The following is a 144,179-nucleotide window of genomic DNA, read 5'->3' on the forward strand; positions in this document are numbered from 1 at the left end:
ATAAGAGATGAACGATATGAAGAATATAAAAAATATATAGCAGAGCTGAAGGAACTGAAACAGTCAATTAGGGAACATAAAGATGCAATGGAAAGTATCAGCAACAGGTTAGACCATGCAGAAGAAAGAATTTCAGAGGTAGAAGACAAAGTTCTTGAGATAACTTAGATAGTAAAAGAGGCAGAAAAGAAGAGAGAGAAAGCAGAACGTTCAATGTCAGAATTATGGGACTTTATGAAGCGTTCCAACATATGAGTTGCAGGAATCCCAGAAGGGGAAGAACAATGACCCAGAGGAATGGAAGCCATACTAGAGAATATTATAAAAGAAAATTTCCCAAAAATCACCAAAGATTCTGACACACTGCTTTCAGAGGGATATCGGACCCCAGGTCACCTCAACTCTAACCGAGCTTCTCCAAGACACATTGTGATGAACCTGTCCAAAGTTAAGACAAAAGAAAAGATTCTGCAAGCTGCCAGGAGTAAGCGCCAGTTGACCTACAGGGGCAAATCCATCAGAGTGACCACAGACTTCTCTAATGAAACTTTCCAAGCAAGAAGACAATGGTCATCTACCTTTAATCTACTTAAACAGAACAATTTCCAGCCCAGAATTCTGTACCCCTAAACTAAGCTTAAAAATTGACAGAGAAATCAAAACATTTACGAATATACAAACATTGAGGAAATTCGCCACAACAAGACCAGCTCTACAGGAAATACTTCAACCTGTTCTGCATACTGACCACCACAATGGATCAACAGCAAAGTAAGAACTCAGAAATTAAAAGACAGAACCTAACCTCCACACTGATGCAAAAGATAAAACTAAGCAATGGACTCTCACAAAATAAGATGAATAGAATACTACCACACTTATCAATTATCTCAATAAATGTTTTTTTTTTTTTTGTAGAGACAGAGTCTCATTGTACCACCCTCAGTAGAGTGCCGTGGCGTCACACGGATCACAGCAACCTCCAGCTCTTGGGCTTACGTGATTCTCTTGCCTCAGCCTCCTGAGCAGCTGGGACTACAGGCGCCCGGCACAATGCCTGGCTATTTTTTTGTTGCAGTTTGGCCGGGGCCGGGTTTGAACCCGCCACCCTCGGTATATGGGGCCGGCGCCCTACTCACTGAGCCACAGGCGCCGCCCAATCTCAATAAATGTTAATGGCTTGAATTCCCCAATGAAGAGACATAGATTAGCTGATTGGATTAAAAAACACAAGCCATCCATTTGCTGTCTGCAAGAAACACACCTGGCTTCAAAAGACAAATTGAAGCTCCGAGTCAAGGATTGGAAGACAATTTTTCAGGCAAATGGAATTCAGAAGAAAAGAAGAGTTGCAGTCTTATTTTCAGATACATGTGGATTTAAAGCAACTAAAGTCAAAAAAGACAAAGATGGTCACTTTATATTGGTCAAGGGAAAAATACAACAAGAAGACGTTTCAATTCTAAATATTTATGCACCCAATTTAAATGCTCCCAGATTCTTGAAACAGACCTTACTCACTCTGAACAATATGATATCTGATAATACCATAATAACAGGGGACTTTAACACACCTCTTACAGAGCTGGACAGATCCTCTAAACAGAAATTAAACAAAGATATAAGAAATTTAAATAAGACCCTAGAACAACTGTGCTTGATAGACGCATATAGAACACTCCACACCAAAGATAAAGAATATACATTCTTCTCATCACCCCATGGAACATTCTCCAAAATTGATCATATCCTGGGACACAAAACAAATATCAACAGAATCAAAAGAATTGAAATTTTACCTTGTATCTTCTCAGACCATAAGGCACTAAAGGTGGAACTCAACTCTAACAAAAATGCTCGACCCCACCCAAAGGCATGGAAATTAAACAATCTTCTGTTGAATAACAGATGGGTACAGGAAGAAATAAAACAGGAAACATTAACTTCCTTGAGCATAACAACAATGAAGACACAAGCTACCAAAACCTGTGGGATACTGCAAAAGCAGTTTTGAGAGGAAAATTCATCGCTTTAGATGCCTACATTCGAAAAACAGAAAGAGAGCGCATCAACAATCTCACAAGAGATCTTATGGAATTGGAAAAAGAAGAACAATGTAAGCCTAAACTCACTAGAAGAAAAGAAACATCCAAAATCAAATCAGAGGGCGGCGCCTGTAGCTCAAAGTGGTAGGGCGCCAGTCCCATATGCCGAAGGTGGCAGGTTCAAACCCAGCCCTGGCCAAAAACCACAAAAAAAAAAAAAAAAAAAAAAAATCAAATCAGAGATCAATGAAATTGAAAACAAAAGAATCATTCAGAAAATTAATGAAACAAGGAGTTGGTTTTTTGAAAAAAATAAATAAAATAGATAAACCATTGGCCAGACTAATTAGGAATAGAAAAGTAAAATCTCTAGTAACCTCAATCCGAAATGATAAAGGGGAAATAACAACTGATCCCACAGAGATACTAGAGATCATCTCTGAATACTACCAGAAACTCTATGCCCAGAAATTTGACAATGTGAAGGAAATGGATAAATATTTAGAATCACACCCTCTCCCTAGACTTAGCCAGGAAGAAACAGAGCTCCTAAACAGACCAATTTCAAGTACTGAGATCAAAGAAACAATAAAAAATCTTCCAACCAAAAAATGCCCTGGTCCAGATGGCTTCACACCAGAATTCTATCAAACCTTCAAGAAAGAGCTTATTCCTGTACTGCACAAATTATTCCAAAAAATTGAGGAAGAAGGAATCTTCCCCAACACATTTTATGAAGCAAACATCACCCTGTTACCAAAACCAGGACAAGACCCAAACAAAAAGGAGAATTTCAGACCAATCTCACTCATGAATATAGATGCAAAAATTCTCAACAAAATCCTAGCCAATAGATTACAGCTTATCATCAAAAAAGTCATTCATCATTATCAAGTAGGCTTCATCCCAGGGATGCAAGGCTGGTTTAACATACGCAAGTCCATGAACGTTATCCACCATATTAACAGAGGCAAAAATAAAGATCACATGATCCTCTCAATAGATGCAGAAAAAGCATTTGATAAAATCCAGCATCCTTTTCTAATTAGAACACTGAAGAGTATAGGCATAGGTGGCACATTTCTAAAACTGATTGAAGCTATCTATGATAAACCCACAGCTAGTATTTTACTGGATGGAGTAAAACTGAAAGCTTTTCCTCTTAGAACTGGAACCAGACAAGGTTGTCCTCTGTCACCTTTACTATTCAACGTAGTGCTGGAAGTTCTAGCCAATACAATTAGGTAAGACAAGGAAATCAAGGGAATCCAAATGGGAGCAGAGGAGGTCAAACTCTCCCTCTTTGCTGACGACATGATCTTATACTTAGAGAACCCCAAAGACTCAACCACAAGACTCCTAGAAGTCATCAAAAAATACAGTAATGTTTCAGGATAGAAAATCAATGTCCACAAGGCAGTAGCCTTTGTGTACACCAATAACAGTCAAGATGAGAAGCTAATTAAGGACACAACTCCCTTCACCATAGTCTCAAAGAAAATGAAATACCTAGGAATATACCTGACGAAGGAGGTGAAGGACCTCTATAAAGAAAACTATGAAATCCTCAGAAAGAAAATAGCAGAGGATATTAACAAATGGAAGAACATACCATGCTCGTGGATGGGAAGAATCAACATTGTTAAAATGTCTATACTTCCCAAAGCAATCTACCTATTCAATGCCATTCCTATCAAAACATCAACATCGTACTTTCAAGATTTGGAGAAAATGATTCTGTGTTTTCTATGGAACCAGAAAAAAACCTGTATAGCTAAGGCAGTTCTTAGTAATAAAAATAAAGCTGGGGGCATCAGCAAACCAGACTTTAGTCTGTACTACAAAGCCATAGTGCTCAAGACAGCATGGTACTGGCCCAAAAACAGAGACATAGACACTTGGAATCGAATTGAAAACCAAGAAATGAAACTAACATCTTACAACCACCTAATCTTCAATAAACCAAACAAGAACATACCTTGGGGGAAAGACTCCCTATTCAATAAATGGTGTTGGGAGAACTGGATGTCTACATGTAAAAGACTGAAACTGGACCTGCACCTTTCCCCACTCACAAAAATTGATTCAAGATGGATAAAGGACTTAAATTTAAGGCATGAAACAATAAAAATCCTCCAAGAAAACATTGGAAAAACACTGGAAGATATTGGTCTGGGGAAAGACTTCATGAAGAAGTCTGCCATGGCAATTGCAACAACAACAAAAATAAACAAATGGGACTTCATTAAACTGAAAAGCTTCTGTACAGTTAAGGAGACAATAATCAAAGCAAAGAGACAACCTACACAATGGGAAAGGATATTTGCGTATTTTCAATCAGACAAAAGCTTGATAACTAGAATCTATAGAGAACTCAAATTAATCCACATGAAAAAAGCCAACAATCCCATATATCAATGGGCAAGATACATGAATAGAACCTTCTCTAAAGACGACAGACAAATGGCTAAATGTTCATCATCTCTATATGTTAGAGAAATGCAAATCAAAACAACCCTGAGATATCATCTAACCCCAGTGAGAATGGCCCACATCACAAAATCTCAAAACTGCAGATGCTGGTGTGGATGTGGAGAGAAGGGAATACTTTTACACTGCTGGTGGGCCTGCAAACTAGTACAACCTTTCTGGAAGGAAGTATGGAGAAACCTCAAAGCACTCAAGCTAGACCTCCCATTTGATCCTGCAATCCCATTACTGGGCATCTACCCAGAAGGAAAAAAATCCTTTTATCATAAGGACACTTGTACTAGACTGTTTATTGCAGATCAATTTACAATCGCCAAAATGTGGAAACAGCCTAAATGCCCACCAACCCAGGAATGGATTAACAAGCTGTGGTATATGTATACCATGGAATACTATTCAGCCATTAAAGAAAATGGAGACTTTACATCCTTCGTATTAACCTGGATGGAAGTGGAAGACATTATTTTTAGTAAAGCATCACAAGAATGGAGAAGCATGAATCCTATGTACTCGATTTTGATATGAGGACAATTAATGACAATTAAGGGTATGGGGGCGAGGAAAAGCAGAAAGAGGGACAGAGGGAGGGGGAGGGGCCTTGGTGTGTGTCACACTTTAAGGGGGCAAAACATGATTGCAAGAGGGACTTTGCCTAACAATTGCAATCAGTGTAACCTGGCTTATTGTACCCTCAATGAATCCCCAACAATTAAAAAAAAAAAAAAGAATAGAACCAACCAAATTAGCAAATAACAAAACACATCAAAATAAAACAAAAAAAAATGATTGGGAGGATGATTGGTTCTCTTTGGGCATTATTGACTTGAGATATCAACGAGACATTCAAATGGAGCAGTTAAAAATGTCTTTTCAGGATTTATCCCTTATCTCTCAGTCTCTTTGTGGGAACATAAAATTTCTTGTTAGTTTAATGGCCAGTTCTCTAACAATGTGTAATTCAATATGTGTCCCTTTACCTTGAAATTTCTCATTTTCCTTGATTCTTCAGCCCTCCTAAGTTATGAGACCAGTCTCCAACAATAGGACTGTACAGTCTTAACTCTTAAAAAGTGACCGAGACTTTTTTAAAAAAGTAATAACAATGCTTTACATTTCCATAAAGTGTTCAATTTACAGAGCACTTTTTTTTTTTTTGAGACAGAGTCTCAAGCTGTCACCCTGGTTAGAGTAGAGTGCTGTGGTGTCATAGCTCACAGCAACCTCAAAGTCTTGGGCTTAAGCAATTCTCTTAGCTCAGCCTCCCAAGTAGCTGGGAGTACAGGTGCCCACCACAATGCCCACCTGTTGTTGTTGTTGTTGCAATTGTCATTGTTGTTTTCACTGTTCCAGGCCGGGTTCGAACCCACCAGCCTCAGTATATGTGGCCACTGAGCTATGGTCGCCACCTACAGAGCACTTTCATACACTGTTTTAAGTAGGCCATTGTTCAGATCTGTAGCAGGAGGTATACTTGTATGTCTCCCTGTGCCCTCTACATCCTTTTTTTTTTAACTGCATAAAATAACCTGGTCCAGGCATAGAAGTACTCAGCAACCAGTGTTTATATTCGTGTCTATTTTATTTTCGCCACACTTGGATCTCTATTGGTTGGGAAGGTGGTCCATGCAATCACTGGGTTCTGGAGAAGCTAGGATGAAAGTGAGTTGATTGATGCTGGATATGAGGGAAAGGTACCCATATCCAGTCTTCTCAGATTTACCCAAGTTACTGTCCCATTTTGGTCAGAGCTCTGTAACCTTGTTTGTAGGGCTTTTGGGTATTGACTAACATCTTATCATTTGATGATAATAATAAGTATTACACTTTTTGAATGGTTATATCAGTCAAAGTTTTAAGTGCTTAATAGTATTAATTCATTTGATGTAGTAGGTATTGTTTTTGTCACCATTTGATAGGAAATGGGGCAAGGAAAGAACAGGTAACTGGCCTAGGATCACACAACACACCAACAAATATTATATCATCTTCATTACATTCAAATTTTTCTAATGTATAATTTCAATACTTGTTACTGCTATTTTTATTCTAATGAGATATGTTATACTTCCTGAGTCTATGGATTCATGTTTTTAATCACTTCTAGAATATTATCACCATTATCTCATCAAATATTACCTCTCCTTGATTCTCTACCAAGAATTCTGATTAGAATTATGTTAAACACGGTACATGTGAAACTTACTAAATGTAGAATATAAATGTCTTAACACAATAACTAAGAAAATGCCATGAAGGCTATGTTAACCAGTTTGATGAAAATATTTCAAGTTGTATATAAAACCAGTACCTTGTATCCCATGATTACATTAATGTACACAGCTATGATTTAATAAAAAAAACAATTATGTTAAAAAAAAAAAAGAAATCACCCAAGAATCTGGACTCCTGGGGAACAGGCCTCCAGACCACAGAGTCAGAGTGGAGGGGAGTGCTGGGAGCTCAGAGTTGCAGGTAGAGAATATATACAGTTTTATATAGTTTTATGCCTGACAGGAGAAGGCCGTGGCACCCTAGTAGGGGAGGTAGGTCCAGTTTTTAGAGGGTCTCTCCTGTGGAGTGTAGTGGGAGGACCTTTGAACTCTGCTCGTTTGTTTGTGGGGCACTCCAAGCTGTTCTCATGGGGGAGGGGACTCCCGTCCACTTGGTGATGGATTTTGTACCTTTTGTTTGTATCCTTGGGGTCGCAGCTTGCCTCAGCAGGGTTGATGTGCGTTCTTCAACCTTCTCTCTTGGTGTAGCTCAAATCCACCAGGTTACTTGCTAAATTTCTGTCCTTTAAACTCTCCTTCTGGATGGGAGCCTCTGTGGAAAGCTGGCTTCAGTCAGCCATCTTGTCTCCGTCCCGGTTGTGTCTTTTTAAAATATAGAACAGCTACCTTGTCATTTTGGTTGGTTTGTTTGCTTTTCATGATTTTGGTCTTTTTTTTTTTTCTTTTAACCATCTAGGCCCATTGTCTCATAGGATGTCTAACATTCTGAATTTGTCTATTTTTTCATTATTAGAATTAATATAGGAGATGCAGCATACTTCCAAATAAGTATTTTAAAATTTCACACATATATACCATTTCTTGAAAATGACCAAACTGACTTTAGCTTAGAAAAACCAACAGAGATTTAAGAGCATCTATTTTTTTTTTTTTTTGGCAGTTTTTGACCAGGGCCAGGTTTGAACCCACCACCTCTGGTATATGGGGCCAGTGCCCTACTCCTTTAGCCACGGGTGCTGCCCTAAGAGCGTCTTTTGAAGGTCACATTGAGCCCCAGATCTATAAGGACAAATCATCACATTGCTTAAAGAAATTAATCTTCTATTTGTTTCAAATCAGCTGTGTAAAGCTGAGTGCTAGGTGCAGAAAATAAAAATGTGAGTAAATGATAATCCCTGTTCTGCATAAGCTCAAATACAGGTATGAGAAAACCACAAATAACTATAACTCAATGCAGACTGATAAGAGCTGGGAAAATGTCTTAAGAGAACAGAGAAGGAAAATAATAATTTAATCTTGGAGGATCTGGAAAGGTGCCACAAAGAGGCAGAGTTTCCAGAGACAATCAATGGATGTGTCTTTCTAAACATGACAATGGCTGGGAGGGGACAGCACAGGTGCATTGCCTGGTACCAGGAGAGGGCATTGGAAAGGAGGCTGAGGATGAATGGTGGTAGTTTTATTTTATTTTTACATTTTTATGGATATGTAATAATTAAACATGTAATATGTTAATAATTAAGCAAGTGATTTGTTAATAATTAAACATACGTAGTATGCTTAATTTTTAATGGCTATGTATGGGGTGTATGTGATATCTTCACACAAGCATGCAATGTGGACGGGTAATTTGGATATCCATTCCCTCAAACATCTATCATTTCTTGTGCTGGGAACATTCCAAATGCACTCCTTTGGTTATTTTGAAATATAGTATACAGTAAATTATTATTAGTCACCATCCTCCTGTTGTACCACTGAACACTGGCCCTTATTCTTTCCCTCTACCTGTATTTTTGGGCCTATTAACCAGCTCCTCCCTATCCTGCCTCCCACCACCCTTCCCCTCCTAATAACCACCTGGTGCTGGCAGATTTTGGATATAATTTGATTCCAGGCATATTTATTCTAAGTGTATCTATTGATGGTTTCTGTTTGGGTGGACATGGGGCATGATGTAATCCTATCTGGGAAGACAGCTGTGTTTGAATGTGTTGTCTAGAGCAGTAACCAAAGTTAGAAGAGTTCAAGAAGCCAGGTGGGCAGTCATGAAGCCTGATGTAAGACAACGTAGAACCAAGATCTGGCTACTGGATGGATATCGGAAGCAAGGACAAAGTCAGAGATGTTTTGAAGTTTATATGCCTTTAGGTAAAATATGAATTAAGATGCCCAAAACACGTAGCCTCTGGCTAACCCTAGACTCCAAAGGAAGCTCCCAGCCAAGTTTTCTGGAGGCCATTCAAGGCATCATAGTGTGTGCCTCATAGCAGACACCACTGCCAAATGGTGATTCTGCGTCCTACCCAACAGTTCGCCCAGAGACTTCAGCAGCAGAGTAGGAGTGACAGGAAACATCAGAGAAGGGAGTTAGATTTCACTTAACGGCCTGAAACAGTAAGGTTAGAATTGGGGTCCCAAGCTCAAGCACTTCACAGCCGGGCATGAAGTGAGTACGATGGGTCACAATAGGCAAAAGCCAACCACATGGGCAGGTTGAGGACTGACAATTGCCCCTTGTCAAGGAGACCTCTGGAGGCAGGGCAGACGGCAAGCCTGGGTGGCAGGGGGGTGCGTGCTGGCACCCAGCAGATGGAGAAACTCAACCTCACTAAGGGTCCTCACTCAAGAATTCATGCTTAAATGTTGTCAAACTGGCCAATTTGAAAAAAGAAGCTTGAAATACAGATTTTAATTTTAAACCTCTTCATTTTTAAATGTCAGCAACTAATGTGGCTAAAAACAAGCACAAAAACAAACCAAAAATTTGCTGAGGACATGCGCACGCCTGCGAAAGCACAGGCGACCCTGCTCCGGGACGCAGCCTCGGGGTCTGCGGAGGGCAGAGAGAGGTGACAGCAAGTTGTGGGGAGGACGGGAAGATACGTCCGTATTCATTTGAGTCCAGAGCTCTCAGCTAAGAGCACAAGCCAGCTGGGGGCAAATGGAATTTAAGTGGAATTTTCTCTCTGTCAGTGAATGACAAATGTCACCATATTTCCTTAATTACAATCTTCACATCGCCTGGCACGTGCGAGCTCTCCTGATGTCCCCAATTGAGATTCAGTGGAGATGCGTCCTCTTGAATAGTGATCTAACTCAGTTGCGGTTGGGTTTCACTACTGACATTTCCTGGAGAATTTGATAGGTGAAAACTGAGCTGCTGTGGTTAAATCCGGGGATGTGGTTACAGTGGGAGGTGGGGAAAGGGACCTGAACCCCTCTGGAGACACCCCGAGGCCTACAGCTCCTCCAGGATCTGCCCTCAAATGGCCAAAGCAAATTGTGTGTGGAGGCTCACCCCTGCCAGGCCGCCTGTGGGAAGGCTCTGTCCTGCCCCACTGGCAAGTCTGGGCCTCTGGCACAGTATTACCCCTCTCTATATTTTAAATTTTAAAAATTTTCATGAAATTCTTTTTAAAGCTTATTTTTGTTATTTCTTTGTTAACAACTGTCACTGTGAAAATTTAATGAAGATTTCTGATGAGTTTGGATTTTCTTTTGAGATAGAGTCTTGCTCTGTTTCCCGTGGCACCATAGCTCACAGCAACCTCAAATTCATGAGGCAATCCTCTGCCTCAGCCTCCCAAGTAGCTGGGACTATGGGCACCCACCACAACACCCAGCTAGTTTTTGTATTTTTAGTAGAGACAGGGTCTTGCTTTTGCTCAGGCTGGTCTAGAATCCTGAGCTCCAGGGATCCACCTGCCTCAGCCTCCCAGAGTGCTGGGATTATAGGCAAAGCCTCTGTACCCGGTCAGGGTTTGCTACTCTTTAAATATAGAGTCTTTCTTCCTCTGACTACATGCAGCCCTCAGATGCTCCCCCGCTTTCTCCTTTCAAGGGACTGGGTCTTTCCAGAGCCCTGCGTAAAATGTCACCTCCCAAAATGCAGCCTTTCTGACCACCCGATCTGAAGTAGTCACCCATTCCCTCCCTAGCCCATCTCCCCATGTTAAGTACCCACACTAGGACCCATAGGCCGTGTTTTAACCTGTCTTTGCCATCCATTCCTCATTAGACCAGGAGCTTCTTGAGCACTGGAACAGTGCCTGGCCCACACAGAACTGCACCTATTCCTGGCACACATTCAAATAACATGCGAGTGAAAGAAAGACCAAATGAATTGGGTGAGAGGGTCCCTGTTCCTAGAAGTTCTACACAAAAATTATAGACACTACTGGGCCTTTATCTGTCTACATATCAAAGACAAGAAACTTAGCTGTCCATTGAAATGTTAATTGTATTTGCATTCTATGATCAAAATGAAGGCCTACTTCCTGGCACAAAAATTAAACACACATACAAATTCACACTGCTTGGGATTCTTTTTATGTTTTAAACATTGTGTCATAGAAAAAAAGAAAACATTTATCTAGGGAAAAATGCAACAAAAGCCTCTGAACAAAAGCAGACTTGCAGGCTGGATGCACAGACCAAAAACAGAGTTCATATGGTGGGGATGGTGGTGAGTGGGTAGGCAGGCTGCTGCCAAGTGCTTCTAAAGACTGAGACCCAAGGTTCCAGACCAGATCTTGATCCTTCAGTGTAGATGATCAGAGGCTGGGGACTCTTAGATGTAAGAGAAACCTTCCTTGAGGAGGCCAGGGAGGAGTGGCAACCTGCCTGACCTCCCAGTCTTTTGGGAGCCAAACCTGGACCAGATGGTAGGTCTCCTGCGTGACATCCAGCCCAGAGCTCTCTCCACTAGGCCAGGCCCTCATTCCAGCTGTGAACCTATTTATAAAAACTTCTCATAGCTGAATGCAGTGGGCTCATGCCTGTAATCCTAACTCTCTGGGAGGCTGAGGCTTGAGGATTCATTCAGCTCAGGAGTTCAAGACCAGCCTGAACAAGAGTGAGACCATCTCTACCAAAAATAGAAAAACTAGCTAGGTGTTGTGGCAGGTGCCTGCAGGCCCAGCTACTCAGGAGACTAAGACAAGAGGATGGCTTGAGCCTGGGAGTTTGAGGTTGATGTGACGACCTACAATGCCACGGCACTCTACCTAGGGTGACAGAGTGAGACTCTGTCTCAAAAAAACCCCACAATTTCTCCTAAAGTCTCCTCATTTCGAGAATTATTAATCTTGGCAATTCTGTCTGGAAATACTACCCTGAATGTAAGGTTTTTTTTAATTTTTCATTTTTTAAATTGTTATAGATTACACGTGATAATTTGATACATTTGTATCATCAAATCAGTAATTGGATATTCATCACCTTAAATATTTCTACACTAGGAACATTCAAATCATTCTCTTCTATCTTGAAATGTACAATTGATTAATGTTAACTACAGTCACCCTACTGACATATCAACACCAGATCTTGTTTTTTCTAAGTCTGTATCCATTAATCAACCTCTCCTGAGAACAGATTATCAGCACACTTTCTCTCCCTCCTTTGTTCTTCTTTAGTCTTTGGAGGCTTTTTCTCTCTATCACAGGGCCTCAGGGCTCAGCCCTGTATTTCTGTCTCCAGAGCATCTCCAAACTTCCATCTGATCCTCTCCTGGCTGGACCTGACTGAATTTAGCCTTCTGCGTCGAGCACCTGCTGAACACCAACGTGACGCTTCATGGAGTCTGACAATCGATGGGTCACAGATTGCGCCCTCATCTGTTTCACAAACACCACATTAGCCCTTACTATAAATGTCCTCACCTTAATAAATTGCAATAGCTCAAGTCAAAAGCCTAGGATTCAAACTTAAATTCTTTCCTCTCAAATGCAACTTGCAAATAGTCTTCCCATCTTTTTTGTTTTGGAAGGCAGTGTCTATAACTAAATTAATCATAATTTTATAACTTTTATAACTTTGTAACACACTCTTCTTCATTCATTCACTCATTTACATTTTTTCTTAATTAGAAAAAAAAATTAGAGATGGGGTCTCCCTATGTTGCCCAGGCTGGAGGGCAGTGGCTATTCACCTAGCATACTACAGCCTTGAACTCCTGACCTCAAGCAACTCACCCTCTGCTCCCTCCTAAGTAGCTGGGACCACAGGCACAGGCCAGCACACGGTGCTCATGTATTTACTTTTCAGTTTGTTTTTTAGAGACAGGGTCCCATTCTGTCGCACAGGCTGGAGTGCAGTGGCACAGCCAGAGTCCACTCCAACTCCTGGGCTCAAGTTATCCTCCCACCTCAGCCCACACCCCATAGTAGCTAGGACTAAAGGCTTGCACCACCACACTCATCTTATCTTTTTATATTTTTTAGAGACACGATGGTCTTGAACTCCTGGCCTCAAGCCATCCTCCCACAGGTGCTCTCCAATCACTGGGATTACAGACATGAGCCACTGCACTCAGACTGTATTTACTTTAAATGACAAATGAACACCTGTGAGCCCACAATCCAACCCAGGGACTAGAACCTTAGCAGTAACATACTCATATATTTGTTCCTCTCCTTCCTCTCTCCCTAGCTTTCTCACAGGGGAGATAATCACTATCTTGAACATTATTTCTATCTTGTACTTTAGTTTTGTCACATATATACAAATGCCTAAACAGCTGTTTTAGTTTAGTAATTTTTGACCTTCACGAGAGCATGTCATCACACGTGGTGCTGAGTTGCTTTTTCCCTGCTGTTACTGTGCTTCCTGGAGGTAGTGTTCGTTCTGCTGCCCACAACCTCCTATAGAAAGACATTTGGATTTATTCCAGAACTTTCTCATGCCAGTGTTCTGGGACACCTTGTGCAAGCATTTTACCCGAGTATACACTTAAAAGTGAACTCACTGGGCCACGGACATGCCACGCACACGTGTTCAACTTCTCAAACGGCTTTTCATGATTAAGTGTACCAATTAGCTCTCCCATCAGCAACATGTGAGTGGTCCCAGGGACTAATCCTCTCCAAAACTTGACTTAACTTCCTAAACTTTACCTTTATTGGTACCTTTAAGGACCTCCTTCCTTAACTTTACCTTTATTGTTATCTTAATTTTTGCCAATTGGATAAACTTAAACACGTCACTGTGGTCTTGATTTACACTTTCCTGATTAACGGAGATGGAAACCTCCGTTAATGAACCTCTGAATGTTTATCGGTCCATATACACTTCTAATGTTGTGGAACACTTATTTCAGTCTTTTGCCCATTTTGCTGTGAGGTTGTTCTTTTCCTATACTAATTATTGATTATATGTGTTGCAAATATCTTCTGATAGTCTGTAGTTTGGATTTCATATTTTTTGACAAGCAGAAGTTCAAAACTGAGAACTTATCACATAATCCAACATGCTTTCCTTCATGGTTCATTACATTTTATGCTTTCTGCTTCCAGCTTAAGCTCTTAAAGCAAGCAGGAACAGAAAGATATTCACCTGTATTTTCTAAATATATGACACCCACACTTTTAATCTATAATTTCACCTGTACTTTCTACCTCAGAAGTTCTGAAGTTTAAGGACACTTTAAAGTCTTTTTGTTATGGTGTGAGGAAGAGATCTTATTTCCTATTTTCCCTTCTCTTTTTTTGTTGGCTACATTTAATGAATAGTGGTGCCATTAATCCTCTGTCTATATGACGTTAACGCAGTTGAATCTGCTGTGCAGAGCCCTCATCTCCATGGGCCGTTCCGTCTATTCCTGCACTAGCGCCCCACTCTCTTAAATACTTCAGCCTAGTGAAAAGATCTACGAGGGTAAGTTCCCTCTCCTTTCTTTTTCTTTAGAAATGCCTCATTCTTTATACTTTACTCTGCCACATTTCTAATCGGTTTGTCACTCGCAGGAGAAATGTCGGAATCTAGTTTGGAGACAAACTAATCTGTCTACAGATTACCTTGAAGAGAGTTGACTTTTTTTTATATTGCTTTTCTACTCATGAATGTAGGATCACTCTAAGCCTCTTCAACATCTTTTGGCAAAGGTTTTGTAACCCTGTACACAAGTCTGTGATATTTTATCATATATTTACTTGTACTATTAGGCACTTTAGAATTGTTTTTAAAATGGTGTCTTTTACAAAATTCTATCTTCTAATTGTGGAGGGTGTAAGAAGCACAATTCACAATTATATATTGATTCTCTATTTAAACACCTTACCAAACACTAAAATCTAGTACATTGATGGAAGACTTCTCTATGTAGACAATCACGTCAATCTGCACACGGCAGTTTTAATCTCTTTTATGATCATTATACTTCTATTTCCCTTCTCTCACTGCACCAGGTAACAGTTTTATTACAATGTTACATGAACAGTGAAGACAGGGCTCTTCCTGTCTCTCTGATGTTAAAGAGGATGCTTCTAAGGCTTCTCCCCCCCCTCCCCGGAGTATGGTGATTATTATAGCATTTTGGTAAATTTCCTTATCAGACTGAAAAGTATTCATCCACTTATAGATTAGTAGGAGTTATTATTACTAATGGGTATTGATTTTATCAAATGTTTGCATCTATTGATCAGATGTCTTTTCACTTTTATTCTACAAATGTTGTGAATGAGATTTATAAATTTTCTCACACACCATCTTTGCATTCCTGGAGTAAACACCACTGGGCCAATGTGTGAGATTCAGTTTGCGTTTGCACGTGTTAATGCCTAGAACAGACCCGCCATTCTCCTTTCTTGCATTGCCCCTCTCCGGTTTTACTATCAAGGTTATCATAGGTACTGATGTTGAGAGATGTCTTTGAAAAAATTATATATTAGAATACCCAATTCATTAATATTTGGTAAAACCATCTAAGTCTAGTTTTTCCTTCGTGGGAAAAATTTTTAATGTCTTCCTTTAACATAAAAACAAACAGTACTGCTCAGGCTTCTGGGTCCTTATTAATCTGACTTTTTCTAGGAATTTTCCCACTTTCCTAAATTTTCAAGTTTGTTAGCATGCTATTTATAATATTCTTTTTATCTGTTTAATATCTACGGCATCTGTAGTGACATACCCATTTTCATTCCAAATACTGGGGACTCCCGTGCATTTTTTTCTCCTAAGTTTGCCAGATAATCTTTCCAAAAAGTCAGCTAATCGCTTGTCATTAGTCACCTCCTTGTTTTCTATTTATTCCTGCCCTCACCTCCTTCCTTAACTTTACCTTTATTGTATCTTATTACTTATCCGTGCCTTGGACACATAGCTCATTTTAAAAATGTAAATGACTTAAAAAAAATAGCCAGGCATTGTGGTGGGAACCTGTAGTCCCAGTTACTAGGGAGGCGGAGGCAAGGGAATCGCTGGAGCCCAAGAGTTGGAGGTTGCTGTGAGCTGTGACGCCACAGCACTCTACCCAGGGTGACATTTTTTTTTTTAAGGAAAAAATGTAAATGACTTAAAAGTTACACAATATTATCTTGAAGAACAACTTTATTTGCATCCTGTAAGTTTTAATATTCATTATTGTATCAGCCCTTAGAATTTTTAAATTTCTTTGTATCATTTTCATTATCTTCAATTTTTAATCATGTTCTTAGAGAATCCAACTTTTAGCGTTATGCGGTCCCCATCTTCATCCCTGAAGTTTTTTGTCTTAATCCACCCCAGTTTTCTTCTGGTATTCTCCTGGTTATCTTTTTTCCTTCTTTTATTTTCAACCTTTCTGTGACTTTATGCTTTAGGTATAAATATACTTTTAATCCAACTTGACTGTCCATGTTACCCTACTTGATCTTTTAATTTCCATATCACACTATTTTCTACCTGGTCATTATTTGGTCATTCTTTTTTTAATTTTTTCTCACTTTTAGTCAATACCTCTGTTTTCCCTCTAACAAGGTAAGGACTCTAATACACCCTTGTGCTCTGTGTCCTCTGCCCACTGCCACCATTCTGGTACCATAAAGAATTCCAATTCTGGATTATTATGAATATACACTATTTTCTTTAGTTTTAATTTTAACTCTTTTTAAGTCATCAACAAACTTTCCCTAAGTATCTGGCCATCTTTTTTTCAAATCTCAGGTCTTGTATTTATTTTTCTTCTGAGTACTTTCTCTAAAAGTGTTTTTAATTTGTGTGGAAAATCTTCTGGTGCCTGAGTGAGAATATTTTTACCATGCTCTCCTATTAGGATAAGTTTATTAGAACATAAAATTCTAAATTTAAACTTTTTTGCATGTTTGATTTTGGATTCTTGAGCAAGGCACGGTAATGATGGTTTTTACTATGTCATACTCAGATGTCCTTTTGTCTGAGGGCTCCCTTCAGCCTCAGAGCTGAGTCTTGTACAGGCAGTGTTAACCAAATCTCTGTACAGCACTGGGAAAAAGTCATCTTCAGAAAACCAGCTCTCTCATACACTGCTGCTGTGAATATCAGTTGGTCCACCTTTTCTAGACAGCAAATTAGCAATGCAGATCAAACATCAGTAAGATCAAACAGACATACTCAGACTCAACAATTTTACTTTCAGGAAATTAACCGGCAATGTTCAAAGAAATGCACGTGGAGACACTCATCACAGCATCATAATAAAAAAACTGGAAATAACCCAACCTCCAAACACAATTAGTTAAATTATGTTAAAATTCTATAATCATCACACAGTGATTAGGATGTATAGATTTATCAGTAGGGAAAAATTGTTTTAAAAAGCAAGAAAGTCTACTTTTTGTTTCAAAAATATGCGTATACAGGTAGAAAAATATCTGAAAGCTGAATGGTATTCTCTAAAAATATTAACAGTAGCTTTCTCCAGATGGAGATGATGAAGTGGTTTCTCCTTTCTTCTTTTTGCTTTTCTATACTTATTTCCACCATGAACCTCTTTGCTTCCACAAATAATTTTAATAAATAGTTTCTCCCTCATTAAGTCAGTTTTACAACTTGGAATTTACAGATCAAGTGGTTCTACCAACAGGGTATATACCATTCTTTCACATCCTTTTAAAACTCCTTGACACAAATCAAACTTACTTATCATTATACCCCTCCCGTGTCACTGTAGTGCTCAACATATGTAAAATGTGAATACATCCCAAGATGCTCAAGAACACCTCTCGGGGATAAACTCTGACTACCTCCTATTTGTTATATTTTACAAGTCACCATAATAAAGTGATTCTTTAAATTATAGAGAGCACAATGATTAAAACAGTAACTTTCAAACCTGTTAGCAGCAGAAGTCTGTCTTCACATAAAATCTTGTTTACAATCTAACATGTAAATCAGAGAAAACTAGAGCCATTCCAGTGGTGGTGAGCAGGGCAGGTGAGTCCTGCCCATCCAGCCTTCTTCCTTGCCTCTCACAAGGCACCTGCTATGCAATTTGAAAATTACTATTTAATACATTCTGCTGACCCGGAATGCCATGTCAGAGCTAGGAGAGAAAACAGACACACACATTCAGTCTAACATGTATTTATTTTGTTTTCTTTTTTCGCCTATAAATGACAGTCACTAGTACACCTGTTATTCTTTAGAGTGTGTTCAACTAAAGAGTAAGCAGACGGCGTAAGTCATCTGAAAAGAAATCTCGGAGCTTCTTAGAGTGATTTGCAAAAAGAGGAGAAAGTCTTGCTTGGGCCCACTCCTTGGAAATAAATATCCAGTAACCATAAAAATATTCAGCTATTTCTCAGTTGTTCAGGGAGGTTCATGTGTGGTCCCACGCAGAGCGTCAGAGTTCCTCTTTGAAATATCCCAGTTTTGCCAATGACATCTCTTTCCTCAACTGCATAACTTCCCAAAACATCTGATCAACTAACAGAGAAGAGAGAGACGTTTAAATCATAAAATGCCATCTTACTTTTAATGTTTTGCATCAATTTTAAGACGAACTGAACGTCAGTCAGGTGTTTCCTGATGATGTACCTGACGCCCAGACATTCTTTACTTTACACAAACTCTTCCATGAACTGGTGAGAATCCGTAAATAAGATTTACCAGTTTTGTCCAATTACTTGTTAGATACATCAAAGGCTATCATTTTAGCTCAAAAAAAACAATAGACACTTCAGTGAGCTGAGTCAGTGGTAATGCCGCTTTGCGAGTGAGTCCACTCTGTTCACGCATTCTAGACTCATCACCTAACTTAGGAGCCCTCATGCTCTACTTTGCATGATTTACCCTGCCCATTTTACTCCTCATTTACACTCACAGAGCATGAACAGGAAAGCAGGGAAACAAGAGACAAGCCAGAAAACTCAATATTCTTTGTCATGACAGGAAAAGATTTTACGTCTGATGAAAATTAGAAATAAAAATAAATGTAGTGGAGCTATGAATTCATTACCCATACCTCTGTAAGTTCCCACTCTCAGTGAAAAGATGTGGCTCTATATTTCAGACATGAAAAGGTCTTCATTTGATGTAAGAGCAGATTAGATTCCTTTAGATCAGCAGTTCTTGACCAGGGGAGATTTGCCCCCCAAGGGATTTGGGAATCTCTGCTACTGACAACGTGTAACAAGCTCTACACACAGAAAATAGCCAGCTGCAAACACCAACAGCATCAAGGTTGAAACACCTGTTTTACATTTAGCTTCCCTAAATCCTTTTTTGGCACAAGGCAGATAATATAATAAATAGATTTTAAAGTTAATAATATTTGTTACTACAAAGCTGCAAGGTGTATCCTATATAACAAATCCTGTGAAGTGGAAGAGTGACAGAATCCAGGGGGGACCCTCACCATCACCACCACATGACACTTCCTTCAGTCTTCCCTACAAAACTTTTTAACAAGAGAAAAACATGCTTGACAATTTAACTTCACACGAATCATCTGTTCTCCAGTTTAAATCATATTACCTGCTAACAGGTATTCAAAAAAGATTTCAATTTTATTAAAGTCACAACAAGCTTTACACAGTGTAAAGACTACTTTTACGTTGCCCAGCCTTTTGAAACTAAATGTAAGTCAGAGACAGGTTTTAGCCCTATTCTTTTAGGTATTAAAAATCCAATTATATTGGAATCTAAATACATATGACTTTTTCAACCTACCAGAGCTTGAAAAAGGCTAAATTAAGTTTTTATGAGCATGATTAATTTTTCCATGGAGTTAAGATTCACTGTGACTGAAGGACAGGAGGCTTCTAACAGCTTTAAAGCACAAGAATATTTTCAGTGCTTATAAAAATATAATCAGGAAAATGCCCTACAACTTCGAACACAAGACCTGTCCTTAGCCCAGTATCTGCTGTTTCTATCTTAAAACAATCAAGTGTACTCAAGAAATACCATTTTGGGGCTATCAGGCCATATGAGGTTTTATGCCTGATATTTAAAGATTTTTTTAATACGAAACTGTATTAAAAATGTTAACACCCTTGCACGAGGTCGGCTCTCCTGACACAGCAGGATCTTCTGCACACGTGTGCTGATTTAGCATACAACGATCTTCATTCCATTCAGAATTACTCTCACAACCATTTTATTAATTCACACGTGAAAGCAGAACATACAGGAAAAACTTATTGTTAGCTCCTTTGTGGTTTCCAGACATTAAAATAAATCTGACCACTTGTTTTCATCTCTTAAGGAGTAAATTCAACAAGCTTTGTACTCTGCCCACACTGACTGTCAAAGGTTGATCACGTAGCCCTGGTCCTGCTTAAAATTCAAAAGGAAGAGGAAAATGAGGCAAGAAAAAGATTAAATACAGTATTTTTTAAAAGAGACATTTATTCTTGAGGTCTCTACACATTTTCTATAAAACTATAAAACGAAGTCTATGCAAATGAGCCGACACTGATTCTATGTGAGCATCGCCACAGGTCCGGTGCCTTTTGCTGAACTTTCAGGTAAGAATTTACAAAAACTTAAGAACACTCACCATCCTGCTGTTTCACGAGTCCCTGCTGAATGTATCGAATGTATGTAAAAAAGTTACACACAGAAGTGATCTAGGCCAAAAGGAAAAAAAATGTCATGAATGGTTAAATGTCTCAAATCAAAGCAAGCTTTATGAAAATTCATGATTAAGTCACTTACCCTGTATCTGCAAAAAGGAGAAATATAATAATAGTTGCTTGAGTCCCCTAATTTAATTCTGTGTTTACAGGACTTACTCTGGCCAGTGAGAGCACATTTTCTGCGAAATAATGGTAAATTTTAGTTTTTTGTAATGAAAAACTTCTATGCAAGTTGTCTGTTCATTCAATTAAGAAAACAAATGTTTCAGAACCCACTGCACACCAAGCACCTCTCGGTGCTGGGAGACAAAGTTCCTGCCTTTAGGGGACTTAGGTTCCACCACAAGCTTAACACTCTGACATTGACCCTGGTTCTGTTTCTGACCAGGTGTCGGTCCAGGTCCTGCCCCAGGGTAAATTACTAATGAGACCAGCTTTCCACCAGGACTCCAACTTCTCAGTTGACAACACCCTAATGGTGACAGCAAGTCTCAGAACAAGCTGTGGACAGCCCACAGGGTGAGAGCTTTCAGAGCAGGCACCTTCCTGTCTGGCCGCTGCCTTCAGATACGCGAACGTGAGGCCTCGGGAGGCGAACGAGGGGTAACACGCAGAAGACCCCACTTTTCATACCATCCTTTCTATCTGCATACCACGAAGTCTAAAATTTGGCACAAGAACTTTTTTATAGGAATTAGGCTACAGCCCCTTGAGGGCAGCAACTGTGTCTTATTCTTCTTTAAATGCCTGGCACCAAGAATGTGCCCAACACAGGGCAGACATTCGATACCTGCTGAATAAGTGACCAGGCACCTGTCCCAGCCTATGGCTCCGTGAGATCAAGCTGTGTTATCGATGGGACTGGAATTGAACCATTCCAGCAGCTTCTCTCCCATGCAGGAACTTGGCTAAGCACAAGTACCTCATCCCATCAATGCAAAATTAACACAACTCTAAGTAAAATAAAGTGGCCAATAGCATTGTATGTGACATTATAAATTAAATGACCATTACATTTCACATTACTTATAAGAAATAAGATACAAATATGCCCCCCATATTAAGAAAACACAAAAATGTGTATCTGAAACAGAGTAATTTTGGAGGTAGCTACTCAAATCACAAACCAATTCCTAGCTTTTCGAAGAGATTTCTTCATTCTTTTATTAGAAAATTCCTTTAATCATCTGTAGCAATATTTAGAAGAAGAAGTTTAAGGTCCAAGTGTTGGAAATGTTTGGAAATTTCCAAAGTATAACTTACACAAGAGGAAAAAGTTCCATCAAACTCATAAAAATCAACTTACATATTATTGTTCTGGAAAAATACATAAATCTGTGTTTGTCTATTGCTTTGTCTAATTTTGAAAGAGCTCTGCTGAGGTGGTTGTAAATATCAGCTTTTAAAATAATAAAGAAGTATTTCGTAAATGAAGTCATTTCTAAAACCATTCTGTAAACTGGCCACACCTAATATATTTTCATTTGAGTCAGAATTCAATGTTAAGATTTCCAATTATTTCCAACACACTATAGCACCTCTTTACAGCTCTAGTCCCAAGATGTCGAATCCTCGCTGGCCACTGTTAGGTGGGGATACTGACATGTCTAAATCTGGACCCATAATCTTCTTTCTCAAACCAGAGCCTTTCCTCTTAATCTCCTAAACCGTTTCAAACCCCTCTTCCAGTCAGACATCTCTGAACCCTTCCTCTCTTGCCCGTCCCCCGACCCCATCTGATCTTCCTTTCTTGCCATCGGCCGCATCTCTCTTCTCCGTCCATTCACGCTCCCCTCAGCACACTGTTCACTTGTTCCTAGGACCTCCGCTGTCTGCACCGTTCTTTACCCAAATTCCACCCAAGCTTCCAAAACCCAGATCAGATTTCCCTCCCTTCAAAGAATGTCCCTGGTCACAACAGGAACGACCTTGGCTTCCTCAAAATCCCTACAGCACTGTGCCATTCGTTTAGTCGTTATCTTCAATGCCGAGGTCCCAGGAGCTGCGGCCAGGGCACCTTACCTCTCACGACAGGATCCCTGGGGACAGTTTCCCTCTCCAGGCTTTCCCGCATGAGACACACTATAAACACCTGGGCTTCTGGCCCCATTCTCACAAAGCACAGTATCTTACACTCTGTGAATTGCTTGCTAAAAGTAAACCAGATAATTATTCTACTAAAATACTGTAAGACCACTTTAGCTGTTAATTCCCATTTTTCATCAGTTGATGATATTTGCAAGTGCATTAATATATGTGATATATAATGTAAACAAAATTTTTAAATTCTGCAATAAAAACTATTATATGCTATATTTAAAATAAGGTATGACACAGACCTAAAAAGTATGAAAACTGCTATCACTGATTTAATTCTCCATTTTGGGAGGTTGAAAGGTCACGATAAAACCTCTTAGGTGTTTGTAGAATTTTAACAAAGTAAATCCTTTCGCTAAAATTCTAAGCTGTTGGGCCAACTTGTGGCACCGTGGGGGGAAGTACATGTGTAGCCTATGAAGCAAACATGTGATCTGTACCCTCCACAAGCAGTCACCTACATACCAACATTCTGTAACTTAGCTGGGGACGAACGGTGGGTGAACAGGAAGCAGGAAGAACCACACGACTCCTACAACAGGTTTTAACACAGATCTGTTTAGTTCATCTCAACCCAGCTATTGCCTTCTGGCTTCAAAATAACCCTAAATGGGTCAATTATTGCCTTCTGTGAGCTGTCTCTGGCTTCCCAGTCCCCCTTATTGATCTGCCTCTTAACCACTTAACAAGCATACTTTGTCTTTTTTTCTATAATAGACAAGGTCTCACTCTGTCACCCAGAGTGGTACAACCACAGCTCACAGCAACCTCAAACTCCTGGCTCAAGTGAACCTCCTGCTCTGCCTCCCAACTAGCTGGGACTACAGGTGCACACCACCATGCCTGGCTAGAACTTAAATTTTTTGTAGAGACAGGATCTCACTGTGTTGCCTAGACTGGTCTTGAACTCCTGGCATCGAGTGGTTTTTTTTTTTTTTGTAGAGACAGAGTCTCATTGTACAGCCCTCAGGTAGAGTGACGTGGCGTCACACGGCTCACAGCAACCTCTAACTCTTGGGCTTACGCGATTCTCTTGCCTCAGCCTCCAGAGCAGCTGGGACTACAGGCGCACGCCACAACACCCGGCTATTCCGAGTGGTTTTTTAAACAGAGGCCAAGGCACAACTGTGCCTTAGTTTTAGGCAAAATCTTTTCCTCTGCCAAAGGTTTTAGGTACTGTTGAGGTCACTCTTTTCTCCTCATAGGACTGATGGATGGACAGGCCTGCCCTGCTGTGGACTGTGGGAGCCTTACCTCTGAAGGGTTATTCCCAAATTCCGCAAGCCTCTCAAGAGAAAGGCAGAACTGTTTATCCAAGTGAGACGCTTTATAACAATATGAAAGGAGAAAATCAGCCAAGTCTTCTGGGTACCCTGTTCTCATGTCTGATCAGACCTAGTATTATCTTACTCTTATCTTAGTTTCTTCCCAAAGTGCTTTTGATGGCCACCCTCAGAAAGAAGTATTTTGCACAGAAACTCAGTACCCATGGCAATACATTTATGCATAATAAACAAAGATTCTACTTATGCCCTACTAAACTGATTTCACAATCCACTAATAAGTCAAGAAATGTCATTTAAAAAAAGAAGTTCTGAATCACAAGCCTGCACAGACCCTACCACACGCGCACATCTGGGACCACAAGGCTCTTCTCTGACACTGAATCTGACCGGCTCCATCCCACAGTGTCCAGGGATTTTTTTTTTTTTTGACCACATGGACTCTAACCAGCACTCTGAGGAGACTTAGAGCTAGGAAAACTAACTGTAACACATAAAAATTATAAAGATTCGGAAAAACGTCACGGATGTGAAAACCTACTTTGGTCCTCCACATTCCACAGCAGACGCTTTCACAAATCGAATAGGTTGTAACCCCACCGGCTCGATGCTTAGCGTGTTGTTCTCCACAGCCTCCAGAACCGCTGAAGCCAACTTAAAAAAAAATAAAAAGTATTAAATGCCACATATTGTACAGTAAGCTAATCTTACAAATTATTCTTTCCCCAAGTTCCATTAGCGTGGCACTGACCAATTAAAAAGGAAGAAATCATGTAATCTTGGTTTGATTTCTTTCATAATTCAAACACTGTTATGAAAGGCAATTCAGTCAGAGGGAAGTAACTTTTCCCATTATCTGGAAGAGGATTAAAGGCATTAATTCCAGCATCTATTCACTCCTCACCCACAAGTAAAATCTACTGTTAATGGCACTTCAAATTGAATATCCTAATGCTTTATTCTGATAAATTTATGTAATATTTTTTAATATTGGTCATTTACAACAGCAACACATACTAATTATAACTATATATTTTCTAAACTTGTATTTATGTGCACAAAAGTGAGTCTATAAAAGAATTAGCTGCATTATCAAATAATTATATGCCCAGATGAAGAAGATAGCAACTGATATACAACAGATGATATAGGCAAACTTCTTCAGTCTGGCAAGATCACTCTTACTGAATGGCCTACCGGAAGCCAGGTACAAACCCACAATAAACAACACTCACTCCTATCAAGACTTGGCTCAGAGCCTGCAGCTCAGCAGCTAGGGCACCGAGAACATACACCAGGCTGATGGATTCGACCCGGCCTGTGCCTGCCAAACAACAATGACAGCTACAACCAAAAAACAGCCGGGCACTGTGTCGGGCACCTGTAGTCCAAGCTACTTGGGAGGCTGAGGCAAGAGAATCGTTTAAACCTAAGAGTTGGAGGTTGCTGTGAGCTGTGATGCCACAGCACTCTACCGAGGGTGCCATAGTAAGATTTGTCTCAGAAAAAAAAAAAAGACTTAAAAGACTTAACATAAGATTCTTAATATTAAAATTCCTTAAATATTAATTGTGGACAAACTTTTCACATGTAAACCAAATTACAATTATGACTTTAATTTTTTATTTTGTTTTAAGACGTAGGGTCTCCCTCTCACCCAGGCTGGAGTGCAGTGAGGTGATGACTTTATATAGTGCCTAAAAATTGTTTAAAGTTTTTTTATCTACTAATCTACTTCATTTTATCCTCTTAACAACCCTATGGCATAGACAAGAAGGTATTATTTTTCCTCTTTTAAAGATAAAGAAACTAAATATTACTTTTATTATCACATACAGGTAAACTCAACAAACATCTTTAAAAGAATGTGAAGAGAACTTCCCCTTACACTGAACCTTGGACTGAGAAACAAGAAATAAACCCTGTGCCCCACAGATCCTTCAAACTTCACTCCAGTGTAATACACATGCTAATGCAAATGGTGTTCTGCTCAACTAAGGAAACATATTCAATAACTGAATGCTAAGAAATTACTATGATCCTAATATGGAATGGAGAAAGTGGTAAAACACGACATTTTACAACAACTTATTTAGGCAAGAGATACTGAAATACACAACATGATTTACTAAAAAGCATATAAACAACTATAATGCATTCATATGAAAATGAAAAAAAATTACCTCACTTTTTGAGAACGTTAAACATGGAAAGATATCTTCCTGATAAATTTTGTCTAAGAAAGGACATGTTCTGTCCATGGTGGGCTCATCCTTCCAAGATCTGAACTCATTATACAGAGATAAATCAGCCTAGCAAACAAACCAAAAGAAAACACAAAAAAAGTGTTAAAAAGTACAAACATAAAACCACTTTATAAAACCAAAACCAAATTTAAACATTACAGAAGGAAGAAGTTCTTCATTTAAAAATAATAAATCAAACTGTTCTTGATTAGTTATAACACCTGGTAGCAATTTTTCTACTAAAAGAAATGACCCCCAAAGGGCGGCCTGGCCCTTTTCAGTGTACCCACTACCGTGTCCACTGTTGCTGTGACTATCCTCACCTGCACCCCAAGCCCCTTGAAACGCTGGAGCTCTGCTCAAGACACAGGTACACAATGTACTGGATATAACAACTGACAAGTCTTTTCCAAAAATAATCATAAAGTAATTTTGAGCCAAGTTAATGCAATAAAGAATTTGAATAAAGTAAGACAGACTGAATTATGAAACTTAACATGAGATAAAAAATGACAGGAATTGTTCTGCTATCATCTGAAGGCAAGCCCAAACGAACTGACAAAAAAAGGTTTATTGTATAAGCAAAGAGATTAAAAAAGAAGTCCACATATAGCCTCCTACATCAACTATCAGAAAAAATACAACATTTATGTAGGTGATTCTGGAATATCTTAGGCATCCAGTAACTACCATCTGAGATATTAATAACCACCCACACTCACAGCTGCCTTTTATTCACTCCTCTAATCGTCCCCCTTGTCCCCTCTCCCTAATAAAGTTTCCCTAAAAGCATTCTTCCCTGCAGACCCTCAGCTCCCTCAGCTCCCTCAGCGCAGTGCCACATGCTGGGATTCAAAGCTGCCCCTCCCTCTGTCCCCCACAGCAGTCTCTGTTCCCTCCTAGACGCTAGGCTGCTCCTCTCCCCCACTCCCGGTGCACCCCCGCGGCTCCAACTTTCCTCTAGCACAGCTCACTCAGGCAGTCTACAGGGAAGTAACAGAGGTCCCAGCCGTGAGCATGGCATATTCTTCCATTTGTTAACATCTCCAGCTATTTCTTTTTTTCAGAGTTTCATAGCTCTCTCTATAGAGATCTTTCATGTCCTTTGTTAGATACACTCCCAGATATTTCATCTTCTTTGGCACTATTATAAAGGGAATAGAGTCCTTGATTGTTTTTCCCCCTTGACTATTGTTGGTGTATATAAAGGCTACAGATTTGTGAGTTTTGATTTTGCATCCTGAGACGCTGCTATATTCCTTGATCACTTCTAGGAGTTTTGTAGTTGAGTCCCTGGGGTTTTCCAGATACACATGCTTATCATCTGCAAAGAGTGACAAGTTTGATCTCCTCTGACCCTATTTGGATACCCTTGATTGCCTTCTCATGCCTGATTGCCAAGGCTAAGACTTCCATTACAAGGTTAAAAAGCAGGGGAGACAATAGGCCACCTTGCCTAGGTCCTGATCTGAGTGGAAATGATTTCAATTTTACTCCATTCAATACAATATTGGCTGTGGGTTTGCTGTAGATGGCCTCTATCAGTTTAAGAAATGTTCCTTCTATACCTATTTTCTTAAGCATTCTGATCAAGAAAGGATGCTGGATTATTATCAAAAGCTTTTTCTGCATCAATAGAGAGAATCATATGGTCTTTGTTTTTCATTTTGTTTATGTGATGTATTATATTTATAGATTTGCATATATTGAACCATCCTTGGGACCCTGGGATGAAACCCACCTGGTCATGATGTATAATTTGTTTGATGTGTTGCTGGATTCTGTTTGCTAGGATCTTATTCAATATTTTTGCATCAATATTCATTAGAGATATTGGTCTATAATTTTCTTTAGAATCAACATTGTTAAAATGTCTCCACTTCCCAAAGCAATCTACAAATTTAATGCAATCCCTATTAAAGTACCTCTGTCATACTTTAAAGATCTGGAAAAATTAGTACTTCGTGGGCAGCGCCTGTGGCTCAGAGGAGTAGGGCGCCGGCCCCATATACCAGAGGTATTGGGTTCAAACCTGGCCCTGGCCAAAAATTGCAAAAAAAAAAAAAATTAACCCTTTGTTTTACATGAAAACAGAAAAAACCTCAAATAGCTAAGACATTACTGAGAAATAAAAACAAATCAGGAGGTATCACACTTCCAGACTTCAGACTATACTATAAATCTATAGTGATCAAAACAGCATGGTACTGGCACAAAAATAAAGAGGTAGATTTATGATAGAATTGAAAACCCAGACACTTATCATCATATGATTTTTGATAAGCCTATCAAAAACATAAATTGGGGAAAAGATTGCCTATTTAACAAATGGTGCTGAGTAAATTGGCTGGCAACTTGTAGAAGCCTGAAATTGGACCCACACTTTTCTCTTCTAACAAAAATTGACTCTCACTGGTTAATGGACTTAAGACATGAAACTATAAAAATTCTTGGAGAGAGTGCAGGGAAACAACTTGAAAAAATTGGCCTGGGAGAATACTTTACAAGGAGGACCCCCCCAGGCAATTGAAGCAACATCAAAAATACATTACTGGGATCAAACTAAAAACCTTCTGCACAGCCAAGAACACACAGTAAGTAAAGCAAGTCGACAACCCTCAGAATGGTAGAGGATTTTTGTAGGTTATATTTCCAACAGAGGTCTAATAACCAGAATCCACAGAGAACTCAAACTTAGTAATAACAAAAGAACAAGTGATCCCATTTCATCGTGGGCAAGAGACATGAACAGAAGCTTCTCTGAAGAAGGCAGGTGCATGGTCTATAGACACATGAAAAAATGCTCATCATCTTTAATCATCAGAAAAATGCAAACCAAAACCACTTCGAGATATCACCTAACTCCAGTAAGATTAGCCCACATCACAAAATCCCAAAACTACAGATGTTGACGTGGATGTGGAGAAAAGGGAACATTTCTGCACTGCTGGTGGGAATGCAAGCTAGTATGTTCTTTTTGGAAAGAAGTTTGGAGAACACTCAGGGATCTAAATGTAGACCCGCTGTTCCTCTACTAGGTTTATATCCCAAAGACCAAAAACCACTTGGCAACAAAGATATTTGAACCAGATTGTTCTCTGCAGCTCAATTCATAATTGCCAAGTCTTGGAAGAAGCCCAAGTGCCCATCGACCCATGAATGGATTAATAAATTATGTTATATGTATACCATGGAATACTATGCAGCATTAAAAAACTTTATCTCTTTTATGCTTACATGGATGGAGCTGGAACATATTCTTCTTAGTAAAGTATCTCAGGAATGGAAAAAAAATATCTAATGTACTCAGTACTACTATGAAACCAGTTTATAAGCACTCACACTTTCATATGAGAGATGATTCACAACTATAGCCCAGGATGAAGGAGGGAAGGAGAGGGGGATGGGAAGGGAGGGGGTGGTTTGATAGAGGGAGGGGGGTGGTTTGGTAGAGGGAGGGTTAATGGTGGGACCACACCTATGGAGCATATTGCAAGGGTACAAGTCAAATCTATCAAGAATAGAACACAAATGTCTTAACACTGTGATTAAGCAAATGAGGTGAAAGCTATGTTAATTAGTAGGATGTAAGCACTTTAATTTGTACAAATAACCCATTGAATCCCATAAAGGCATAAATGTGTTCATGATCTATGTATATATGACTTTAAAAAAAAGTTAAAAAAAAGAAGTAACAAAGGTCGAGTGCATCCAAGCTTTCCTACATACTTTGTTTTAAGGTGTATGATGGCAATCTCAATGGGAGTATTTTTTTCCATCCCAATTCATAAATTCCTTGAACCAAAACTAAAGGCAGAAGGATAAATAGTAATATTACCATATAAGCACTACTCACATTTTCAAATTCATTTTCTTTGTAAAGTTTACTGAAAAAATGAACACAGATCCTACAGCAGGTAAATAGTATTGTAAGAAAAGGTCTTAGTTTAAAAGTGGGAATTTAAACCACATATTAACAGCTGATTCTTCCAGGAACTACATATGGCAAGCTCTTTATAAACATTTAACCTTTACAACTGTGCAAGACAGTTATAATCCCCAGCGGAACTTGCTCAAGTTTACACAGGAAGAAAGCTGTAAAGTTCAAATTTAAAACTAAGTGGCTTGATCCGGAAGCCTTGATGGTGGTGTCCGTATGTAAGCATGCAATGTTTTAAAAATGAGGAGGCAAGAGGATCGCCTGAGCCTGAGTTTGAGGTTGCTGTGAGCTATGAGGATAGGTCACCCTACTGAGGGCGACAAAGTGAGACCTTGTCTCAAAAAAAGAAGAAAAAAAATGTGTCTCAAAAAAAGAAAAAAAATGTATGGAAGATGTTGTAAGGTCATGGCTGAGTGCTTTCCCTACAAAACATGGAAATGTTTCCATTTCCTTCAGATTGTTACATCTTTTTCTAAAACTCGCACAGGTCAAATTTGTGTTTCCTTTATCTAATAAGACTTTTTGACAAGCTTTTCACAAAACATCAGAATATACTTGGAAAGCAAAGGTCATTATTTTGATGTTCATATGCTCCCTATTCATATTTTAAGGGATTTCAAAAACTAAAAATGAACCTTTAAATGTTCCATGAGAAGAACATTTAAAGTTTTTAGTGTAAGTAATAGGGGGAAAGAATAGGTATTTACACATAATGAATTGAGAAACAAGAACAAAAATATAAGTTGTGGCTCAGCACCCCTAGCACAGTTGTTACAGTGCCGGCCACATGAACCCCCACCCAGGCCAGCTAAAAAAAGCAATGACAACTGCAACTAAAAATAGCTGGGCGTTGTGACGGGTGCCTGTAGTCCCAGCTACTTGGGAAGCTAAGGCAAGAGAATCACTTAAGCCCAACAGTTAGAGGTTGCTGTGAGCTGTGACACCATGGCACTCTACCAAGGGTGACATTGTGAGACACTCTCAAAAAAAAAAATAAATATATACACACATGTATATATATATATGTAAGTTATACAAGCAATTTCAAATGCTATTTAAATTCAAAGAATTTAGAATTAAAGTTACAACTAAAAAAACTTACCTATTTAACAGAAACCATCGTGAATCTAAAATTTTGTTACATTCAGATTTGATCAAGTACTGAAACTTCTCACTAGCATCTTTTTATTTAATAACTAATCAAAATGCAATTCAATTACCATAGGCAATAAAGTTAGTTATTCAATTTAATAAACCCCTGGCTTCCATGCAAAAATTTAACTAAGTAAATTCACATATCTTCTTCAAGATCAATGGTAAACTGCAATTTAATAACGTAGCATACAGCTTTTAAGAAAAAGCAAGAGGTCCCAATCTGTGGTTCATGCCTGTAATCCCCGCACTCTGGGAGGCTGAGGTGAGGGGATTGCTTGAGGTCAGGAGTTTGAGACCAGTCTTAGCAAGAGTGAGACCCCATCTCTACTAAAAATAGGAAAATTAGCCAGGAACAGTGATGTGTGCCTGCAGTCCTAGCTACTCAGGAGGCTGAAGGCAGGGTGATCGCTTGGGCCCCCAGAAGTTTGAGGTTGCTGTGAGCTATGATGTCACTACACTCTAGGCAAAGCAACAGAAACTCTGTGTCCAAAAAAAAAGAGAGAGAGAGAGAGAAAGAAAAGAAAAAACACGAGAGTGGTACTCTGTGAATTACTGATCATTCCCCTTGGGAAAAGTTCCTCATACTGCAAGGATTAAATTTAAAAATATTTTACAATTATACAATTTTTACTCTAAACAGTTCAAAATACTTACATTGTCTCAGTAATCTTAGTATCTTTGAAAATGATGAAGTTACCATTATTTCTACTTTTTATTGCTTAATTATCTGAATGACCTCTAGGATTCCTTTATAAAGGAGCAGATATGAAAGTCTGCTTCCACCAGAATTTAAATAAAAGCCACTATGGGCGGCACCTGTGACTCAAAGGAGTTGGGGGCCGGCCCCATATGCCAGAGGTGTGGGGTTCAAACCCAGCCCCGGCCAAAAAAATAAAAAAATAAATAATAAATAAAGCCATTTCTTACATGCTTACTTTTTAAGAGCACTCTAGCAACACCTTTTGACTGGGCAGGTAATAAAAGCCACTCACTCTCCTTTATACAACTCAGACTGCTCCCTTAGTGAAATATTGAAAGTAAGAAACCTGCCAAGTCTCCAGCAGGTACTCCAAGATCAGCCAGGTAGAGAACAGAATTCAAGAATCCCTGAAAGTAGCCAGCTCTAGACAAAGCGTCCCCCATCTTAATATCTCATTTATTTTGTACTGAAAATTTTGCTGGTAAAAATAACTGACACCTCAGTGACGAGAATGAACAAGTGTCAACAGAGTCAGAAGGAACGGTCCTGGACCAGCTACCTCTTTGCTGTCTTTTACAATTGGCTGCATCACATTGAGGTCCTGATGACTGGCACTCATAGCACTGCTTGTGCTTTTATTTCTCGTATGCCCCTTTTTAAAAGGTGTCTTTCCTCCTGGCAGAGGCTCCTGCATAGGTGACGTTGGAGAGCTGGACAATACGAGTGTCTTCAACGCAGCCACCTCAGCTTGAAGGACGTCAATCTAGAAAAGACATCAACATAGTCCCGTATAGACTTTGTTTCATGACAGATGCAGCTAAGTGTCAGCCATTCTCTCAAAACACTTACAAAGATAGAGAAAATTTTAACTTGTATTTCTAAAAATCAAGTTTTTTGATGTTTCCATATAGTTTGGATTCAGCTACTACTCACAGTGTCAAATGAAATTTTTAAATTATCAAAATATCTAACATTTAACTTATGTAAATATTTTAAATCTTCAAAATATAATAGCTTATGATTACTTATAGTAGCTCATTTCTAGAATGGTAAAATCCAATAGCATTTAGATGGCTTTTCTCAGTGAATTAAGAAAATAATTTTAAAATGTACTTATATAATCCTTTTTATAACGTGATTTATAGGCTTTCAATTATTTGGCTCTAATATAAATGGATATTAATTATATCTATGTAGTAGATACAATTATTTCTTCTTTCAAAAGTTTCCAAATCTAAAGTACTACTTTTACATCAGAACAAAATCCAATAGACATTAAAGTATTTTTAAAACAATAATTACTAAATGTAGAATATAAATGTTTTAACACAATAACTAAGAAAAAGCCAGGAAGGCTGTGTTAACCAGTGTGATGAAAATATTTCAAATTGTATATAAAACCAGCGCATGATACCCCCATGATTGCATTAATGTACACAGCTATGATTTAATAAAAAATAAATAAATAAAACAATAATTACAAATTTATTTGAATTTTATACTATTGAAAGCAGCAAAAACCTACTTTTCCTTGTGCTTCTTTCAGCTGTTTTTCTGCCGTCGCCTGCTTGACATTCGCTTCTCTCACCATTTTATGAGCTTCCTGGAAAACGTAACGACTCCAATTACGGAAACCAAGGATTCAGCACTTGTTTTCTAAAATCTTTTGCCAAGTGTCTATGACTGAATCAAAGTGTGCTGCCCTAAGTCAGCCTGAGAAAAGGTACTGAATGTCAACTACACAAACAGCAGTGGACAAGAGATGAGACCCAGTCCTCAGGACAGGCGCCGTCCTTTCGTCCTCTTACCACTGAGGGAGGCACACTGGGCTCCATCATTCAGATCAATGTGTGTGCAAGGACTGTAAACGTGATGAAGGAAAACAAGACAACAGCCCATGTGTCAAAGCCAACTGCCTCTGTCATTAGGTTTTTGTAATTTGGTCACTATATTCACATTATTAATATTAGTCACAGCAAAGACACAGAGGAAGGACGAGTCAAAATATTAACACATCAGTAAAGCCGCAATTTACAGGAATGACAGCTAAAAAGCCTTGAAGCATCCAAAACAAATGTCCATATCTAGGGATGGTTTGGGGCAAAGCAACCTGAAAAAGAAATCAGAGTTCACCCTTTTATAGGCTCTTCATTTTTTAGTACCACAAATACGAAACTCTAAGTATTTAACACATTTTATTCATATAGCATTTATTCATCATTTATTCATGACATCTCTGTGCTTGGTGCTGATTATATATTGAGAAAAAGGTAAGGTCCCTGGCTCTCAGGAAGCTTACGTTCTGATTACATTCTAATGATCAAATAAGTGTTAGGGTCAGAACTGTGAGTTTTATCCTAAGTACAATATAAAGCCTTACCTTTTTTTAAGGAAGAAAATGATACCTTACTCATATTTTTAAAAACTTATGCTGCTGTATAGAATAATTCCTATAAAAGATTAAGACTGAATTGGAGAGTGCTTAAGTTAATCCCCTGAGATGTAAGAACTTACATTTTGGAATTTCAATGTACAGTTTATTGTAAAGAAGAAAGGAAAGAAATGAGCTTCAGAGATTATCTGACAATGGCACTCTCACGAGGTCTGTGAACTGCCCAGAAGCAGAGTGGAAGAGTGGACATTCTCCAGATCAGAGTCGGGCAGCTGGTTTCCCGTTGGTTCGAGATCAGAGTCGGGCAGCTGGTTTCTCGTTGGTTCATGTTGCTCTTATAGCACAATAATGAATTACAGTCTGTGTGTGCCCATGAATGTGAATTTACAGATCACAATAGTTTAAATCAGAGTCTTTACTATAGTGATGTATGAAATTAACCATTAAAATATTCCATGTGCACAAGAAGAGAGAAGCATGAATCCTATGTACTCAATTTTGATATGAAGACAATTAATGACAATTAAGGACATGGTGGGGTGGGGGAAGGGGAGAGCAGAGAGAGAAAGGAGGAGGGAGGGGTGGGGAAAGGAAGAGCAGAGAGAGGGAAGGAGGGAGGGGGTGGGGCCTTGGTGTATGCCACACCTTTTGGGGAAAAAGAAGGAAAAAGAAAAAAAAAGGAAAAAAATATTCCATGTGCCATTATGCTGCTCATCTTGGCAAAGTCCTTAAGAGCTACCAAACTTAACAGTGAGTCAAACATGTTCCTTAAAAATAACAAATGCTTCAAATTTGCTTAATTTTTTTATAATGATAAGTGGCTATCAACTTAAGACTATTTGGCAGATACACAATAAACATTTCTAATCTTACCTTTCCAGGCAAGAAGCATTTTAACCATAAATGCAAAAGTAACTCACTATGGAGAGAAAATCTATTTAAATGTTTAGAAAACGGGCTCTGCTTTCATTAGTAGTGGACTACGCAATTTGGACCAAACTTCCAATGGAGAACAATTAGAAAAGCTGGACGAGCATTTTTTAATGTGTGAGAAGGAATCAGAGAGCTAACAAAATGGTGAAGAATTAGGGGTGAAGATCCAGGAGAAGTAAACCCAGAAAAGCGAGGTGGGGTTTTACGTGACTCTTCCACTAGAGATCTAAGGGATACAGTGAAAGGTACAACACGCATGTAATGGGGGTCCCAAAAGGAAAGGGGAGAGCTAGCTGGAGATGAAGCAACATTTAAAGAGTGACAAACTGGGGAGGCGCCTGTGGCTCAGAGTAGTACGGTGCCAGCCCCATATGCTGGAGGTGGTGGTTCAAGCCCAGCCCCAGCAAACAAACAAACAAAAAAAAAAGTTGACAAACAGGATTTTACAAACTGACAAAGACATCAAAAGGTAGATTCAAAGAAGTCTGAAAATTTTCCCATCACTCTGTTCTTCTGAAACTGAGTAAGATTTGTAAGTATCATCTGTACCAGGCACCAGCCACCTTCTGCTGTAAAGGACCAAGTACTGTATATTTTTGCACTCCAGGCCACATATAGTCTCTGTTGCAACTACTGGGCTTTGCTCTTGTGGTGTGAGAACAGCCACAGACAATACATAAACAGATGTGGCTGTTCCAGTAAAAATTTATAAACACTGAAATATGCATTTTATATATTTTGTGTTCTTTTAACATAGCCATCACCTCATAGATACGTTTTTTTTTTTTTTGGTAGTGGTAGTGACAATACTTAAGATCTAACTTCTAGTAAATTTCAAGCATACAACACTGTCAACAAGCTATACATTAGCTCTTCAGAACTTATTTCTCCTGCGTAACTGAAACTTTGTACCACTGACCAACAACTCCCACTTTCCCCACCTCTGAACCCCTGGGAACTGCCAATCTACTCTGTGCTGCTGTGAATTCAACTATTTCAGATTTAATACGTAAGGAAGATCATGCCTTTGTCTTTCTGTATCCAGCTTACTTCTTCTAGCATAATGTCCCTCTGGTCCATCCACGTTGTCCCCAATGGCAGGATTTCCTTCCTAAGGCTGAATAATATGCCCACATGTGCGCACACACACACACACTTTCTGTATCCATTCATCGATGGACATCTAAGTTGTTTCCATGTCTTGGCTATTGTAAATACAGCTGAAATGAACATGGACGTACAGCTACCTCATCAAGATACTGATTTGTTTCCTTCAGATATACACCCACAAGTACACCTGCTAGATCATAGTAGCTCTATTTTTAACTTTTTGAAGAAGAACCTCCATACTGTTTTCCACAACAGTTGTACCAACTTACATTCCCTCCAACAGCATACAAGGGTTCCTTTTCCCCACATCCTTGCCAACACGTGTCATCTTTTGTGGTTTGATGTCAGTCATTCTAACAGGTGTAAGGTGTTACTTCCTGGGAGAGTCATATGCATTTACCTGATAAGTTAGGGATGGTGAGCACCTTTTCATATACCTGTGGGCCATTTGTATGTCTTCTTAGGAGTAATGTCTGTTCAGCCTCCCCCTCCCCTTTTTAATAGGATTTGCTATTGAATTCCTTACATGTTTTGGATACTAACCCTTTATCAGATATATAGTTTGCAAATATTTTCTCCCATTCAATAGGCTGCCTTTTCATTTTGTTGACTTCTGTGCAGTAGCTTTTGAATTTGATTAAGTCCCACTTGCCCATTTTTGCTTTTGTTGCCTATGCTTTGGTGTCATCTAAAAAACTCAATACACATCTGAGCTTTTTATCCCTGTTACCCATTAATTAAAAAAAAAAAAAATTCCCAGACCAAGGTCAAAAAGTTTTTTCCTTGTTTCTTCTAGAAATTTTATAGTTTCAGGTCTTAATTTAAGCCTTTAATCCAATTTGATTTGATTTTTGTTTATAGTGTGAGGTAAAGTCCAATTTCATTCATCTGCATATGAATGTACTATTTTCCCAGCATCTTTGTTAAGAAGACTATCCTCTCCCCACTGGATATTTTTAGCATGTTAAATATCAATTGTAAAGCATGGACTTATTTTTGGGCTCTCTATTCTGTTCTATGGGTCTATATGTCTGTTTTTATACCAGTGCACACTGTTTTGATTATTGTAGCTTTGTGATACACTTTGAAATCATAAAATGTGATGCATCCAGTTTTATTTTTCTTGCTCAAGATTGATTCGGCTTTTCTTTTATGGTTCCATACAAATTTTAGAATTATTTTTTCCTATATCTGTAAAATAATTCCATTGGGATTTTTATAGAGATTGCACTGTATTTGGAGATCACTTTGGGTAGTATGGACATATTACTATTAATACAGTATATCATAGTGATTGATTGGCCTATGTTGAACCATTCTTGCAACCCAGGAATAAATATTCTTTTTTTTCCTACCCAGTTCACAAATATTAATTCTTTCACTCAATGAACACAATGTCTTCCCACCTGTGTCTTCTTCAATTCCCTTCACCAACGTATTATGATGTTCAGCGTGCAAGTCTTTCATCTCTTTGGTTACGTTTATTCCTAAGTATTTTATTCTCCTGATGTTTTTGTAAATGGGACTGTTGTCTTGATTTTCTTTTCAGATAGATCATTGTTTGTGTATAGAAATGTCCCTGGATTCTGTATCCTGCAAATCTACTATTAATAAATTTATTAGTTTTAACTTTTGTTGTTGTTGAATCTTTAGAATTTTCCACATTTGCAATCACAACATCAACACATAGAGATCACTTTACTTTTTCTTCTCCAATCTGGTGGCTTTTTCCTTTTCTTGTCTAATTGCTCTCTCTGGAAATTGAAGTACTGTGTTGAATAGAACAGAACACTTCCATGGTACCAGATCTTAGAGGGAAGGCTTTCAATTTTCCATGAATTACGATGTTAGCTTTGGGTTTTTCCACAGTCTTATTTGTCTTGAGGTAAGTTCTTTCTACATCACCTATACCTTTCTTGAGAGTTTGTATCATAAATGGATGTGAAATTTTGTAAAATGTTTTTTCTGCATCTATGAAGATGATCGTGTGATTTATACAATATTCTATTAATACAGTATATCATAGTGATTGATTGGCCTATGTTGAACCATTCTTGCAACCCAGGAATAAATCCCATTTGGTCGAGCTGTGTCATCCTTTTAATGTGTTACTAAACTTGGTTCACTAGTATTTTATTGATGATTTTTGCACCTATGTTCATCAGGGATAGTCACCCTGCAGTTTTTTCTTGTTATGTCTTTGCTGGCTTTGGTACCAGGGTGATACTGCCTCATAAAATGAGTTTGGAAATGTTCTCCCATCTACCTTTGAAAGACTTGGAGGAGAATTGATAGTAATTCTTCTCTGAATGTTTGGTAGAATTCACCTGTGAAGCCGTGGGTTTTGTTGGTAGGTTTTTGATCACTGACTCAATCTTGTGTTTGTCATTGATCTATTCAGGCTATTTCTTCTTGGTTCACTATGTTACCTTGTATGTTTTCAGGAATTTATCCGTTTCTTCTAGATTATCCAATTAATTGGATATAGTTGTTTCCAAAATCCCTTATCATCTTTTTTATTGAACCACCCATTGTAATGTCTCTTTTTCCTTTCTCATTCTGTGGGTCCCCCCCCCCTTAGTTAATCTAGCTAAGTTTGTTGGTTTTATTTTCTTCAATAAAAATTCTTAAGTTTTGTTTCCATTTTCTATAATCTTCCTATTCTCCGTATCTACTCTAATCTTACCAGTTTCTTCCCTCTGCTGACTTTGGACTAAGTATGGTTCTTTCCCCAGTTTCCTGAGAGATAAAAAGCTGTTCGAGACCCTTTCATAACATAGGCACTCAGACACAAATTCCCTCTTAGCTGCTTTTGCTGCAGTTCATAAATTTTGGTACATTATGTTTTCATTTTTATTTGTCTCAAGATATTTTTCCAATTCCCTTTTGACTTCCTCTTTGACCTAAGGCTTGTTCAAGTGTACTGTTATTTAGTTTCCACATATGTGTGGATTTTCCTCTTTTCTTGCTGTTACTGATTTCTACTTTGATTCCACTGTGGGTGGAAAAGTTTCTTCAAGCGATTTTGATCTTAAATTCAAGACCTGCTTTGGGACCTAACATGAACTGTTTCCATGTGAACTTCAGAAGAACATGCATTCTTTTGTTTTGTATGGAAAGTTGTACATGTACTCTGCTAGGGCCACTTGGGCTACAGTATTATTCAGTTCTGCTGTTTTCCTATTGATTTTCTGTCTGAATGATCTATCCATTAGGGACAGTGAGGTACTGCAGTTCCCTTATATTACTGCATTGCTCTTTCTCCAATCAGATTTGTCAGTGTTTGCTTTATATATTCAGGTGCTCTGATGTTGGGTGAACATATACAGCCATGTACCATTTATTATGCCAGTCAACAATGGACTGAATATACAATGTGATTTCATGAAATCATAAGATAGTATTTTTACTATACTTTTTCTATACTTACATATGTTTAAATACACAAATATTTACCACTGTGTTATAACGGCCTTTAGCTTTCAGTGCACTAACTTGCTGTACAGGCATGTAGCCTAGGAGCAATAGGTTGTACTATACAGCCTGGCGTGTAATAGGCTCCACCCTCTGGGTCTGTGTAATTAAGTACACGCTACGTTGTTCACCTAAGGATGAAACTACATGGTGACAAAACTGCCTAGCGATGTATTTCTCAGAACACATCCCCATCAGCAAGTAATACAAAACTGTATTTATCATTGTTTTGTCTTCCTGTTCAATCTCCCCCTTTGACATTATGTAATGACAATCTTTGTCTCTTCTGAGAGTTATGACTTAACATCTCTCATTTGCTTGCCCTGCTTTCTTTGTTACCAATTTCATGAAAATGTTTCTCCACTCCTTCACTTTCAGCCTATAAGTAACCATATCTAAAGTGAGTCTCTTGTAGACAACAGTTGATTGTTCTTCAATCCATTCAGCCACTCTATACCTTTTGATAGAGAAGTTTAGTTCATTTACATCTGAAGTAATTACTGAAAGGTAAGGACTTACTCTTGCCATTCTGGTGGGGGGGGGCTGTCTTTTTTATAGTTTTCTTATTCTTCTCTTGCTGCCTTTTATTGTGACTATGATGATTTTTGTAGCGGTGTACTTTACTTCCCTTTCTTTGTATCTTTTGTGTATCTACTGTACCTGTGTTTTTGTGGTCATCATGGGGTTCACGTTGAACATTTTTGAGTTACACCAGTCCGTCTGAGCTGATAACAACTTCAGGCACATGCAAATACTCTAAACTCTGCTTCCCCCATGCACAACTTTACGTAATGTAAGATTTTATTTCTATAGTTCTCTACTGTGTTTCCATTAACAAACTTCTGTGGTTATAATTATTCTTACTGTATTTGTCCTATAATTTATACAGTAATGTTAAAAATTTCACGTAATTATCATGTCACAGAGCATTCTTCTTTTATTTTCTCCAACCATTTAAGAATGTAAAAACCATTGTTAGCTCACAAACTAGACTAAAGTAAACATAAGCTGGTTTCACCCTGCAGGCTGTAGTCTGCAGACCTCTGCTCTATACATTTACATGTATATACTTACAAACTTTGAAACAGAACCTTTTCCTGCCTGGTTAGTTGTAATCCAAATAAAGGTGGGTTTTCTTCTTTTCTCTCTTTTTTAAAAATAATATTTGCATGCAACATCTTTTGATTAATCTGCAGAAACAATTTGTTAGTATTTGGGAAGATGGAACTTTGCTAGATGATTTTCTGGAAAAACCTTCACATAACTGACACTGCAACTGGAAACTGAGTATAATGATATAGGGATAGATGTACTTCTTACACACAGATCTGTGAGTTAGCAGCAGCATTACATCTAACTTTAGAGACAGAGTCTCACTTCGTTACTCTCAGTAGAGTGCTGTGTTGTCACAGCTCACAGCAACCTCCAGCTCTTGGGCTTAGGCAATTCTCTTGCCTCAGTCTCCTGAGTAGTTGGGACCACAGACACCTGCCACAACGCCCAGCTATTTTTCATTGCAGTTTGGCCTGGGCCAGGTTTGAACCCACCACCCTCAGTATATGGGGCTGGCACCCTACCCACTGAGCCACAGGCACCGCCCCATTTAACTTTAAATGCAGAACTTAGACCAGACGTACACCTGGACCACAAATTGATAAAAACTAAATTTTCAGAAACAAAGTAACATTCATTCAAATGCCTCTCATTAAGTATATGTAAAATATATATGTGTGTATAACTTATTTATTAATGAGAATAAAATAATTTTGCATTATAAAAATTGTTCAGCATTTTTATCTCACCTTTTAAAACTTTCGTGTTTTGTAATATATGTAACACATTAGCATGCACATTAGGAAATACATATAATTTATAATTATGTATATATGCACAAAAACAGTACCTATATTATAGGGAACGCTCAATAAATATTAGGTTATTTTCATCATAATGGAGGTGCCTGTTAATTTTCCTTTTACTGAACAAGTACAGGATCTAAAAGTTTGGCATCCATAGATTAAGGTACCATATGACAGTGGCTTGGAAGATGATTTGCTTCATGTTCTAGAGGTAGCTTCACAAGATCGTACTGATAATTTGAGTGTGGGATGAAGGAATGAGATGCCTCCATGCTGACTCCTTTTCTAAAAGTGCTTGCAACAAACAGAAAAGGCATTTATTATTTTCATAGTACACAAAGCAAGACTTAGGACCATGAATGTGAGTACCAGTGTTGTTCCTGGGTCTTTCTCTACCTTGCTCTTCTTCCCAGGATGAAATGGTAACTGTCTGCCCTAACTGCCTCATCATACAGTTGAGGTATGCCACAGACATTTACAAAACTGGCTGAGAAAACTTAAAAATCATCTTAAGATTCTCTTTTTTTCCTCCACATTACTTTGTAAAGCATGCTTTCAACTTACTTTGTTTTATATTATCTCAAAATTGAAGGATAAAAATACATAACTTTAGAGTTTTCGTAAGTATTCAATGCTTTTAAAACTCAACTTTGTTGCATACAAAATATAACTACATTCAAGATTATTCATCATACATAGTAATAAACTACTAATTTGAATTTACAATGTGTGTTTACCAAGTGTGCAAACTGAGTTTATTCCCGAACAATCTTTAATTCTCAAAAATTATGCATCCATATACACACAATGAAGGTAAGAAAAATATCTTTCCGTACAGCAATGGTAAACAGATCATAAAGGCATAACTAAGACCACAAAAAACCTTGTATCACTTTTCCCACAATTCATAAATGATTTGTTTGAATACAACTTTCTTCATTACTGATTGTCTTTGAAGAATCAAGGTACTTTCTTTCACTGAAAGCATTCACTGTGTCATGTCTATTGGGTTAGGGATAGGTCAGAGACCAAAAAGTTGTATTTTTAAATTTCACAAACTACATTTCTGGCTCTTCTTGCCTTGCTACAGAAAGGGGAGCATTTCTTTCTGTTTATTCTCCTTCATCTAATAGACATACATACATATGCTGAAACTAAGCTGGGCTAAAATTAAATGGAAGCAGACAGAAAATCAAAATTAACATAAGCAGCTTAATGTATGTTTTTCTTACCTAATGTCCATATCATTACAACATTTTCTTCTAGCTAGACAATACTGGAAAAAAAAACCTCATGTTTCTGTATATTCTTTTACATATAAAAATGTAACAAGTCACATAGCTCTTATTCTAGATCTTTAACTTCCCACTCTTTCCATCCTTAAATTTATTTTCCTCTCATATTTGATGACCAGCTAACAAAAGAAATAAAGTTTTAAAAAGTTCATGAAGAAAATGATCCAGGAAAGAGAGCAAAGGGTATGGTGCAGAGACATCATGGAAAGCCCCAGATGTCTAAAGATGTTCTTTGCAATGTTACTTGTGATGATAAAAATAGTGGAACATGCAGGTGATATGACTACCATTAGTGACTTTGTAGCAACACGGGAAGTGTCATTTGAAAAAAAATACAAAACTGTTAAAATTGCAATTATGTAAAAAATATGCACACCTCAGGGCGGCGCCTGTGGCTCAGTGAGTAGGGCACCGGCCTCACATGGCGAGGGTGGCGGGTTCAAACCCAGCCCCGGCCAAACTGCAACAAAAAAATAGCCAGGTGTTGTGGCAGGCACCTGTAGTCCCAGCTGCTCAGGAGGCTGAGGCAAGAGAATCGCGTAAGCTCAAGAGTTAGAGGTGGCTGTGAGCCGTGTGACGTCATGGCACTCTACCTGAGGGCAGTACAGTGAGACTCTGTCTCTACAAAAAAAAAAAAAAAAAAGCACACCTCTAAAACTAGAATAGATGTTGCATAAATAAAAATGAAAAAAGGAGTTGAAAAACTTCCTTTATAACTTATTATAATAAAAATTTTAAGAACGAATCTTTGGGAAAAAATATATATTGCCAAGTGATAATGGCATTAGCTTTTATTAAGGAACTTCTGAAGACTCAAAATCTTAATCCAAAGAAGATACTTAAAACAATGATTCTTAACAATGAAAAGGCTATCTTTCACCTGCCCCTGAAATATTTGTAAATTGTCAAAATGATTAGGGGGTATTACTAGCACTTTGGGGGCAAAGCCTTGCATGACGGCTACTTTTATGTGCCAACCTGATGGAATCACAGGGTGCCTAAACATTTGGTCAAACATCATATTGGGTGTTTCTGGATGAGATTAACATTTAAATCAGTAAACGGAGTAAAGCAGATTGCCCTCCCTAATGTGTACTTCAAGACCTGAAAAGGCTGACCCTCCCCCAAGTAACAGAATTCTTTCTGCCTTAGATTCAAACTGAAACATCAGCTCTCTTAGTTCCCAGGCCTTAGGTCAGACTGGAACTGCACCACGGGCCCTCCCAGCTGCTGACCCCCCCTGAAGCTCCTGGGATCCTGCCTGCTGATCCCCCCTGCAGCTCCAGGGATCCCACCTGCTGACCCCCTGTAGCTCCTGGGATCTCACCTGCTGAACCCCCTGTAGCTCCCAAGATCCCACCTGCTGACCCCCTGCAGCTCCTGGGATCTGCCCACTGACCCCCCAACCCCGGCCCTGTAGCTCCTGGAATCCACCCACTGACCCCCATGTAACTCCAGGGATCCGCCCACTGACCCCCTGTAGCTCCTGGGATCCACCCACTGACCCCCCTGCAGCCCTGGGATCTGCCCACTGACCCCCTGCAGCTCCTGGGACTGACTCCACAATGACATGACTCAATTCCGACAACAGTAAGTGCCCACCCCGCCCTCCCTCCCTCTCTCTCTCAGCACACACACACAACCCCTCTATTGGTTCCATTTCTTTGGAGAACTCTCACTAAAACACCAAGGAAACTAAATGTCCTTCAATGTCGATGGCCTCCCTGTTGAGAAACCCTGCTCTAGTCGGGTGGAAACTTGAATGCTGGTGGCAGGCGGGAAATAAGGAGGCGCACCACCCAACAAGGAGGCGTGCTGTCCAACACGCGCACAACACCCCACATCAGATGACTGCCCACAAGGGCTTGCCCTCCCAGTTAACAGACTCCTATAAATTACTCTCAAGCAGCCAGTAAATTATTTGGTAAAATTAAAATCATTGGCAAAATTTTCTACACACTTATTTTTAAACAATCTGATACTGGTAGCCCACAGTGTTTTTCTTTCTTTTCGCACTTTAAGTTGCAGGCTACATTGCTTAAACATTTGGATTTATCTTTTGCTTAGAGGACTTATATAAATACGCACAAAACTAAGCATATCTTTTTCAAGATTCCCTCAAAAACAATTCTCTCAACATGTAAGAATGAAGATGCTGCTGTTGGCCAAGACGTAAGCAGACCGACCTCAAACAGACCAGCTGTGAGCTCTTCCAGTTCCTGTCCAAGTTCATCTCGCACCTTTGAAAGCCTCTCACATTCTTCATCTTTTAACTTCAGTTCCTATGAGAAATTGATAATTTTATTTTGGATCTCCAGCATTTGAGGTTGGACACAGCAAACTATATCACGTTTACTAATAAAATCACAAAATATTAACACCGTCTCTTCCTATAATGTTTACTCTGCAAACGTCTACTGAGCACTTATGTGGGAGACAGTCAGGCAAGTCTAAACCTATAAATAACCCAACCAAGATTAAATGTTCGCATTTCTTTCATAAAACACTGAAGACTGAATGTGAATATATTACATATAAAACTGACAATAAATGACTTCATTCTTTTTTCCCTTAACTTTCCTCTGAACCTTTTTTTTTGCAGTCAAACACAGAATTTCTTCAATTATGCTTATTAAATTCAATAGAAGTTCAGTAGGTTTTTCATATTTACTTTAAAAATTATTACTTATAGATAACATCATGTACCATACTGCAATAAATCTAAAACTTCCATTAGGCTCTACCCACTTAACACTGCAGCCAGAGTTAAACGGTGCAAATTTGCATTTAAGAACAATACTAGTGACAAAAATCACATCCTACATTTATATATGATTCCTCAGCAGGTAATAAACAGATTTTTATATATTAAAGTAGCCTTAAATTAAATTAATCTTTCAAACAGAGATAAAATAAGCCAACAACAAAACCACATTAATAACATAATGAGTTAGTTGTGCTGTAATCGTGGTAGGAGCATAGCTTTTTAATTCTGCCAAAGACAATCCTGAAAACTCAAATACACTAACTAGGATATCAAAGACCTCAACGACTACATCTTCAACAAAATTGGTAAAGACAATTCCTACAAATCTCAGAATAGAAGAGAATGTGGCTGAATTGCCCACAGCACAAGCTCAGTTCTGGGCCGAAGGGACCCACAGGGGTGAGAGGGGACCACAGGGGCACCCGGAACGCATCAAACCCCACGTCACTAACAAATAATCCACAAGCAGAGGGTGCTATCCTTGGATAAAACTGGAAAACAAATCTGAGAATAAATAGAGAAAAAGGGAAAGATTTTCACAGACCCAAGCTGTAGGGTGAATGTAAGAACCTGTATAGCCCGTCCTGTAGGCAGCAAACACTTCCACGAGGCTCCAAATCCTCAAGCATCCAGCAAAGGTGCCTCTGCAGAAGGACCCGTCTCGCCCCAGGAAAAACTCCTGAAGTCTGAAGCAAAACTGCAGGACAGAACAATGGAGACAGCGAGAGAGAAGACCTCTGAGTAAAAGGAAGAGGGTGTCAGGGCTCCACAGAAAGCCCCATAAAGAGAAAACATGCATCTCACGATGCAACGCCAGGCTGTGAAGCTCTAACAGATGCTGTGCTGCAAGCAGAAACCTTCCTAAATGCCTCCAGGAGACAGAGGGCTACACAGATGCTCCAGTAATGCCAGAGGGGAAAGCCACCCATCCTGGCTTATCCTGTCCTTCACAAGAACTTCCTCCTGACAGCCCAGGAAAATCCAATTCATTAAGCATAGGTACCAAAAACAAACGTGAAGTCCTCACAGTAAAAAGTTCAAACAGAGCAAGGGAAAGAAAATCTGGTCAGAATTAAAAATGGACAGCAACATTTTATGTTAGATACAGTAAAGTAACATTTTTAAGATAACGAAGGAGAAAAATGTGACTTGAGCATTTTATAACCAGCCCATGTGTTATTCGCATGTATGTCACGGAGAGTTATAAACTGGAAGGAGTTTAGTCTCTCCCAAGAGCCTCCCTAAGTGAGAGAGCGGACAGTAGGTTTCAGACAATCAAGGAAAACTGGAGAAGCCTTAACATTAAGAATGGAGGTGAGTAAAACCACCTAATCTTCCATAAATCAAACAAGAACATACCCTGGGGGAAAGACTCCCTATTCAATACATGGTGTTGGGAGAACTGGATATCCACATGTAAAAGACTGAAACTGGACCCACACCTTTCTCCACTCACAAAAATTGATTCAAGATGGATAAAGGACTTAAATGTAAGGCATGAAACAATAAAAATCCTCAAAGAAAGCATAGGAAGAACACTGGAAGATATTGGCCTGGGGAAAGACTTCATGAAGAAGACTGCCATGGCAATTCCAACAACAAAATAAACAAATGGGACTTAATTAACCTGAAAAGCTTCTGTACAGCTAAGGAGACGACAACCAAAGCAGACAACGTACACAATGGGAAAAGATATTTGCATATTTTGAATCAAACAAAACCTTGATAACTAGGATCTACAGAGAACTCAAATTAATCCACATGAAAAAAGCCAACAATCCCATATATCAATGGGCAAGAGACATGAACAGAACTTTCTTTAAAGAAGACAGATGAATGGCTAACAAACATATAAAAAATGTTCATCATCCCTATCTATTAGAGAAATGCAAATCAAAACCACCCTGAGATACCATCTAACCCCAGTGAGAATGGCCCACATCACAAAATCTCAAAACTGCAGATGCTGGCGTGGATGTGGAGAGAAGGGAACACCTTTACACTGCTGGTGGGACTCCAAACTGATACAACCTTTTTGGAAGGAAGTATGGAGAACCCTCAAAGAACTCAAGCTAGACCTCCCATTTGATCCTGCAATCCCATTACTGGGCATCTACCCAGAAGGAAAAAAACCCTTTTATCATAAGGACACTTGCACTAGACTATTGCAGCTCAATTTACAATCGCCAAAATGTGGAAACAGCCTAAATGCCCACCAACCCAGGAACAGATTAACAAGCTGTGGTATACATACAACATGGAATACTATTCAGCCATTAAAAAAAAAATGGAGACTTTACATCCTTTGTATTAACCTGGATGGAAGTGGAACATATTATTCTTAGTAAAGCATCACAAGAATGGAGAAGCACGAATCCTATGTACTCAATTTTGATATGAGGACAATTAATGACAATTAAGGTCACGGTGGAGGAAGGGGAAAGCAGAGAGAGAAAGAAGGAGGGAGGAGTGGGGGAAAGGAAGAGCAGAGAGAGGAAAGGAGGGCGAGGGGTGGGGCCTTGGTGTGTGCCACACCTTTGGGGGTCAAGACAAGATTGCAAGAGAGACTTTGCCTAACAAATGCAATCAGTGTAACCTGGTTTCTTGTATACTCAATGAATCCCCAACAATAAAAAAAAATTAAAAAAGAATGGAGGTGAGAAGAAAATAAATCTAATTATAGTAGGGCTGCAACTAAAAGACTGGGGACATCAGGAGAGAGAAGACAGGTCGCAAAGTCAGGGGACACACGTGCCAATGACACAGCTGATAAATGGCTTCTCCAAAATAAAGAACTCTTCAAACTCAACAATAAGAACCACCTGATTAAAGAAATGAGCAAGGGCGGCGCCTGTGGCTCAATCGGTAAGGCGCCGGCCCCATATACCAAGGGTGGCGGGTTCAAACCCGGCCCCGGCCAAACTGCAACCAAAAAATAGCTGAGCGTTGTGGCGGGCGCCTGTAGTCCCAGCTTCTCGGGAGGCTGAGGCAAGAGAATCCCCTAGGCCCAGGAGTTGGAGGTTGCTGTGAGCTATGTGAGGCCATGGCACTCTACCGAGGGCCATAAAGTGAGACTCTGTCTCTACAAAAAAAAAAAGAAAGAAAGAAATGAGCAAACAACCAGGACAGACACTTCGCCAAAGAGAACACACAAATGACAAGTGTGTGAAAGGCACTCAACATCACATCTCACAAATCACCACCGAGACACCACTACACACCCATTAAAATGGCCAAAATCCAGAACCCCGATAACCCCCTGAGGCTGGTGAGGATGGGGAGCACCAGGAGCCCTCATTCACTGCTGATGGGAATGTGAAATGCTGCACCACTCTGGAGACAGTTTGGCAGTTTCCTACAAAGTTCTTACCATATGATCAGCAGTCATACTCCTTGGAATTTACTCAAGTGAGCTGAAAACTCATGCCCACACAAACACCTGCACATAGGTTCATAGTGGCTTATTTATAATTGCCAAAAGTTAGAAGCAACCAGATGTCCTGCATAACCTGTTGTCCATCCAGACAATGGAAATCATTCAGTGCTAAAAGAAAACGAGCTGTCAAGCCGTGGAGACACAGAGGAGCCATAAGTGCATGCTGCTAATCCAAGAAGCCAGGCTTAGATGGTACACACTGTATGATTCCAACTCTGTGACAATCTGGAAAAGACAAAACTATGGGGATGATAAAGATCTGCGTGACTGTCAGGGTTTACAGAGAGCAAGGGGCAAACAGGAAGAACACTGAGGACTTTCAGGACAAACTGTTTGTATGATGCTGTAAGGGTAGAGCCATGTCACTGTACAGCTGTCAAAACCCACAGAATGTCCAGCACCAAGACCCAATGCAAACTACAGACTCCAGGAGGTAATGGGCCACTCTGGAGGGTATGACAGTGGGGGGACAGGAGACACATGGGAACTCTGTACTTTCTCTCAATTGTGCTTTGAACCCAAAACTGCTCGAAATAATAGTGTGTATCTTTTAATAAGCAGAGATAAAACTGACAAACAGTATATAAACAGCATCTCAAGAAATATAAAAATAATACATGAAAGTAAACAAAAATCGAAGAAATAAGAGAAAGAAGAAACTAAGTTCACTAATTTCTTAAGTATTAGAAGGGAAAAAAGGGTTACAATTTGAAGCTTACAAATAAATTTGTATAAAAACTTAAACATATTTAAGACCATAAAGATTAGCATTAAGATAATACTCATAACTAAAATTAAATGATACAAAAAAAGAAAAAGTTACTAGATAATTTCAGTATCATTTGTGGTAGGGAACAAAAGCAGTGACTAAAGAAGAGATAAGGTATATAAATATCTTTGATGAAAAGTACCTACTAAAACAAGAATCAAACCTTCCAGAATACCGAAGGAAAGAAAAGAGACACAGGAGGGACCACGCATACTAGCACCTCAGCAGGAAGGCTCTCCAGCCTGATGGCAATGACCTTGGCAGTGCAACAAAAGTTACCCTAAAACTTAGCTCCAGCCCCCCTCAGCCATGGTCCCAGCTTATTACTGCTCACAAAAGGACCCAGAGGGAGACTCACCCACATTTTGCAACCCAGAAACAACCCATCCATCTGAGCCTCCCTGATAGGTCTGCCGGCCTCTATCCCAAAGCAGATCCTGAGGGCCTTCTCTCCACCTGCTGCAATTGTAGAACTGCCCTAACTGCAGAGGAAACTGCACACATCTGGGCCTCTAGGGTGGTGTAACAACCTCCACTCCACAGAAGATTCTAAGGGGGCCCAGTCTTGCTGCCCAGTCTGCCCTGTGCAGGAAACTGCTGAAAACCCTACCTGTACTGGCCAATGGACGAGGCTCCCAGACTCAGGTCTTTGGCCTGCCTTCTCACATAGCCAGAGCATCCCCTTCCTCAGTCTTTCTCAGGTATGTTCTGGCTAAGGCACCACGCCAACCTTGAATTCCACCACGCCAACCTTGAATTCCACCACACCAATCCTGAATTCCACCATGCCAACCTTGAATCCCTCATGAGGTTCAAAGCAAATGTTGTCTAAAAGTGTCTTCTAGTGCTTAAATGATGCAGTAACCACAAAATCTTACAACAGGCAGTCTACTAAGATGCCTACATGTGCCCACTGAAGGACACACATAAGGCAAAGTGCAAAGACTAGAAAAAAATACTTAAGGTTGGGGGAAGGGAGAACAGAGAGAGGGAAGGGAGGAGGGGGGTGGGGTCTTGGTGTGTGCCACATCTTTTGAGGGCAAGACACAATAGTAAGAGGGACTTTACCTAACAAATGCAATCAGTGTAACCTGGTTTCTTGTACTCGCAATGAATCCCCAACAATAAATTTAAAAAAAAATTTTAAATAAAATAAAAATAAAAAGAAGCAGGAGAGAAAAAAAAATCTTCATTCTTTTCTTTTCAGTAAATATTTTGTGGTTTTGTGGACCATACAGTATCTCCTTTTTAAATGTTTTGATTACATAAGCTGCTTTTGTACAGTCTGAGTCAAAGTTATAAGTGTGCCCCTCACCCAGATAAGGTACTGTACCCCTTAGGTGTGATGCACCCTCCCACCTGCTTGCTTTTTTTGATTTCTGAGTTTTACTACCAAATGTGTACATGGCAGTAGACTGGCAGTAGACTGGCAGAAACCTTGCAGGCCAGGAAAAAATGGAGGGAAAAAGACTATAGCCAAGAACACTGCACACCTACCAAAGCCAGCCTTCAGAAATTAAGGGAAGAGAAATATTTTCCTAGATAAACCAAAACTAAGGGAATTCACCACCATCAGAGCTATCTTACCAAAAATGTTAAAGTGAGTTCTTCAATCTGAAAGAAAAGCATACTAACATGTAACAAGAAAACATCTGAAAGTATAAAAATCACTAGCAAAAGTAAATTCAGAATACTGCCAGTCTACTGCCACTCGTATTGGAATTTCCTTCTAGGTCATTTGCTTCTTTTCCGCTACTGCTTTTTCCTCTTTGTCTTTGACTTCTGAAAGTTTGATTGTGTCTTAAGATAGTCATGGTTGAATCTGATTGGTAATCTTTTGGCCTTCATCTATGTGGATATTTATATTTTTCTCTGGGTTTGGAAACTGTTCTGTTACTTTTTCTTTGGATAATCCTTCTATCCCTTTGACTTTTTCTGTTTCCTCTTGAATGCCAATAATATTTGCCCTTTTGATAATATCCTGTAGATCTGGTAAGCTTTCCTCATTTCTCAGGAATATGGTAATTACGGTGTATAAACTACTTCTATCTTTAGTATGAAGTCTAAAAGACAAAACTACTAAAAATAATAATTATAATAAATTGCTGAGAGAGGTAATATAAAAAGACAAACTATATAAATTGTGGCATCAAAAATTTAAAATATGGAAATATAATGGAGTAAAGTGTATAGGGCTTTTTGGTTTCATTTTTTCCTTTGTGATCAAGTTAAGTTGTCCTTAGTTTAAAACAAGTTGTTTAACTAGAAGATGTTTTTTGTAAAACTTGTGGTAACCACAAAGCAAAAACCTATAATAGGTACATTAAAAATAAAAAGCAAGGCATATTATCAGAAAAACATACTATTAGGAAAAAATCACTTAACTGCAAAAGAAGCAAAGGTCTGCAAAACAACTAGAAAAAAATAACAAAATGGCAAGAGTAACTGCTTACATATTAATAATTATTTTGAATGAAATGGATTAAAGTCTCAGAGTGACTGAATGAAGAAAACAAGATCCAACTACATGCTGCCTACAAGAAATTCACTTCCCTGTAAGGACCAGCACAGACTGAAAGTGAAGGGATGGACAAACACATCCCTTGAAATATCAACCGAAAAAAAGCAGAAGCAGCTACACTTGTATTGGATAAAAGATTTAAAGTCAAGAACCGTAGAGAGACAAGGCCATTATATAATGATAAAGGGAGTCAACATAGCAAAAGGATATAACAAGTGTAACAGTATATATGTACCCAACAAAGGAGCACCTAAATATATAAAGCAAATCTTAATAAACCTAAAAAGCAAGACAGACTGCAATATAGTAATAGTAAAAAACTTCAACATCTCACTTTCAGCAATAGACAGATCATCCAGGCAGAAAACAAACAAAGATATTTTGGAGTTAAACTACACTATGGATCAAATGTACCATGTGCAGAATCCACATTTTTCTCAACAGCACATGACACATTCTCAAGGCCAGACCATATGTTAGGCCACAAAACAAGTCTCAACAAATATATAAAAACTGAAATCACATCAAATATCTGACTACAATGGAGTAAAACTAGAAATCAGTAACAGGAAAAACTTTAGAAACTACACAAATACATGCAAATTAAACAACCCGCTCCTGAACAACCAATGGACCAAAGAAGAAATTTTAAAGTAAATTTTAGAATTTCTTGAAACAAATGAAAATGGAAACACACTACACCAAAACATGTGGGATGCAGCAAAAGCCATTCTAGGAGTAAAGTGTATAACAAGCAACACCTACAACAAAAAGTAGAACGACATCAAATAAACAAAACATTCCAACTCAAGTAAGTAGAAAAATAAGAATAACCTAAACTCAAAATTAGTAAAAGAAAAAATACTGAGATAACAGCAGAAATAAAGTAAATACTTAAAAAAATACAAACATCAACATGAGGAGTTAGTTCTCTAAAAAGATAAACAAAATCAACAAACCCTTAGCAAACCCAACGAAAAAAGACAAGATGAATGAAATAAAATCAGAGATGAACAAGGAGACATTACAACTAATACTACAAAAATACAAAGGATCATGAGAGACTATTATGAACAACTACAGGCCAACCTCAAATGGGGAAAACCTCACATGGGTATCTTCCTGGACATGTGCATTCTAACAAGAGCAAATCATGAAGAAACAGAAAATCTGAACAGACCAACAATGGGTAACAACATTGGATCAGCCATAAAAAGTCTTCCATCAAAAAAAAAAAAAGAAAGAACAGTCTTTCATCAAAGGAAAACCCAGGACCTCATGGCTTCACTGCTAAATTCCACCATTTGAAGAAAAACTAATACCAATTCTTCTCTATTCCAAAAAATTGAAGGCAACAGAATTCTTCTGGACTCATTATTTGAGGCAAGCATTACCCTGACACCAAGACCAGACATGGACACTCAAGGACACCACCACAACAAAAAGATGCAAGCCAATATCCCTGATGAACACACCTGCAAAAATCTTCAACAAAATACAAGCAAACCAAATGTTAGCAGCACACTGAAAAGCTCACCATTACTAAGTAGAATTCATCAAAAAGATGCAAGATAGTTCAACATATGCAAATTAATAAATGTGATACATCACCTTGATGGAGTCAAAGACAAAAACCATACAATCATTTCAACAGATGCAGAAAAACAGCATTTGATAAAACTCAACATCCCTGCATGACAAAAACTCTCAACCAATTAGGTATAAAGGAACATACCTCAACACAATAAAGATCACACAGCATAAACCCAAAGCCAACTTAATACTGACCAAGGAAAAGTTGAAAGGTTTTCCTCTAAGATCTGGAAAGACAAAAGAAAGCCACTTTCACTTCTATTCAACATAGTTCTAGAAGTCCTGGCAAGAAAAAGAAATAAAGTTCATCCAAATCAGAAAGGAGGAAGTCAAACTGTCCCTGATTATAGATGACATGCTCTTAAATATAGAAAACCCTACAGATTCCACCCAAAAACTATTAGAACAAACTAAGTAAAGTTGCAGAATACAAAATCAACATACAAATAGTCGTGTTTCTATACACTAACAGAAAGCTATGTAAAATAATATCAAGAAAATAATCCCATTTACAATAGCTTTAAAAAAACTAAAAATGTAGGATTAAATTTAACTAAAGAGGTAAAAGATCTCTACAATAAAAGCTATAAATCATTAATGAAAGAAACTGGAAGATTTCCTGTGTTCAATATCAATTGGAAGAATTGATATTGTTAAAATTTCCACACTATCAAAAACCTCTACAGATACAATGCAACGTGCCTATCAAAATGCCAACGATTCTCTTCACAGAAAATAAACAATTCTAAAATTGTATGGAAGCACAAAAGACCCCAAATAGCCAAAGCAATCTTAAGCAAAAAGAACAAAGGTGGAGACCACACCACCTGACTTTCAAATATACTACAAAGCTATAGTAATCAAAACAACATGGGTACACAGAACAATGGAACAGAAGAGAGACCCAGAAATAAATCCATACATGTCCAACCAAATGATTTTCAACAAAGGTGCCAAGAACACACACTGGGGAAAGTCTCTTTAATAAATGGTGCTGAAAAAACTGAAAATCCGCATGCAAAAGAATGAACAGACCCCTTTATTCCTCACCATGTGCAAAATCAATTCAAAATAGACTAAAGACTTAAATGTAAGACTCAAATCTATGAAACAACTAGAAGAAAACATAGGGGAATGTCTCATGACATTGGTTTGGGAAAAGATTTTAGGGATAAGAACTCAAAAAGCACAGGCAACCAAAGCAAAACTACATCAAGGGGATTGTATCAAACTAAAAAGCTTTTGCATGGCAAAAGAAATAAACAGAGTGAAAAAGGGAGAAAATATTTGCAACTATGTATCTGACAAGTGATTAATATCCATAGTATTTGAGAAAATTAACAACTCAATAGCAAAAAAAAAAAAGGCAAAGACCTGAATAAACACTTCTCAAAAGGAGATACATAAATGGCCAAAAGGTATATGAAAAAAAGCTCAGTATCACTAATCATCAAGGGAAACACAAATGAAAACCATAGCAAAGTTTTCAACCAAGGTTTTCTAACTCAACCCAGTTAGAATAGCTATTATCAGAAAGACAAAAAATAATAAATAACAAATGTTGGGAAGATGTGGAGAAAAGTAAACTCTTATACAGGCTGGCAGGAATGTAAATCAGTACACTCCCTACAGACAACAGGATGGAGGGGCCTCAAAAAATTTTTAAAAAAGAATGATACTTCAACAACCCCACTAACTGGGAATAAGGAAATAAAATCAGCATATCAAAGAGTTATCTCACTCCCAAGTTTACTGTGGCACCATTCACAATACTCAAGATGCGTAATAAACTGAAGTGTCCATCAAAGAATGAGTGAACTTTTTGAAATGTGGTATGTATGATATACAATAGAATTCTATTCATCCATAAACAAGAATGAAATCTTGTCATTTGCAGCAGCATAGAAAAGCCTGAAGGACATTATGTTAAGTGAAATAAGCCAAGAAGGAGAAAAGACCCACGACCTCACTCATATATGGAGTCTTAAAAAGCTGCTCACACAGAAGTAAAGAGTAGAGTAGTGATTATCACAGGCCAGGGAAGGAAAAAGGAGGAGAGCGGGAGAAGACAGGACATGGGAGGCTGGTCAACCAGAATAAAGTTACAGTTAGGGGAACTAAGTTCTGGTGTTCAACTGCACAAAAGAGTAAATAGTTAATAGTATGTATTATATATTGCAAAATGGCTAAAAGAAATGATTTTAAATGTCCTCACCACAAAGTGGTAATGTTTGAGATGATGGATATGCTAATTACCCTGATTTGATCATTACACAATATATACATACATCAAAACACCACACTGTATCCCATAAATACGTACAATTATTATGTGTCAATTAAAAATAAAACTTTATGGAGCCAGGCACAGTGCTTCATACCTGTAATCCTAGCACTTTGGGAGGCCAAGGCAGGTGGAATGCTTGGGCCCAGGAATTTGAGACCAATGTGGGCAAGAGCAAGACCCTCTCTCTACTAAAAATAGAAAACTCAGTGGGGCACAGTGACAGGCACCTGTAGTCCCAACTACTTGGAAGGCTCAGGCAGAAAGATCACCTGAGCCCAGAAATTTGAGGTTACTTTGTGAACCATGACAGGCAACTGTACTCCAGCCTGGGCAACAGAGCAAGAACCTGTCTCTCAAAAATAAAAGTAAAATAAGACTTCTTTCAAAATGATAACTTGGACAGTTTGCCTATGTTTAAAAACAAAAACGGAGAGAGAAAACAATAATCACTGTCATATTTTTGGGCAAAAGGTAAGGATTCAGAGTGGCATCCTGATGAAAACAGATTTGAGGCCTACAGTCAGCTCTGCACAGTTGCAATTCTGCATCTGCGCAGTCAACTGAAATGTGAGGGGGCTGGGGAAGGGGGGAACAGTAAAAAGTAATACGAATTTTAAAAAACAGTATAACTATTTGCATAGCATTTCCATTGTATTAGGTACTATAAGTAATCCAGAGATGATATGAAATTTATAGCAGAATCTGTACAGATTATATGCAAATACTGTAACAGTCCATACAAGGGACTTGAGCATCCATGGGGTTTAGTGTCCATGGTAGGGGTAGAGGGTGGTTAAACCAACCCCCACAGATACCAAGTGACAGACTGTATTCAGAATACAGAATATCAGGACTCTGATCAAGTATATGTCATCACATTTATGACTTCTTTTTTTGATTCTTTTTATACATTTAGGGGTACAACTGCAATTCTGTTACTTGATATATTGTGTAGCCATGAAGGTTGGGCTATATGTGTAACCATCATCCAAATCGTGTACAGAGTACTCACAGGGTAATATCTCATCCCACACTCCCCTCCCACCCACCCCATCCCCAATGTCTATTATTCTACTCTCTACAGGAGACTTTACCATAATTATAAGATATACCTTTTACAAAAGAAAATGAAAAAGTGCTGTTAATGAATATAATATAATGCCTTTCCCTGCCCCCACTTAGAATTTTCCTTTTAAACTTTCAGGCAGAACTCTTTCGAACTCATGGAGACACAGATTTTTACATGTTACTGGGCTTTTATGTTCCTTTCTTTTTGCTTTGTGTCATATAGTATTAAGGCCTTTTTGAAGAAACTTCACCCAGTCATTAATATCAAATACAGCACCCAACAAACACGATTCAATTAAATTAATAACAGGGACAGCTATGAACAGGTTCACATACAAGTAGGCAGACAGCTGCCTCAGCTAGTTGCCTCACTGACTGCAAGTTTAAACCTCATAAAGATTTCAGAGATATTAAGAGAAAAAATGTATAACCAGAATGAATGAAATGTTACTATTTACAACTTGGATGTATGACTTTTCTCCCCAGCTAGTAAACTCCATAAGAGCAGGTTCACATCTAATTTAGTTCTGCCGCCTTTGCAACCTAGTACAATGCTGCGAGTGCACTGGGTATTCAAGAAATATTTCTTTTTTTTTTTTCTTTTTTTTTTTTATTAAATCATAACTGTATACAATGATATGATTATGGGGCATCATACACTCACTTCATAAGCCATTTGACACATTTTTATCACAGTGGTTAACATAGCCTTTCTGGCGTTATCTCAGTTACTGTGCCAAAACATTTACATTCTACATTTACCAAGTTTCGCAAATACCCCTGTAATATGCACCACAGGGGTATTTGATGTGTGATCCCTCCGATTCCCCTCCCTCTACCCACCCCCCCCTTTCCAACTTCCCCCTATTGTTAAGTTGTAACTGGGTTATAGCTTTCATGTGAGAGTCCCAAATTAGTTTCATAGTAGGGCTGTGTACATTGGGTATTTTTTCTTCCATTCTTGGGATACTTTACTAAGAAGAATATGTTCCAGCTCCATCCATGTAAACATGAAAGAGGTAAAGTCTCCATCTTTCTTTAAGGCTGCATAGTATTCCATGGTATACATATACCACAATTTATTAATCCATTCGTGGATCGATGGGCACTTGGGCTTTTTCCATGACTTAGCTATTATGAATTGGGCTGCAATAAACATTCTGGTACAAATATCTTTGTTATGTTGTGATTTTTGGTCTTCTGGGTATATGCCCAGCAGAGGCATTACAGGATTGAATGGCAGATCTATTTTTAGATCTCTGAGTGTTCTCCATATAGCTTTCCAAAAGGAATGTATTAATTTGCATTCCCACCAGCAGTGCAGAAGTGTTCCCTTTTCTCCGCATCCACGCCAACATCTCTGGTCTTGAGATTTTATGATATAGGCTAGTCTCACTGGAGTTAGATGATATCTCAAAGTAGTTTTGATTTGCATTTCTCTGATGATTAAAGATGATGAGCATTTTTTCATATGTCTGAAGGCCGTGCGCCTGTCTTCTTCAGAGAAGTTTCTCTTCAAATCCCTTGCCCAGCCTGCGATGGGATCCCTTGTTTTTTTCTTGCTGATGCGTTTGAGTTCTCTGTGGATTCTGGTTATTAAACCTTTGTCAGAGATATATCCTGCAAATATCTTCTCCCATTCTGAGGGCTGTCTGCTTGCTCTGCTTACTGTGTTCTTAGCTGTGCAGAAGCTTTTTAGTTTGATCAAGTCCCAGTAGTGTATTTTTGAAGCTGCTTCAATTGCCCGGGGGGTTCTCCTCATGAAATACTCACCCAGACCAATTTCTTCAAGGGTTTTCCCTGCATTCTCCTCTAGTATTTTTATAGTTTCATGTCTTAAGTTTAAATCTTTAATCCAATGAGAGTCTATCTTAGTTAATGGTGAAAGGTGTGGGTCCAATTTCAGTCTTCTGCAGGTTGCCAGCCAGTTCACCCAGCACCATTTGTTAAATAGGGAATCTTTTCCCCACTGAATGTTTTTAATTGGCTTGTCAAAAATCAAATAGCAGTAAGTAGCTGGATTCATGTCTTGGTTCTCTATTCTGTTCCAGATATCTACTTCTCTGTTTTTGTGCCAATAGCATGCTGTTTTGATCACTATCGATTTGTAGTAAAGTCTGAGGTCTGGTAGTGTGATTCCTCCTGTTTTGTTTTTATTTCTGAGTAATGTCTTGGCTATTCGAGGTTTTTTCTGATTCCATATAAAACGAAGTAATGTTTTTTCAAGATCTTTAAAATATGACAGTGGAGCTTTAATAGGGAGTGCGTTGAAATTATATATTGCTTTGGGTAGTATGGACATTTTGATAATGTTGATTCTTCCTAGCCATGAGCATGGTATGTTTTTCCATTTGTTAACATTTTCAGCTATTTCTTTTCTTAGAGTTTCATAGTTCTCTTTATAGAGATCTTTCACGTCTTTTGTTAGGTAAATTCCCAAATATTTCATCTTCTTTGGCACTACTGTGAATGGGATAGAGTCCTTAACTACTTTTTCAATTTGACTGTTGTTGGTGTATATAAAGGCTACCGATTTATGAATGTTGATTTTGTAACCTGAGACGCTGCTGTATTCCTTGATCACTTCTAGGAGTTTTGTAGTAGAGTCCCTAGTGTTTTCCAGATACACAATCATATCATCTGCGAAGAGCGAGAGTTCAAGAAATATTTCTTAATAAACCAGCACAGGAAATGTTTGCAAACATCTCTGGCTACAGTTAGAGCCAGTGCTGAATATGGACTTGGCAGAGGGGTTTCTGAGGGACTTTCTGTGGCTGCAAACTGTCCCACTGGGTTTTATTGTCTAAGTTATTTCATTCTCTTTTTAAGAAAGATAAAAGTTGAAAATCATACACCAGTAGATTTCAACCTTTGGGGAATGTAAAGATTTGACAAGGCACTCTGTTGAAAATGTATATTCCCAAACATCAACACAATAATTTTGTTTCAGTGGATCTGAGGTGGAGTGCAGTAACCTACATTTGGATGAGACGGTACCAAAACCCAACTTCCACCTAAGAATTCCACCAAACCTAACTCTTCAGCAACAATCTGTGGAAGGCCCCACAGCTACAGGACTACATCATAACCTCTGGCATCCCTACACCTGAAAACCAGCGGCCACATGTGTGCTCCCCCCAACACTGCACAAATGTTGCTGACTACACCTAGCCCCCCACACATCTGGGTGTCAGCATGGAACAGATCCACACGGTTGGAATGTGAGCAAAAGTAATGTGTGTACCACTTCTAAGCCAAGGCTTCTCAGAAGCAGCCGTGCTTTCTCTAAGCTTTCTTTCATCTCACTGGTTAAACACAAATAACAATAAAACCCTTAGAGACCATAAGGGCCTAAAACAGAAGAAACACAGAGCCCCAAATTATTTCACAGAGAAGAACTTCCTATTAAACTGTGAACATCTGCTTTGCAGTATAAATGAATAGAAATTCCTATTAGACTAAGCCACTAAAATTTTGGAGTTGCCTATAAGCAGCTAGCCTTAACCTAACTGAAACATTATTCATGTATGTATATTCATATACCAGTATAACTGCATATACCTGCACAGAATCATTTAATCAACAAAATGTATTTAGAATCTATTATATGCTCAAGATACAATCCTAAGCAAAAACATGTGCAACTTTTATCCTCATGAAGCTCAAAATCATTGAATCATGTGTAAATGTAGGTTTTTGTGTGTGGGCTATTTGAATGGAGTAGTTAATCAAATAAAACAAATTAAAAGTAGAACTTTCGATTCCAATCAAGATAGAGCAGTGGTTCTCAACCTTCCTAACGACGTGATATATTTTCACTGTTACAAAGGGGGCGTGACCCACAAGTTGAGAACCTCTGAGATAGAGTAACAGGAATCAGATTTAACTTAACCGAAAATCTGAAAAAACATGGAACAGCAATTTGGGACACTGGACAATAGACAACAAAAGCCTCGTAGCCTAATGACACTCCCGGAACAGTAAACAAGGAAGGTGAGCCCTGGATCCCCGACTTACCATCTGATGAAATGAAGACTTATGAGAAACAAACTCATTATTAATCTGTTCTCCACATGCTCAAGAAGCTAGAGAGAGAGAAGCATGTTAAGCAGAGCAAACAAAATATAAAAATTACCCAAGTCAAAACCTAGATTAAATATTGCACCATATGATATTAACAAATACTGCAGAAGAAAAGAATGGTGACACTGAAGACATACGAGAAACTATAGACACTATTCAAAATGAAATAGAGAGAAAAAAAGATTAAAAAATAAATTCAACCCCCATGAGCTGTGGGACTTTAAGCAGTCAGATGTATATGTCATACGAGTCCAGAGGAGAGGAGAGCTAGAAAAGGAACATAAAACTTCTCGAAGAAATAATGGGCCAAAATTTCCCAAATTTTATGAAAACAACTTACAGATTCAAAAAGCTCAATAAATCTCAAGCACAAGAAATATGAAGAAAACTATATTAAGGTAAAGTATAATAGAATTGGTTATAAAACCAGTGACAAAAGACTCTTATAAGCAGCTGAAGAGAAAAGGCTTTGGATAACAGCAGACTTCTTGTGAGGAACAACGCTCGCTGGAGATGCTGAAGCAACATCTTCACGTTTTTAAGATAAAAATCTAGCACATATAATTCTTTACCTAGTGAAGGTATCTTTCAAAAAACAGAAGTGAAAATAAACCTTTTTAGATAAGCAAAAGCTAAAAGAATTTATCATCAGCGAACACAATAAAAAATGTAAGAGACTCAGTGCCTGTAGCTCAGTGGTAAGAGGACAAGCCACGTACACCTGAGCTGGCGGGTTCAAATCCAGCCCAGACCTGCCAAACAACAATGACATCTATAACAAAAAAATAGCTGGGCATTGTGGCAGGCACCTGTAGTCCCAGCTACTTGGGAGGCTAAGGTAAGAGAATCGCTTAAGCCCAGGAGTTTCAGATTGTGAGCTGTGATGCCACAGCACTCTACCGAGGGTGAAAAAGTAAGACTTTCTCAAAAAAAAAAAAAAAAAGGAAAAAGTAAAAGAATATCTTCTAAGAAGAAGGAAAGGATACCAGCCAGAAATCTGGATTCAGGTGAAGGAATGAACAGCACTGGAAATATTAGGTACATGTTTATCTATGTGAAGAAACACAGACCAGGTGCAGTGGCTCACGCCTGTAGCACCAGCACTGTGGGAAGCCAATGTGGGAAGACTGCTTGAGATCAAGAGTTTTAGACTAACCTAGGCAACAAAGTAAGTCCTGTCTCTACAAAAATTAAAAATAAAAAATAAGCCAGCATGATAACATGCCTGTGGTCCCAGCTACTCAAGAGGCTGAGGGAGGAAAACTGCTTGAGCCCAGGATTCAAGGGTACGGTGAGCTATGGCCACATCACTGCACTCCAGCCAGGGTGACAGAGTAAGACCCTGTCTCTAAAAAAACTAAAAATTAAAAAAAAAAAAATTTAATAAAAAAAATATATAAAGATTCTTTAGAGGCCAGGCACAATGGCTCACACCTGTAATCCTAGCACTCTGGGAGGCTGCAGTAGATGAAATGCTTGACCTCAGGAGTTTAAGACCAGCCTGAGCAAGAGTAAGATCCCATCTCTACTAAAAATAGAAAAATTAGCCAGGCATTGTGGTGGGGGAGGCTGAGGCCAGAGGATCGCTTGAGTCCAAGAGTTTGATGTTGCTGTGAAATATGATGCCAGGGTACTCTACTCAGGGGAAACAGAGTGAGATTCTGAAAAAAAAAAATCCATTTAAAAGGTAATCAACTGTTTAATGGAAAATATGAGAATGTTTTACAGAGTTTAAAACATAGGAAGACGTAAAATATATGACAACCATTACACAATGGCTGGGAAGGGAAAAATAAAGAGTATACTTATTCTTACAGTGTACATAAAGCAGTATATTATCACTGAAAGGCAGAAAGTGAGAAGTTATAGATGAATAGTATAATCTCCACAGCAATCATTAAATTAACACAACAAAGATATGTATGTAGCTAATAAGCCAAAGGAAATTAAATGAAATAATCAAAAAATATGAAATTAATCCAAAAGAAGGCATAAAGGAAAAAGAGGAAAAGAAACAGATGGGACAAATAGAAAACAAATAGTAGCATGGTAGATTTAGACCAAATCATATTAATATCACATTAAATGTAAATGGCCTAAACACACCAATTAAAAGGCAGAGATCATTAGAAAAGATTAAAAAACAAGACCTAACTATACACTATGTAACTATACACTTTAAACAAACAAGTTAAGACATTAAAGGAGGGAACAAGGCACCTATCTGTCTTCTCTTAAAATAACCAGGGCCAGGCGTCGTGGCTCATACCTGTAATCCTAGCACTCTGGAAGGCCAAGGCGGGTGGATTATTTGAGCTCACGAGTTGGAGACCAGCCTGAGCAAAGGAGAGAATCCCTGCTAAATAGAAAAACTAAGGCAAGAGAATCACTTGAGCCCAAGAGTTGGAGGTTGATGTGAGCTGTGATACCACAACACTCTACCCAAGGCAACAGCTTGAGACACTGTCTCAAAAAAAATAAAAGAAGAAAGAAAGAATAACCAGACTAAAGAAAATGGCCACAGGCTTAGTTCTGATTCATGAGTTGTCATAATTCAGGAAACATTTTCATATTCAAGAATCCTTTTCAGGCCTTGAGATTTAAGTAAATACTAATACTATCAAATACTCAGAATAAAATTCACTGTATGTAGTGTTCACACATCATTTTTTTTTTTTTTTGATACAGAGTCTCACAATGGCATCACAGCTCACAGCAACCTCAAACTCTTGGGCTTAGAGATTCTCTTCCCTCAACCTCCCAAGTAGCTGAGACTACAGGCGCCCATCACAATGCCCAGCTATTTTTTGTTGTTGTTCAGCAGGCCCAGGCTGAGCTCAAACCCGCCAGCCCTGGTGCATGTGACTGGCACCCTACCCACTGAGCTGTAGGCGCAGAGCCTCACACATCATTTTCCTTTCACTTATCTCAACAGTACCTCTGAACACAGCAAGTTAAAGATTTCAAGAGAAATTCCCAACTGAGCTAAGGCAGTTCTAATCAATAAATAACCCTATGTATAGTCACAGATGAGTTCACATGCTCACAGTTTCGCCTCTATAATTTGTGATTTCACTAAAATACTATGCATTAAGACAACAGAGTCTGAGCCAAACAGCAGAATCAAAATGTACCCACTCCCCTGGGGATTTAAAAGACTTGATTTTTCTTCCTGATAAAATGTATGCTAAAAAAAAAAAAAAATGGTAACATATCTACATGGCTGGTTAACCATTAGCCATTCATGGAAGCATTTAGAAAGATACACACGCCAGGCATTGTGCTATGTTATGCAAGGCACTGGGGATTAAAAAAAGAATTTACAGGGAGAGATTAAAGATGGCGGCCGGGTAACAGCTTCCCTGCAACTGGGAACAGCGAGTCTGGGGAGACAAGACTCCAGGCATCTCTGGCCGGTGGGATCTGCCTATAATCATCCCTTTGAGAATACAGGGAGCCAGCAAGGGACTTCTAGACCCCAAGAGGAGGACAAAAACAGTGGAAAACTGGCAAGTGGTTGCGTGTGTTCCATCGACCTAATCACGCCGGCAACCGTAAGTACAAACAGCAGTGAGACTGCAAACTGGGAAGGCCTTAGCCATGAAACGTTTTGGTGTTCTTGAACTTGGCACTCAGTTGAACTGCCTAGGGGAGAGGTTGAGCAGGAGTGTGGAGAACTTTGGGCATTGTCTGGGACCGGAGACTGAGCCACAGTGCTGGGTGCAGGAAGCCATTATGAAAGAACTGCCCCGGCAAGCTCCGCCCTCAGGGTCTCAGAGCAAGGATTGGGTGGGTCAAAATAACCTAAAGACTGAGCAGCCTAAAGGCGGGGACTCAGCTGCCTTACAGCCTTAATACTTAGGAGCAGAGTGAGATGGTTTTGGCACACTGGAGCCCTGGGCTGTTGCCCTGGGTAGAGTGCCGTGACGTCACAGCTCATAGCAACCTCAAACTCCTGGGCTTGGTGCCTCCCAGACCTCCATAAGAGCTGTGCAGCGACCCCCGACCGCTGACCCGCACCCACCAGGCCTCCACATTCCCTGACCAGGAACTGTGGGAGCCATGCAACCCTGCGTCCTCCCTCCTGTGTCCTCCCAGCTTCCACACTAGCCCACTCATCTGGACAGGGACTCTGCATGCCCTTTGGAGACCTCCCTGCCTCTGCGCAGAGCTCTTCTCCTGACCAGAGATGGCTGGAGCCTTGGGCTCTCTGTGCCAAACTCAATGGGCGCCTGGCACTCCCAGAACCGTGAGCACCACCCCCAGCCCTGTTGCTGGATCCAGGTCTGTCACAAACCAGAGCTGCTTCAACAACCAGACCTCGCTAGCTAGAGCAGCCCCAGAGTAACTATACTCCCTACAAAGATCCAGCAACAATAGAGTGATCCCACTGGGGTCAATCTTGGAGAGACACCTCCCCAACTCTGAGGACAGCCAGAGGCAACGGTGAAAAACAATCATGAGGCGAAATCAACAGAAAAACTCTGGCAATATGAATAATCAGAGTAGATCAACTTCCCCAAGGATCAATGGGGCAGAAACAGCACAAGACCCCATGCACAAACAAATAGCTGAGATGTCAGAAATGGAATTCAGGATCTGGATAGCAAATAAGATCGAATTAGAATTCCAAAAGTTATCCCAAGAATTCAACGGATTCAAAGACCAAATGACCAAAGATTTCGACACATTGAGATAAGAAGTTGCATCCCTCAAAGATCTGAGAAACACAGTAGAATTCCTCAGTAACAGAATGGAGCAAGCAGAAGAAAGGATTTCTGACATTGAAGACAAAGCTTTCGAACGCTCCCAAACCCTCAAACAAGAAGAGAAATGGAGAGCAAAAACAGACCACTTTCTCAGAGAGCTCTCGGATAATTTGAAGAAAACCAAAATTTGTCTTCTAAGGATCCCCGAAAGTGACGAAGTGGCTTCACAAGGCACAGAGTCTCTTCTCCATGAGATTATGAAGGAGAACTTTCCAGACATGCCAAGAGATTCTGAAATTCAGATAGCAGACAGTTTCAGAACTCCAGCACGACTCAACCCGAATAAGACATCCCCCAGACACATCATACTCAATTTCACTAAAGTTAATATGAAGGAGAAAGCAGCCAGATGAAAGAAAACCATTACCTACAAGGGGAAGAATATTAGAATAACTGCAGATCTCTCTGCTGAAACCTTCCAAGCTAGAAGAGGATGGTCATTGACTTTTAATCTCCTAAAACAAAATACCTTTCAACCCAGGATCCTGTACCCAGCTAAACTGAGCTTCATTTATGACAGAGAAATTAAAATTAAAAACATTCAGTGGGGAAAAGATTCCCTATTTAACAAATGGTGCTGGGGGCGGCGCCTGTGGCTCAAGGTGTAGGGCGCCAGTCCCATATGCCGGAGGTGGCGGGTTCAAACCTAGCCCCCGCCAAAAAAAAAATGGTGCTGGGTAAACTGGCAGGCAACCTGTAGAAGATTGAAACTGGACCCACACCTTTCTCCATTAACTAAGATAGACTCTCACAGGTAAAAGATTTAAACTTAAGACATGAAACTATAAAAATACTTGAAGAAAGTGCAGGGAAAACTCTTGAAGGAATCGGCCTGGGTGAATATTTTATGAGGAGGACTCCCCAGGCAATTGAAGCAGTATCAAAAATACACTACTGGGACCTGATCAAACTGAAAAGCTTCTGCACAGCCAAGAACATAGTGAGTAAAGCAAGCAGACAGCCCTCAGAATGGGAGAAAATATTTGCAGGTTATACCTTCGATAAAGGTCTAATAACCAGAATCCACAGTGAACCCAAATTTATTAGCAAGAAAAGAACACGTGACCCCATTTCAGGGTGGGCAAGGGACTTAAAGAGAAACTTCTCTAAAGAAGACCAATGCACAATCTACAAACACATGAAAAAAAGCTCATCATCCTTAATCATCAGAGAAATGCAAATCAAAACTACTCTGAGATATCACCTAACCCCAGTAAGAGTAGCCCACATAACAAAATCCCAAAACCAGAAATGTTGGCATGGGTGTGGAGGAAAGGGCACACTTCTACACTGCTGGTGGGAATGCACACTAATACGTTCCTTCTGGAAGGATGTTTGGAGAATACTTAGAGACCTAAAAATAGACCTGCCATTTGAACCTATAATTCCTTTACTAGGTTTATACCCAGAAGACCAAAAGTCACAATATAACGAAGATATCTGTACCAGAATGTTTATTGCAGCCCAATTCATAATTGCTAAGTCATGGAAGAAGCCCAAGTGCCCATTGTCCCACGAATGGACTAGCAAATTATGGTACATGTATACCATGGAATACTATGCAGCCTTAAAGAAAGATGGAGACTTTACCTCTTTCATGTTTACATGGATGGAGCTAGAACATATTCTTCTTAGCGAAGTATCTCAGGAATGGAAGAAAAAGTATCCAATGTACTCAGCCCTACTATGAAGCTAAATTATAGCTTTCACATAAAGACTATAACCCAACTATAGCACAAGACTATGGGGAAAGGGCCAAGGAAGGGGAAGGGAGGGAGGAGGTTTTGGTGGAAGGAAGGTAATAGGTGGGGCCACATATATGGTGCATCTTAGAATGGGTACAGGCGATTGCACTAATGTACACAGCTATGATTTAACAATAAAAAAAAATGACCTTTATTGTTAAAAAAATAAATAAAATAAAATTGTATGGATTCATAAAAAAAAAAAAAAAAAAAGAATTTACTATGATCCTGGGAAATAAGTATGGTAGGGAGAGGGTGGGAATCTATGTTTGTGAAATGTCACAGGATGCTGGAAGTTACACCTATACAGGATGTTTGCCCCATCTTCTCTATTTCCTAAATGTAAAGTGGCATTTCACCTGAATTGTCTCTAGTGATATCCCACAGCAATCCTACTATCGATAATGTATCTTCTGTGTTTTTTTTCCTTAATCTGTCTTGACAGATTTGTCAATTTCATCACTCTTTTTAAAGAGCCAGCATTTTGTTTCATTCATTTTCTCTATCTTTTTAATCAATTTCATGGACTACTTCCCTTATCTATATTATTTCCTTTCTTCCACTTGCTCTGGTTTTGTTTTACTCTTCTTTCTTAGGTTCTTAAAATAGGAGCTTAGACTGTTCATTTGAGACTTTTCCTGTTTTCATTATAATGTCTGCATGTTGTCCTATAAATTTCCCTCTGAAATTTAACTGCGGTCTCAGAAAAATAATAAGATATGGCCACAAATTTGGAAATAAATAGCAGAAATTTTAAAGAAGACCAAATGGGAAACAGAATTATTACCAAGAAAATTCTCCAAGGCAAGATACAGATGATGGTTAAATTCAGCTGAGTAACAAAGAGACATGACGAGATCAAATCCTCAAAACAACTGGGAATGCCAGAGTCCAGGTGGAGCACGCCACACCAACTACACGAGGGGAAAATCCAGGGGAGGAGCAGGACCTGCTGGCCTTGCATGCTGAATCACACCAGATGGGGAGCAGGCAATGGAGAGTTACAGGAGAGTTCCAGAATCTCATTTCTCCAGTCAGTATTCTGAAGTGAACTTTGTGACTACCCAGCCAATTTCACAGACTCCTAAATGATGCTCAGCAGGAAATAAGGCTGGGCATACATGAAGCATATGCATAGAATTATAAGGACTTCATTTACTGAAGTTGCCCCGCCCATGGAGAAATACTAATTTCTAAAATAATACATGGAAAAATAAACATCTTTTTTTCTTACCCTCTGAGCTTTTGCCAGTTCTTCTTTTAATCGTTCATATCCCTTTTCTCTAACTTCCAAAACAGATGGGCTTCGTAAACGGGACAGACTATCGGCACTCAACCCAAAAATATCATCACTGCCATCACAAGCCTCTGTTACAGTAGCACCCTGTAAAAACTCCCTCTCAGCATTACAGTCGTCCTTTCTTGTAGTTAATTTAGTTAACCCAGCTGTGACTCCAGAGGTAGAACAAGGTGCTGGGTCTGTAACATGAGTGCTGTAAAGGAGAGAAACATTTTTCAGAAAATATCAGCATACGCTCAAACAGAACTGGCACAAACACACAACTCTAGAACTGCACTGTCCTGTTTGGTAGCCTCAGTCACACCAGCCACAAGGCAAGTGCTCAGCAGCCACATGTGGCTAATGGCTATCATTCATGTCAGACAGCACAGACCCAGAACGGGTTCATCCCAGGAAGCTCTGCTGGACAGCACTTTTCAAGAACAGGGGCGACAAATCACAGCACACAGGCTAAACCACGCCTGCCACCTGCCTTGACAAGGCCCATGAGACAGGAATGTTTTTTACATTTTTCAAATGGTTAAAATAGATCAAATAATATTTTTTGGCATGTGAAAATTATATGAAATTCAAAATTCTGCACTCATAAAGGAAGTTTCTTGGAACATAGCCACACTCTTCCATCCTGCTCATAGCTGCTTACAGACTCTGAGACTGAGTGGAAAAGCTCCAAGAGAGACTGTATGGCCTGCAAAGCCTAAAACATTTACTCTCTGGTCCGTCACATAGAAAGTTTGCCAGCCCCTGCTCCAGAATATTAACATGTATTACCCTACATGGATAAGTTTATGCTATTCAAATTTCCTAAAATAGTAAAACTTAAAATACAGTAACCAAGCAAAACATACTGTCCATTTTATAGAAACAATAATCTAGAAAAAGTGTTCTGATGACCCCCTTACCTGACAGTGGAGTCTTCTGCACAATTCAGGCATCTGGGGGATGAATACACAGGTTGTTTAGGAAGCTCAGAAACATCTAATGTGTTAGCCTGGAGAGCAGCAGAGCACAAAGCTGCAGGTAGATGCGGCCGGTAGATGACACTTGGTGAGGTAGTCTGCTCCTGAGTCCGTGGTTCACACACACCAAGGAGGTCCGGGGAAGTAGGTGAAGCAAGGTTTACTTCATGAAAGCCTTCCAAGGGGTCATTAGCCATAGCAAAAGCCTCATCATAAAATAACCTATGTCAAAACAAAAAGCAGGTAATTATTTTTAGACAGTGACATTTAAAACTAAATTAAGATGGATAAATAATAAGCCCATTATAAAGTATAAGCTAACAATAAAAGATGATATAAAGAAGATAAACATTTAACATTTATTAACATCGTTTAACATTCAGGAAGTGACCTCAAGGTATAACTAGTAAACAGTCTGATTTGGAAGAGATAAAGTGATAGCTTTGAAAGTGGCAGCTAAATCTGGTAAAGTGAGAATAATTAATAAGCATAAGGAATGAATAAAAATTTAATATTATTACTTTAAAATTACTATTTAAATGTCCACCTTAAACTAATTTCTCTGAGTATACTATTTAAATATGAAAATAACATGTTATCAATACATAGTATAATCTAACAGTATAATCTCAGGCTCAATAACAATTATTAGGCTATAAAATTCTTAAAACAATGTTTTTTTTAATTTGACAGATTAATACTGCATGTATTTATCATGTACAACATGATGTTTCGAGGTGCATACCCACTGTAGAATGGTAACTAGCTAATTAATAAATGCATTATCTCACAGTTATCTCTGTGATAAGAATGCTTGGCACCCACTCCTGGCATTTTCAAGAATACAATATATCAGCATTAACTACAGCCGCCCTGCTTTAGAATACATCACTTGAATTTATATTTAACTTTGCTATCATACGTGACCTGGGTTAGCACAGGTAGAAAAGGCAGTGAAGATGTATTTCACACATACTCACACACATTAAGAATGAAACAGACCTTAGTCCAGCTACCTATTCTGTCTGCGTCCTATCAGCTATATGATTTTGGATGAGTCAGTGTTTTTTATTTTCCTTTTTATTTGGAAATTATTTTAAATTTACATTGGGATTGCAGAGTTCCTGTATAGCTTTCACCCAGATTATGAAACAGTTAACATTTTTGAGCTACCTGAAAATAGGTTTCAGATATGATATCCATTAACCATTAGTATCTCCAGGGATACATATACACACACCATCTATATATCCCCAAAATTCAAGGACATTCTCCTATCTAACCACAAAACCATGTTCAAAATCTAGAAGTTAACAGTGATCAAAATTACCATCTAGTCAATAGGTCCCATTTGTTTGTGTCAGCTTTAAATTCTCCTGTGATGGCATGAAAATGGGGGTAGAGTATTTGCTCCCTGTCCTTGTAGCTGTAAAGACTAAAGAAACAACTCACACAAAGTCCTTTGTAGAGTACCATGCACCTGGCATAGAGTCGGGCCATTTATTACCACTGCCATCCGTTAACAATAACATGTATGCCTCAGTTTCTCCATATGCAAAAAATATTTCATTTAACTACTCGATCACATCACAAAGTCTACTAAAAACTAGAATGTGTACCACTCAAGTTTTCCACTTGAAGAATTTAAAGCTAGAAGAATTCTTATAAATGCTTTATTGATTTCCCTTCAGTATGAAATCCAAACTTTTTCTTATAGACTAAAAAATAAGGTCTCCCATGATCTGAACCCAAACTTTCCTCCTAATTTTTTCCTATCTACAATAGTACTTTGATAATTGTGAAGGACCCTTTCCCAGAACTTCAAAATTCCCAAACACAAGAACTAACATAGCGTATAATTTCTTCCACAAAGTACAAAAGTATTCATTGATTTGTTAAACTAAAAAATTTAACTCTCTCATCCTAACAAGAAGTGTTTGAAAATAAGAACAAAAAGGTTGCAGTAAACTTGAGAAATTCCATATTTGCATACTTTCAAAATCAGAAATTACTGCATGTCTAAGACCTTCCAGAATATACAAACAAAACTGTAACAAGTAAATCTACATATAAAAATGAATTTCAAATCCAATAAACTATTGCAAGTAAACAGTAATTTCAGTCTCAAAATGAAAGTAATCTTTGGCTTTTCCCACATGAAATACTATGCCAAGTGAAAAAAAAATTTAACATTAAACACTACATAATTTTTTATCCAAAATAACCTTCATGTTTTACATTATCCACATACACAACACACACCAAGAAAACAGCTATATTCAAAGTACATAATTCATTTTCACTTGAATATAATAATTCACTAATCAATTCACTTTAACACAGAATACCTTTGCAGTAGGTTTTCATTAAACTTTGACATGTTATCAGTAAGTGTGTATGATAATTCCTTTCTTCCACATATTCCTAATTCATCTCTGTATGCACTGATGGTTCACGGAATCAGAAAATATAAAAGCATTTGCAATACTGGAAACACAAAATGGTACAAATCCTGACGGGAAGCTCCATGCTATCGAGCAAAACGACACAGTCATTAAACTGTGCCCCGCACATCACTCTATGTGACAAACTTTACCCAAAGACAAACTGTCAGAATGAAAAGAAAAGATACATTAATGAGACAAGCAGCATCGTTTGTAATAGCCCAAGACTGACTGAATGAACTAGAGCACACCTTCATAAGGAAGCTCTGCACGGCTGTGAAAGGAACAATCCATCTGCATACTTCTACAAGGGGACCTTGAAGCAGGAACAGTAACGTGTATAGTAAGCTACCTTTTGCCTAAGGTATAGATACACCAACTTACTTAAATGCATACATGTATTTATATGTACATATAAGTATTGTTAAAAATGGAAGGATAAACCAAAAACTAATAAAAATGGTTTACATTTTTACAGGAAGAGAGAGAGAACAGGTAGAGTGAAAACTAGACTTTTCTAAATGTATCCTGCTTTAGAGATTTTAATGTGAGCTTAGAATCACAAAAGTGATAAATTTTAAAAGGAATCCCTAAAAATAAGTTAATCTGTATAATGAGACAGTAGTTTAATCACTAATAGAAAAGAACTATTTCAAATGATTTAAAAACGAGTAATATTCTAAAAAAAGAAAAACTAACAAAAAAAGGGGAAATACAGCCAGGCACAGAGGTGCGTGCGTCTAGTCCCAGCTACTTGGGAGGCTGAAACAGGAGAATCGCTTGAGTCCACGAGTTCTGGGCTGTAGTGCACTATGCCAACCAGGTGTCTGAAATAAGTTGGGCATCAATATGGTGCCTCCCAGAAGGGGAAGCAACCAGGTTGTCTAAAGAGGGGTGAACTGGCCCAGGGCAGAAATGGAGCAGGTCAAAGCTCCGGTGCTGATCAGCAGTGGGATCACACCTGTGAACAGCCACTGCATTGCAGCCTGGGCAACACAGTGAGACCCTGTCTCTTAAAAATAAAATAAATAAAGGGCAGCACCTATGGCTCAAAGGAGTAGGGCACCAGCCCCATATACCAGAGGTGGTGGGTTCAAACTCAGCCCCGGCCAAAAAAATAAAATAAAATAAATAAAAAACAAGTAATATAAATATATATCCCTAATAGAAAGTATTCTAAGAACAAAAGGAAGTTAAAAAATCAGAAACTATTTTCAGTGATAACAACAGTGGCCATGTTGATATAAAACTAGTATCTATAAGATGAAGCAAGTAAGTTATGGTAATGTCATTTGGAACCAAGATTTTCAGCATGTGAAAAAAATATATAAATATAAAATCAAAGAAGTTAAAATCCTGGAGTCCTTAATTAGAAATACCAGAAAAACCTTCCTATTAAAATAAAATCCCCAACTTCATCCAATGAAAAGGTATAGCAACAATGACCAATTTGGAAGCAACGAGTACCACCTGCTCACAGTAATACCATTTCCTACAAAAAAGAACATGAGCTCCTTGGAAAAAAAGGCCAATTCAAGGCCTGGGGCAGAAACATATCAAAAGACCTGGAACATCCTGTTATACTATCAAAAGCGGTATCAAAAGGACTCCCACTAATTAAAGATGGGACAATTTGAACACCACAAAGGATAATATCTGCCAAGAACTGGAACCCAAATGTTTTTAGATCCTTGAGTTCATAATGATACCAAAAATTAAAAAAAAAAAACAACCCTTTGATCAGTGCTATGGAAACAATTCTTTATTTTCAGAACTGGTAAACAGGTAGAAAGAGTGAATATTAATCTTGACTTTTAGGAAGGGTGGGAGGGTAGGTGTGGGATAAAAACCATCCTAGTGGGTGTATAAACACTATTCTGGTGAAAGGCACAACAAAAGCCCTAACTTAAGCCTAATACAGGATATCTGTGTAACAAACATTTGTACCCCTTTAATTTTGTTTTGAAATAAAAACAAAAAAACCAATGAAATAGTTCATCAGAAAAAGTTCTTTTTAAAAGAACTCCACTTACAGGCGGCGCCTGTAGCTCAAGGAGTAGGGCGCCGGTCCCATATGCCGGAGGTGGCGGGTTCAAACCCAGCCCCGGCCAAAAACCACAAAAAAAAAAAAAAAAAAGAACTCCACTTACTAAAAATAAATTCACAATCCTAATGAAATTTAAGTTTAAGCAATTTAATTTAATTTAAGTTTAAGCAATAATTATTAATAGGTATTAAACTCATAAAATAAAAGCTACCTGAAGAACTTTTTAATGGATTAGAATAAACTAACTGATCACATCTTATCAAAAAAAGGAGACATTCATGCATTATTTTTATTTATTATGTGGTAAATAAGAAAGAACCACCACCCCCATTCGTGAAGCATTCTTGCCCCCCAAGAAGAAAAAGGACCCCAAATCAATGAAGACTCTTGATTCATCAGAGGAGAAAGAAACATGATAAATCACACCACAGGGTCAAGAACAGCAAAATCAAGGTTTCAGGACACTCTCATAGACAAACTACCTTATTTTTTCAATAAATAAACTGGGGGGGGGGGAAGAGGCAGAGTTAATTAACAGACTTACAACAGAGACTAAAGAGAGAAAACTAAACACAATGTCTGGCCTTGTTTGAGTTCTTATTTTTAATAAGCCAACAATAAAAATGAATGATGTTAGGAATTACATTTAATTTTAGGGGTAATAATGGTATTGTGCTTATATAAAAAAAATCTATATATTTTAAAGATATACACTGAAGTATTTATAGATGAAATAAGACTACTCAGATTTGCTTCAAAATAATTCAGGAGAAGAGGGGGGAACTGAGGAGCTGAGCTATCCAAACACCAGTGGCAATCACATAGGTAGGTGGCTTCTCCCGTAACAACAATAGCTAATATTTATTGAACACTTAACTAAACATTCGGTACAGCTCCACCACATTTATAGTTTAAGAAATTCCATCATAGTACAGCCAGAATTAACACATATGCCTGTCAGACTCCACAGGCCAAACTCCTAACCACCAGGACATACTCTGCCACTGTAATAGCTTTGCCACTCCACCAATAAGACCTTTCTACCAAAAAATGTTTCTCTTTGGTTAAAATCCAACATCCCTGCAACAGCAGCCCTATTTTCCCATATTTAAATACAACATTTTAGCCATTGTCTCAAGAAATTTTTACTGAGGACCTACTGCATGCCAAATGCTACTGAAAGATGAAAATCTAATCTGACCTCAAACAGACTCAATGCAATAGAAGCCGATGACAAGGAGAGAGGCTGACACCCTGTGCGAAAAGCCACAGAAGACACGGAGAGTGCATAGACCACAAGCGACAGGTATATAAACCATGGGCAAAGGACTCCCAGAAAAAATAAGACCAAAGAACAGACCCAAACAACAAGTAGGACACAATAAGAAAGACAAAGCCTTGGCCGGGCCTTCCAGGCACGGCTCAGGTGAGGAAGCAAAGCATTTATGGAAATACAAACACTTCCCTAAGCTGGAGCGCAGCCTCTGAACACAGGAGACAAGTCTCCAAGAAAGGCAAAAGGGTCGAATCCTGCTTTTGTCGAATTATTGGGACATTTGTGCCCAGCTTCTCTCATCTGGAAATCTGTGCCTTGGTTTTCCATCGCATGGGATAAAAATTTTCAAACATAAGGCTTCATAGCATTTAGGACACCACCTCTGAGTAGTCCCTCCATTCTGGAAGATACATTTAAATACAGTTTAAATTCAAGTTACTTCTGAAAAGAAGATTATTTTGAGATTAAATTCAGTCCCTTTTTCAAGCATGTAAAATTTCCATAAAATATAATTTAGCTGGCAATGAGTTGCCAACCTCACTGGTCTAAAATCTTTTGCTCTTTAAAATGCAAGAAAACTTAAAAGATTTCACATCCAAAGTCTTCATATGAGTAAAATAAACTGCTATTTTTAAGCAGTCATACTCTTTGCATTAAGCAATGAGTGACTAAAAAAGAACTTTCAGTTGGAGATTATCCCAATTCATCAACTAAACTTGTGCAGATCACTACCAGCATGTGAAAGAGAGGACCACATTAAACTCCTATGGGTGAACTACCAACACGACTTGGCTGGCCTTACTAATCAGCTCCAAGTAATACAGCTGGTTTCCAATCGTAAGGAAAAGTTGATCAAAACAATTTGCTTCTGATCCCTAACATGCATTTTACGTTATGTCATTCTCTCTGGACATCAGTCTTATCACAGCAAAAACAGCAGCCAATCTTTGCTAAAAGTCACCTGTAGGAGGCACCTGTGAGAAATACCATGGCAATGAGGGGTTAGGGAAGGGACTTAACACTCTGGCTCTCATCAGCAAGACGCAAAAGAGCAGGAAAGCATGTACCTTATTGGTTAGCAGTCTCTGCACCTGTTGCGTAGGTGGCGGGGGGGTGTCACTTCTATAAATAGACGAGGCCCTGGGCCTGCGGGAGACACAGCATCCCCAGCCCGACAGTCACCTACGTGTCAGATGTTGACACTAAGAATTTCATACATATTGACTCATTTAATGAATACCTACAAAAATCCTAATAACGTCTTACAAAAATCATTTTTTCTAATTAAATTGGATTTTCTAATTAAAAACTAAAGGCATTCATAGGACAACTCAAGAAAATAGCATGGATTTACTCGTTAAGTATTTTCAGTGGAAACATCTGAAGGGCACGAATAAAATAGAAATACACAATTTAAATGAAATTTAGGAACTTGTTTTAATTCAGTGTCAAAAAACTCAAATAAAATCCATCTTCCCACAAAAGTACCTTCCCCTGGTTTCACTTACCTTGATAAAGAGGAAACAGAATTTACTTCTAGAAAAGAATGTTAAAGCTGTTTTTATCTTTTCCCTATCAACTTAATATATGTGAAAATTGAACAGTTTGATTTGTATACGTAATAAAATTCCTCAAAAACACTTTAGAAAGTAAATCATTTCCAACACAGGAAGTAATCTGGCGTCACAGTCCGGCAGAAACCAAAGTAGCAGAAGAAAGCTCAGGTTCCGATTCGGACCAAGCTCTAAAGCCACATCTACAAACATGGTCAGGCCACTTAGCCTGTCTAAGGCTAAATATCTTCATCTAATTCACACTGGACATGGATCCAATAATTGTGGATGATAAAGTAGTTGAGGGCACCCGTCTACTGGAAGAAAGGCCAGTGGGATGACATAACCAGAATTCGCTGCCTCACCAAAAAGCTCGCACTGTGGAAGGAGGCTCACATTTTAGCTTGCCCAGTAATCAATAATGTGATCCTGGAGGTTTAAGTCTAAACTTCTCATCTGAAAAACGGAGATGATTACCACACTTATCTCATAAGGGTGTCACACAAATTAAGTCAGGAATACCCATAAAGAGCTCAGCACTATATCTGGCACTTAACAATTAAAATGAATTATTATAATGATCTCTCAGGCATTTTCTGACTAATGTTTGCCAAACATTGTTCTCATACGGCATCAGCACAAACACCATCAGTAAGAACAAAAAACAAGGGTTGCTTGGTTTAAATACAGCATTAAAAATTAAAGACTTTTTGTTCTGAATGTTTTTCCTCAACAAAGCAAACATCTACATATTATACAGTAATTTTTTTACTCTTATCACAATAATAAAAATTAAATATTCCAAGGTAGGTCAAAAGAAAAGGTTTAAAGATTATGTAAATATCATTGTCTTCTTTCAATTTATACATAGACTACTGGGTGATGGAGGGCAGGGAAGGAGGTCCAGATGTTTTTAAAATTCCCAAATGACTTCTTAATTGAGCATGAATTATGGAAGAAATTGTTTCTGACACTAAAAATTTGATTGTTACTTCAATAGCATATAATGAACTGAGTGTTAACCAATTCCATCAATTAGTTCACTTCTTTAAAAACCTCCAACACTTACTACATATATTTATTAAATATATTTATTTATACATACATATAAAAAATTTGTTGAGAGAGAGTCTCACTCAGTCGCAATGGGCATCACAGCTCACAGCAACCTCAAACTCCTGGGCTGAAGACATCCTCCTGCCTCAGCCTCCGGAGCAGCTGGGACTAAAGGCACCACCACAACACCTGGCTATTTTTTTTTTTTTAGAGACAGGGCCTCACTCAGGCTGGTGATAAATATTTATTCTTCTTGAAATGGAAGAATGACTGCCAGCTTCTACTCCTCAGGGCAAAATTCTGGTACTAAGTTCTAAGAACGTGCAACCAATGGAGTACAGATGGTACACAGCCTGTTACAGGCCACGGCAAGACCACCCTGAGGGTGTGGGGGAGGGGGAAGAGCATGCTTTAAGGGGAAATCAGATTTTAAATGTTGGATATAATTCAAATGGATGGGCACAGTGATACAGCAGCCAAGGAATGAGGGTCTGGCACTAAAGAAACAAACAGAAGAGTGAAAGAAAACCTGACTGTGCAGGCAGACATGTGACTGACCATTAACAAGACTCTTTTAAGGTATGTGTCTGCAGTCCCAGCTACTCAGGAGGCTAAGAGAGGAGGATCATTTAAGCCCAGGAGTTTAAGGCTGCAGTGAGCTGTGATCATACAACTGCACTCTGTCTCTCAATAATAATTAAATAAAATAAAAATTAAAAATAAATTTATAAAGTGGGAGGTAGCCAGGTGCAGTGACATGCACTTGTTGCCCCAGGAGGCTGTGGTGGGAGATTTGCTTGAACCCAGGAGGTCAAGGCTGCAGTGAGATGTGATCATGCAACTGCATTCCAGCCTGGGCCACAGTGTAAGACCCAATCTCTCTCTCTCTCTTTTTTTTTTTTTTTTTTTGTAGAGACAGAGTCTCACTTTACCACCCTCAGTAGAGTGCCATGATGTCACAGAACTCACAGCAACCTCCAGCTCTTTGGCTTACGCGATTCTTTTTTTTTTTTTTTTTGGCACAGACGAAGTGTCCCAGTGTTGCCTAGGCTGATCTTGAACTCCTGACCTCAAGCCATTCTCCCATCTCAGTTTCCCAAAGTGCTGGGTTTACAGGCATGAATCACTGTGCCTGGCTTCCCTTCTCTCTCTCTTTTTTTTTTAAAGCCTCCTTTTACTTAGAAAATGACCCTGAAAAAACCGTAAGGTCTACATTTTAAAAAGTGTATTTTAATGCAGTCATTAAAGAATTTGTAACAACATCTCTAAATAAGTCACATTGGACATTCAAGTACTGAGGAGATACACTGGAGTCGTTAGAGAAATGAGAAGTTTACTACGGAGACCACGGCAATTGGTTAGACGATCACTGCATCAAGCTGCACAGGAGATTATGAAGGTCTGGTCTGAGGCCAAGGCCATGCACTGGGAGTGCAGGGATGGAGGCATATATATGCACATACACATATATATGCACACATGCACACACATATATATATACACACACACATCTGGAAAACACTCAGAACAACAGCTTCACTTATATTTACACACACACAATTATTCCACTTAATCCTCATAGCATCCCTTTGAAATGATTCTCATCCCTATTTACAGATATAGAAACCAAGGCTCAGACAGATTAAATACTTTAATCAAGATTAAACAACAGACCCTGGATTCACACTCTGGTATGTCTGATTTCTAATACCTAACTCCACTACCCCTGAGATATGCTTAGAAGATAAAACTGACTGGGGGACGGTGGGAATAAAGGCTAGATTAAAGCCAAAGATCTCTAAGAAATGAACAATCCAAACAGAAGAATACTCCTTCATCTCTGAACCCTTGTCTTACTTTCAAAAAGAGAAAACTGAAGTTTCTCTAAAGCACAGCTACTGAAATGGGCATCTGCTCATTTTGGATCCTTCCTATTCGTTTTCCTACATTCTTTTTACTATCATCATTTCCTCTTTCACTTTGTTGCTATGCTGGGATTTAAAATCCTTATTCTCCTTATTCAATTGCTCCTCAACCTCTTGACTAAGATCAAGTAGAAAATACTTAAATACTTACTTGGCTCCTTAGAGGACTTAACAGGAAAAATGCACAGAAGCTTGATTTTACTGTAAAAGCTCTACTCCTATAGATTTTTAAAAATACAGATATTTGATATGAAGGACTTAAGTGTTAATTTAAAATTTGTACATACTGTAGTTACTTAAATATTTACAGATGAAATTATACAATGCCAACAATTGTCTAAAAGTGGATGGGTCAGGACTGACACTGTTTATGGTTACCGGGCCAGGTGACGGAAACCCACAGGTTCTTATACTATTGTGTCTACTTATTACTTGAAATTCTCCATAATCAGAATGTTCTCAAAAAGAAGGCCTAAGATTTATCTGAATACTATGTAAGTAAAGGAGGAAAAAGGGAAACAAAAAAGTATAAATAGACACATAGATTATGTTTCATTAACTTTCATTATAAATTTAAAGTTGGCTTTCCAAACTAACATTCTGGTTAAAAGCTGCATTTAATTTTAGGAAGCATTCTATGTTTATAAGTGTGAATAAGGAGAAAAAATCAGCCAAATGGTTAATCAAGGAACACAACGCTCCATTTTTATTAAAACTGACCACAGATGAATTTCCACTAATTTCACAGTATTTGAATGTACAACCTCACACACTTAGCGATGTTATTACAGATTCTTACATGGAGAATTTTCAGAAAATGCTCTGAACTTATGGGTTACTAGCATTGCATTATATTTCATCACAAATCCTTGGAACAGAAATATAAAAATATACATAGTCGTCCAAATTTCTTTTCTGTAACAGTGGAAGCCCCCTTATCCTGTGTATCCTCTTCAGAATAAACGCCAATAAACATGCATTAGGCGCTGAAGTGTGCACTGACTAGGTAAACAAACAAGAACCTCTGGAAAAGGAACGACAAAGCAGGCGCTGAAGAGTGGAGACAGTTACTCTAGGTTACCTCTGCTGGCAAATACAGAAATTAAACAGTAAGTACCTTGAGAAAATATCAACACTGGAGAGATTTCACTTTTAACGTCTGAGAAAACCCAAGCACTTTATCAGACCTGCTGCAGACAGCCCTCCCTCCAATTCAGATCTGATGCTGAGCAGCTGGTGAACCCGGGCAAGTCACTTCATCTGAGCTCAGTTTCCACATCTGTGACAGTAGTGACACACATATTACATCCCCTGCCCACATTTAAGAAAATCAAATGGCTTATCACTATAAAAATGTGTTACAAACTATAAGGCAGGAAACAAATGTATGATTTTATAAAAATCTAAGAAAGAAAAAGTAATGGGACACTAACAAGAGCATACAAGGGATCTGCCTTATGAATCAGAAGGGTTTCCCAGAACAAGATAAAAGAGAAGAAAAACAAGCTTTCTGAGGTATACAGTTCAAACATGATTCTCTTCCCAACCGGGAATTAATTAGTGCATTTACTATTTTTCAAACTTATTTGTTGTTCTTTTACACTTTATTTTCATCTGTCAACCAGAGCCCCCAAACAAACTCAATACCACTACTCTCATCTGGACACATCTAATTACAACTCACTCACTTTACTGGTTCTAAGCTATCAGGCCTCCAGGGCACGAGTCTATGTGTGAATGGAGTTTCCACGGAGTTGTCAATGCGCATGCTCTTCTGTCTCTAGCCACACCCACAGGGGAGTTTCATCAATCTCCACTATGCTTGTATTTACCATCCTGCTGTTAAACTAAAGCAGCACATCTCCCATGAACTTGAACCATTTCCGTAATTTTCATTCATTTTCTCTATGTAATCTGAACTTAATTTTGTGTTGCCTATATTCTAAAATAAATCAAGACTGAGAAGGGGGGGAGGGGAGGGGTGCTCCCACCATTAGGGCACAACATAAGGGTACACGGCACACGTCCTGGGTGTGGGACACGACTACCACAGGGATTTTACCTAACAAACACAAACACTGTAAGCTAATTGTACCCTCACGTTAATCTGAAACAAAAAAATTTAAATTAATCAAAATCACTTTTTCCACCTTTGTCTAACCATGACTACATACAATTTAAGCTTAGAAAAATACCTTTTAGTTGTAAGTTGAAAAAGAAAGCAGAAGGGAGAACAGAGACACCACGTTAATGCTGCCTGTGTGTGTTGAGTGTCCCCCCCCCCTTCCTCAGTCCCCGATTCTCACTCACAGAACTCTTTTCAGTTTACATGGCTAGACCAATTTCATATATCCTAACATTTTTCAACTGACCACCCAGTACTAAGCACAGCACGGTGATGACCAGGACCAATTTAAGGGCAGTGCCTGTGACTCAAAGGAGTAGGGCGCCGGCCCCAAATGCCAGAGGTGGTGGGTTCAAACTCGGCCCTGGCCAAAAACCGTAAAAAAAAAAAAATCAAGTATTTAATAGTCAATATACCGGGCGGCGCCTGTGGCTCAGTTGGTAAGGCGCCAGCCCCATATACCGAGGGTGGTGGGTTCAAACCCGGCCCCGGCTGAACTGCAACCAAAAAATAGCTGGGCGTTGTGGCGGGCGCCTGTAGTCCCAGCTACTCGGGAGGCTGAGGCAAGAGAATCGCTTAAGCCCAGGAGTTGGAGGTTGCTGGGAACTGTGTGATGCCATGGCACTCTACTGAGGGCCATAAAGTGAGACTCTGTCTCTACAAAAAAAAAAAAAAAATAGTCAATATACCACCCTTAACCATCTTTTGTTGAACCACATCTTAAGCAGAATTATGTTGCACAAAAGTTTAGTTTTACTGTACTCAATCATAATACCCGCAAAGCATTCCCTCATTACTTTGATGCACAAGTATCTCTACCCACTACTCAACCTGCCTTCCTCCTCACTACTCAACAATTGTAGCCATTTTCTCATTCAGCACTCATTAAAATATATGGATAGGCTCAGTTCTATAACCCTAGCACTTTGGGAGGCCAAGACAGAAGGACTGTTTGAAATTAGCAGTTTGAGACCAGCCTGGACAATATAGCAAGACTTCATCTCTATGAAAAATATTTTAAAAATTAGCCAGGTAGAGTGGTGTGCACCTGTATTCCTAGCTACTTGGGAGGCTAAAGCAGGAGGATCACTTGAGCCCAGGTGTCTGAGGCTGCATTAAGCTGTGATCTCACCAACGCACTCTAGCCTAGGCAAAAGAGTAAGATCCTGTCCCAAAAATGAAAAAAAAAATAAATAAATATGTATATACTGTATATATACATATACAGAGAGACAGAGAGCCTTTTGAAGAACTCGTAAAAGAATGTAGTAGGAATGATTATATGACCCTACCTTCCAGACTCCTGGAAGTTAACAATTCTTCAGCATTACACCTGTACGTGAAGAAGCGACATAGTGGTTACAAGCACAAACTCAGGACCCAGTACAGGCCGTAATCCTCACACTCTGGGAAGCCAAGGCAGGCGGATCGCTTAAACTCAAGAGTTCAAGACCAGCCTGAGCAAGAATGAGACCCTATCTCTATGAAAAACAGAAAAATTAGCCAGGCATGGTGGCAGGCTCCTGTAGTCCCAGTTACTTGGGAAGCTGAGGCAGGATCTCCTGAGCCTAGGAGTCTGAGGTTGCAGCAAGCTGTAATACCACCACTGCATTCTACCTGGGGAACAGCCTATGTCTTAAAAATGAAAAAAGCACAAACATGGACGACAAACTGCCTTCTAATCTAGATCTGCCATTTAATCAACTACGTGACCTTGGACAAATGACATAATCTCTCAGGGCCTCAGTTTTCTCAACAATAAAATAGGGATAAAGTATCACCTAGGTCCTAGCTCACTGTGACAGTGAATGAGTTAGAACAGAGCTCATATCAGGCCTGGGCACACGGCAAACACTGGATTCAGCAGCAGCAGGAACAGTGGTGGCATCACCATTATCAGAAAACTTGGGAATTTTCAACCAGAAATACAAACAACAACCACACCTTTCATCTGTGTATCTCCTTATAGTTGCAAAGCTCTTCTACAAAAAAGATGTAGATCAGGAACTTTCACTACGAGTCACACAGAATCTTAATCCTGGCTCCACCATTAGCCAGCCATAGGATCGCTGACAACTACCCTGTTTCCCCAAAAATAAGACATCCTCCGAAAATAAGACCTACTTACAGGAAAGATAAGACGTCCCCTGAAAATAAGACCTAGCGCATCTTTGGGAGCACACCTTAAAATAAGACACTGTCTTATTTTCGGGGAAACAGGGTAGATAACCACAGGCGAATTATCTCAGCTTTCAACTTAAGGGGCCTCAACTTCTTGATTTGTAAAGTTTGACAAACCATATATATTCCAGGAACGTCCTGGGGACTAAAGAGTCAAAGAACCTAAACCAACACGCACAATGCTAAACACTGTCAGTTTAACATTTTGTTCCTTCTCCCCCCCACCACATCTCACGTAGAACACCTCATTAAATCCTCATCCCACTATTCTTAAGTTTGTATTAGATTGAAACATACAAAAAAACTTGCATGCGAAGAAGCAAATACTGGCAATTTCATGTTTCAACCTAATACTATTTCCATTTACAAATAGAGACAATAGCTCTGTGGTTAAATGATTTATTCCAGACTATATGCATGTAAGTAAGGGACCTGAAAGTTAAATAATTTCTCATTCAGCCAGTTCACTAATTTTTTCAGTGTGTCTTGCTCAGAAGGGGAAAAAATATTTACTACCCACTATAAAGCATGTGAAACTACTATAACCTACCAGGTTTTGTTTTGCTATTTTTAAAAATGAGAAGGGAGGGCTGGGCACCTGCAGCTCAAGTGGCTAGGGCGCCAGCCACATACACTGGAGTTGGAGGTTTCAAATCCAGCCCAGGCCGCCAAACAACAATAACAACTATAACCAAAAATAGCCAGGCCTCGTGGCAGGCACGTGTAGTCCCAGCTACTTGGGAGGCTGAGGCAAGAAGATAGCTTAAGCCCAAGAGTGGAGGTTGCTGTCAGCTGTGACACCATGGCACTCTACCCAGGGCGACAGCTTGAGACTTTGTCTCAAAAAAATAAATAAAAATGAGAAGGGAGCCAGATTTCTAAGAACCCTTTGATTTTAAAAGTTATTTGTAGAACATCTATGTGCGCTGGAGGAGGTTAAGGGTTTAGGAAAAATCAAAGGAAAGAAATATTAAAAGAAGCATATACATAATTAACACTAATTCAAAAAGCAAAACTGGATCTAATTAGAAATCCCACTAGTTAGAAATTCCACAAAGCAGCCAGACATCAAATATCTATCCTGGTGAACGGTTAAAGGTGTTCAATACCACAGATAAGTTGTATGACAAACACACAAGGAAGAGTTGTATTTAACACTTTGCTGCTCAAAGGTATGGATTAATAATACAACATTACTGTAATGGAAAAAATCTGGAAGACTTTTCGTCTAATGGAGACTACTTTAGTAGAACTGTGTAAGTGCTAAATGTATTTCTATAAAATCCACAATCCTAAATTTAGGATTAAATCGCATAAACCATATCTGGAACACAGTGTGTGTCCAAACATGAAAAGTCCTATCAAAATGCACAGTACTAGTAAATAAATAACAAACGGTAACAGAACAAGGCCCCATAAAACTGGTGAAATATTTAACAGCATCAGATATTTACTGTAATCGGTCTACAGTCCTAGTCTACCTCTTTTCTCCTTCATTTCTCATTAACCTTTTTTTTTTTTAACTGCATGAGCAACAAAATAAGGATAATAAATAGAAACTGGTTCTTTCAATAGATTTACAATAGAACAGTTTTGTTTTAATCCTCTTACTGGCCTCTCCTCCAATTACGCAATCAGCCTACAGCAAGAGATTACAAAGCTCCCCCACCACCCCCACACACACAGAGAGAAAGGAAGGAGTTGGGGGAAACGAAGAGTGAATAACAGGTAGCCTCCACACACCACTTTCTGTTTCCCCCCCATAACCATAATTGTCATTAATTGTCCTCATATCAAAATTGAGTACATAGGATTCATGCTTCTCCATTCTTGTGATGCTTTACTAAGAATAATATCTTCCACGTCCATCCAGGTTAATACGAAGGATGTAAAGTCTCCATTTTTTTTAATGGCTGAATAGTATTCCATGGTATACATATACCACAGCTTGTTAATCCATTCCTGGGTTGGTGGGCATTTAGGCTGTTTCCACATTTTGGCGACTGTAAATTGAGCTGCAATAAACAGTCTAGTACAAGTGTCCTTATGATAAAAGGATTTTTTTCCTTCTGGGTAGATGCCCAGTAATGGGATTGCAGTTGGTGTGTGTCACACTTTATGGGGGCAAGACATGATTGCAAGAGGGACTTTACCTAACAATTGCAATCAGTGTAACCTGGCTTATTGTACCCTCAATGAATCCCCAACAATAAAAAAAAATAAATAAATAAATAAATAAATAAAAAAAAAAAAGAAAATGGTAAGGGAAATTAAAAAAAAAAAAAAAAAAAACAGGTAGCCTCCAAATAAGCAGCATTTCCACGAAACTTAATTGCCTCTCAGGAATCAGGATTAATTCAGCGCTCTTATTTTTCAAGACCTTACCCTTCAGCCATTACAGATAAATGTTTTCTTAATCCCATAACAAGTGGCAACTCTTCACGTGCTGGGGCTCCCATCTAGCATCATCGTCACTTCTGGAACCATTAAGCTGGCTGTCCCCGGCGGTGGGGGCGCAGTGTCACTACCACGGCGTCTGAGCGGCTCCTCTCAACTCCCCCAAACAAAAGTCCCGGCGAACTGAGCTCCCTCGCGGGGCGCGTCTCTGGCGCTGGCTCTTCCCATCGGGTTTCTCCGGAACCTCCCACGGGTGACCGACCCCTACGGCTCGGCGCCGGCCTCGCGCGTCGCTCCCTCAGCCTGGGGCAAGAACGAACCCCGGGTGCCCAGCGCGGCTCCACCCCGCACCGCTCCCGCGGGCTCCCGACTCGCCCGGGAACTCCCGTACCGCCTCCACGACCCCAGGTCCCCAGCTCCGGCAGCGCTCGCCAGTCGCCAGGTAACCGGGCTCGGGGCCGCGCAGTTAATGAGTAACGCGCCCGTGCACGGGAGGCGGCCGGGGGAGGGGCCGCCGCCCGACACCCACCAGCAGCCTGGGGAAGGCCCGATGAGCAGAGGAGTCAAGCCGCCCTCACCGCGCCGCTGGGGACCCCGGAGCCCCGGTGCCCAGCCGGGGAGTGCGCTGGCCAGGCCGAGGCAGCCTCCGCTGGGTCCCCGCGCGCCGCGCCGGCTCCTGCACCTGCCGCTACCGCCCCTCCGGGCCGGCTCTCGGGAGGCCGCGCGCGGTCGCCGAGGGTGGGGGGCGGCGCTCCACGCCTGTCCCTCCCCCGGCCGCACTCACCTGCCGAACCCACCGCGGCCGCTGCCCTCTCTCAGAGGCGCTCGCAGAGCCGCACAGCGCGCCGCGAAGCAGCAAGAGGCAGAGGACAGCGGGTCGAGGCCGCTACACTCCGCCACTGCGGGCGTACTGAGATGGGAGCCGCCACGGAGACGCGAGACTGCGCCTGCGTTGGGAGTGAGACTGGGGGCCGGCAGCCGGGAGCGGCTGGTCCCGGAGGAGGGAAGGCGGGGCCGGGGGCGGGGCCGGAGGGGCCGACGCGCTTCTGTGCCTCCTGGCGCCAGGCGGGGCTAGTCGCAGGTGCGGCGGCGCTGACCACGGGTTCCGGCGCGGATGGTTTCCTTGGGAACCAGCTGGAGTCCACGCTGGGCAGGGCTTAGCGGGCGGTAGACGCGACCTCGAGTTAACTTCGGGCTTGTTGGGCTTGAGAGTGGGAAGAGGCATCTTCGCCATGAGTTGAGGATTGCTGGAACCGACCTGAGACTCGGCATCCAAATGCCCCTTACAACGGGTGTGTGTGTGTGTGTGTGTGGTGTGTGTCTGCGCGGAGGCGGGGGGGGGGTGGTTCTGATGGAACACAGAGTCCATCGTTCTAGCAGCTGCCAAAGCGTTCGAGAATGTTGCTTCGCCTTCTCTCATCTTTTGAGTCAACTGTTTTATCCAACCTCCGCCCCAGTTTAGGTCCTCTAGGTAGGAAAAGTGAAAATACAGGAAGAACCAAACTTCTAAAATTCTCACAAAAAAGAGGCACTCTCCATATGTGTCTGTATGTTTAGTAACAGAGAGAAGCGATTTATGTGATACACATATTGAATGGGACCGTCATTCTGTTTATTAATCACATCTAGTAGAGGCAGTGAATATCAGAAATCTTGGGTTTGAATCTGTGACCTTGGGCAAGTTCATCTCTAATAGCCCCAATTTTAATTGGTATAAGATTCATTCATTGAGCTTTGAGTTGTTGGGAGATTAAATGAATGAATAAATACTTAGTGCACTGCATAACACATCATGCCTAATGAATATTGACTATTAATAACATTACTATTGTCCTCCACCTATAATCCAACCATAAATTTAGAAAGTTCTTTTTTTTTGAAGACAGAGTCTCACTATGTCGCCCTGGGTAGAGTGCTGTCGTGTCACAGCTCACAGCAACCTCAAACTCTTGGGATTAAGAGATTCTCTTGCCTCAGCCTCCCAAGAAAATCCTTTTTTTATTCAATTATACCGCATCTCCAACACATCACCAAGTCCTACCCATTCTAATTCCCAAATAATTCTTAACTCCAGCTCATCTCATATTCACTGGCACTAGATATGGTCTTCCTCATCAACAGACTCCCTAACACCATGTAGTTGGTCATTCATCATAAAATATAGTGTTGCCTACATCTACATAACTACATGGGGGCAGAAGTCATTACAAAGTCCCCACCACCCAAGGATTCAAGTGTAGGGAAACAAGTATATCAGTGATAACTAAGGAATGAATAAATTCAATGCACAGCAAACCCCTTTGTTCCCCAGTCTTGCCACACTCTCATACATCCCCGCCTGTCTTTACATATGCTGTTTCTTTTTCTTGTTATGCCATGATACCCTACCTTTTCCTTGCCTAGCTAATTTTTTATTATGCTTTGTTATTCTTTCTAGGCATCAATTCTGTCATGAGCCCTTCCCTGCTGTTCACCACCCAGCCCTATGCCACTCACTCTAGTATGGGATCAGTGCCCCCACTTGTGTTCCCATAGCACCTTATTTCTTCATAGCACACAATTATAATTGTAGCTATTTATCCATTTTCCTAATTAGACTGTGAGTGTCTTGAGAACAGACACAAGCCCTGACATGCAGCATGACTGGCTCCATAAATGCAGAATGAGTGAATGACAGAGTTGCAGAGTGCCCTGTCTTGGCATATGAATAGTTAGAGGACAAACCTATGATACATCCCATAAGACCTAGGATACAGTGCATCTACCGGAAAAACTCAGCAGTAGCCGTAGGCCTGAGTCTTTTGTTGCTCGATTTACAAATCACCTATCGTCCGTGAGGCTTTTTGGAATATACTTAGAGGTGTCTCCTCCTGAATACTTAACCCGCTAGCTCAATTTGAGAATGAGAAGAGTGGTAAGTAGAGTGGTAAGTAGTTGTTACCTGTAACAACATTTCAGTATCCTTGCAGCAGAGACCAAGGTATATTACAGGATGTTAGACACTCAGAGTCTCAGCCTGCAAAATGTAGAAAGTGCTGGTAGCATTCTCAGTTAGACTGCTTGTGAATATGTCGAAGGACAGACGCTTCAAACCTTTAAAAAGATGACAAGTTTTAATGTCCTCAAGTTTGCCCTTATTCATCTTTGTAAAAAAAATAAATTATATAATTATGTCAAAACAACATATAGAATGAGGTTGATTTTTTTTAAAAATCTTAAGTCTTTCCCATTCATATCTGGGGCCATAAAATAAAGGAAATGAGCACAAAGATATAGAAATTTTAAATTGAACAAGTCATTTGAAGGTTGTTACCTTAGTTATAACTTTTGTTGTGTTTGCCACTATTTTGTTTACAAAGTTAAGAAAATGCATATTTGCATAGTACGTTCCACTTTCAAACGGACTTTATGTTAATTATCTCCTGAATCCTTTACAAAAAACACTTTGCCACGGGGAAAGGTGGTTTTTCTTAACCTTTAAGCTTCTGAGCCTTTTGGCTAAGATCAAGTATGTTCTTCATCTTGAAGATGGAAAACTAGCCCACCCAAGTTAGGGTGTTGGTCTTTAAAATGCAGATTTATATCTTACAAACAATGGAATTTCAAACTCCTAAAAAAGTATATTGGACTTTCATATTTTCATGTCTGGGAGTATGGCAGATGAGACTCTGAGTCATTGTCCCACCAAAAATGCTAGATAAAATATAGAAAATGTTTATCAAATATATATCAATGAACAGGCAAGAGCATAGGAAACCAATGGCAAACACTAGGTTAAAGTGGGAACCCAGACTATATGTAACACTCCAAAACTGGAAAAGAAAAATGTTACAAGGGAACATTTTAGTTCTAGTTACTAGGGAAAACGTACCAAAAATAGTCTACCATTTTCCTATCTAGTGAAATAGTTGCTTGTTCAGTGCCTGCATTCCTATAAAAATTGGCTTTTGCAACTCCTATACAAAAACAACTGTCTCTAAAGTGTCTTTCACTAGATCAAGTGATGTTGGAATATGATGTCTGAATAATCAATTGAGGGAAATTGGATGGCTGGTACAAAAGGTTAACAGGGAAAAAAAGTATGATTCCCTTCAAGCAAATCACCTTAACAAATGTTTTGAGAATTGACTTCAGATGCAGTTTATCATGGGCACACACAAATTGCCATCAATTTTAGACCAGTATTTATTTATTGCTTCTCTGTGCCAAGTACATAACAAAGTAATCTTCGGTCAGAAGGAAGAGAGGAGGCATGAGACACAATGGGAGGACTTCCCGCCTTCTCCTTAAGTGTTTCAGTTCTAAGTTCTAGTCTATACCTGAGGCTTCCTTTATCCCTTCCCATAGGTTCTGGGAGAAATCCTTGTATCCTGAAAATATTTTGCCCAATAAATGGTATAGCTTTGAATGCATTCCTGTTACTGGCCACTAGAAATTATCCTAAACAATATATGTTCATGGAGGGATTGATTTCTGCAGCAGTTAAGAAACTCAAAGTAACAATAGCTTAATCAAAATAAAATTTATTCCTCTCACTTAAGTGCAGGTGGTCTGAGGTTGGTGGGGTGGCCTGAGGTTGGTGGGGTGGCCTCTAATCAGCAGGGATGCAGGCCCCTTGCATTGTGTGGCTTCACCATCCTGAAATGCAGCTCCCACATTATGGTCAAGCCATCACATCCTTTGGCCAGCCAGCAAAAAGGATATAGGGCAGAAAAAGGACACTTGTGGAAGCCGTGTACATCCCCTATGCTTACACCTTTCAGTCAAGTGTAGTCTTTATTGGGTAGACATATGCCCAGCTGGGTGATTCTAACACTACCGAGAAAGGGCAAAGAGATTTTGGAGATAAATAATAGTCTTTAGCTCACGATAAGAGGTGAGACTCAGGATGGGAGAAATGATGACAAGATAGGACATAAGAGTAGAGCAAAGGCAATGTTAGAAAACACGCAGTGTGTTCAGAGACGGTGAGCAGCACAGACAAGTTGGCACATGGAACAGGTGCAGGTGGACAGATAAACCTGGAGAGATAAGTAGGAGCCAGAATGCAGGAAGATCATAAAAGCCAGATTGAAGAATGTTGAATTTGAAAGAAGAGAGTTAATGGAAGATTTGCGAGCTGGAGAGTGAAATGATCAAAACAGTGTTTGGGGAAATACTAATGTGGCAGCAGTGTCTAGACTGTATTTGAAGGGAGTAGCTATAGGCAAGGAAATTAGGTAGGAAGTCATTGTGAGATAGTGCCCATAGCAGGGTCCAAACAGAAAAGAGAAACATTCCAATGGGTGCACTTGTCTACTGCAACAAGTGATTAGACACTTTGTCCCTCCCTCCCCACACACACCCCCACATGCTCAGCACTCACTGCACACTGTGATTTTACTCAGGAAGCATCTGCCGCCATGTTCAGTCTGTATCATTCAAGTGGAACTGAGTGCCCCCAGCTCCAGGGCTGAGCATGTGGCCCCAAGATTGACCAATCATGGAATCCTCCTGATCCCTGTGATTGGTTCAGTGACAAGCAGATGACTCAAGCAGAGCAAATAAGAATCAGTTCTGAGTCTTTGGGGTTACTGTCAAGAAAAGTGAATCTCTCTGAGGATCAAATGTAGGCCTCAAGCTTCTGGGGACAACCTCACCCCTTCAGTGGAGAATGTGCCTAAGGGTGGAGCTAACATGAAGAAGGGGGACCTGACCAACAGGAAGACCCAGTGTACCACCTGATGAGATCATTGGACTTCCTACACCAAGCTGTGCTTGAAGCCCGAGACCCCATACTTTTTGGTTATACACATGTGAACCTGCGATTTTCTATTTGCTGAGCCAATTTATGTTGGGTTCTCCGCCAATTGGCAACTGAATATACAGAAATAAAGGAAAGAAAGGAGTGACTGTTAATTCCAAGTTTTGAAGACAGTATGATCTGCCTTTGCCATACGAGGTATACGTGTCTATACATTCCATACCTGACTGATAAATTTCATCTTTTCCAAAAAAACAAATCTGCATTCAAAGAGAAGATGTTTGATATGACTGTGATTGCTCACAACGATGTCATGAAGGCTCTGAGACTACAGAGTTGTACATCATTGGCACTGGTTGAGGCCTTTAATCACCTCACCTCACCACCTGTTTTCACAAATGAGAAAACTGAGGCCCAAGAAGACTGATCCAGAGTCACAAAGCTAAGCCTTGAACCCAGGTCTTTGGAATACTAGTCTGCATATTTCCTGATGTATCTATGATTTCTATTATATTGATACTTCAAAACCAGACACCTAAAAAAAGTTGTCAAGTACATTTGAAATGCATATAATACAAGTGTAGACAACTTCCTAGGAAGCTACTACCTGAAAGTACAGTGTTCATTTGGGAAGCATAGGAGTGTAGTGATGCCACATTCTTGTGAGGACAGATGGCCAGTCTGCACAGTATGGTGCAACTCATGTCACTGTATACTCAGTGACACCAGTCATGCTCTGTTAACCACTAAAGACTGGACCTGGATAGATACCCGAGCCAAAAGCAACCCATGTGGCTAGGCAGATCAACTTTCTGAAAGGGCACGAACCTGTCTGCAATAGAGATCCTTCATTCTGTCTTGTGAAATCAACCCAATCAGTTTCCCCCTTTGCAAATGTGAATGGTATGTCCACAGAGAGGGTGGCCATTTAAGTCCAGCTGGTAACCCAAGTCAAGATAAGCCACCCTTCAAGAGACCTACTACTCAACCTCATTACAGAAATACTAGCGTGTAACTACACCTACATAGCGTGTAACATCTAATCTCTATATCTTTGCAACAATTCTTTTATGCATTTATTACTTTATTTATCAAGGGTCCTTTACATGCTAGATACTTTTTAGACACTGGGAATATGACAAAATAAGGCGATGTCCTTGCCTTTTACATTCCGGTGAAGGAGATGGTTAACATCATCCAGAAACACCTTCACAGAGATACCCAGAATGATGTTTGATGCAACATCTGGGCAACTTGGCCTGCAGAAGTTGACACCTAAAATGAACCATCAAAAACATGCTGCAGTTAGAAACAGCTGAGGAGAGGGCCACCAAGCAACATGCGTGGACCTTACACATACAATTCTAAGTTTTAAAAAATTTGGTATATGAATATATGATGAAGACCACACATGCACATTTAGAACTGGACTAAGGCAGATGCTTAGGAAACTGAGGCAGGAGGATTACTTGAGCCCAGGAGTTTGGGGCCAACCTGGGCAAGATAAAAAGACAGCATCTCTAAAAATATTTATTTTTAAGACAATACACATTTTATAAAAATAAAAATGTATGCAAATAAGAGGGACTTTACCTAACAATTGCAATCAGTGTAACCTGGCTTATTGTACCCACAATGAATCCCCAACAATAAAAAAAAAGAAAAAAAAGAAAAAAAAATGTATGCAAATAAAAATATACTTAACAATTTATATGTTTGTGTATTCAGAAGACAGGAATAGGAACACATGTAAATCAATTATGATATTCTGCATCAACTGGTAAGTATTAACTAAACTTTTTTTTTTTTTTTATTGTTGGGGATTCATTGAGGGTACAATAAGCCAGGTTACGCTGATTGCAACTGTTAGGTAAAGTCCCTCTTGCAATCATGTCTTGCCCCCATAAAGTGTGACACACACCAAAGCCCCACCCCCCTCCCTCCATCCCTCTTTCTGTTCCTCCCCCCATAACCTTAATTGTCATTAATTGTCCTCATATCAAAATTGAGTACATAAGATTCATGCTTCTCCATTCTTGTGATGCTTTACTAAGAATAATGTCTTCCATGTCCATCCAGGTTAATACGAAGGATGTAAAGTCTCCATTTTTTTTAATGGCTGAATAGTATTCCATGGTATATACCACAGCTTGTTAATCCATTCCGGGTTGGTGGGCATTTAGGCTGTTTCCACATTTTGGCGATTGTAAATTGAGCTGCAATAAACAGTCTAGTACAAGTGTCCTTATGATAAAAGGATTTCTTTCCTTCCGGGTAGATGCCCAGTAATGGGATTGCAGGATCAAATGGGAGGTCTAGCTTGAGTGCTTTGAGGTTTCTCCATACTTCCTTCCAGAAAGGTTGTACTAGTTCGCAGTCCCACCAGCAGTGTAAAAGTGTTCCCTTCTCTCCACATCCTTGCCAGCATCTGCAGTTTTGAGATTTTGTGATGTGGGCCATTCTCACTGGGGTTAGATGATATCTCAGGGTTGTTTTGAATTGCATTTCTCTAATATATAGATATGATGAACATTTTTCATGTCTTTGTTAGCCATTCGTCTGTCATCTTTAGAGAAAGTTCTATTCATGTCTCCTGCCCATTGATATATGGGATTGTTGGCTTTTTTCATGTGGATTAATTTGAGTTCTCTATAGATCCTAGTAATCAAGCTTTTGTCTGATTGAAAATATGCAAATATCCTTTCCCATTGTGTAGGTTGTCTCTTTGCTTTGGTTATTGTCTCCTTAGCTATACAGAAGCTTTTCAGTTTAATGAAGTCCCATTTGTTTATTTTTGTTGTTGTTACAATTGCCATGGCAGTCTTCTTCATGAAGTCTTTCCCCAGGCCGATATCTTCCAGTGTTTTTCCTATGCTTTCTTTGAGGATTTTTATTGTTTCATGCCTTAAATTTAAGTCCTTTATCCATCTTGAATCAATTTTTGTGAGTGGGGAAAGGTGTGGATCCAGTGTCAGTCTTTTACATGTAGACATCCAGTTCTCCCAACACCATTTATTGAATAGGGAGTCTTTCCCCCAAGGTATGTTCTTGTTTTGTTTATCGAAGATTAGGTGGTTGTAAGATGTTAGTTTCATTTCTTGGTTTTCAATTCGATTCCAAGTGTCTATGTCTCTGTTTTTGGGCCAGTACCATGCTGTCTTGACCACTATGGCTTTGTAGTACAGACTAAAATCTAGTATGCTGATGCCCCCAGCTTTATTTTTATTACTAAGAACTGCCTTAGCTATACGGGGTTTTTTCCGGTTCCATACAAAACGCAGAATCATTTTTTCCAAATCTTGAAAGTACGATGTTGGTATTTTAATAGGCATGGCATTGAATAGGCAGATTGCTTGAGGAAGTATAGACACTTTAACAATGTTGATTCTTCCCAACCATGAGCATGGTATGTTATTCCATTTGTTAATATCCTCTGCTATTTCCTTTCTGAGGATTTCATAGTTTTCTTTATAGAGGTCCTTCACCTCCTTCGTTAGGTATATTCCTAGGTATTTCATTTTCTTTGAGACTATGGTGAAGGGAGTTGTGTCCTTAATTAGCTTCTCATCTTGACTGGTATTGGTGCATACAAAGGCTACTGACTTGTGGACATTGATTTTATATCCTTAAACATTTTTTGATGACTTCTAGGAGTCTTGTGGTTGAGTCTTTGGGGTTCTCTAAGTATAAGATCATGTCGTCAGCAAAGAGGGAGAGTTTGACCTCCTCTGCTCCCATTTGGATTCCCTTTATTTCCTTGTCTTGCCTAATTGGATTGGCTAGAACTTCCAGCACTATGTTGAATAGTAAAGGTGACAGAGGACAACCTTGTCTGGTTCCAGTTCTAAGAGGAAAAGCTTTCAGTTTTACTCCATTCAGTATAATATTGGCGGTAAGTTTGTCATAGATAGCTTCAATCAGTTTTAGAAATGTGCCACCTATGCCTATACTCTTCAGTGTTCTAATTAGAAAAGGATGCTGGATTTTATCAAATGCTTTTTCTGCATCTCTTGAGAGGATCATGTGATCTTTATTTTTGCCTCTGTTATTATGATGGATAACGTTTATGGACTTGCGTATGTTAAACCAGCCTTGCATCCCTGGGATGAAGCCTACTTGATCATGATGAATGACTTTTTTGATGATAAGCTGTAATCTATTGGACTTTTTTGATGATAAGCTGTAATCTATAGGATTTTGTTGAGAATTTTTGCATCTATATTCATGAGTGAGATTGGTCTGAAATTCTCCTTTTTGTTCGGGACTTTTCCTGGTTTTGGTATCAGGGTGATGTTTGCTTCATAGAATGTGTTGGGGAAGATTCCTTCTTCCTCAATTTTTTGGAATAATTTCTGCAGTACAGGAATAAGCTCTTCCTTGAAGGTTTGATAGAATTCTGGAGTGAAGCCATCTGGACCAGGGCATTTTTTGGTTGGAAGATTTTTTATTGTTTCTTTGATTTCAGTGCTTTAAATGGGTCTGTTCAGGAGCTCTATTTCTTCCTGGCTGAGTCTAAGGAGAGGGTGTGATTCCAAATATTGACCCATTTCCTTCACATTGTCAAATTTCTGGGCATACAGTTTCTCTTGTATCTCTGTGGGATCAGTTGTTATTTCCCCTTTATCATTACTGATTGAGGTTACTAGAGATTTTACTTTTCTATTCCTAGTTAGTCTGGCCAATGGTATATCTATTTTATTTATTTTTTCAAAAAAACAACTCCTTATTTCATTAATTTTCTGAATGATTCTTTTGTTTTCAATTTCATTGATCTCTGATTTGATTTTGGATATTTCTTTTCTTCTACTAGGTTTAGGCTTAGATGTTAGTCTTTTGCGAATTCCATATGACCTCTTGTGAGATTGTTGATGCGCTCTCTTTCTGTTTTTCGAATGTAGGCATCTAAAGCGATGAATTTTCCTCTCAAAACTGCTTTTGCAGAATCCCACAGGTAGCTTGTGTCTTCAATGTTGTTATGCTCAAAGAAGTTAATGATTTCCTGTTTTATTTCTTCCTGCACCCATCTGTTATGCAACAGAAGATTGTTTAATTTCCATGCCTTTGGGTGGGGTCGAGCATTTTTGTTAGAGTTGAGTTCCACCTTTAGTGCCTTATGGTCTGAGAAGATACAAGGTAAAATTTCAATTCTTTTGATTCTGTTGATATTTGTTTTGTGTCCCAGGATATGATCAATTTTGGAGAATGTTCCATGGGGTGATGAGAAGAATGTATGTTCTTTATCTTTGGCATGGAGTGTTCTATATGCGTCTATCAAGCACAGTTGTTCTAGGGTCTCATTTAAATCTCTTATATCCTTGTTTAATTTCTGTTTAGAGGATCTGTCCAGCTCTGTAAGAGGAGTGTTAAGGTCCCCTGTTATTATGGTATTATCAGATATCATATTGCTCAGACTGAGTAAGGTCTGTTTCAAGAATCTGGGAGCATTTAAATTGGGTGCATAAATATTTAGAATTGAAATGTCTTCTTGTTGTATTTTTCCCTTGACCAATATAAAGTGACCATCTTTGTCTTTTTTGACTTTAGTTGCTTTAAATCCACATGTATCTGAAAATAAGATTGCAACTCCTCTTTTCTTCTGAATTCCATTTGCCTGAAAAATTGTCTTCCAACCCTGGACTTGGAGCTTTAATTTGTCTTTTGAAGCCAGGTGTGTTTCTTGCAGACAGCAAATGGATGGCTTGTGTTTTTTAATCCAGTCAACCAATCTATGTCTCTTCAGTGGGGAATTCAAGCCATTAACATTTATTGAGATAATTGATAAGAGTGGTAGTATTCTATTCATCTTATTTTGAGAGAATCCATTGCTTAGTTTTATCTTTTGCATCAGTATGGAGGTTAAGTTCTGTCCATTAATTTCTGAGTTCTTACTTTGCTGTTAATCCATTGTGGTGGTCAGTGTGCAGAACAGGTTGAAGTATTTCCTGTAGAGCTGGTCTTGTTGTGGCGAATTTCCTCAATGTTTGTATATCCGTAAATGAGTTGATTTCTCCATCAATTTTGAAGCTTAGCTTAGCAGGGTACAGAATTCTGGGCTGAAAATTGTTCTGTTTAAGCAGATGAAAGGTAGATGACCATTGTCTTCTTGCTTGGAAAGTTTCATTAGAGAAGTCTGCGGTCACTCTGATGGATTTGCCCCTGTAGGTCAACTGGCGCTTACTCCTGGCAGCTTGCAGAATCTTTTCTTTTGTCTTGACTTTGGACAGGTTCATCACAATGTGTCTTGGAGAAGCTCGGTTAGAGTTGAGGCGACCTGGGGTCCGATATCCCTCTGATAGCAGTGTGTCAGAATCTTTGGTGATATTTGGGAAATTTTCTTTTATAATATTCTCTAGTATGGCTTCCATTCCTCTGGGTAATTCTTCTTCCCCTTCTGGGATTCCTATAACTCGCATGTTGGAATGCTTCATAAAGTCCCATAATTCTGACAGTGAACGTTCTGCTTTCTCTCTCTTCTTTTCTGCCTCTTTTACTATCTGAGTTATCTCAAAAACTTTGTCTTCTACCTCTGAAATTCTTTCTTCTGCATGGTCTAACCTGTTGCTGATACTTTCCATTGCATCTTTAAGTTCCCTAATTGACTGTTTCAGTTCCTTCAGCTCTGCTATATCCTTTTTATATTCTTCATATCGTTCATCTCTTATTTGATTCTGTTTTTGGATTTCCTTTTGGTTATTTTCCACTTTATTAGCAGTTTCCTTCATTGTTTCGATAATTTCTTTCATTGTTTTCATCCTGTGTATTCTAAATTCCCTTTCTGTCATTCCTAACATTTCCTTATAGGTGGAATCATCTGCAGTAGCTACATCATGGTCCCTTGGCGGGGTTGTTCTAGACTGGTTCTTCATGTTGCCTGGAGTTTTCTGCTGATTCTTCCTCATGAGTGATTTCTTTTATCTGTTTCATTGCCCTAATTTTCCTTCACTTCCTCTTGCTCTTTAAGTTCTTGTGCTTGTGGACTAAGGGTTACAGGACCAGAAGGGTGAGAAGGTTGAAGAGCAAAAAAGGGATGAAAGAAAGGAGGACAGAGTGATAAGAAAAAAAAAAAAGAAAAATAGAGAAAGGAGAGAGGGTGGGTAAAAGGAATATTGACAAAAAGAAGAGAGGCACAGAAAGATGGAGACAGACCAATATAGGTGTACAGTAGGGTACTTTGACACAACCTTAAAAAAAAAAACCACCTTCTGGGGGTGCCCAGTTGCGTGGTTCCCTTGAGGTCAGCAGCTCTTTGCTAACCTAATCAGACACAGTACCCCACCTCCACCAAGTAGAGAGGAAGGAGAAAAATGCTATAAATCAAACCAAAACAAGCAAACAGAAAACTTTACAGGATAAAATTGCGTGAAAAACCAAATAATAGCAGTAGAAACACTAGCAAAAATGAAGTTCTAGTTATTGAAAAAGGCAGCAATAGGAAATTATAATTAAACTAGAAAAATTGAGAAAGAAAAAGGATCAGTATGGAAAAGGTTGAAATTAAAAACAAAACAACATCAACAACATCAAAATAAACAAAAAAAAAACAACCAAACCAAAAAAAGAACAAAAAACAAAAAAAAAAAAACACAACCAAAAACCAAGTAGTATGTATATGTTATTGAATATTGTCTGGGCAACACATGGTCTTCTGGGGTATGAGATGTTAATCACAGTTCTGATACGACTGGAGGCTGCTGATTTCTCAAACCCCAGCAGGTAGACAGCCTAAATCTCTCTTCAGCCCACTTAAAAGGCACTTTGAACTTGTAAACTTTCTGAGCAGAAGCTTTCCCAGGAAAGTACTTTTCGCTGGAATCACTGCTGAAGTGGCTATCCACTTACCCTGTGTGCCAAAACCGGTCTTACTCTACCCCTGAGGGTTAGGGCTGCAAGGCAGCTCAGACCCCACCCTTAGGCTATTTGGTCGCTGGGTTACCAGCTCCCACCCGATTCTTGCTCTGTGACCCTGAGGGCAGAGCTTGCCGGGGCAGATCGCTCACAATGGCTCCCTGTGACCCACAGCCAAACACTATTAGTTCCGTCTGGCTCAGCGGCTCAGATTGGGGCCCTAGACAACGGCCAAAGTTCTCAGCACTCCCACTCAGGTTCTCCCTAAGGCAGTTCAACTGAGTGCCAAGTCCAAAGACACCAAAACAGTTCACAGGTAAGGCCTTTCTGGTTTGCAGTCTCGCTGTTACTGAACTTACAGTTGCGGGCGGGTTTAGACGGATTGAACACATGCGACCACTTGCCGTTTTTCCACTGTTTTAGTCCTCCTCTTGGGGTCCAGAAGTCTCTCGCTGACTCCCTGTATCCTCACAGGGGCGATGATAGGCAGATCCCACCAGCCAGAGCTGCCTGGAGTCCTATCTCCCCAGACTCACGGTGCCCAGATGCAAGGAAGCTGTTACTCGGCCACCATCTTGCTCTAACTAAACTTTCTTAAGTTTCTTCCCTTTAAAAAAGAAAAAAAAGGCATGGCCAAAGTTTCCTCTGTAGCAGAGCAGTAGTCTATGGAAGATTAACAAGAGAGTTTGTTTTAAAAAAAAAAAATGAATAAAAAAAGGAAAGCAAGATACCACCTCATCTCAATGAGAATGGCCCACATTATAAGATCTCAAAGTAAAAGATGCTGGTGAGGCAAGGACAGAAGGGAACACTCCTGCACTGTTGATGGGACTACGAACTAGTGCAGCCTCTATGGAAAGACGATGGAGAATCCCCAGAGAACTTCCATTTGATCCTGCGATCCCATGACTAGGTATCTACCCAAAAGAAAAGCAGTCATTTTATAATAAGGACATTTGCACTAGGTTGTTTATTGCAGCTCAGTTTACAGTCGCAACAATGTGGAATCAACCCAAGTGCCCATCAACCTATGAATGGATTAATAAACTGTGGTATATGTATACCATGGAATACTGTTCAGCCATAAAAAAGATGGAGAGGGGCAGCGCCTGTGGCTCAGTCGGTAAGGCACCGGCCCCATATACCGAGGGTTGCGGGTTCAAACCTGGCCCCGGCCAAACTGCAACCAAAAAATAGCCGGGCGTTGTGGTGGGCGCCTGTAGTCCCAGCTACTCGGGAGGCTGAGGCAAGAGAATCGCTTAAGCCCAGGAGTTGTAGGTTGCTGTGAGCTGTGTGAGGCCACGGCACTCTACCGAGGGCCATAAAGTGAGACTCTGTCTCTACAAAAAATAAAAAAAATAAAATAAAAAAGATGGAGATTTTTGTATCTTTTGTTACAACTTGGATGGATTTGGAGAACACTTTCCTAAATAAAGTATCACAAGAATGAAAAATCAAGCATCCCACGTACTCAATACTAATTTGAAATTTGTGGATTAACAATTTACTTGCATGAGAGAAAGACTCAAATTCAGGGAAGGGAGACAGGGTTTGGTTAAGTTCCCACGTAACACATACAATGTTTGGGCACATGGCACACTTCCTCAACACACCTTGAGTTGAAGGTCACAACTACAACTCGGATTATACCTTACAAATGCAAACAATGTCACCTAATCATATGTACCCTTATATTAATCTGAAATAAATAAATAAAGGAAAGCAAACCAAAAAGCAACAAAATCACAAAAGGAACTTAAACATGAATTTAAAAAAGAGGAGGAAAAATGTTAAACTGTCTCAGAAATTAAGACAAAGTTAGAATAACACAAACTTGGAGTAGACATTTGTTAAGATAAAAATAAAAACATTTAAAGTATCACAGAATATTAGATTGAAAAAAGCAAGTTAAACAAAATGGAAATGAAAAAAGCTGTTTTAAAAAGATTAGAGAGAAAATTATGCAAATGAGAGACAAGAAATCTCCTATGTGCACAATCTAGCAAAAGAATATGGGAGTTGGAGCTTGGGGAGAAAGTAGGCAAGTATTTTGAGAAACTTTCCAGAAATAAAAGATGTATATCTATAGATTGAAAGAATACACCATATCCAAAAGAAAAAAGTGGCACAGAATAGGCAAACCAAGACCTAGCCTAGTATAGCTACTAGATTCCAAAGCTAATGAAAGAATCTTCTGGGCATTCAGAACAGAATGGTCAACATGTGTATAAAGGGGAAAAATTAAAAATAAGACTCAAGTGGAACAAGATGGCACTGAGTAACAGCTTCCCTGCAACTGGGCACGGTGAGTCTGGGGAGATAAGACTCCAGGCATCTCTGGCTGGTGGGATATGCCTGTAATCATCCCTTTGAGGATACAGGGAGTCAGCAAGGGACTTCTGGACCCCAAGAGGAGGACAAAAACAGTGGAAAACTGGCAAGTGGTTGTGTGTGTTCAATCGACCTAATTCCACCGGCAACTGTAAGTACAAGCAGCAGTGAGACTGCAAACCAGAAAGGGCTTACCTGTGAACTTTTTCGGTGTTTTTGGACTTGGCACTCAGTTGAACTGCCTTGAGGAGAGCTTGAGCAGAGGTGCAGACAACTTTGGACATTGTCTAGGGCCCCAGACTGAGCCGCTGAGCTGGACAGAGTTAATACTGTTCGGCTGTGGGCTGCAGGGAGCCATTTTGAGACAACTGCCCCGGCAAGCTACACCCTCAGGGTCGCAGAGCAAGGATCAGGTAGGAGCTAGTAACCTAGGGACTGAGCTGCCTTATAGCCTTAACCCTTAGTGGCAGAGTGAGACCAGTTTTGACACACTAGAGCCTAGGGCTGTTGCCCTGGGTGGAGTGCCGTGGCATCACAGCTCATAGCAACCTCAAACTCCTGGGCTTCATGCCGCCCGGACATCCATAAGAGCTGCACCGTGAACCCAACACTCGACACACGCCCGCCGGGCCTCCACATGACCTAACCAGGAACTGCAGGAGCCGCGCAACCCCGTGTCCTCCCTCAGGTAACCGCCCAGCCTCCACACTGGCCCACTCATCAGGCCAGGGACACTGATAGCCGCGTGCCCTCTGGAGCCCTCCCTGCCTCTGCACAGAGCCCATCTCCTGGCCAGAAACTGCTGGAGCCTTTGGCTCTCTGTGTAAAAGTCACTGGGCACCAGGCACTCCCAGGACTACCCCCTGCCCTGTTGCTGGATACAGGTGTGTCACACACCAGAGCTGCTTCCATAACCAGAATTCCCTAGCTGGGGCAGCACCAGAGGAACTACACAGGTACATGCCTTACAAAGATCCAGCAACAATAGAGTGATCCCACTGGGGTCTCATGTTGGAGAGACACCTCCCCAACTCTGAGGATGGCCACAGGCAAAGATGAAAAACAATAATGAAGTGAAATCAAGGGAAAAACCCTGGCAATATGAATAATCAGAATAGATCAACTCCCACAGGAATCAATGGGGCAGACACAGCACAAGATCTCATGCACAAACAAATAGCTGAGATGTCAGAAATCGAATTCAGAATCTGGATAGCAAACAAGATCGAATTAGAATTCCAAGCAGCAACCCAAAAGATATCTCAAGAATTCAACGAAATCAAAGACCAAATGACCAAAGATTTTGACACATTTAGACAAGAAGTTGCAGCCCTCAAAGATCTGAGAAACAGAGTAGAATCCCTCAGTAACAGAATGGAGCAAGCAGAAGAAAGGATTTATGACATTGAAGACAAAGCTTTCGAATGCCCCCAAACTCTCAAAGAGGAAGAGAAATGGAGGGCAAAAACAGATCACTCTCTCAGAGAACTCTGGGATAATTCAAAGAAAAACAATATTCATCTTATAGGGATCCCCGAAAGTAATGCAGTGGCTTCTCAAGGCACAGAGTCTCTTCTCTCTGAGATTATAAAGGAGAACTTTCCAGACATGCCAAGAGATTCTGAAATTCAGATACCAGACAGTTTCAGAACTCCAGCAAGACTCAACCTGAATAAGACAGCCCCCAGACACATCATAATCAATTTCACTAAAGTTAATATGAAGGAGAAAATTCTGAAAGCTGCCAGACGACAGAAAACCATTACCTACAAGGGGAAGAATATCAGAATAACCACAGATCTCTCTGCTGAAACCTTTCAAGCTAGAAGAGGATGGTCATCAACTTTTAATCTCCTAAAACAAAATAACTTCCAAGCCAGGATCCTATACCCAATTAAACTGAGTTTCATTTATGACAGAGAAATTAAATACTTCAATGACATTCACATGTTGAAGAAATTTCCCATAACTAAACCAACTCTCCAGGACATTCTCAGACCTATCTTTCATAAAGACCAGCATAATCCTCCACCACAAAAGTAAACCCACCCAGAAAATTTTGATCAAAGTCCAACTTCCGGGCTCAGTGCCTGTGTCTCAAGTGGCTAAGGCACCAGCCACATACACGTGAGCTGGCAGGTTCAAATCCAGCCCAGGCCCGCCAAACAATGACAGCTGCAACCAAATTCCAACTTCCACAGTCCCAAAAGGATTAAAAATGTCCACCGGACTCTCAAAAGGATTATCGATATTCTCAATTAATGTGAATGGTTCAAACTCTCCTCTAAAGAGGCACAGGTTGGCTGACTGTATACAAAAACTCAAGCCAGATATCTGCTGCATACAAGAATCACATCTTACATTAAAAGACAAATATAGACTCAAGGTGAAGGGATGGTCATCTATATTCCAGGCAAATGGAAAGCAGAAAAAAGCAGGCGTAGCAATCCTATTTGCAGACACAATAGGCTTTAAACCAACCAAAATAAGGAAGGATAAGGATGGACACTTCTGAGGGAGACAAGATGGCAGACTGAAGCCAGCTTTCAACAGAGGCTCCCGTCCACAAGGAGAGTTAAGGGACAGGAATTTAGTAAGTATCCTGGTGGACTTGAGCCACACCAAGAGAGAAGGTTGAAGAACGCACATCAACACCGCTGAGGCAAGCTGATCACAAGGACGCAAACAAAAGGTACAAAATCCACCACCAAGCGGACGGGAGTCCCTCTCCCCCATGAGACCGGCTCAAGAGCCCCACGATTAAACAAACGGGCAGAAATTAAAGGCCCTCCCACTACACTCCACGGAAGAGACCTTCTAAAAACTGGACCTACCTCCCCTACTGGGGTGCCGTGGGGTTCTCCTGCTGGGCATAAAACTTTAAAAATCCTTTGCCGGCAACCCTGAATCCCCAACACTCCCCTCCCGCCCACTGAGGTCTGGAGGCCTGTCCCCCAGGAGTTCGAATTCTTGAGTGATTTCTCAAGGGGAGTGGACAGTCCCCGAGTTGCGACTGGTCAGCATTGACTCTGAGGCACGCGAGTGAGGAGAGGGCACCGGGCTGAGGGGGAGTCACACCTCGGCGGCACTTCCCTGTGGTGCAGTGCATCAATACGGCCAGGCATAAAACTGAATGAAACTCTAGCTTCCCCCCCACTCTCACTCAGGGTCTGGGGGCCTGTCCCCCAGGAGTTCGGATCCTTGGGTGATTTCTCGAGGGGAGCGCACAGTGCCCGAGCCGCGACTGGTCAGCGCAGACCCTGAGACACGAGAGCGAGGAGAGGGCACCGGGCTGAGGGGGAGTCACGCCTCGGCGGCACTTCCCTGCGGTGCGGTGAGCAGCCCTCCCCGGGCAACATTACTACACAAAACTGAATAAAACTCTAGCTTACTCACTGAGCGCCCCTACTCTCACTCAGGGTCTGGAGGCCTATCCCCCAGGTGTTCGGATCCTTGGGTGATTTCTCGAGGGGAGTGCACAGTGCCCGAGCTGCATCAGGTCAGCGCTGACTCTGAGACACGTGAGCGAGGAGAGAGCACTCTACCGAGGTGAAATCAAGCCTTGGTGGCACTTCCCTGCGGTGCGGTGCAGCAGCCCTCCCCGGGCGGGCAACAGTACGGCCAGGAATAAAATTGAATGAAACTCCAGCTTCCCCCCCACTCCCACTCGGGGTCTGGGGACCTGTCCCCCAAGAATTCGGATTCTTGGGGGATCTCTCGAGGGGTATGGACCCAGCATAAACTGCGGCTGCTCAGTGCTGACTCTGGGGCGCGAGACAGAGGAGAAAAGGGTCGGCTGAGTGCCTCCACCAGAGCGGTAGTTCCCTAGAGGCAGAGCAACAGCCGTTTTTTCTTTAACGGCAGAACGGCTCACTTCTGGATATTCTGAGGCCACACCCCCTGTCTCTCTGGGCAACCAGAGGAGGCCACCGGTGAGCGGGGGATTTCCTGACACTGCTCACAAACCCGGGAAGCTTCCAGGGCGGGGCCGACCCAGAGAGGTGATTGGACACAAGCCTTCAGCAGCAAAGAGGACACAAACCTCCAGCAGCAAAGACGTTTGAACTCAGAACAGCCCATCTTCTGTAGGCGATTTCAGCAGGAACAGAGACAGAACCCCGCAAAGTTGTCTGTTCTGTTCTGTTCTGTTAACAGCACCCATCAGGGACGGGGCTAAGCCTGAGTGAACACCTCCTTCCCATCACCTGCATCAAGCACTCCAAGATGTCAGGCCCCATCTCCTCCTGCTACATAGCGGCAGTCTGCGGGGGCCTGCCAGACTTCCTTGCGATTCAGGCAGGTGCAAACCCCTAGAGTATCTGCTCACTGCAGGCAACTGGGTTAGCCATCTGCAGAGATACCAGTGACTGGGTCCGATGGAGGGGCAAAGTGGGGAAGGAGACGTCAACCTTCCCAGACTGCTCTGTTTGCTGGGTGGCTCCTCCTGACTTCACGCTGCACTGTGATGAGCTATGTCAGAGGAGTCACCAGGCCCCTGTGATCCAGTTCCCAGAGACCTCTTGAACTCTCCCACCTGAGACAGGTGCCGATTGAGACAGTTGATTTGGACATTTTGAACTGGGCTAAAAGACTGAGGACTTTTCAGGTGGTGCCCTGAGTGTGCGGTTGTAGGAAGGTTTGATTCTCCTTTTCCAACTGGGGCCAGAGGGGGGCAGGCGGGGTGACTTAATTGCTTAATTTTCCACACAGCTGAGACTTCAAGCCAGAGTAGAAGTCGCAATAGGATCGAACAGAAACCAGCTGAAAACAAGACAGAACCACTTAACTCCACCACACCAGACAGGGCCCCAGTTTCTCAGGCCACAACACTGTACGGGCCCTTGATAAAGCCCCAGGGGAAAAATCAAAGGGAGTAAAATAACCATGGTGCGGAATCAGCGGAAAAACTCTGATAACATGAATAACCAGAATATATCAACCCCCCCAAGAAAAGATACGGCAGATGTGTTTGAAGATCCCATTCATAAACAACTGGCTGAGATGTCAGAAATTGAATTCAGAATTTGGATTGCAGACAAGATTAATAAAATGGAATTAGGAATTCGAGGAGAAACCCAAAAGTTGTCTCAAGAATTTAACGAATTTGAAGACAAAACCACCAAAGACTTAGACACACAGAAGCAAGAATTTACAGCCCTCAAAGATATGAAAAATACAGTAGAATCCCTCAGCAACAGAATGGAGCAAGCAGAAGAAAGGATTTCTGACATTGAAGATGAAGTCTTCGAACGCTCCCAATCTCTCAAAGACGAAGAGAAATGGAGAGCGAAAATGGATCACTCACTCAGAGAGCTCTCAGATAATTCGAAAAAAAACAACATAAGGGTTATAGGAATTTCGGAGAATGATGAAGTGGCTGCCAAGGACACAGAGGCCCTTCTACATGAAATTATGAAAGAAAATTTTCCAGACATGCCTAGAGAATCTGAAATTCAGATAGCAGACAGCTTCAGAACCCCAGCACGATTCAACCCCAATAAGTCATCCCCCAGACATATCATAATTAGCTTCACTAAAGTTAACATGAAAGAGAAGATTCTCAAAGCAGCCCGGCGAAAGAAAACTATTACGTACAAAGGTAAGAATATTAGAATAACTGCAGATCTCTCTGCTGAAACTTTTCAAGCCACAAGAGAATGGTCATCAACTTTTAATCTCCTAAAGCAAAATAACTTTCAACCCAGGAACATGTATCCAGCTAAACTGAGTTTCATCTATGATGGAGAAATTAAATACTTCAATGACATTCATATGTTGAAAAAATTTGCCATAGGAGGCGGAGCAAGATGGCAGCCGAGTAACAGCTTCCTGGCATCTGGGCACCGTGAGTCTGGGGAGATAGGACTCCAGGCATCTCTGGCTGGTGGGAACTGCCTATCATCACTCCTATGAAGATACAGGGAGTCAGCGAGAGACTTCTGGACCCCAAGAGGAGGACTAAAACAGTGGAAAACCGGCAAGTGGTCTCGTGTGTTCAATCCGTCTAAACCCGCCCACAACTGTAAGTTCAGCAGCAGCGAGACTGCAAACCAGAAAGGCCTTACCTGTGAACTGTTTTGATGTCCTTGGACTTGGCACTGAGTTGAACTGCCTTGGGGAAGGCCTGAGCAGGAGTGCGGAGAACTTTGGCCGTTGTCTAGGGCCCCAGTCTGAGCCGCTGAGCCAGACGGAGCTAATAGTGTTTGGCGGTGGGTCACACGGATCCATTGTCAGTGATCTGCCCCGGCAAGCTCCGCCCTCAGGGTCGCAGAGCTAGAAACGGGTGGGAGCTGGTAACCCAGCAACCAAGTAGCCTAAGGGTGGGGTCTGAGCCGCCTTGCAGCCCTAACCCTCAGGGGCAGAGTGAGACCGGTTTTGGCACACTGGGTAAGTGGATAGCCACTTCAGCAGCGATTCCAGCGAGAAAGCTGGGAAAGCTTCTGCTCAGCAAGTTTACAAGTTCAAAGTGCCTTTTAAGTAGGCTGAAGAGAGATTTAGAGTGTCTACCTGCTGGGGTTTGAGAAATCAGCAGCCTCCAGTCGTATCAGAACTGTGACTAACATCTCATACCCCAGAAGACCACGTGTTGCCCAGACAATATTCAATAACATATACAAACTGCTTTGTTTTTGGTTGTGCATTTTTTTCCTTTTTTTCTTTTGTTTGGTTGTTTTTTTTGTTTGTTTGTTTGTTTATTTTGACGTTGCTGATGTTCTTTTGTTTTTTTAATTTCAATCTTTTCCACACAGATCCCTTTTTCTTTCTCAATTTTCCTAGTTTAACTATAATTTCCCATTGCTGCCTTTTTTAATAACTTAAACTTCATTTTTGCTAGTGTTTCTACCGATATAATTTGGTTTTTCACCCAATTTTATCCCTGTAAAGTTTTCTGTTTGCTTCTTTTGGTTTGATTTATAGCATTTTTGTCTTTCCTCTCTACTTGGTGGAGGTGGGGTACTGTGTCTGATCAGGTTAGCAAAGAGCTGCTGACCTCAAGGGAACCACGCAACTGGGAACCCCCAGAAGCTGGGGTTTCTTAAGGTTGTGTCAAAGTACCCTACTGTACACCTATATTGCCCTGTCTCCCTCTTTCTGTGCCTCTCTTCTTTTTGTCAATATTCCTTATACCCACCCCCTCTCCTTTCTCTATCTTTCTTTTTTTCTTATCACTCAGTCCTCCTTTCTTTCATCCCCTTTTTTTGCTCTTCAACCTTCTCACGCTTCTGGTCCTGTAACCCTTAGTCCACAGGCACAAGAACTAAAAGAGCAAGAGGAAGTGAAAGGAAAATTAGGGCAAGGAAACAGATAAAAGAAATCACTCATGAGGAAGAATCAGCAGAAAACTCCAGGCAACATGAAGAACCAGTCTAGAACAACCCCACCAAGGGACCATGAGGTACCTACTGCAGATGATTCCACCTATACAGAAATGTTAGGAATGACAGAAAGGGAATTTAGAATACACATGTTGAAAACAATGAAAGAAATGATGGAAACAATGAAGGAAATTGCTAATAAAGTGGAAAATAACCAAAAGGAAATCCAAAAACAGAATCAAATAAGAGATGAACGATATGAAGAATATAAAAAGGATATAGCAGACCTGAAGGAACTGAAACAGTCAATTAGGGAACTTAAAGATACAATGGAAAGTATCAGCAACAGGTTAGACCATGCACAAGAAAGAATTTCAGAGGTAGAAGACAAAGTTCTTGAGATAACTCAGACAGTAAAAGAGGCAGAAAAGAAGAGAGAGAAAGCAGAATGTTCACTGTCAGAATTATGGGACTTTATGAAGCGTTCCAACATACGAGTTATAGGAATTCCAGAAAGGGAAGAAGAATGCCCCAGAGGAATGGAAGCCATACTAGAGAATATTATAAAAGAAAATTTCCCAAACATCACCAAAGAGTCTGACACACTGCTGTCAGAGGGATATCGGACCCCGGGTCGCCTCAACTCTAACCGAGCTTCTCCAAGACACATTGTGATGAACCTGTCCAAAGTCAAGACAAAAGAAAAGATTCTGCAAGCTGCCAGGAGTAAGCGCCAGTTGACCTATAGGGGCAAATCCATCAGAGTTACCGCAGACTTCTCTAATGAAACTTTCCAAGCAAGAAGACAATGGTCATCTACCATTAATCTACTTAAACAGAACAATTTTCAGCCCAGAATTCTGTACCCTGCTAAGCTAAGCTTCAAAATTGACGGAGAAATCAAATTATTTACGGATATACAAACATTGAGGAAATTCGCCACAACAAGACCAGCTCTACAGGAAATACTTCAACCTGTTCTGCACACTGACCACCACAATGGATCAGCAGCAAAGTAAGAACTCAGAAATCAAAGGACAGAACCTAACCTCCACACTGATGCAAGAGATAAAACTAAGCAATGGACTCTTACCAAATAAGACGAATAGAATACTACCACACTTATCAATTATCTCAATAAATGTTAATGGCTTGAATTCCCCACTGAAGAGACAGATTGGCTGACTGGATTAAAAAACACAAGCCATCCATTTGGTGTCTGCAAGAAACACACCTGGCTTCAAAAGACAAATTAAAGCTCCAAGTCAAGGGTTGGAAGACAATTTTTCAGGCAAATGGAATTCAGAAGAAAAGAGGAGTTGCAATCTTATTTTCAGATACATGTGGATTTAAAGCAACTAAAGTCAAAAAAGACAAAGATGGGGCGGCGCCTGTGGCTCAAGGAGTAGGGCGCCGGTCCCATATGCTGGAGGTGGCGGGTTCAAACCTAGCCCCGGCCAAAAACAAAAAAAAAAAAAAAAAACAAAAAAAGACAAAGATGGTCACTTTATATTGGTCAAGGGAAAAATACAACAAGAAGACATTTCCATTCTAAATATTTATGCACCCAATTTAAATGCTCCCAGATTCTTGAAGCAGACCTTACTCAGTCTGACCAATATGATATCTGATAATGCCATCATAACACGGGACTTTAACACACCTCTTACAGAGCTGGACAGATCCTCTAAACAGAAATTAAACAAAGACGTAAGAGATTTAAATGAGACCCTAGAACAACTGTGCTTGATAGACGCATATAGAACACTCCACCCCAAAGATAAAGAATATACATTCTTCGCATCACCACATGGAACATTCTCCAAAATTGATCATATCCTGGGACACAAAACAAATATCAACAGAATCAAAAGAATTGAAATTTTACCTTGTATCCTTTCAGACCATAAGGTACTAAAGGTGGAACTCAACTCTAACAAAAATGCTCAAGCCCACCCAAAGGCATGGAAATTAAACAGTCTTCTGTTGAATAACAGATGGGTGAAGGAAGGAATAAAACAGGAAATCATTAACTTCCTTGAGCATAACAACAATGAAGACACAAGCTACCAAAACCTGTGGGATACTGCAAAAGCAGTTTTGAGAGGAAAATTCATCGCTTTAGATGCCTACATTCGAAAAACAGAAAGAGAGCACATCAACAATCTCACAAGAGATCTTATGGAATTGGAAAAAGAAGAACAATCTAAGCCTAAACTCAGAAGAAAAGAAATATCCAAAATCAAATCAGAGATCAATGAAATTGAAAACAAAAGAATCATTCAGAAAATTAATGAAACAAGGAGTTGGTTTTTTGAAAAAATAAATAAAATAGATAAACCATTGGCCAGACTAACTAGAAATAGAAAAGTAAAATCTCTAATAACCTCAATCAGAAACGATAAAGGGGAAATAACAACTGATCCCACAGAGATACAAGAGATCATCTCTGAATACTACCAGAAACTCTATGCCCAGTAATTTGACAATGTGAAGGAAATGGATCAATATTTGGAATCACACCCTCTCCCTAGACTTAGCCAGGATGAAATAGACCTCCTGAACAGACCAATTTCAAGGACTGAGATCAAAGAAACAATAAAAAAGCTTCCAACCAAAAAATGCTCTGGTCCAGATGGCTTCACTCCAGAATTCTATCAAACTTTCAAGGAAGAGCTTATTCCTGTACTGGAGAAATTATTCCAAAAAACTGAGGAAGAAGGAATATTCCCCAACACATTCTATGAAGCAAACATCACCCTGATACCAAAACCAGGAAAAGACCCAAACAAAAAGGAGAATTTCAGACCAATCTCACTCATGAACATAGACGCAAAAATTCTCAACAAAATCCTAGCCAATAGATTACAGCTTATCATCAAAAAAGTCATTCATCATGATCAAGTAGGCTTCATCCCAGGGATGCAAGGCTGGTTTAACAAACACAAGTCTATAAATGTTATCCACCATATTAACAGAGGCAAAAATAAAGATCACATGATCCTCTCAATAGATGCAGAAAAAGCATTTGATAAAATCCAGTATCCTTTTCTAATTAGAACACTGAAAAGTATAGGCATAGGTGGCACATTTCTAAAACTGATTGAAGCTATCTATGGCAAACCCACAGCCAAAATTTTCCTGAATGGAATAAAACTGAAAGCTTTTCCTCTTAGAACTGGAACCAGACAAGGTTGTCCTCTGTCACCTTTACTATTCAACGTAGTGCTGGAAGTTCTAGCCAATACAATTAGGCAAGACAAGGAAATAAAGGGAATCCAAACGGGAGCAGAGGAGGTCAAACTCTCCCTCTTTGCTGATGAGACGATCTTATACTTAGAGAACCCCAAAGACTCAACCACAAGACTCCTAGAAGTCATCAAAATATACAGTAATGTTTCAGGATATAAAATCAATGTCCACAAGTCAGTAGCCTTTGTATACACCAATAACAGTCAAGATGAGAAGCTAATTAAGGACACAACTCCCTTCACCATAGTCTCAAAGAACATGAAATATCTAGGAATATACCTAACGAAGGAGGTGAAGGACCTCTATAAAGAAAACTATGAACTCCTCAGAAAGGAAATAGCAGAGGATATTAACAAATGGAAGAACATACCATGCTCATGGATGGGAAGAATCAACATTGTTAAAATGTCTATACTTCCCAAAGCTATCTACCTTTTCAATGCCATTCCTATCAAAATACCTACATCGTACTTTCAAGATTTGCAAAAAATGATTCTGCGTTTTGTATGGAACCAGAAAAAACCCCGTATAGCTAAGGCAGTTCTTAGTAACAAAAATAAAGCTGGGGGCATCAGCATACCAGATTTTAGTCTGTACTACAAAGCCATAGTGGTCAAGACAGCATGGTACTGGCACAAAAACAGAGACATAGACACTTGGAATCAAATTGAACACCAAGAAATGAAACTAACATCTTGCAACCACCTAATCTTCGATAAACAAAACAAGAACTTATCTTGGGGGAAAGACTCCCTATTCAATAAATGGTGTTGGGAGAACTGGATGTCTACATGTAAAAGACTGAAACTGGACCCACACCTTTCTCCACTCACAAAAATTGATTCAAGATGGATAAAGGACTTAAATTTAAGGCATGAAACAATAAAAATCCTCAAAGAAAGCATAGGAAAAACACTGGAAGATATTGGTCTGGGGGAAGACTTCATGAAGAAGACTGCCATGGCAATTGCAACAACAACAAAAATAAACAAATGGGACTTCATTAAACTGAAAAGCTTCTGTACAGCTAAGGACACAATAACCAAAACAAAGAGACAACCTACACAATGGGAAAGGATATTTGCATATTTTCAATCAGACAAAAGCTTGATAACCAGGATCTATAGAGAACTCAAATTAATCCACATGAAAAAAGCCAACAATCCCTTATATCAATGGGCAAGAGACATGAATAGAACTTTCTCTAAAGATGACAGACGAATGGCTAACAAACACATGAAAAAATGTTCATCATCTCTATATATTAGAGAAATGCAAATCAAAACAACCCTGAGATATCATCTAACCCCAGTGAGAATGGCCCACATCACAAAATCTCAAAACTGCAGATGCTGGCGTCGATGTGGAGAGAAGGGAACACTTTTACACTGCTGGTGGGACTGCAAACTAGTACAACCTTTCTGGAAGGAAGTATGGAGAAACCTCAAAGCACTCAAGCTAGACCTCCCATTTGATCCTGCAATCCCATTACTGGGCATCTACCCAGAAGGAAAAAAATCCTTTTATCATAAGGACACTTGTACTAGACTGTTTATTGCAGTTCAATTTACCATTGCCAAAATGTGGAAACAGCCTAAATGCCCACCAACCCAGGAATGGATTAACAAGCTGTGGTATATGTATACCATGGAATACTATTCAGCTATTTAAAATAATGGAGACTTTACATCCTTCGTATTAACCTGGATGGAAGTGGAAGACATTATTCTTAGTAAAGCATCACAAAAATGGAGAAGCATGAATCCTATGTACTCAATCTTGATATGAGGACAATTAATGACAATTAAGTTTATGGGGGGGGAAGCAGAAAGAGGGATGGAGGGAGGAGGGTGGGGCCTTAGTGTGTGTCACACTTTATGGGGGCAAGACATGATTGCAAGAGGGACTTTACCTAACAATTGCAATCAGTGTAACTGGCTTATTGTACCCTCAATGAATCCCCAACAATAAAAAAAAGAAAAAGAAAAAATTTGCCATAAGTAAACCAGCTCTTCAGGATATTCTCAGACCTATCCTCCACAATGACCAACCCAATCCTATACCACAAAAGTAAACTCACTAAGAAACTTCGGATCAAACTCCAACTTCCACACTGGTGAAAGGATTAAAAATGTCCACTTGACCTTTGAAAAACTCGATACCCAAAATTCCACCAGACTTATCAATACTCTCCATCAATGTGAATGGCTTAAACTGTCCTCTAAAGAGGCATAGGTTAGCTGACTGGATACAAAAACTCAAGCCAGATATTTGTTGCATACAAGAGTCACATCTTAACATAAAAGACAAATACAGACTCAGGGTGAAAGGATGGTCATCCATATTTCAGGCAAATGGTAATCAGAAAAAAGCAGGTGTTGCAATTTTATTTGCAGATACAGTAGGCTTTAAACCATCAAAAGTAAGGAAGGACAAGAATGGTCACTTCATATTTGTTAAGGGTAATACTCAACATGATGAGATCTCAATTATTAATATCTATGCACCCAACCAGAGTACACCTCAATTTATAAGAGAAACTCTAACAGACATGAGTAACTTGATTTCCTCCAGCTCCATAATCGTCGGAGATTTCAACACTCCTTTGGCAGTGTTGGATCGATCCTCCAGCAAGAAGCTAAGCAAAGAAATCTTAGATTTAAACCTAACCATCCAATATTTAGATTTAGCAGACATCTACAGAACATTTCATCCCAACAAAACTGAATACACACACTTCTCATCAGCCCACGGAACTTGCTCCAAAATTGACCACATTTTAGGTCACGAGTCTAACCTCAGTAAATTTAAAGGAATAGAAATTATTCCATGCATCTTCTCGGACTATCCTGGAATAAAACTTGACTTGAGTAACAACAGGAATCTGCATACTCATACAAAAACATGGAAGTTAAATAACCTTATGCTGAATGATAGCTGGGTCAGAGATGAGATTAAGAAAGAAATCGCCAATTTTTTGGAACAAAACGACAATGAAGACACAAACTATCAGAACCTCTGGGACACCGCTAAGGCAGTTCTAAGAGGGAAATTTATAGCACTGCAAGCCTTCCTCAAGAGAACGGAAAGACAGGAAGTTAACAACTTAATGGGACATCTCAAGCAACTGGAAAAGGAAGAATATTCCAACCCCAAACCCAGTAGAAGAAAAGAAATAACCAAAATTAGAGCAGAATTAAATGAAATTGAAAGCAAAAGAATAATACAACAGATAAATAAACCAAAAAGCTGGTTTTTTGAAAAGGTCAATAAAATAGATAAACCTCTGGCCAACCAAATCAGAAAAAAAAGAGTAAAACCTCTAATATCATCAATCAGAAACAACAAAGACGAAATAACAACAGACTCATCAGAAATCAAAAAAATCCTTAATGAATATTACAAGAAACTTTATTCTCAGAAATATGAAAATCTGAAGGAAATTGACCGATACTTGGAAGCACGCCACCTTCCAAGACTTAACCAGAATCGAGTGGAAATGTTGAACAGACCCATATCAAGTTCAGAAATAGCATCAACTATACAAAACCTCCCTAAAAAGAAAAGCCCGGGACCAGATGGTTTCACGTCAGAATTCTACCAAACCTTTAAAGAGGAATTAGTACCTATATTACTTAACTGTTCCAAAAGGTAGAAAAAGAAGGAAGACTACCCAACATGTTCTATGAAGCAAATATCACCCTGATCCCCAAACCAGGAAAAGATCCAACAAGAAAAGAAAATTATAGACCAATATCACTAATGAATATAGATGCAAACATATTCAACAAGATCCTAACAAGCAGAATCCAGCAAGACATCAAACAAATTATACATCATGACCAAGTTGGTTTTATCCCAGGGTGTCAAGGCTGGTTCAATATACGTAAATCTATAAATGTAATTCAGCACATAAACAAATTAAAAAACAAAGACCATATGATTCTCTCAATTGATGCAGAAAAAGCTTTTGATAATATCCAGCATCCCTTCATGATCAGAACACTCAAGAAAATTGGTCTAGAAGGGACTTTTCTTAAACTGATAGAGGCCATCTACAGCAAACCCACAGCCAATATCATATTGAATGGAGTTAAATTGGAATCATTTCCACTCAGATCAGGAACCAGACAAGGCTGCCCATTGTCTCCATTGCTTTTCAACATTGTAATGGAAGTTTTAGCCACCGCAATTAGGGAAGAAAAGGCAATCAAGGGTATCCATATAGGGTGAGAAGAGATCAAACTATCACTCTTCGCAGATGATATGATTGTGTATCTGGAAAACACTAGGGACTCTACTACAAAACTCCTAGAAGTGATCAAGGAATACAGCAGCGTCTCAGGTTACAAAATCAACATCCATAAATCGGTAGCCTTTATATACACCAACAACAGTCAAGTTCAAAAAGCAGGTAAGGACTCTATCCCATTCACAGTAGTGCCAAAGAAGATGAAATATTTGGGAATTTACCTAACAAAAGACGTGAAAGATCTCTATAAAGACAACTATGAAACTCTAAGAAAAGAAATAGCTGAAAATGTTAACAAATGGAAAAACATACCATGCTCATGGCTGGGAATAATCAACATTGTCAAAATGTCCATACTACCCAAAGCAATATATAATTTCAACGCACTCCCTATTAAAGTTCCACTGTCATATTTTAAAGATCTTGAAAAAACAATACTTCGTTTTATATGGAATCAGAAAAAACCTCGAATAGCCAAAACATTACTCAGAAATAAAAACAAAACAGGAGGAATCACACTACCAGACCTCAGACATTACTACAAATAGATAGTGATCAAAACAGCATGCTATTGGCACAAAAACAGAGAAGTAGATATCTGGAACAGAATAGAGAACCAAGAGATGAATCCAGCTACTTACCGCTATTTGATTTTTGACAAGCCAATTAAAAACATTCAGTGGGGAAAAGATTCCCTATTTAACAAATGCTGCTGGGTGAACTGGCTCGCAACCTGCAGAAGACTGAAATTGGACCCACACCTTTCACCATTAACTAAGATAGACTCTCATTGGATTAAAGATTTAAACTTAAAACATGAAACTATAAAAATACTAGAGGAGAATGCAGGGAAAACCCTTGAAGAAATTGGTCTGGGTGAGTATTTCATGAGGAGAACCCCCCGGGCAATTGAAGCAGCTTCAAAAATACACTACTGGGACTTGATCAAACTAAAAAGCTTCTGCACAGCTAAGAACACTGTAAGGAAAGCAAGCAAACAGCCCTCAGAATGGGAGAAGATATTTGCAGGGTATATCTCTGACAAAGGTTTAGTAACCAGAATCCACAGAAAGCTCAAACGCATCAGCAAGAAAAAAACAAGGGATCCCATCGTAGGCTGGGGAAGGGATTTGAAGAGAAACTTCTCTGAAGAAGATAGGCGCACGGCCTTCAGACATATGAAAAAATGCTCATCATCTTTAATCATCAGAGAAATGCAAATCAAAACTACTTTGAGATATCATCTAACTCCACTGAGACTAGCCTATATCACAAAATCTCAAGACCAGAGATGTTGGCGTGGATGCGGAGAAAAGGGAACACTTCTGCACTGCTGGTGGGAATGCAAATTAATACATTCCTTTTGGAAAGATATATGGAGAACACTCAGAGATCTAAAAATAGATCTGCCATTCAATCCTGTAATCCCTCTGCTGGGCGTATACCCAGAAGACCAAAAATCACAACATAACAAAGATATTTGTACCAGAATGTTTATTGCAGCCCAATTCATAATTGCTAAGTCATGGAAAAAGCCCAAGTGCCCATCGATCCATGAATGGATTAATAAATTGTGGTATATGTACACCATGGAATACTATGCAGCCTTAAAGAAAGATGGAGACTTTACCTCTTTCATGTTTACATGGATGGAGCTGGAACATATTCTTCTTAGTAAAGTATCTCAAGAATGGAAGAAAAAGTACCTAATGTACTCAGCCCTACTATGAAACTAATTTGGGGCTCTCACATGAAAGCTATAATCCAGTTACAACCTAACAATAGGGGGAAGTGGGAAAGGGAGGGGGGGTGGGTAGAGGGAGGGGAATCGGTGGGATCACACCTGTGGTGCATCTTACAGGGGTATTTGCAAAACTTGGTAAATGTAGAATGTAAATGTTTTGGCACAGTAACTGAGATAACGCCGGAAAGGCTATGTTAACTTTTGTGATAAAAATGTGTCAAATGGTCTATGAAGCGAGTGTATGATGCCCCATGATCATATCAATGTATACAGTTATGATTTAATAAAAAAAATAAAATAAAAAGGATGGACACTTCATATTTGTTAAAGGTAATACTCAATATGATGAGATCTCAATTATTAATATTTATGCACCCAACCAGAATGCACCTCAATTTGTAAGAGAAACTCTATCAGACGTGAGCAACTCGATTTCCTCCAGTTCCATAGTAGATTGAGATTTTAACACCTCTTTAGCAGTCCTGGATAGATACTCCAAAAAGAAGCTAAGCAAAGAAATTTTAGATTTAAACTCAACCATTCAACATCTGGACTTAACAGACATCAACAGAGCATTTCATCCCAAAAAAACTGTATACACATTCTTCTCATCAGCCCATGGAACATACTCCAAAATCGACCACATCCTAGGCCACAAATCTAACCTCAGCAAATTTTAAAAAATAGAAATTATTCCTTGCATCTTCTCAGATCATAATGGAATAAAAGTTGAACTCAATAACAACAGGAACCTGCATACCCATACAAAAACATGGAAGCTAAACAAACTTATGCTGAAGGATAGATGGGTTATAGACGAGATTAAGAAGGAAATCACCGGGCGGCGCCTGTGGCTCAGTGAGTAGGGCGCTGGCCCCATACGCCAATGGTGGTGGGTTCAAAATCCAGCCCCGGACAAACTGCAACAACAAAAAAATAGCCGGGCATTGTGGCGGGCGCCTGTAGTCCCAGCTGCTCTGGAGGCTGAGGCAAGAGAATCACATAAGCCCAAGAGCTGGAGGTTGCTGTGAGCCATGTGACGCCATGGCACTCTACCAAGGGCAGTAAAGTGAGACTCTGTCTCTACAAAAAAGAAAAAAAAGAAAAAAAGGAAATCACTACATTTTTGGAACGAAACAACAATGAAGACACAAATTATCAGAACCTCTGTGATACTGCAAAGGCAGTCCAAAGAGGGAAATTTATAGCACTGCAAGCCTTCCACAAGAAAACAGAAAGAGAAGAAGTCAATAACTTAATGGGACATCTCAAGCAACTGGAGAAAGAAGAACACTCCAACCCCAAACCCAGCAGAAGAAAAGAAGTAACCAAAATCAGAGCAGAATTAAATGAAATTGAAAACAAAAGAATCATACAACAGATCAATAAATCCAAAAGTTGGTTTTTTGAAAAGATGAATAAAATAGATAAACCTTTGGCCAACCTAACCAGGAAAAAAAAGAGTAAAATCTCTAATTTCATCAATCAGAAATGGTAATGATGATATAACAGACCCCTCAGAAATTCAAAAAATCCTTAACAAATACTATAAGAAACTCTACTCTCAGAAATATGAAAATCTGAAAGAAATCGACCAATACCTGGAAGCACACCACCTACCAAGACTTAGCCAGAACGAAGTGGAAATGTTGAACAGGCCTATATCAAGTTCTGAAATAGCATCAACTATACAAAATCTCCCTAAAAAGAAAAGCCCAGGACCAGATGGCTTTACGTCAGAATTCTACCAAACCTTTAAAGAAGAACTAGTACCTATATTACTAAACCTCTTCAAAAATATAGAAAAAGAAGAAATATTACCCAACACATTCTATGAAGCAAACATCACCTTGATCCCCAAACCAGGGAAAGACCCAACAAGCAAAGAAAATTATAGACCTATATCACTAATGAGTATTGATGCTAAAATACTTAATAAGATCCTAACAAACAGAATCCAACAACACATCAAAAAAATTATACACCATGACCAAGTGGGATTTATCCCAGGGTCTCAAGGCTGGTTCAATATATGTAAATCTATAAATGTAATTCAGCACATAAACAAACTAAAATATAAGGACCATATGATTCTTTCAATTGATGCAGAAAAAGCTTTTGATAATATCCAGCACCCTTTCATGATCAGAACACTTAAGAAAATTGGTATAGAAGGGACATTTCTTAAACTAATAGAGGCCATCTACAGCAAACCCACAGCCAATATCATATTCAATGGAGTTAAATTGAAATCATTTCCACTTAGATCAGGAACCAGGCAAGGTTGCCCATTGTCTCCATTGCTCTTTAACATTGTAATGGAAGTTTTAGCAATTGCAATTAGGGAAGAAAAGGCGATCAAGGGTATCCACATAGGGTCAGAAGAGATCAAACTTTCACTCTACTCAGATGATATGATCGTATATCTGAAAAACACTAGGTATTCTACTACAAAATTTTTAAAAGTGATCAAGGAATACAGCAATGTCTCAGGCTACAAAATCAATACCCATAAATCTGTAGCCTTTATATATACCAACAATAACCAAGCCAAAAAAACAGTCAAGAACTCTATGCCTTTCATAGTAGTGCCAAAGAAGATGAAATATTTGGGAGTATACCTAACAGAGCACATGAAAGATCCCTACAAAGAGAACTATGAAACTTTAAGAAAAGAAAGAGCTGAAGATGTTAACAAATGGAAAAACATACTATGCTCATGGCTGGGAAGAATCAACATAGCTAAAATGTCTATACTACCCAAAGCAATATATAATTTAATGCAATTCCTATTAAAGCTCCATTGTCATATTTTAAAGATCTTGAAAAAAATCATACTTCATTTTATACGGAATCAGAAAAAAACCTCGAATAGCCAAAACATTACTGAGCAATAAAAACAAAGCAGGAGGAATCACACTACCAGACCTGAGACTGTACTATAAATTGATAGTGATCAAAACAGCATGGTACTGGCACAAAAACAGAGAAGTAGATGTCTGGAACAGAATAGAGAACCAAGAGATGAATCCAGCTACTTACCGTTATTTGTTCCTTAACAAGCCAATTAAAAACATTCAGTGGGGAAAAGATTCCCTATTTAACATATAGTGCTGGGTAAACTGGCTGGCAACCTGTAGAAGATTGAAACTGGACCCACATCTTTCACCATTAACTAAGATAAACTCTCACAGGAGAAAAGATTTAAACTTAAGACATGAAACTTAAAAAGACATAAAAATACTTGAAGAAAGTGCAGGCAAGGAGGGAGACAAGATGGCGGACTGAAGCCAGCTTTCAACAAAGGCTCCCGTCCAGAAGGAGAGTTAAGGGACAGGAATTTAGTAAGTATCCTGGTGGACTTGAGCCTCACCAAGAGAGAAGGCTGAAGAACGCACATCAACACCGCTGAGGCAAGTTGTGATCACAAGGACGCAAACAAAAGGTACAAAATCCACCACCAAGCGGACGGGAGTCCCCCTCCCCCATGAGACCGGCTCTAGAGCCCCACAATTGAACAAGCGGGCAGAAATTAAAGGCCCTCCCACTACACTCCAGGGAGGGACCTTCTAAAAACTGGACCTACCTCCCCTACTGGGGTGCCGTGGCGTTCTCCTGCCGGACATAGGGCTGAATAAAACTTTGGGAATCCTTTGCCGGCAACCCTGAATCCCCGGCGCTCCCCTCCCGCCCACTGAGGTCTGGAGGCCTGTCCCCCAGGACTTCGGATCCTTGGGTGATTTCTCAAGGGGAGTGGACAGTCCCCGAGTTGCGACTGGTCAGCATTGACTCTGAGGCGCGCCGAGTGAGGAGAGGGCACCGGGCTGAGGAGGAGTCACGCCTCGCGGCACTTCCCTGCGGTGCAGTGCAGCAACCCTCCCCGGGCATACGGGGCCCAAGACTGAATCAGACTCTGGCCTCCCCGCTGAGAGCTGAGAACCCCTACTCTCACTCGGGGTCTGAGGGCCTATCCCCCAGAAGTTCGGCTCCTTGGGTGATTTCTCGAGGGGAGTGCACAGTGCCTGAGCTGCGTCAGGTCAGCGCTGACTCTGGAATACGTGAGTGAGGAGAGGGCACTCTGCTGAGGGGAAATCAAGCCTTGGCGGCACTTCCCTGCGGTGCAGTGCAGGAGCCCTCCCCGGACCGTAGTATTGCGTGAAACTGAATGAAACTCTAGCTTCCCCCCGCCCCACTCCCAATCGGGGTCTGGGGGCCCATCCCCCAAGAGTTCTGATTCTTGGGGGATCTCTTAAGGGGTGTGGACCCAGCACAAACTGCGGCCGCTCAGTGCTGACTCTGGGGCGCGGGACAGAGGAGAAAAGGGTCGCCTGAGTGCCCACACCAGAGCAGCAGTTCCCTGGAGGTAGATCAACAGCCGTTTTTTCTTTAACGGCAGAACGCTCACTTCTGGATATTCTGAGGCCACACCCCCTGTCTCCCTGGGCAACCAGAGGAGGCCACCGGTGACACGGCTCACAAACCCGGAAGCCTCCAGGGCGGGGCCGACCCAGAGAAGTGTTCAGACGCAATTCTCCAGCAGCAAAGACGTTTGAACTCAAAACAGCCCGTCTCCTGTAGGCGACGACAGGAACAGAGACAGAACCTCACAAAGTTGTCTGTTCTGTTCTGTTCTGTTAGCAGCATGCATCAGGGACGGGGCTAAGCCTGAGTGAACACCTCCTTCCCATCACCTGCATCAAACACTCAAAGATGTCAGGCCCCATCTCCTCCTGCTAGATATCGGCAGTCTGCGGGGGCCTGGCAGACTTCCTTGCGATTCAGGCAGGTGCAAACCCCTGGAGTGTCTGTTCACTGCAGGCAACTGGGTTAGCCATCTGCAGAGATGCCAGTGACTGGGTCCGACGGAGGGGCAAAGTGGGGAAGGAGACGTCAACCTTCCCAGACTGCTCTGTTTGCTGGGTGGCTCCTCCTGACTCCACGCTGCACTGGGGTGAGCTGTGTCAGAGGAGTCACCAGGCCCCTGTGATCCAGTTCCCAGAGACCTCTTGAACCCTTCCACCCGAGACAAGTGCCGATTGAGACAGTTGATTCGGACCTTTTGAACTGGGCTAATAGACTGAGGACTCTTCAGGCGGTGCCCTGGGTGTGCGATTGTAGGAAGGTTTGATTCTCCTTTTCCAACTGGGGCCAGAGGTGGGCGGGCGGGGTGACTTAATTGCTGATTTTTCCACACAGCTGAGACTTCAAGCCAGAGTAGAAGTTGCAATAGGATCGAACAGAAACCAGCTGAAAACAAGACAGAACCACTTTGCTCCACCACACCAGACAGGGCCCCAGTTTCTCAGGCCACAACACTGTACGGGCCCTCGATAAAACCCCAGGGGAAAAACCAAAGGGAGTAAAATAACCATGGGGCGGAATCAGCGGAAAAACTCTGGTAACATGAATAACCAGAATAGATCAACCCCCCCCAAGAAAAGATACAGCAGATGTGATTGAAGATCCCATTCATAAACAACTGGCTGAGATGTCAGAAGTCGAATTCAGAATTTGGTTTGCAGACAAGATTAATAAAATGAAATTAGTAATTCGAGGAGAAATTCAAAAATTGTCTCAAGAATTTAACGAATTTAAAGACAAAACCACCAAAGACTGCCACGGACCGCCCTGTCGGTGGGCTCCAGTCCGAGGGAAAGTAGGGAGAAGGAACGAGGAAGGTTGAGAGGTCGGCGCAGGAATGACAGTCTGGCACACTACGGGTGAAGTATGCAGCTGCAAATTTACTGGGTACACATGTTGGTATTTATACATTTTTATAGAGCTTACATAATGCAATTTTTTGCTTACGTGCGCGGGTTATCTTTGTGTTTGTAAGTGTGATTTATCATGTATTGTTATGTCTTAAGGTTCCGCTTCCCGGAGGGTAGCGGTTATTAGTCAACTCTGCCCGCTTCTTCCTATCTCAGGAATGTTACTGCCTCTAACTCTTTTCTTAGTTTCTTATTATCTTTTTAGAACAGCTTGATATTTTCTTTATGTTAATGCTTGACTAATTCTACATTTACTATTTGATCTTATTGTTATTGATAATTATAATTTTGATTTAGAGTAAATTTCTTGACAAGTATTAGTTTTTTTATTGATTTTTATTATGCGTGACAGTTGGTGAAGTAAGATGTTCTGAACAGGACTTCATGGTGGGTGGATGTGTTTTAGTGACTTTGTAACTTATGTAGATAATTTGTATTTTGTGTCCTTAGGCTTATCGTCTTAGCTCACTGGTATTTATGGTGGGAAAACATCTTTATGTGCTTATTGTTGGTGCCACTGAGTCTAATAGCTCATGAGGTGGCGTTATATCTGGATCAACAGTGTATTGTGTTCATTCTTAAGAAAGTACATATTGATAGTTTATCAGAACAAACAGACTTCTGGTACAGAATGACAAACACATGAGTAGACGCCACAATCTTTAAACTTAAGCGGGTAACTGAGCATGCTAGGCAACATTTCTGATGCTGTGCATACTGGGGGCGCTGGGGGCAAAGCTCCGGGGAGCACAAACCACCTTCCCGTCGTTCTATAACGCGGACAGCACTGCCTCACTACGGCTATATGCCGTGGGCGCGGCATTTCCCCCTTTTTTGTTTTTAAACTGCAGTTCAAAGATTTCTTGGCGTATAGAGTTAATAGAGGAAAACAGACACCGTATGAGACATGGCAACAACAACACAACACAAAATGACAAACAACCAATAATGGTTATGAGTACAATATACTGGATCCAGTTAAGAGGATTGAGTGCTTTAAATTCACTAGTTAAAGATTGAGTCAATGTGTTAAGAGAAGTTATTGGTAAATGAGTTTGACTCATGGCTGTAATATCTTGTTGTAAGCTGTGTAAATTATGTGTTATATTATTGTCTCTTCAAACACCTTGTAAATGTGTTTGTACTTTACTCCATGAGTTAGATACATTATATGGTAAAGGTGTAATGCAAATGGCTTGAAATGCTGAGTGACACTTTGTTTGTAGCTTCTGTTGTATGTACTTAATGTTCTGATCTAAAGTTAAGACTACCTTTTTTTTTAACACATTTAATTTAGTTTTAAGCTTATTATTAATACTAGCTTGTGTCATTAACGTTAAAGTTACATTATTGCTAAGAGTATTGACACAGTGTGCTGTATGCATTTGTTGCACTAAAGCTGTAGTAGCTACAGCAAAAGTAGTGATTATAGAAATTAAAGCTGTAATGCTTAAAATTAAACTTGTTACAAATCTCTTAGGTCTAATTAATTCATTAAGTGTTTCTAACACTTGTAATGCTGTATTATCATACTATGGATCACTTTGTAAGTCTACAGGCAACATCATATAAGAAGGTTTTTTTACAATTAACATAACATTTACTTGTTTATCATGTTGCATATCAAAGGACGCAATACAATTAGTTATTTTTACAAGTTAAAAGATTTTAAAGGAAATACATAGTTAACTGGATCACATGTAAATTCTTTCACAAATTTTCTTTTATGAGTTTCATTTAACCTGCACAGACCATCTACAAACATTCTAAACTTTCTTGAACTTTTGTTCTGCCTTTTACTTTCTTACATAACTATTCTGTTTCAGGACAAAATTTATCACACAAGATTCTTTCTTTACACAATGTCATTCTCCTTTCTGTTTAATTTCTCTTACTCTCAAAAACTCACTTTTCACTAAACAGGATCCCAGTTTACCATGAAGTTACTTATTTACTCAGCTAAACTGATAATTAGAAGGTTTAAAAGGCAAGAATCTTATCTGTTGACAAAGATTCAGTTTGTAAAAATATTTTTCTTATTTATACAAATTACTAGTGGCGAAGGGCCAATAATAAAGGTTCTAAACCTCACCCTTGGGATTCCGCCAGTGCTGCTGTCTGGGGGCTGTAACACTTGGGAGGCAGGCCCGCCCCACGAAGGGCAGGGGGGCCCCCAGCTTCCTTCCCCACTGGGCTTTTTCAGCCGTCTTGGAGTTAGTGGAAATGCGCTCGGTGGTTTTGTTCGCTATCGGCGAGTGTACTTTCATTTTCTACAAGCGGCGGGTGAGATCTTGCAGCGGCCGCTGGCGCCTCCTTCTGCGTTGTCTTTTCCGAATCTGAGTTAACTACTCCTGGAATAACTTCAAAGTTTTTAGTATAATTTGAACTTCTACTAATTATAATTCCAACCGTTCCAGGCAAAAGTTGCCTTTTCATTGCAGTGGGGATTAAAGTAACACCGTCCCATTTGGATAATAAGACATTCTTTTCACTTGCTAAATTTAAACCTGCACTTTCAGGCGTGTTTCTTTGGAGATTATGAATAGTGAATTCAGGCGTCTGAGGATTTAAAGTGGACGGTTGCTGCGTGCTCTGCAGTGCAGCACGATCTCCCTTGGGGTCAGGGCTGGGAGAACGCCCCCTCTCTAGTTTTTTGATTTTCTCATTTCCTGTTCCTCAGGATCTGAGTCACCCTTGTCATTATTCAAGGGGGTCCCATCCTTATGAAATTTTGATTTACATTCATTTTTCCAATGTCGCCCCTTTTTATAATGGGGGCATAAGCCGGGTGGGTCTCCCCTCGGCTTATTGGCATGGGACTGTTTACAGTCCTTCTGCATATGTCCTGGCTTGCCACAATTGTAGCAAGTGTTAGCAGGAGCTCTTGGCCCCTTACCTCCTTTATTGAAGGTATTTTTAACATAGGCGCTGAATTTCTGTCCTTGCATTGCTGCAGCATAGGCCATATTTTGGACTATAGCTGGTGAGGCATCCATGCATGCTTTAATATAATCTGGTAAAGTACCTGTTTTTCTTAGAGGACGTATAAGGTCCTGACACAGCGTGTTGGCATTTTCCCATGCTAACTGTTTGAGCAACAGTGATGTGCCCTCAGACGGGGGGAGCATTCTGTTAATGGCCTTTTCCAGCCTTGAAATAAAGTCTTGGTACGGTTCTTCAGTACCTTGTCTAATGTTAGTTAAAGTGCCACCCTTGGCACCTGGAGGAGGGATTTTGCGCCAGGCGCTAACAGACCCCTCCTCCACGAACCAAGGGCTGACAAGCTTAATAAAATGCATAAGATCCTCCAGCCGTTTGAGGGACACACTGAACCCGTTTTTAGCCAACATACGCTGTAACATAATACTCAGCATTTTTTCTTCCTTAGTTAGTGCGTGCCCCATGAATTCTGTGATTACTTACACTTAACCGGTCAGCCTTTACCGGCGGGACTGCAGCTCCCTGGTAAGAGCCGCCCTCAACCTTGAAAAAGAAAGAAAAGGAGAGAAGATTACCTGTCCTTCAGGTCCCTGTTCGAGGCGCCACCTGCCACGGACCGCCCTGTCGGTGGGCTCCAGTCCGAGGGAAAGTAGGGAGAAGGAACGAGGAAGGTTGAGAGGTCGGCGCAGGAATGACAGTCTGGCACACTACGGGTGAAGTATGCAGCTGCAAATTTACTGGGTACACATGTTGGTATTTATACATTTTTATAGAGCTTACATAATGCAATTTTTTGCTTACGTGCGCGGGTTATCTTTGTGTTTGTAAGTGTGATTTATCATGCATTGTTATGTCTTAAGGTTCCGCTTCCCGGAGGGTAGCGGTTATTAGTCAACTCTGCCCGCTTCTTCCTATCTCAGGAATGTTACTGCCTCTAACTCTTTTCTTAGTTTCTTATTATCTTTTTAGAACAGCTTGATATTTTCTTTATGTTAATGCTTGACTAATTCTACATTTACTATTTGATCTTATTGTTATTGATAATTATAATTTTGATTTAGAGTAAATTTCTTGACAAGTATTAGTTTTTTTATTGATTTTTATTATGCGTGACAGTTGGTGAAGTAAGATGTTCTGAACAGGACTTCATGGTGGGTGGATGTGTTTTAGTGACTTTGTAACTTATGTAGATAATTTGTATTTTGTGTCCTTAGGCTTATCGTCTTAGCTCACTGGTATTTATGGTGGGAAAACATCTTTATGTGCTTATTGTTGGTGCCACTGAGTCTAATAGCTCATGAGGTGGCGTTATATCTGGATCAACAGTGTATTGTGTTCATTCTTAAGAAAGTACATATTGATAGTTTATCAGAACAAACAGACTTCTGGTACAGAATGACAAACACATGAGTAGACGCCACAATCTTTAAACTTAAGCGGGTAACTGAGCATGCTAGGCAACATTTCTGATGCTGTGCATACGGGGGGCGCTGGGGGCAAAGCTCCGGGGAGCACAAACCACCTTCCCGTCGTTCTATAACGCGGACAGCACTGCCTCACTACGGCTACATGCCGTGGGCGCGGCAAAAGACTTAGACACACTGAAACAAGAACTTACAGCCCTCAAAGATGTGAAAAATACAGTAGAATCCCTCAGTAACAGAATGGAGCAAGCAGAAGAAAGGATTTCTGACATTGAAGATAAAGTCTTCGAACGCTCCCAATCTCTCAAAGAGGAAGAGAAATGGAGAGCAAAAACGGATCACTCACTCAGAGAGCTCTCAGATAATTCGAAAAAAAACAACATAAGGGTTATAGGAATTTCGGAGAATGATGAAGTGGCTGCCAAGGACACAGAGGCCCTTCTACATGAAATTATGAAAGAAAATTTTCCAGACATGCCTAGAGAATCTGAAATTCAGATAGCAGACAGCTTCAGAACCCCAGCACGATTCAACCCCAATAAGCCATCTCCCAGACATATCATAATTAGCTTCACTAAAGTTCACATGAAAGAGAAGATTCTCAAAGCAGCCCGGCGAAAGAAAACTATAACGTACAAAGGTAAGAATATTAGAATAACTGCAGATCTCTCTGCTGAAACTTTTCAAGCAAGAAGAGGCTGGTCATCAACTTTTAATCTCCTAAAGCAAAAAAACTTTCAACCCAGGAACATGTATCCAGCTAAACTGAGTTTCATCTATGATGGAGAAATTAAATACTTCAATGACATTCATATGTTGAAAAAATTTGCCAAGAGTAAACCAGCTCTTCAGGATGTTCTCAGACCTATCCTCCACAATGACCAACCCAATCCTATACCACAAAAGTAAACTGACTCAGAAACTTCGGATCAAACTCCAACTTCCACACTGGCGAAAGGATTAAAAATGTCCACTGGACCTTTGAAAAACTCAATACCCAAAATTCCACCAGACTTATCAATAATCTCCATCAATGTGAATGGCTTAAACTGTCCTCTAAAGAGGCATAGGTTAGCTGACTGGATACAAAAACTCAAGCCAGATATTTGTTGCATACAAGAGTCACATCTCAACTTAAAAGACAAATACAGACTCAGGGTCAAAGGATGGTCATCCATATTTCAGGCAAATGGTAATCAGAAAAAAGCAGGTGTTGCAATTTTATTTGCAGATACAGTAGGCTTTAAACCATCAAAAGTAAGGAAGGACAAGAATGGTCACTTCATATTTGTTAAGGGTAATACTCAATATGACAAGATCTCAATTATTAATATCTATGCACCCAACCAGAATGCACCTCAATTTATAAGAGAAACTCTAACAGACATGAGCAACTTGATTTCCTCCAGCTCCATAATCGTTGGAGATTTCAACACTCCCTTGGCAGTGTTGGATCGATCCTCCAGAAAGAAGCTGAGCAAAGAAATCTTAGATTTAAACCTAACCATCCAATATTTAGATTTAGCAGACATCTACAGAACATTTCATCCCAACAAAACTGAATACACATACTTCTCATCAGCCCACGGAACTTACTCCAAAATTGATCACATTTTAGGTCACAAGTCTAACCTCAGTAAATTTAAAGGAATAGAAATTATTCCATGCATCTTCTCGGACCATCCTGGAATAAAACTTGAATTGAGTAACAACAGGAATCTGCATACCCATACAAAAACATGGAAGTTAAATAACCTTATGCTGAATGATAGCTGGGTCAGAGATGAGATTAAGAAAGAAATCACCAATTTTTTGGAACAAAATGACACTGAAGACACAAGCTATCAGAACCTCTGGGACACTGCAAAGGCAGTTCTAAGAGGGAAATTTATAGCACTGCAAGCCTTCCTCAAGAGAACGGAAAGAGAGGAAGTTAACAACTTAATGGGACATCTCACGCAACTGGAAAAGGAAGAACATTCCAACCCCAAACCCAGTAGAAGAAAAGAAATAACCAAAATTAGAGCAGAATTAAATGAAATTGAAAACAAAAGAATAATACAACAGATCAATAAATCAAAAAGCTGGTTTTTTGAAAAGGTCAATAAAATAGATAAACCTCTGGCCAACCTAATCAGGAAAAAAAGAGTAAAATCTCTAATATCATCAATCAGAAACAACAAAGACGAAATAACCACAGACTCATCAGAAATCCAAAAAATCCTTAATGAATATTACAAGAAACTTTATTCTCAGAAATATAAAAATCTGAAGGAAATAGACCGATACTTGGAAGCACGCCACCTTCCAAGACTTAACCAGAATCAAGTGGAAATGTTGAACAGACCCATATCAAGTTCAGAAATAGCATCAACTATACAAAACCTCCCTAAAAAGAAAAGCCCGGGACCAAATGGTTTCACGTCAGAATTCTACCAAACCTTTAAAGAGGAATTAGTACCTATATTACTCAACCTGTTCCAAAATGTAGAAAAAGAAGGAAGACTACCCAACATGTTCTATGAAGCAAATATCACCCTGATCCCCAAACCAGGAAAAGACCCAACAAGAAAAGAAAATTATAGACCAATATCACTAATGAATATAGATGCAAAAATATTCAACAAGATCCTAACAAACAGAATCCAACAACACATCAAACAAATTATACATCATGACCAAGTTGGTTTTATCCCAGGGTCTCAAGGCTGGTTCAATATACGTAAATCTATAAATGTAATTCAGCACATAAACAAAGTAAAAAACAAAGACCATATGATTCTCTCAATTGATGCAGAAAAAGCTTTTGATAATATCCAGCATCCCTTCATGATCAGAACACTCAAGAAAATTGGTCTAGAAGGGACTTTTCTTAAACTGATAGCGGCTATCTACAGCAAACCCACAGCCAATATCATATTGAATGGAGTTAAATTGGAATCATTTCCACTCAGATCAGGAACCAGACAAGGCTGCCCATTGTCTCCATTGCTTTTCAACATTGTAATGGAAGTTTTAGCCACCGCAATTAGGGAAGAAAAGGCGATCAAGGGTATCCATATAGGGTCAGAAGAGATCAAACTCTCGCTCTTCGCAGATGATATGATTGTGTATCTGGAAAACACTAGGGACTCTACTACAAAACTCCTAGAAGTGATCAAGGATTACAGCAGCGTCTCAGGTTACAAAATCAACATTCATAAATCGGTAGCCTTTATATACACCAACAACAGTCAAATTGAAAAAGCAGTTAAGGACTCTATCCCATTCACAGTAGTGCCAAAGAAGATGAAATATTTGGGAATTTAACAAAAGACGTGAAAGATCTCTATAAAGAGAACTATGAAACTCTAAGAAAAGAAATAGCTGAAAATGTTAACAAATGGAAAAACATACCATGCTCATGGCTGGGAATAATCAACATTATCAAAATGTCCATACTACCCAAAGCAATATATAATTTCAACGCACTCCCTATTAAAGCTCCACTGTCATATTTTAAAGATCTTGAAAAAACATTACTTCGTTTTATATGGAATCAGAAAAAACCTCGAATAGCCAAGACATTACTCAGAAATAAAAACAAAACAGGAGGAATCACACTACCAGACCTCAGACATTACTACAAATAGATAGTGATCAAAACAGCATGGTATTGGCACAAAAACAGAGAAGTAGATATCTGGAATAGAATAGAGAACCAAGAGATGAATCCAGCTACTTACCGCTATTTGATTTTTGACAAGCCAATTAAAAACATTCAGTGGGGAAAAGATTCCCTATTTAACAAATGCTGCTGGGTGAACTGGCTGGCAACCTGCAGAAGACTGAAATTGGACCCACACCTTTCACCATTAACTAAGATAGACTCTCACTGGATTAAAGATTTAAACTTAAGACATGAAACTATAAAAATACTAGAGGAGAATGCAGGGAAAACCCTTGAAGAAATTGGTCTGGGTGAGTATTTCATGAGGAGAACCCCCCGGGCAATTGAAGCAGCTTCAAAAATACACTACTGGGACTTGATCAAACTAAAAAGCTTCTGCACAGCTAAGAACACAGTAAGCAGAGCAAGCAGACAGCCCTCAGAATGGGAGAAGATATTTGCAGGGTATAACTCTGACAAAGGTTTAATAACCAGAATCCACAGAGAACTCAAACGCATCAGCAAGAAAAAAACAAGGGATCCCATCGCAGGCTGGGCAAGGGATTTGAAGAGAAACTTCTCTGAAGAAGACAGGCGCACGGCCTTCAGACATATGAAAAAATGCTCATCATCTTTAATCATCAGAGAAATGCAAATCAAAACTACTTTGAGATATCATCTAACTCCAATGAGACTAGCCTATATCACAAAATCTCCAGACCAGAGATGTTGGCGTGGATGCGGAGAAAAGGGAACACTTCTGCACTGCTGGTGGGAATGCAAATTAATACATTCCTTTTGGAAAGCTATATGGAGAACACTCAGAGATCTAAAAATAGATCTGCCATTCAATCCTGTAATTCCTCTGCTGGGCATATACCCAGAAGACCAAAAATCACAACATAACAAAGATATTTGTACCAGAATGTTTATTGCAGCCCAATTCATAATTGCTAAGTCATGGAAAAAGCCCAAGTGCCCATCGATCCATGAATGGATTAATAAATTGTGGTATATGTATACCATGGAATACTATGCAGCCTTAAAGAAAGATGGAGACTTTACCTCTTTCATGTTTACATGGATGGAGCTGGAACATATTCTTCTTAGTAAAGTATCCCAAGAATGGAAGAAAAAATACCCAATGTACACAGCCCTACTATGAAACTAATTTGGGACTCTCACATGAAAGCTATAACCCAGCTACAACTTAACAATAAGGGGAAGTGGGAAGGGGGGGTGGGGAGAGGGAGGGGAATCGGTGGGATCACACCTGTGGTGCATATTACAGGGGTATTTGCGAAACTTGGTAAATGTAGAATGTAAATGTTTTGGCACAGTAACTGAGATAACGCCGGAAAGGCTATGTTAACCACTGTGATAAAAATGTGTCAAATGGTTTATGAAGTGAGTGTATGATGCCCCATAATCATATCATTGTATACAGTTATGATTTAATAAAAAAATTAAAAAAAAAAAAAAAGAAAGTGCAGGGAAAACTCTTGAAGGAATCGGCCTGGGTGAATATTTTATGAGGAGGACTCCCCAGGCAATTGAAGCAGTATCAAAAATACACTACTGGGACCTGATCAAACTAAAAAGCTTCTGCACAGCCAAGAACATAGTAAGTAAAACAAGCAGACAACCCTCAGAATGGGAGAAAATATTTGCAGGTTATACCATCGATAAAGGTCTAATAACCAGAATCCACAGAGAACTCAAATGTATTAGCAAGGAAAGAACACGTGACCCCATCTGAGGTTGGGCAAGTGACTTGAAGAGAAACTTCTCTAGAGAGGACAGACACAAGATTTACAAACACATGAAAAAAAGCTTATCATCCTTAATCATCAGAGAAACGCAAATCAAAAATACTTTGAGATATCACCTAACCCCAGTAAGAGTAGCCCACATAACAAAATCCCAAAACCAGAGATGTTGGCGTGGATGTGGAGAAAAGGGCACACTTCTACACTGCTGGTAGGAATGCACACTAATACGTTCCTTCTGGAAGGATGTTTGGAGAATAATTAGAGACCTAAAAATAGACCTGCCATTTGATCCTATAATTTCTTTACTAGGTTTATATCCAGAAGACCAAAAATCACAATATAACAAAGACACCTGTACCAGAATGTTTATTGCAGCCCAATTCATAATTGCTAATTCGAAGAAGCCCAAGTGCCCATCGACCCACGAATGGACTAGCAAATTGTAGTACATGTATACCATGGAATATTATGCAGCCTTAAAGAAAGATGGAGACTTTACCTCTTTCATGTTTACGTGGATGGAGCTGGAACATATTCTTCTTAGCAAAGTATCTCAGGAATGGAAGAAAAAGTATCCAATGTACTCAGCCCTACTATGAAGCTAAATTATAGCTTTCACATGAAGGCTATAACCCAAGTATAGCACAAGACTATGAGGAAAGGGCCAAGGAGGGGGAAAGGAGGGGGGAGGTTAGGGTGGAGGGAGGCTAATGGGTGGGGCCACACCTACCGTGCATCTTAGAATGGGTACGGGCGAAACTTACTAAAGACAGAATACAAATGTCTACATACAATAACTAAGAAAATGCCATGAAGGCTACGTTGAACAGTTTGATGAGAATATTTCAGATTGTATATGAAACTAGCACATTGTACCCCTTGCTTGCACTAATGTACACAGCTATGATTTAACAATAAAAAAATAAAATTAATTAAAAAAAACCAGAAAATAAAAAAAGAAAAAATAAGACTCAAAAGATTTTATATGCAAGGATTTTTTATTTATTTATCTATTTATATTGAGACCGAGTCTCACTTTGTCATCCTGAGTAGAGTGCTGTGGCATCATAGCTCACAACAACCTCAAACTCCTGGGCTCAAGCGATCCTCCTGCCTCAGCCTCCTGAGTAGGTGGGACTACAGGCACCCACCTCGATTCCTGGCTAGTTTTTCTATTTTTATTAGAGATGGGGTCTCACTCTTGCTCAGGCTGGTCTTGAACTCCTGAGCTCAAGTGATCTGCCTCGGCCCCACAGAGTGCTAGGATTACCCAAGGATTTTATACCAAAGAAAGTTGTTCAAATAAAAATATAATGGAAAAATATCTTTGAATATACAGGCAACACAGTTTCCATATTGCCCATTTCAAGAATGAATTTCAGCCACAAAGAGATGAATTTAGAAATACAGAGGAGAGGGAGGAAACTGGCAGTAACCATTAAATCCATTTATGTACAGAATCATTCTAAAACAAATGTGAGATTTATGGTCATAGAACAAAGAGCTATAAGTCCTGACAATATAGCAATGAAATAACTAGCAAAAGTTGAAAGAGAAAAGAAATAAGGTAATCCTAAAAAATATATATATACCTAGGGGAAGAGATGAGGAACAGGAAAGATACTGCTCATTGCTTTGAATAATACCTTACAACATCATTTGAAAGTTATTAAGATGACCATTGGAACAAAAATGCAAACCTTCCAAGTTCAAAATATATGGATACACAAAGAATATACATAAAGTGGAAAAAAGAAAAAATTAAATTACCAATACAAACTGAAAGTGTAACCAAAAAAAGACAGGGAGACATAACTTTCTTTTCAATATGCATAAAAAATATTTTACTGACCATTTAATTGAAATTGTTTGATTCATTTTTTCAGCTGAGATACAAAAGCAAATCCCAACCATCTGCTAGATAGATATAAGATATGGTAAAAACTGTGATTTGGAAAGGTGGAAAATGAAAGAACAGATGAAGGCATACCAAGCAAAGCAAATCCAAGATCAAGGTTTTTATCTCAAAACAAAATTCAGGGAAAAAGCATGAAATGAAGCAAAGACACTTTGTAACAATAATGCAGAAGACACGAAATTAAGATTTAACTCTTATAAATATAAGAGCATAACATAGCATTAAATTTATAAAGCAAAACTATAACAAATTCAAAGAGAAATCAACAAAAGACATGACTAGTTAATTTCTCTCTCTCCTGGAAGAGCTCAAGTAGTCAAAAATAAAATAAGCAAGGATAGAGAAGGCCTAAATAACATAATTAACAAGGTTGCTTGTTACCTTGTAATATACATTTAAATAAAATATATGAGCAAGAATACATTTTCTTTTAATGTACCATAGACTGTTCACAAAATCTCCTAGGCCTCAGAAAGTCCTTAAGACAGGCGGACAGATTTTGTCTCTCAGAGGCATCGGATGTTCCTTTATTCTCACCTCCCTTTAACTCCAGCTGGGTTCTCTCTTGTTTGCTTTACAGTCTAGTTTGGTAAAACAAAGTTTGAAAAACATCTCTTTCATGTTTACATGGATGGAGCTGGAACATACTCTTCTTAGCAAAGTATCTCAAGAATGGAAGAAAAAGTATCCAATGTACTCAGCCCAACTATGAAACTAATTTATAGCTTTTATATGAAAGCTATAACCCAATTATAGCCCAAGAATATGGGGAAAGGGGAAAGGGAGGGAAGGGGAGGGGGGAGGATGAATGGAGGGAGAGTGATTGGTGGGATCACACCTCCGGTGTATCTTACAAGGGTACATGTGAAACTTACTAAATGTAGAATATAAATCTCTTAACACAATAACTAAGAAAATGCCATAAAAGCTATGTTAACCGGTTTGATGAAAATATTTCAAATTGTATATAAAACCAGCACATTGTACCCCATGACTGCATTAATGTACATAGCTATGATTTAATAAAAAAAATTTTTTAAACTTTGAAAACCATTATGATGCATACATACTCCTACCCAAAAATGTAAAAATGTTTATAGTATTTTTAATTTAAAATGTACATCACATGTGCCAAATACACAGGATGGAATTTTTCAAAGCAGCAGATCAGTAGCTGATCTAAGTGACCTGAATTAGCTAGAAATTTTGCAAGAGCTCTCTCTGCCAGTGAGGAATTTGAGACGTTTGGTATAAACATGGATATTTACTGTGGGTGCGGTGCTTGCAGTGAAAGAGGAGGAAGGCTTCAGTATGAATTGGTTTGCTGCTCTGTGCATCATTCATCGAGTGTGTTTGGGATTTCAGCTTCATAAGACAGATGCTTCTCCTGGTGTAAGAATGGACGTCATCCTGGTCGTCAACACTCTTCATGCCTGTGCTCTTAACCATCACAGTTTGGACAAACACAAGGCAGTGTCTGAAGTTTTGGCTTATTCTAATACAGTTAGAAAGCTAAGTTATGAGAGCTTGTTAAAGAGTTGCTTTGAGGTCAAGAACTTTGGAAAATTAAAGAGCTCTCAGAGGCCCAACTTATTCAACATGCAGAGGCCCAAGAGATTGTACTTTCTTGCTGTTTTGATGAAACATCTGAATATACTTGAAACCATAGGGAAAGGGAAGAGCTTTTGTTTCAGGAAGTAACAGTCTCAGGCTTAAAACCAGGCTGTTGCCCTGAACTTAAGCGAATTATAGATTCTGAGAAGTTGCTATATGATTTTGGTAGAAATAAAATCCAAATTTCAGAAGATCCATTTTGATGAACATGCATCACACTTCAAGCTTCTGCAGCTGCTTTTGGCGTGCAAACCTCAAGGTGTGTTTGAATTAACAAGTATCTCTTCTATCTGTGCAGTGTAGTTGCAAGAGGAGTTCAATTTCACAGATTAAGAGAACTGTGCTAACAAAAAGAATTTAATTAGAATTTGAGAAGTGGCATATGAGTCACAAAATTATCCTAAATTTCAGTCTGCTTGGCTCTCTTTCATGAAACTGCTGAAATCCAGGCTTATCACAACCAATCATCAGTAACAAAAATTTGGAGTAGGTATTCAGCTACATGTTGCTAAAGACGGTTCAGACATCTCAAGAATTGTTTAGTACATACATGACTATATTGTCCTTGACATAACAAAATTAATCAACAAGTTTCTGTTTTAGGTAAATACCTTTTAGGGCCAAAAATACTCTTTCATCATTCTTGCCTGAAATAATTCTTGCTAGACAAGCAGGCACTTTTGGCTGCAAGGAATGGGCATCTGTGCCCAATTCAATGCTGGCAATGCGAGCTCAGGACCCAGATGATCCAGATAATTGTAGAATATGACCTTGAGGTAAAGACCTGGAAACAGTGTAAGAAATATCTAAATATTGCTTTTTTTATAAGGTGTAAATGAACAATAGAAACTCTTAATTGGTCTATCTCTAGGGGTCCTGAAATTTCCAGCATATCATAATTACAAGGCTTCAGGTAAAACTTTGCCAAGAGATATGACCTATGCCTAGTTTGGGTAGGGGCTATATGTGCATTTTTATTAACAGATGACTACTTTTTGAAAGATTCCTTTTATATCATTCTAAAAATCTGTAAGTTTAAACATCATTAGGAGAGAGAATTCAGGCCCCCTGCATACAGATTTCCAATTATCCCTAAAATGTGAACATTATTAGTCTACAGAATTAGAATGGACTTCAGGTGTGAAGATGACTGAGCGTATCAATGTTTTCTATTCATTCAAGAGCTAAAAGGATCAAAACATAAATCTGATGCCCCCAAATCCACAAACCTGTTTTTTTTCTTTTTTTCTTGCACAGATTAGGACGTAAACATATTGCCCGGATTCCAAAACATTTATAAGAATTGACAAAAAAAAAAAAAAAAAAAACTGCTGAGGTTGACCAGAAGTTGTGTGGGAGAAAGTAGATAGAAAAAAGAAAAAGAAAAAAGAGAACGGCCTTCGCAGCAAGAAGGTTCAGCTGGACAATGCTAGCAAAAGCATAACTCCTGAAGGTGAGAAATGCACTCTGAGTCCCACAGATTACTCTGCAAAGGGGGTTTGGGGGGTCCTGGGGCAAGCCATGCTGACAACAAAAGCCTCTACGCCCAGGTGGATTCAAAAAGACGGTACCAGGGAGGTTGTACAAACAGTCACACAGATAAGCCTCGTTCACAGAAAGCGGTCTGTTGGCAGGGAAGTGAGTCTATACTTCATGAAAAACAGCTCCTTCCTACCCTTACTCCCACCTACACTGGAACTTGTGCAAACAGCTGGTCCAGGAAAACGCACTTGACTCAAGGATGAGAAACCAGAGAGGAAGCAGCACTGTCAGAACCTTCCTGTGGGTGTGCAGGGACCTGGCTGCTCCAGCCTCTGGGCCAGTTCCAACCTTTCAGCCTGCTACCAGCAGAGAGAAAAAAAAAAAGTATACTTTTGTTTGTTTGTTTTTGGCACTGTACATAACTTCAGGCAACCAAGAAAATTAAAATAAAATTTAACCTTGAGGGAAATCGTGCACACTGAGGCCAGTCAGTGTGATGACCAGATCTGCGCCAAGTTCCTGGCGGTGATGAGTGATGCACAGGGTTTGGAGTCCACTGGTCCCTTCCAGGGGGACAGTGATCTGCAGCTGGACCGAATCCCTTTGCACTTCAGTGAAGCGACAGGTGGCAAGTAGGTTCCTGGTGGATCTAGAATCTGGGACAATGGACTCTGTGTGCCCGAACCCTGGGCCCTGGGCCCTGGGCCCTGGGCGGAGGGCCCCGTACAGAAGGGCCGAGCTGGCTGATGCCGTTCCCGACGTGGCGCAGAAGAGGGCCGAGAGCTGCAACGGCCTGCAGGCTTCCCGATCGCTGGGTGGGGGCATGGGCTCTGGAATGGGCACCCTCCTTGTCAGAAAGATCCATGAAGAGTGTCCTGACTGCACTGCGAACACGTTCTGTGAGGCGCCGTAGTCCAATGCCTCCGACACGGTGGTGGAGCCGGACAGCTCCACCCTCCCCGTCCGTCAGCTGGTTGGTGGAGAACCTGATGAGACAGGTGACAAGGAGGCCCCTTCACAACACCTGCTCCCGCGCCCTCGAGCTGACCACGCCAACTTACCTGAGCCCCCCTCTCAGCCGTCACTGGCGGTGTCTCCACTTGTCTCCGGGTCCCTGGCCAGGTCAGTGCGGCCCCCGAGCTGGCAGTGGATGAGGCACCCTCCCTGCGGCTGCGCCCTCTCCCCAGCTGGGGGTGCCTCAGTAATCCTTTGAGACCAAATCAAGGAAAAAAAGGATTTATACACAAATTATTTATTACAGCATTATTACTGGTAGAAGAATATTGTAAAATACCAAATGTACATCTTTAAAGGCCTGCTTGAAAAGGTGGTTTAAGGAAAAGAAAAGTTACTTGAACCAGGAAACAGAAATATACAGAGAGCACTGCCGGACAGGAGCTGTCACCTTCAGACCGGGAGCGCAGCCAGCCCGGTGACTTAACAAGGGAGGAGCTAGGAAAATAAAGACCCAGTCCCGCTCTTACCACCCCCTCCTGTCTTCTGCCATTGACTGGTAAATTGAATAATAATTATTAGGCCACTTTGAGAATATATGGGTATCAAACAGCTACTACTATTGGGTGGCATAGATGTCCCAATATTAGTGCCTCTGAGAAACCACGTGGACCCCTGGCTAAGAAAGCAGCTCCCAACCTGCCAGTCTCTGAATCCCGGAGAGTTCGCAAACGTGTGGAGCTCGCTGAACTATTTTCTTTTCTTTCTTTTTTTTATTAAGTCATTTGTACATAGATCATGAATACATTTATGCCATTATGGGATTCGATGTGTTAATTATTTATACAAATTGGAGTGCTTACAACCTACTAATTAACATAGCCTTCACCTCATTTACCCAATTACAGTGTTAAGACATTTGTGTTCTACACCTGATAGATCCAACTTGTACTTGCAATATGCTCCATAGATGTGGTCCCCCTACTAATCCTCCCTCTATCTATACACACCCTTCTCCCTTCCCCTTCCCTTCCCTCCTTCATCCTAGGCTATAGTTGTGATTCATCTTTCATATAAAAGTGTGAGTGATTATAAATTGGTTTGACAGTAGTACTGAGTACATTGGATATTTTTTTCCATTCCTGAGATATTTTCCAACTCCATTCAAGTAAACATAAAAGAAGTAAAGTCTCCATTTTTTTTAATGATCCATAGTATTCCATGGTGTATATAAACCATAATTTATTAATCCATTCATGGGCCAGTGGGCATTTGGGCTTCTTCCATGACTTGGCAATTACGAATTGAGCTGCAATGAACAATCTGGTGCAAATATCTTTGTTGCCAAGTGATTTTTGGTCTTTTGGATATACACCTAGTAGAGGAATTGCAGGATCAAACGGCAGGTCTACATTTAGATCCCTGAGTGTTCTCCAAACTTCCTTCCAAAAGTAACGTACTAGCTTGCATTCCCACCAGCAATGCAGAAGTGTTTCAATCTTCAAAATATGTGACATGGAAATTATACATCTATTCTTGATAAGGCTGCACATCAAACTGACATGTCATATGTTCCAGGTACAGTATGAGCTCACACTGATCAGAAGTGTGATAGGTGGTTTTATGCCACTTTGATTAATAAAGGAGCAGCATTTTCAGGAAAAATGACCCCAAGTGCAGATTCCAAGAATAGAAGAGACCTAGGCTGATAGAGTCGAAAGGAGAGACCCGCCTAAATAGAACCCGCTGGCCAAAATAGGATGCCCCACCGAGGGAAGAAAGAATGTGCCCATCCCCTCCCTTTTGACCCCTTAAAGCCCCCATCCACCTTAACCCACATGCTGACTTCCTTCTCGAGCTCAGCTCACCCACACCCGGGTGGAAATAAAGGCCAATGTTGCCCACACAGAACCTGAACTCCATTTCCTTGCATTCACATTTCAGAATACTCTTTTTTTATTATTATTAAATCATAGCTGTGTACATTAACGCAATCATGGGGTACAATGTGCTGGTTTTATATACAATTTGAAATATTTTCATCTAGGACCAAGATGGCAGCCGAGTAACAGCTTCCTTGCATCTGGGCACCGTGAGTCTGGGGAGATAGGACTCCAGGCATCTCTGGCTGGTGGGATCTGCCTATCATCACCCCTGACAGGATACAGGGAGTCAGCGAGAGACTTCTGGACCCCAACAGGAGGACTAAAACAGTGGAAAACCAGCAAGTGGTCGCATGTGTTCAATCCATCTCAACCCGCCCGCAACTGTAAGTTCAGTAGCAGCGAGACTGCAAACCAGAAAGGCCTTACCTGTGAACTGTTTTGGTGTCTTTGGACTTGGCACTCAGCTGAACTGCCTTGGGGAGAGCCTGAGCGGGAGTGCGGAGAACTTTGGCCTTTGTCTAGGGCCCCAGTCTGAGCGGCTGAGCCAGAAAGAGCTAATAGTGTTTGGCTCTGGGTCGCAGGCAGCCATTGTGAGTGATCTGCCCCGGCAAGTTCCGCCCTCAGGGTCGCAGAGCTAGAATTGGGTGGGAGCTGGTAACCCAGCCACCAAGTGGCCTAAGGGCGGGGTCTGAGCCACCTTGCAGCCCTAACCCTCGGCGGCAGAGGGAGACCACTTTTGACACACAGGGTAAGTGGATAGCCACTTCAGCAGTGATTCCAGTGACAAGCACTTCCTTGGGAAAGCTTCTGCTCAGCAAGTGAACAAGTTCAAAGTGCCTTTTAAGTGGGCTGAAGAGAGATTTAGGGTGTCTACCTGCTGGGGTTTGAGAAACTAGCAGCCTCCAGTCATATCAG

General features: G+C 40.0%; 1 protein-coding gene across 2 annotated transcripts; it reads right to left on the reverse strand.

Annotated features, from left to right (window-relative positions):
* Positions 1-18,072: 18,072 nt before the first annotated feature.
* On the reverse strand, positions 18,073-88,342 carry RAB3IP (RAB3A interacting protein). 2 transcript variants are annotated; one of them, XM_053584919.1, is made up of 11 exons: positions 88,156-88,342; positions 70,311-70,589; positions 69,343-69,601; positions 45,257-45,352; positions 33,533-33,610; positions 32,567-32,770; positions 26,150-26,278; positions 24,508-24,620; positions 20,666-20,765; positions 20,508-20,577; positions 18,073-18,430 (listed from the first exon to the last, which is right to left on the reverse strand). In XM_053584919.1, the coding sequence occupies exons 2-11, from the start codon at positions 70,562-70,564 to the stop codon at positions 18,348-18,350; spliced, it is 1,386 nt and encodes a 461-aa protein (XP_053440894.1). In that variant the 5' UTR covers positions 70,565-70,589; positions 88,156-88,342; the 3' UTR covers positions 18,073-18,347. The 2 variants fall into 2 exon arrangements, with proteins under 2 accessions (XP_053440894.1, XP_053440893.1); XM_053584918.1 differs by lacking the exon at positions 88,156-88,342 and adding an exon at positions 87,360-87,495.
* Between the last annotated feature and the right edge of the window lie 55,837 nt (positions 88,343-144,179).

This window comes from Nycticebus coucang, chromosome 3, assembly GCF_027406575.1.
Source record: "Nycticebus coucang isolate mNycCou1 chromosome 3, mNycCou1.pri, whole genome shotgun sequence".
In the NCBI taxonomy this organism is placed as follows: Eukaryota; Metazoa; Chordata; class Mammalia; order Primates; family Lorisidae; genus Nycticebus; species Nycticebus coucang.

Excerpts from the sequence above, each read along its gene's own strand:
- RAB3IP (XM_053584918.1), bottom strand. The coding sequence starts at position 87,433 with ATGGGAGCCCCAGCACGTGAAGAGTTGCCACTTGTTATGGGATTAAGA. Across the intron at positions 45,353-69,342 it reads AACTGGCAAAAGCTCAGAGG|GAACTGAAGTTAAAAGATGA; the intron begins GTAAGAAAAAAA and ends AATTTCTCATAG. Across the intron at positions 32,771-33,532 it reads TGAAAGAAGCACAAGGAAAA|ATTGACGTCCTTCAAGCTGA; the intron begins GTAGGTTTTTGC and ends TGTCTTTTCTAG.